This window comes from Corvus cornix, chromosome 6, assembly GCF_000738735.6.
Source record: "Corvus cornix cornix isolate S_Up_H32 chromosome 6, ASM73873v5, whole genome shotgun sequence".
Lineage (NCBI taxonomy): Eukaryota > Metazoa > Chordata > Aves > Passeriformes > Corvidae > Corvus > Corvus cornix.
Genome location: NC_046336.1, coordinates 32,997,886 through 33,139,573, shown reverse-complemented (window position 1 = coordinate 33,139,573; position 141,688 = coordinate 32,997,886). Strand labels below are relative to the sequence as shown.

At 46.8% G+C, this 141,688-nt stretch overlaps 2 protein-coding genes and 1 long non-coding RNA gene across 6 annotated transcripts; 2 read left to right on the top strand and 1 right to left on the bottom strand.

Moving 5' to 3' along the window:
• Positions 1–27,815: 27,815 nt before the first annotated feature.
• On the top strand, positions 27,816–58,894 carry SGPL1 (sphingosine-1-phosphate lyase 1). Of its 3 annotated transcripts, none has more exons than XM_010400694.4 (14): positions 27,816–27,949; positions 36,506–36,671; positions 38,531–38,598; positions 40,194–40,341; positions 41,656–41,735; positions 42,985–43,113; positions 50,505–50,593; positions 51,291–51,396; positions 51,839–51,937; positions 52,688–52,837; positions 53,851–54,089; positions 54,662–54,808; positions 55,706–55,826; positions 55,908–58,894. In XM_010400694.4, the coding sequence occupies exons 1-14, from the start codon at positions 27,947–27,949 to the stop codon at positions 56,046–56,048; spliced, it is 1,686 nt and encodes a 561-aa protein (XP_010398996.2). In that variant the 5' UTR covers positions 27,816–27,946; the 3' UTR covers positions 56,049–58,894. The 3 variants fall into 3 exon arrangements, with proteins under 3 accessions (XP_010398996.2, XP_020439428.1, XP_020439429.1); XM_020583839.2 differs by having other exon boundaries at positions 36,491–36,671; XM_020583840.2 differs by lacking the exon at positions 55,706–55,826 and having other exon boundaries at positions 36,491–36,671; positions 55,908–56,055.
• A 1,414-nt stretch (positions 58,895–60,308) lies between these two features.
• Positions 60,309–65,393, bottom strand: PCBD1 (pterin-4 alpha-carbinolamine dehydratase 1). The gene is made up of 4 exons (XM_010400695.4): positions 65,287–65,393; positions 61,692–61,823; positions 61,268–61,348; positions 60,309–60,752 (listed from the first exon to the last, which is right to left on the bottom strand). The coding sequence occupies exons 1-4, from the start codon at positions 65,287–65,289 to the stop codon at positions 60,654–60,656; spliced, it is 315 nt and encodes a 104-aa protein (XP_010398997.2). The 5' UTR covers positions 65,290–65,393; the 3' UTR covers positions 60,309–60,653.
• Positions 65,394–77,841: 12,448 nt separating this feature from the next.
• On the top strand, positions 77,842–90,383 carry LOC104690132. Of its 2 annotated transcripts, none has more exons than XR_751928.3 (5): positions 77,842–77,916; positions 82,209–82,263; positions 85,974–86,119; positions 86,556–86,655; positions 87,115–90,383. It is a non-coding gene; the product is annotated as an uncharacterized LOC104690132 (long non-coding RNA). The 2 variants fall into 2 exon arrangements; XR_002045732.2 differs by having other exon boundaries at positions 82,209–82,302.
• The last annotated feature ends 51,305 nt before the right edge of the window (positions 90,384–141,688 follow it).

The following is a 141,688-nucleotide window of genomic DNA, read 5'->3' as shown; positions in this document are numbered from 1 at the left end:
CTGTCTCCCTTCTGTCAGCCCTAAGATGTTCCACAGAATCTTTTTGGACATTTAAAGACTCAGGAGGGTGGCTTGTTTGTTTTTGAAACGGTTCTTGTTATGTTTATCCAGTTTTTTTCAATTCTCACTTTTATTAAACATTAAAAACGGGTGAGATGTTGGGGTCTCCCCCCCTGCCATGGAAGCCCTGGGAGAGGGGCCCTGGCGGGGAGACACGAGGTTTCCCTGCCCTTGGTCAGCCTCATTCCCGATTGGTTGGTTTGTGTTCCCCAGTGTGGCCAAAGACGCTCGGGTCCCGTGACTCCCGGGTTCCAGAGGAGAGCCTCGGCCATGCGGCTGGAGAAATAAACATCTCTGAAACATTTACAACTGAACCTGTCCATATATATTTCCTTTCCATGGGACTCCTGGTTTGATATATGCGTGTTACAGTAATCCCCGCTGTAACAAAACCCCTGCATGCCTTAATCATAGACGAAAATAGAGATCTCCAATGGACAGAAGAAGATACCCGAGCCTTTGACTAATTAAAGAAAGCCCTTACGTCAGCCCCAGCTTTGGGACTTCCAGATGTGAGTAAACCATTTTTCTGGTTTTCTCATGGGAAGTAGGGGATCGCTCTAGGAATACTAGCACAGGACCTGGGCCCATATTGGAGGGTGGTTGCTTACTTTTCTAAACAACTAGACGCAGCAGCAAAAGGATGGCCAGGGTGTCTTAGAGCTGTTGCTGCAGTGGTGTTGAATATCCAGGAAGCGCACAAATTCACCCTGGGCCAGAAAATGATTGTGCTAGTGTCCCACACAGTATCTGCAGCGCTGGAAGTGAAAGGGGAACATTGGCTCTCCCCACAGAGATTCCTGAAGTGCCGAGCTATAATGGTAGAGCAAGACGATGTTGAAATTAAGGTTACTAACCTTGTGAACCCGGCTTCCTTCCTCAGTGGGAAGACAGGAGAACCAGTGATCCATGATTGCCTGGAAACCATTGAGGCCACCTACTCCAGTCGCCTGGATCTGAAGGACATTCCTCTTGAGGACACTGAGAACTGGTTCACTGATGGAAGCAGTTATGTCATCAGTGGGAAGAGGCATGCTGGCTATGCAGTCACCACTTGCAGAGAGGTAATAGAATCTGGACCATTGTCAGCAAACACCTCTGCACAGAAGGCAGAAATAATTGCTTTAACCCGTGCCTTAGAATTGGCAGAGGGAAAGGAAATCAACATATATACAGATTCAAGATATGCATTTGGGGTCATGCATGCCCATGGAGCTATTTGGAAAGAAAGAGGACTGTTGAATTCACAAGGAAAGAGCATTAGACATGCACAGGAAATAATAATATTGTTAGATGTGGTTCAACTACCTGCAAAGGTAGCTATCATGCATATTAGGACACACCAGAAAGTGAGCTCCGAATTGGAAGAGGGAAATGAACTGGCGGACAGAGAGGCAAAAGAAGCAGCCAAAGGTGAGGTACCCATAGAATCACCTTTAATTCCAGATGGACAGATCTCCCCAGAAGGTAACAAAAAGGATAAGAGGCTCATCATCCCAAATCAATACCTTCCTTAAACTCTACACACACACTCTCACACACATGTATATATATATATATATATATATATATATATATATACACAATGAAACCCTACATACAGTTCTCAAAATTAGGTCTCCTTGTGATACACAACGGGTTTCCCCATCTTTCTGCATTACCCACCAAGTGTAACCAGGTCCTTGAGCAAAGACAATCCCACAGATGGGTTTGGCTTTGCCTGAAGTGGGATTAATCCAAACAGTCTTTTGTAAAATACCTCTCATGTACCACTGTGGATACAACATTGCTGCTAGCAAGAATTTTCTTGCTTCTTTCTAAGCCCGTGGGATACTTTTCTCTCTCACGAAGAGATTAGCGGAGTTCTACAAACTATGAACACCTGCAACCTTGTAGAACTGTTTATGGTACAGTAGAAAAATATTTTGACAATGGATGTTTAGGACTTCTAGCCAATCCACCCAGGGGGTGGCTGATCCTTTGTCCAATTAGACTATGAAGAAAAAAGTCTATAAAAGAGTTTGTAAAATAATTAAATAAATCAACCTTGCTGCATGATTCCTGCCTGTTGGATCTTCTCTCCTCTCCTATGGCTGTGGGATACAGTAATATACCACAGGTAGTCTATCTCCAGCCACTGTGTGCAAGGGTTCAGACTCGGCGGGACCAGCTCAATTGACGGACCCTCAGGTGTAGGGTATGTCCAGCCACTGCCCTGGAGGGATGTCTGCTGAGATAAGGAGATTGCTTAACCTCCCAGCAGGACCCCCCTGGGAAGGCAGCTAACTTTGCAGTTACGGTGAGAAAAGACAGATCCAGAATCCTCTGGGAGACCCTATGCAGATCCTTTGTAACCCATTGGCCTTTACCCTCTTGTAAGAGATGGTCCGAAGATCCCTCATCTGCCTCATGATCATCGCCGAGGACAGAGACTGAACACAGGAATCCTGGCCTGGCTGAGGTGGGATGTCTGCCAAGTGTTGCCTGCGGGTGTGCCCACTGGGAACTGGTACGCATTCCTGAGGAAAATTAGTGCAGGTCGCAATGGACTGCATCGTTCTTGCTGCCCAGGCGGGAAGGACTGCGCTGAAGCAGAAAGGAATGACCTGTCCTGTACACCTGTACTGTACCTGTTTCCCAAAGCAAGGGGCCCCATAACAAAGGGATTTCCCAACCTCTTGGCCAGTTGCCCCTTGCTTCTGAAAAGGACTATAAAGGGACTTTCTGAAATAACTGAGCCTGAGATCTCCTCATGGAAAGAAGACGAATCTATTGGCGGAAGACCATGAGGACTTCGTCTCATCCGTTGGTAGTTATTGTCCCCCCCTTTTTCTTCCTCTCTACTCTTTTACATTGTCTTTCTTTATCTCTCTCTCTCTCTCTCTCCTCTATTGCATTACTGTGTTGTGGGTACTTAATAAAGGTGCACTGTTTTGATTAAAACTGAAATCCCTTGTGTCCTTTTACACTCTGAGATCTATAAACGAACCATCACGACCCCCTTGCATTAGCGGATCGTGACATTAAACTGGCGTCACGGACAGGATCTGACAGACAGAAGGGGTTGCAAGGTTGTGTGTAGTCTGTAATAGGGGAAGGACGTTTCACTCCAGCCACCTAGCCCGACACCCGAAAAGGGTGAGCGGTGTCTAGAAAGCAAGGGGGGTGACTCGAATTTCCCGCAAACTGCACACGCCTGGGTGAAAAGCACCCCATACTCAGTTGAGGGCTCTGTCTTCAGATTTTTCGCAAAAGATCTCTTAGTGTAAAAGGGGGAACTGTGTTTTTTGGTGTGTGTGTGAATTTGGACTGCTTGGTGTAGTGAAGAGACAACCATAAGTAACTTAAGGAGTACCTCCCAAGCAGATTTGGTCTCTTCACCCACCCAGGGAAGCGAAGGGAGACACAGTGAAGCTGTGTGTGTCGCAGTGTGTAATTAACTTTTACCTCCCTGTAGTGGTTTTTATCCCTTCATAAAATGACTGAAAACCCCAGTGCAAAAGTTAAAGCTGCGTTTTATGCTCTGCTAGCAAAACATAATGCCCAGCCTTCTCCGGGAGACGAAGAATGGGCTCAAAATAACTGGTTTAATTTGGATAATGTAACTGATAGAGTGTGTTCTTTACAACGTGAGACTAGATTTAAATTTGGCCAAAATAAAATCATAATCTGCTCCGTTTTAAGAGCATGCCTTGTGGCAGCTATAGATCACCGCTTAAAGCGATGTACGGAGGAGAAAGCAATCATAGATTCCCTTCAAAACCTAGTGGAGATTTTACAGAAACAAGTAGATGAAGAGAAGAATAAAAATCATTTGCTAGAGGCTGCTTTAAAAGAGGAATACTTTAGGAATTCAAAGAATACTGACTCACCAAAAGAGACAGAGGAAAAGGAAACTCCTCACATTAACCAAATATACCCCCAGAAAGAACTAATACTAGTAAAAAATTGTGGGGAAAACTGCTGCCCTCGTATAAGACCTCTGATTAAAACAGAATATAATTATATCAATGATGAAGATTTTGAACCGCATATCACCACTAAACAAATACCATACACTGCTGTTGAATTGGCCAGGTTAAAAAAGGAGTATGGGCGGCTCCCCCATGAATCTGAGACGGAATATGTTTTCCGAGTGTCCCTCACTGGAGGAGACCAAATTCAATTAACTGAACAGGAGGCCAGTGGATACTGGGGACATGGAGTTTTCTTGACAACAGGAGACAAACGTGGCACATGGTCCCTGACTCAGCGCAGCTTTCTGGGCCGGGGGACTCAATCCTTTAGAAAGGGGAGACCCTTTAGCTATAGTTGGTACCCGCGATCAACTTCTAGAAAGCGTCCACAAAGCCGCCTGTCTGCAAATGATCCATGAAAGGAAATTAACTCCTGGATATGAATCCCCCATGCAATTACCTGTGAAACCTGAATGATGACCCCTTTAATTCGAGGTTTCCAGAATCACTCAAACCTACAGCAATTGTCCTTCAAAAAACCATAGCAGCTGTAGGTCCCATAGAAGGCTGGATAGATTCCTTGGAAACCCGAGCGACCGAACCGGATCTACCGATCCTGGGTTTACTCCATACTCAACCCCCTCTCAGCCGCCAGGTTCACAATCGAATTCACCTGCCGGTGATCGCAAAGTTTGGACATGGAGTGAGGTTGCAGAAGATCTGATTAATTACGGTAGGAAATATGGACCTATAAAAATCCCAGAGGAAAAATCAGACAAAACAAAAGGTGTCAGGTACATTAGGGCTCCTCATAGTGAAAAACCAGAGAATGTAAAACAGATCCCTAAGCGTCAGCATTGGTGGTTATTAGGCATCAAAAAGGGGGTCCCCAGAGATATGATGGATGGCTTACCCCCTGATAAATTGAGTAAGGTAGTGTCTAACTGGCACTGCCGAAAACCCATTCTACCAAATCCGTCACTTCAACCCAGTGCACCCCTCCTCCCTCAGAATCTGGGCAGTGAGTCAAAGCAACCTCTCCCTCAAAGTCTGTGCAGTGAGCCAAAACGACCTCTCCCTCAAAACCAGGGAAACTAGACCCTCCGTCTCTTGTCAGTGGGCGAAGAGACGGAGCATGGGTATACCTGAGAATGCTCACTAAAAATAAAACAGGAGATATAATGATCACAGCTATTACAGGCCCTAAACGGGCACCTGTAACTTTTCTGATTGACACTGGGGCACAAATTTCTGCGCTGACAAAGAAAGATGCCCAGAGGTGTGGAATTGTTCCAACAAAGAACCAATATTGTGTTTTAAATGCCTTGGGAACGCTCTCACTACAGGGACCAAATGATCCTAAGAATCCTGCACACTACCCTGGACAACCTGTTTTGGTAGACCTTCCTACTGTAGGAGAAGTACCACTAGTGCTAAAAAGCCCTCTGAATAAATATGCATGGGTAGCCTCTGATGCCCTAGGGAGAGAGCATCGGATACATACACGCTGCATAATTCCATCATTCTAATTTTCTGCCTTTGGTGGCAGACTCTGTTGTGTTTGCTTTTCACAGAAGAACTCCGAGGGACATGAAGAATCCAGCATGGTCCCTCAAACAAGTTAAATTGCTGATGCAAAACAATGTCTCAGAAGTTCAGCCAGCTTGTTCACCTTTTCTGCAAACTTCCTTCGAGGGGTGGACAACCTGGTTGCAAAAGCGGAACCCTTCTAAGAAACGAACGCAAAGAGACATAACCGGTGTTATGGGAACAGGATTGGGAATCTTAAATAGTATTGATTCAGAAGTACTAATGAATAAATTGGCTGCCACAACTACAGATTTGACTAAAATACAACAACCACTACAGTCATCCCTATTAGCCTTGGGAAGCCATCAGTGGTTGTTATCAACATATTACCAAATTGGGAAAAGGTAAATGTGAATGACCACAAATTGATAATTGACGCACTCGATGCTACACAAAACAACATTTCTTTGGCTCTCAGCTGCATCCAGGCTCAATTATGGATGCAGTCAGTTGCTGCCTCAATTATAAGAGAAGGCAAGAAGGCACTTTTCCTACTGAAATTCGGAAAATAATCTGGGACAGTGCCACTGATTTTGAAAGAGAATTCCAATCCTGGTGGAACTTAGTAAATTTTACCTACGATCCCCTCACAAACACAGCCACAGCCTTTGTTCTAACCATACGTAATGCTTCAGTGCATTTGATATTCCCTGTCATTGCATTAGGGCTGAACCATGATGAAGCTGTTCTCTATCCTTTCGAGCATAGAGAATGGGCCCGTCAAACTGGTGAGAAGTTGCAAACTTAATTTAGAAACTTGTATTGTCCGAGAACAACAAGGGTTCATCTGTGAAAGTAATGCAATTAGAGCTCAAGACATTTGTTTAGATACAGAACAAAATATCTGTCCTTTTGAAATTCATCCTAACAAGATTCCTGAAACAGTGCTTGTCTATATAGGTGGTGGATGTGCATGCTTAAGAACTGCTTGTGATAAAGTATTTGTAGAAAATTTAGTAGTAGATACTAAAAATCATTCAAATTTTTGTGTTTGTAACTTTACTAAAATCATAGGATGTGATTTTTCATATTTAGCCCCAGTTACTTCTTATCACCTTTTACAGTCCAATTACACACTGATCCACCAATTATTGCCTACCCCCATTGGGATGAACCTTACTTTGGTAAAGCAATTGTTGCTTCACCAAGATTTAATTGAAATTTTGGAAAAGATCAAGAAAAATGGACAGAAAACCTTGGTAACTGTTCATCACAATGTGAAAGAAATACATCGTGTTCTAGAAAGGGTAAAGAAAGATGCTGAACACAGGTGGTGGGATACTCTTTTTGGGTGGTCACCTACTGCTACAGGTGTCCTGAACAAATTGTGTCATCCCATCATTGTTCTCTTGATTTTGATTGATTGTTTATCAGCAGTCTTATACATCATGAATTGGAGAATGATGAAACGGTTAACACAATTGACATCTATAATAGATGTCCACGTCCCATCCACTGTGGACATCCCAAGGTTGTTGACACGAGACGAACTACACGAGTATTAAAATAAGATGTGATAAGAAATTAGAGGTGTATTTTGATTAAAAATTAATTACTATTCTTCTTTGTTTTCTTTTTCTTTCTTTTCTTCCTTTCCTTATGTTCTTACCCTTTTCCGGGATATGCTACCAACATTGACGAGTCCTGAAGACTTCACAACTACGAAATCGTGCTGATGGAGCTCGCTTGACGACAATCGTGAGTCACGGGGTGGTGTAAGAGAGCGTCCGAAAATCTGCCTCATATCATCATCGCCGAGGACAGAGACTGAACACAGGAATCCTGGCCTGGCTGAGGTGGGATGTCTGCCAAGTGTTGCCTACGGGTGCCACTGGGAACTGGTACGCATTCCTGAGGAAAATTAGTGCAGGTTGCAATGGACTGCATCGTTCTTGCTGCCCAGGCGGAAGGACTGCGCTGAAGCGAAAGGAATGACCTGTCCTGTACGCCTGTCCTGTACCTGTTTCCCAAAGCAAGGGGCCCCATAACAACGGCTGTAGATTTCCCAACCTCTTGGCCAGTTGCCCCTCACTTCTGAAAAGGACTATAAAGGGACTTTCTGAAATAACTGAGCCTGAGATCTCCCCACAGAAAGAAGATGAATCTATTGGCGGAAGACCACGAGGACTTCGTCTCATCCCTTGGTAGCTATTGTCCCCCCCTTTTTCTTCCTCTCTACTTTGTTTTTCTTTATCTCTCTCTCTCTCCTCTGTTGCATTACTGTGTTGTGGGCACTGAATAAAGGTGCACTGTTTTGATTAAAACTGAAATCCCTTGTGTCCTTTTACACTCTGAGATCGATAAACGAACCATCACGACCCCCGCTTGCATTAGTGGATCGTGACACCTCTGATACCCACCCCCTGTATCCCTATAAAAGCTAGCCCTCTGCCCCTGCAGGGGAGAGAGCTCTCATCCCTGGCTTTCCCCTTTGCCGGAGTACGGACCAGGAGTACGGACCAACAATAAAGCTACTTTGTGCGGAACCAGCTACACAAGCCTCTCGTCTCTCTCTGGTCTGGCCTGGAGGCTGCCCTGCAGAGCTGAGTTGAAATCACGAGCTGATAATCACTAAAGAGCTGACAGCTTCTGCACGGGCCCTCCTAGCTAGCAGCTGATGGAGGATACCAGGCCTCGGGAAGGCGATTCCTTTTGGGACCATCTCTCTGGACCGGTCACCTCTTCCTCGGTCAGAGCTCCTGACCCCTCACCAGCTGTAATACTCGGGTGTTGACCATCCAGGTGGCCTTTGCTAAGTTCACTTCCCAGTTTTTGAAGGTTCCCCCACCAAGTGCCTTTAGGGTGGTTTTAAGTAGTCCATTGCAGCGTTGAACTTTCCCAGCAGCTGGTGCATGATAAGGGATATGATATATCCATTCAATACCATGTTCTCTGACCCAGGTGTTGATGAGGCTGTTCTTAAAATGAGTCCCGTTGTCTGACTCGATCCTATCAGGGGTGCCATGTCTCCACAGGACTTGCTTTTCCAGGCCCAGGATGGTGTTCCGGGCTGTAGCATGAGGCACAGGGTAGGTCTCCAGCCATCCAGTGGTTGCTTCAACCATGGTCAACACGTAGTGCTTGCCTTGGCGGGTTTGGGGAAGGGTGATGTAGTCAACTTGCCAGGCTTCACCATACCTGTACTTTGACCATCGTCCACCATACCACAGAGGCTTCACCCGCTTGGCCTGTTTGATTGCAGCACAGGTCTCACAACTGTGGATGACCTGTGAGATGCTGTCCATGGAAAGGTCCACCCCTCGGTCACGGGCCCATCGGTATGTTGCATCTCTCCCCTGATGACCAGAGGCATCATGGGCCCAACGAGCTAGGAATAATTCTCCCTTGTGCTGCCAGTCCAGATCCACCTGTGATACTTTCACCTTGGCAGCTCGGTCCACCTGCTCGTTGTTGCGATGCTCTTCATTAGCCCGACTCTTGGGTACGTGCGCATCCACGTGTCGAACCTTCACGGTCAGCTTCTCTACTCGGGCGGTGATCCTGCCAAATCTCAGCGGCCCAGATGGGTTTCCCTCTGCGCTGCCAGTTGGCCTTTCTCCAGCGATCCAGCCATCCCCACAGAGCATTAGCTACCATCCATGAGTCGGTGTAGAGATAGAGCCTCGGCCACTTCTCTCGTTCAGCAATATCCAAAGCCAGCTGGACGGCTTTAAGCTCTGCAACCTGACTCGATCCACCTTGTCCCTCGGTAGCTTGTGCAACTCGTCGTGTGGGGCTCCATACTGCAGCTTTCCACTTTCGATTAGCGCCTACAATTCGGCAGGAACCATCAGTGAAGAGGGCATAACGTCTTTCAGTCTCCGGTAGCTCATTATATGGTGGGGCTTCCTCAGCACGAGTCACTTGCTCTTCTTCTTCAGAGGATAATCCAAAAGTCTCACCTTCAGGCCAGTTTGTTATAATTTCTAGAATCCCAGGGCGATTCGGGTTTCCAATACGGGCACGCTGTGTGATGAGGGCGATCCACTTGCTCCATGTGGTGTCGGTGGCATGATGCGTGGAAGGAACCTTTCCCTTGAACATCCAACCCAGCACCGGTAGTCGGGGTGCCAGAAGCAACTGTGCTTCAGTGCCAATTACCTCTGAGGCAGCTTGGACTCCTTCATAGGCTGCCAAGATTTCCTTCTCTGTGGGAGTGTAGTTGGCTTCAGACCCTCTGTAGCTTCGGCTCCAGAATCCCAGTGGTCGGCCACGAGTCTCACCAGGCACCTTCTGCCAGAGGCTCCAGGACAGACCATTGTTCCCGGCTGCAGAGTAGAGCACATTCTTCACCTCTGGTCCTGTCCTGACTGGGCCAAGGGCTACCGCATGAGCGATTTCCTGCTTGATCTGGGCAAAGGCTTGCTGCTGTTCGGGCCCCAGTGGAAATCATTCTTCTTGCGGGTAACCAGGTAGAGAGGGCTCACGATCTGGCTGTACTCGGGAATGTGCATCCTCCAGAAACCTATGGCGCCTAGGAAAGCTTGTGTTTCCTTCTTGCTGGTCGGTGGAGACATCGCAGTGATCTTATTGATGACCTCGGTGGGAATCTGACGTCGTCCATCTTGCCACTTTACTCCCAGGAACTGGATCTCTTGGGCAGGTCCCTTGACTTTGCTCCTTTTGATGGCAAAGCCAGCTTCCAGGAGAATCTGGATGATTTTCTCTCCTTTCTCAAACACTTCCTTTGCTGTGTTTCCCCACACGATGATGTCATCGATGTATTGCAGATGTTCTGGAGCCTCACCCTTTTCCAATGCAGTCTGGATCAGTCCGTGGCAAATGGTGGGACTGTGCTTCCACCCCTGGGGCAGTCGGTTCCAGGTGTATTGCACACCCTTCCAGGTAAAAGCAAACTGGGGCCTGCATTCTGCTGCCAAAGGAATGGAGAAGAAGGCATTGGCAATGTCAATAGTGGCGTACCACTTCGCTGCTTTGGACTCCAGCTCGTACTGAAGTTCCAACATGTCCGGCAGCAGCGCTCAATGGTGGCGTGACCTCATTCAGGCCACGGTAGTCCACCGTCAGCCTCCATTCTCCACTGGACTTACGCACTGGCCATATAGGGCTGTTGAAAGGTGAATGGGCCTTGCTGACCACCCCTTGGCTCTCCAGTTTGCGAATCATCTCATGGATGGGAACCACAGAGTCTCTGTCGGTGCGGTATTGCCGGCGGTGCACTGTTGCTGTGGCGATTGGCACCTGTTGTTCTGCAACTCTTAGCAGTCCCACGGCAGAGGGGTCATCTGAGAGGCCAGGCAATGTACTCAGTTGTCTGATATCTTCTGTCTCCACAGCAGCTATCCCAAAAGCCCAACGATGTCCTTTTGGGTCCTTGAAATATCCATTTCTGAGATAGTCTATGCCGAGAATGCACGGGGCCTCCGGGCCAGTCACGATGGGGTGTTTCTGCCACTCGTTCCCAGTTAAACTCACTTCAGCTTCCAGTACAGTCAGCTGCTGGGATCCTCCTGTCACCCCAGAAATAGAAATGGGTTCTGCTCCCACATACCTTGATGGCATCAGAGTACATTGAGCACCGGTGTCAACCAAAGCCGTGTATCTTTGTGGGTCAGATGTGCCAGGCCATCGGACCCACACAGTCCAAAAGACCCGATTCTCCCTTTCCTCTACCTGGCTAGAGGCAGGGCCCCTCTATTCCTGGTCATGTTGCATGTTGCTCCCTTCCGGTGAATACGTTCCTGAGGTCCCTTCAAGAGGATCGGTCATATTATCATTCCTACCGTCTGGAGTTCTGTGTGCGGGAGACCGGAGCAGCGTTGACTCTAGATGCACTTCTTGTGGTAGTTGTCCCTCTTTTTAGTTCACGTACCCGAGCTGCTAAGGAGGAGGTGGGTTTTCCATCCCACTTACTCATGTCTTCTCCATGTTCCTGAAGGAAAAACCAGAGGTTACCTCGTGGGGTGTATCCTCTCTCCCTGGTTGGGGGTCGCCGGCTCCTAATGGCAGAGACTCTTGTTGGTTCTGGCGAGATGTGGTAAATCTCTTCCTTAAGTTCCTTTTCAATTTCTGATGGCCTTCTTCAATCAAGCTCCGGACTTGCTCAGCCAAAAGACTTGTTTCCACGGATGAGACATGGGTGCGAAACGGGGCTGTGACGGTGTCCTCGTAAATCCTCAGTTTGTTCACCAAGACGCCCACCCTGTCCTCGCCTTCCCTCCATTGCAGCGTTGCCAGGTAACGGGAGTATATCTCTGGTCCAAGGCGTGCGAACCTCAACCACATCTGTGACGTGCACTGGACACCATCTGGGCTCTTAGGAAATCTCTCATCTTCTGAGAAAATGATCTCCAGCACAGCCAATTCCCTCAGGCACCGGATACCTTGTTCCATTGTGCTCCATTTTCCTTGGTGCACCTGGAGGTCTTCTTTACAAAGGTACCTGTCCCTTACACTTGTCAAGCAGTCGCCGCCAGAGGCTGAGGGTTTCTTGGGTTCTCCCGATCCCCTGGTCAATGACCACATCCCGGGACAGAGATCCCAGTTGCCTGGCCTCACTTCCGTCCAGAATGGTGTCATTGGCTGCAGCGTCCCAGATGCGGAGCAGCCAGGTCAGGATAGACTCGTTCGTCTGGCGGGTGAATTCCCTCCGCAGGTCTCGCAGCTCACCCAGGGACAGCGACCGAGTGATGATCTCTGGCTCTGCTGGGTGCGAAGGTCCTGCTGCATCCTCGTCAGTCACTATGCAGACTGATTTGCTTTTGATTTCTTCTGAAGAGGGGCAACTGATACTGGTTTAGGCTGCTCTGGTTCAGTGACAGTTTGTGTGCTGACAGTGCCTTTGGTTTCTTTCTCCTCTGTGACAGTCTGTGTAGAGATGGACACTGTTGTCTTGTGTTTGGTTCCTTTCTCCTCTGTGACAGTCTGTATAGACATGGTGTTTGTTGCTCTGCTCTTTTTTCCTCTCTCATCCTGAGGATGCTGTGCCATAGCTCTGATTCTAGGCATGGTGTACATGGTGCAGGCTGTACAAAGAAGACAAAGCAGAACTAACAGCAAGTTTATGTCGTCTTTGACATCCAGAGGGAACTCACTATTTTCAAAAACTGCTGTGTCAGGCCTGAATGGCTGGAAAAAAACATTCTTTAATCCTTCCCCCAGGGGCTGGGTGTGATTGTTGAGGCCCCAGATGTAGCAGCCTAGAGTGGGACAAGCAGACAAAGTTGAGTATATATTCTGAATTATGGTCATTGCCTTGGAGGTTTTTATGCAGCAGGCATAATAGACTAATAAAGCAAATTTTATACCATACCCTGGTCTACACAGGAGCATTACAACCGGCAGATAGTTCCACATGTGCGGAAAAATATAGAAAGCTAGGTACAAGACCTATGTAGTCATGTTGAGCATCACAGTGAGTACGTGGCTTCTACAATACAAAATTGTAATTCTGACTTTTCTCAGCACTCGAACCCAACATTGGGTGCCAAAATATGTACTAGTTTGAAAACAAACTAGTGGAAGGCACCAAGTCAGAAAAATAATTTAATAGGGAAATAAAGGGGAAAAAAAAACCAAGGCAGAAAATACTGGGTTCAACTGACAGAGTCAGGATACAACCTGACACCCTGTTAGTCAGGGTGGTGGTGGCAGTCCAATAAAACGGTGGCTGCAGTCCTCCTGAAGTGATGGATGTGGTTCTGTCAAAGCAGTGACCCGGTAGAAAGGGCCTGCTCTTCCTCAGAAGGTCCTGTGGTGGCTATGTAGCTCCTGTCCTCTGGGAATCCAGTGGAAATGTTGTCTCTGGTGTTCAGAATCTCAGATTATATCCAGGATGGAATGCTTGGTTCCTCCCTCTGGGTGGAGCATCTCACAATGAGATGATGAGTCATGAGGCCAGGCATTGATTAGGCTCATTAACAGAAGATAGTCCGGAGGCAGTTATCTTTGAGTCATGCAGCAGGGCATCGATGGGCCATTAACAGAAAGATAGTCTGGGGGGAGGAGGCAAGGAAAACACTGCCCCACCTGATTTCAACAGCTCATGAGGATGGTAATAGACTACAATGCAACCCAGGACAACAGCCAAAGGGCGAGAAGTCACCAAAGTGCTGTTACAAGAAATAATACCACACTTTGGAGTTCCAGCCACAATTTCCTCAGATAGAGGACCACATTTTATTTCAAGGGTTGTACAGCAAATTAGCCGCCCTGGGTATAGATTGGGAACTTCACATCCCCTATCACCCCCAGTCAAGTGGCCAGGTGGAGAAAATGAATCATTTAATTAAACAGCAAATTGTGAGATTAGGACAAGAAGCTAAATTACCTTGGCCCCAGGCACTTCCATTAGCATTGTTGCAGATTTGGACTAAACCAAGAACAAAAGAGAAATTGAGTCCTTTTGAGATTCTCTGTGGAAGGCCATATGGGGTACAAGAAGGAACACCAGCCCAAGTGGGGAGGAGACCCTACACGGGTATATGATGGCCCAGAATAAACAACTCAGAGAGATTGAAAAGCTTCTTGCTGGAACTCGAAGCAGAGAATTAGCCCAGTACATGACATACAACCTGGAGATTATGTGTATGTTAAGACTTTTACAGAAAAGACCTTGGAACCTCAGTGGGAAGGACCATTCCAGGTGCTTCTCATCACCAATACTCCAATCAGGATTAAGGAACAGAACTCTTGGATTCATCATACATGAGTAAAGAAAGCTCCGGAAGCCGTTTGGAAAGCAACACTGAGTGATAAAGAACTGAAATTGAAACTTACTCGGGAAAGATGAGTAGATTTTGGGCAGAAATGCTAGCCTGGAAAGTTGTATTTCTCATGACTATAGCCGGGGTTGTAACCAAAGCCAACAAACCACCATGGGAGTTATCGTGTAACTGGGAGATATTTTTGTCAAGGAAAGGCTTATGACGCTTACTACTGTAAAATGCTCTCTCAGATGTTGAAGGTCATAGATGCAACTGTGTGGCAAGGAAGAAATGTTTAGGGCTGCAAACATGCGTTCGTTCAGACTGGATTCCATCGCTACAACCAAAAACCTATGGAGCTAATGCGGATTGATTCCGGATGTTGTTACAAATGTTTATCTACCTGTCCTGAATATAGACTGAAGGTTGAGGGGTGTGCAGTTAAGGGTTATAACTTCAATTATAATATTACTCAAGATTGTGTTTATCCCCAGAAAGATGAGGTTGGAATAAACCCACCAACCCAAGCACCGGAAGAAATCACAACCACTCAAACTACCCCAAAGGAAATGGTTCAGCCTATAATCACCAGAATTGGACCTTATGCTATTAATAGAGTAGGGATCCAAAGATTATTACTGAACCCAGAATGGTCTCTGAAGCGAGTAGAGATGGCAATGCAGGTGAATGCTTCAGATTTCCAATTAGATTGTACCCCATTCCTGAAGACTTCTTTTATAGATCGGACCACTTGGTTACAGAAGCGTACACCTGATACGTTCAGACAGAAAAGGGACATTACAGGAATACTAGGAACAGGACTGGGGATTTTGAACACAGTGGACTCAGAAGTATTAATGAACAAATTGACTGCGACCAGTAATGATGTAGTTAAATTGCAACAACCTTTACAATCTTCTTTCATTAGGTACTAGTCAGTGGAAATTATCTAAAATATTACCAGAATGGGAAGATATAGAAGAATGAAATCATGGGCTAATAGTAAATGCCATGGGTACAGCTAGTGAGAACACATCCTTAGCCCTTGGGTGTGTACAAGCACAATTATGGATGCAGTCAGCAGCTGCATCAATCATCAGAGAAGGTGGTGAAGGCACGTTCCCTGCTGAGGTTCGCAAAATTGTTTGGGATAATGCCTCTGACTTAGTAAGAGAACTCCAGTCATGGTGGGTCTTAGTTAACTTTACTTATGATCCTGTAACAAGTATGGTGACTGCCTTTGTTTTAACTATAAATAATGCACCAGTGAGTCTGATACACCCAATAACTGCTTTAGGATTAAATCATGAAGGAACCATCCTATACCCCTCTGAACACAGAAAGTGGGCGCGAAAAGTTAAAGGGAAGCGGAAGACTATTAATATAGAGTCTTGTGCCATGAGGAAACAATTGGGGTTTATACGTGAGGGAAATATAAATGAGGATCAAGATACTTGCCTGGATACAGACCAGAGCATTTGTCACTTCGAAGTTCACTCGGTCAATCAGACAACCTTGCTTGTGTACATAAGCCAGGGCTGTGCGTGTCTTAGGACATCATGCCCCGCGATACTGGTGGATGAATTGATCATAAATGAAACCAAATCTAATCTGTGCATATGTAATTTTGCAGAATTGAAGGCTGTGACTTCTCCTATCAGGCACCTGTTGTATCACATCAATACATAAAGGTGAATCTGACTATCGTGCAGGAAATATCGCCTGTGCCTATAGGGATGAATTTAACTCTAGTCAAGCAGCTGTTGAAACATGAAGACTTAAAGGAAATTCTTGAAGAAATTAAGAACATGGGGAAGAAGACTGATTACAATACACCATGACGCAGAAACTATATGGAGAGTCTTTAAACGGTTGGAAATAGACACATCTCATTGCTGGTGGGATGTGCTCTTTGGATGGTCACCAAAAGCGACTGGGATACTCAATATGTTAGTTCATCCAATTATTGTTTTATTGATTTTGGTTAGCATAAGTTTGATTATGTCTATTATAATATTCATTTGGAATTGGAAAATATTAGGATGGGTAGCGATTCAAACCTCATTATCAAAAGCATATAGTGGTGGCCTTAAGAGATACTTTTACTTGGTATGAAGATGAAGAATCTGGGTAGTACTAAAAGAATTTACTAAGCTTATAGAAAAGGGGGGAATGAACTATAGTGTTCAGTTAGAGCCTAGAGAGTTAAATGTTGAGAAACAAGTTATGAGACTTTTTAGAAAGCTTAGAAGTTAGGAGTTAGGAATGTAACCAATAAAGACAGATAGTGTCAACCAAGGTTGATTGTTTTACATCTGGTAACACTCAGAGCCAGCCAAAGAGGGACCAACACATCTGGTAACATTTAAATGAAACCGATATACCTCGAATAACACTCAGAATCAACCCGGGGAGACCTATACATTATGAATTTTAACACTGAAACTAATCAAAACCAAAAAATGAAGAGACCAGCAGGTCAGGTAGTCCTAGCAGCAAGGCGAAGGTGAAAAGTTTAGGGGGGAGGAAGACTTCTCTCTCCTTCATCTCTGCGTCCCCAGACTCAGTTTACGACCCCTGACTCAATAAAGAAAAGGGACTATGCAGCCGTAATGAGCATGCAAACTCATTATAATACCGAGTGGGGAATGGGCAGTGATAGGTAATAAATATGCACAGGCACCTTAGAATATGCATGATTTTTGTGGATCAATAGAGAGCTAGAAGCTGCGGAAAGGCGCACAAGCCTTTGGGAGACATCCCGCGTGTCCGCCCAGTGCTGAAAATAAACATCCCCTTTTAACCAAACTGGTTGAAAGGTGTTTTGTCCTTGCCTTTCACGCATCACCATCCCGGGCTTGCAGGGGCGAGTGTGGGCAGGCCTTGAGCTGCTCCATGGAGCTTCCAGCCCCTGCTAGATCCATTGGGGCGCGACACAGGCAGTGGTGGGTGTTCGTCGGTGCTCAGTGTCCGTTGGCGTTTGCAATCCGACGGATAAATTGAGTCCAAACAGGCAGCGACCTCCACAGTGGCCCAGGGGAATGGGGGTCACAGTCAGATCTCTTAGAGGTCAGGACAAACATTTTGATCTTTTATTCTCACAATTTTCCAGGGGTAAAGGAGTGGTTTTTCTCTCGCAATAGCTCATGCTGCAGCTCCTTGTCCTTTCCCCCATGGGGAGCAGCCCCATATGATATGCGGAAAAGACTCCACTACTGGAATAAGTAGTGAAGTTGGTAGGCATGTTTATTTCAGTGCTGGGGCGCATGGGGGATAATTCCTCCAAAGTCATGCGTGCCCACAGCTGCATTCAGCTTGATATATATCGGGTTACAAGTTCCATATTCATTGAGTTTCCCAATACGCCTATACATATTCATTACTTAGCCCTGCCTAGCCTCACCTCATATTACAATGAGCCCAAAAGTCATTTACATCCACGTTGCGCTTGCGCAGTGTCGTCTGGTGGTCGTGGGCAGGGGCTCTGGGATGGAATAAGGGTCTTCCTCAGAAGAAGTAAAGGGTCTTCCTCCTTCTGAACTTTTCACCTTGCTTCCCTACGCATGCTCTTTATGTCCCTGGCCCAAGTCCAAACTTCAAGGCTGGTTTAAGTTAGTTTTAGGTTGAAAACAGGATCTTTGGTTAAGATTCTTTCTCTTTATCAATAGTCTTCTATCTTCTCATCCTGCTTTGGTAGGCACAATAAGTGTTGAGCAAGCTGTATGCATTGCTTTTAACAAATAGCTCCTTAGCAAATCATTTAACCTCTGCTTCTCCATCTCCCCTGATTCATGTATGCCCGTTTTCCTTTGTCTGGAGACAAACCCCCACTGCCCCCAGCCCCTCAGTGTCCCTCACCAGGCATCAGGGCCAGCCTCCCCAGTAGCTGTCGGCTGCGCTGAGGCAGGAAGCTCTGGTCCTGCTACCAGCTCACACCACACTGGGCCAGTGCCAGCAGACAGAGGTGCTTTGACTTCCTGTCCCCTTCCCCGTGTGCCCAGCCCAGTGTCACCACCCCCGTGTCCCCAGCCTGTGCCTCCCCGGCTCTGCCATCACATGGAGGACGAGGATGGCTATGTGGTCTTAGAACAACTGGACAAGCAGGATGTCAATAATGCGATGTGGGTTGGTCATGTGAGTTCTTGGGGTGGCCCTGGGGTGGTCTGGAGGTTCTGAGGGGGATGTGGGTTATGCATTAGGGGTCGAGGGGGTCAGTTTGGTGGTCTCGATGAGGCCTTTATGGGTCTGGGGAGAGGTCAGGGGCCCCAGGGTGGGTCCTGGCAGGTCCTGGGGTCTTCCTGGGAGGGAGGTCCCATCAAAGGGTTCTGGGAGTCCCATAGGGTGATGCTAGGGGGGGTTCTGTGGGGGGTCATGGGGATTTCATGGGGTGGTCCTGGAAGGTCCCGAGGGATCAAGGGGAGGGTTCCATGGGGGGGTTTCTCGGGGTCCCATGTGGGAGTCCCGAGAGAGGGTCCTGGGTGGCGGGTCCCGGTGGTCCCATGGGGTGGGTCCTGGGGGGCCCGATGGGTCACGAGAAGTGTTCTTAGGGGGTCCTGGAAGGTCCCAGGGAGGGTCCCATTGGGGTGGTTCTGAGGGTTCCATGCGGGAGTACAAGAGGGGGTCTTGGGGAGGGTAATGGAGCGTCCCCTGGGGGAGGTTCCTGGGGTAGGGTTGTGGAAGGTCCCAGAGGGTCTGGGGAGGGTGTCCTGGGAGGGTCCCGAGGATCCTGGGGGCTTCTGGGAGCAGAGCCCAAGACCGGGGGATGGGGGTGGGCATGGCCTGAGACTGGGTGGGCTCACAAAGGGGCGTGGTCCTGAAGCAGTCCAGGGGGGTCACTGTGGGGGTTGGGGGTCACAGAAGGATTTGGAGGGGAGGTCCCAGAGGTCAGTGGAGGGGTGGGAACATGACTGGGGACCCTGCGGACAGGAAACTGTGGGTACAATCCGAGGAAACTGAGGAGTTGTATCGGCACCTCCACAGGAGTTACAATAGGGCGGGAAGGTTGCAATAGCACATGCCAGTCGCTGATCCTCGGATGGAATGGGGGCGTGTCTTGGAACCCATCCCAGGGTGATTCCCATCCACACGCACCCACTGAGGGGGAAGGAACGAAGGGTGGGGCAGAGTGGAGGAACTGTGGGCTGGCTCCGTGGGAATCCAGGCACGCAGAGGGGAAGTCGGTGGCAGTTTTGCTGCTGATAAACCAGGGGAGAGAAGGGAAGGTGTCCTGCAGCTGACGCAGCGACTGGGGCGGAATCTCTCTCCTTGGATGGACTCGCTTCATTAAACCCTAATAATAATATTAACACCTCCTCTCCATCTCAAAGTCACCTCCCTCCATCCCAAAGTCATCCCCTTCAAGGCACGGCCCGCATCCCTGGACGCTCCCAGATGGTCCCGGGTATCCTGGGGGTCCCGGGGGGGTCCTGAGGTAGTGTCTGGGCAATCCTGGTGGGGTCTATGGTGGGGATTGGGTGTCCCAGAAGGAATTGGGGGAGTCCTGGAGGGTTTGGGGAAGTTAGAGGCGTCACGGAAGAGTCACAGGTGATATTTGAGGGTCGGAGGGGGCGTCCGCGCTGCAGGAGCCGGTGCGGGAGTGGGGCGGGTGTCACAGCCCATGCTACCACTGTGGGAGGGGCTGCTCAGGACATGGCCCTTTCCCATCAGACCACGCCCTCTTGCCTAAAGCCATGCCTCCTCTCCTTATATCATGCCCATTCCATCTTGGCCATGACCCCACTCCCTCAGACAGACAATGGGGCGGGACCCTGGCCACACCCCATCCCAAGACGACATCCATTGACTTTAGACCACGTCCCTTCACCCTCTGACCATGCCCTTCATCCTAAGATGTTCCCCCTCCCCTTTGGCCATCCCCCTTTTATCCTTTTTACCCCTTTTACACCACTATGTCCTACTGTGGGGGGAATTGTCACCGACCACCAGCAGGATGGGGCAGCTTGAGGGGGTCAGAGGTCAGCAGGGGGGCACACTGGGGGTCATTGGTGACACAAGGGTCAGTGGTCACTCACCACATGCTCTTCGCCTCGCTGTGCTGCAGATCCATGCCCCCTTGCTTGGGCAAAGCAGTGTTTTGGCTTTACCCACCTCAGCCACGCCCCTTTGTGACCCCGCTCATCCTCCTCAGGCCTTGCCCACTCTCCATCTTACCCCTTGGGCTTTGCTCTCGGAACAGCCCCTGTACCCTCCTGGACATTTGAAGATCCCTCTGGGACATCATGGGACCTTCCAGGACCCACCCCTAGGATCCCACATGGAACCCTCCCAAGGACCCTCCCCAGGACCTCTGACCCCCTCTGACCCCCTCAGACCCCATCAGAACCTCTCAAGAATCACTAGGAACCCCCCAGGAATCCCCGGACCCCCACGATGCTCCCTCCTCCCGACTGCCCCTGGGACCCCCCATGTGGGACCCCCACAACACCCCTATGGGATCCTCTCTAGGACCCCCCAGGAAATTCCAGGACCAGCCAGGACTTCCTTTGGACGTCTCAGGACCTCTGACCCCCCTGGGACCCTCATGGTACTGAACCAGGGGGGATGGGGAAGCAGAGGTTAAATGATTTGCTAAGGAGCTATTTGTTAAAAGCAATGCATACAGCTTGCTCAACACTTATTGTGCCTACCAAAGCAGGATGAGAAGATAGAAGACTATTGATAAAGAGAAAGAATCTTAACCAAAGATCCTGTTTTCAACCTAAAACTAACTTAAACCAGCCTTGAAGTTTGGACTTGGGCCAGGGACATAAAGAGCATGCGTAGGGAAGCAAGGTGAAAAGTTCAGAAGGAGGAAGACCCTTTACTTCATCAGTGACCCCTGCCCATGACCACCAGACAACACTGCGCAAGCGCAACGTGGATGTAAATGACTTTTGGGCTCATTGTAATATGAGGTGAGGCTAGGCGGGGCTAAGTAATGAATATGTATAGGCGTATTGGGCAACTCAATGAATATGGAACTTGTAACCCGATGTATATCAAGCTGAATGCAGCTGTGGGCACGCATGACTTTGGAGGAATTATCCCCCATGTGTCCCAGCACTGAAATAAACATACTTACTTCACTACTTATTCCAGTAGTGGAGTCTTTTCCGCATATCAGGATCCTCCCAGAACCCCTCCAGGACATCCTGGGATGCCTTGGGACCTTCCACGACCCTCCCAGGAAGCCCAGGAACGCTGGAGGGCTGCTCCCAGACAAAAAGACCAACAGCTCTGGCTGGCCCTGGCCTCCCAGGGGCTGCCTCAGGCTGCCCCCAAGACATTGTGAGTGATGTGCTTTCCATCCTCTGGAAAAGAGCCATCCTTTGCAGACAGGCAACCCTGGCCAGAAGTGGGATTCAGCCAAAGCAAGTCCAACTAAGAAACACGGGTTTGTTCCATTCAGAAAGTAGTTATAATTCCCCCTTCCCGTTTTTTTGTGGAAAGAGGAAAAAGCCCTCCTTTTTTTCAAACTTGACTGCTTTCAGACTTGACTTCTGCATCAGAACATCAATCAATTGGTCCTGCTGGATTGGTCTCCATGACAGGTTTTTCTCTCATAAATATGCAACCTGTAATACCAGTGCACAGGGTAATGCCAACCCCCCACAGGGTCCTGGAGCACTGGAAAATCAAGAATCCATTGGATTTTTCTCTCTCCAGCCCCCTTCCAAGCCAGCCTTTAAAGGAAGGTGTGAGATCTCTGTTTTAGCATGGGCAATGTTGGCCAGGTGATGCTTGGCCTCTCCTGGGAGAGCAGTCACTTTGGCACAGTTTCAAAATTAATCCTGCCACCTGTGAGGAGAAGTGAAGGTACTGTGATTTATTTTTTTTTTAAATTCTTTTGAATAGTGGGAAAACCAATTTCTACCTGGGCTGTGTGATAGACCAAAGAAAAACAGAAATGGGTTCAGGGCCAACCTGCATCCATTTGTTCTTCTGCCACCATTGTCCCCTCACTCAAATGGCTCCTCTCCCTGCCCTGTGGCTCTTCATCTCCACCCAGATATTCATAGCAAGATATTCCCTTCTACCTGTACTTTTAGCCATATTAAAAAAACCAAGCCCTCTGTTTCCTGGCATTATATGAAGGTGTGCGTGAAGATTAGCAAAGTTCACAATGATGCATCCAAAGAGGCTCTTTTCAGGGTTGAAGGAACAAATAAGATTTCCTCTCATGCCCTCGAGAGGAAGTTGTTACTTAGAATACATAAATGTGGGTTTTAAGGCTATTTTCCAAAGAGTAACATTTTTCTTGAAGACTGGGGTCACTGGTGTTTGCAGAGGTTTTTATAGTGAGCTCCTTTGGGGTTGTCCTGAACAGCTTTCTTTTGAATGCTTTCTGTGTTGGCAAGCATGCGGGAGGAGGCTTTAAGGAGCCCCTGGGGGAGCATTACCTGGGAGGGGCACAGGATCCTCCGCAGCTCCCTGAGGATGCCATCCCAGCCCGAATACGCAATTCCCAGTGAGGCGTTCCCATATCCTGTGGTCCCCTTGGGCTGCCACAGCTGTGCCACCCACCAGGAAACTGGGAGAGGGAGATGCTGAGCCCAGTCAGGGAAATCAGGGGAGGTGTGGGAAGGAGTGCCCGGATGCCTCTGCCACCCTGCAAACTCATAGCAGAGCACGAGGGACAGGGCCAGGGTGGCTGTCAGGGCCCCAGGGAGGCGGCGAGGACAGCAGAGGGATGCTCTGGGAACCCTTCGGGATCCTTGAAAGTCAGATCCTGCTGCTGGGCAAGGGATATGGAAAACAGAGCGGGATCAGGAGCACCTGTTACCCCCTCCAACCCCAAAGAGCCCAAGGCAGGAAGTGCTGGGGGAAAGCAACTGAGTGAGACCCCCCCTGCATAGGAGCACGAGGAGCTGTGTGACCCCCAAACCCCCTCTGCTCCCTCTTTTGGGGTCATGGCTTGGGGGGATGGGACAGCAGCCAACCACAGCCTCAAGAAAAGCCCCCCAGACCCTCAATTTCCCCAACCTGAGCAGCTCTTGGCAACTCCTGAGTGGCTTCACCCCCCCCCCCCCCCCCCGCCCCGCTCCAGTTCCTCTTGAAGAAGGGGCAGTCAATAACTAACTCATGTAAGCACAAGTTAACTATTGGGAGACAGGAAATGTTAGTTCAGACAGAAGATGTTAATTACAAAGCCTGAGAAGCCGAATTCACCCTAATCTTGTCAAGATAGAGGGGACAAGGATCATCTCAGAGACTGCTGAATCATTCCTCAAAGGACTACGCACTCCCAGGGAGAAAGGTGAAAAGTTCACTGGGAGGATGACTACTGGCCTTCATCAGAAAAGACCCCCGAGGAAGAGGAGAGGTCTTCCTCAGTGCGACCACCAGGACACACAGCGCATGCGTGGCCCATATGCTAATGACTTCCGATAAATAATTTGTATAACCACACCTGTCCCAAGGAATGTGATGAATATTCATAATTTAACCCTTAATACTGTGTTGTAGAGAGCACCAGGGTGTGTGTGTTTGGAGGAGCGATCCCCACACACCCGGCGCGCCGAATAAAGCAAGTACCCACTTCTCTGACTCTGTCTCTGAAGTGTCTCCTGGCCCGGTTGTGGCGTGATTCACTCTCCCCCAACGATCTGAGGTGGCCCAGAGGACATGACCCCCCAGTACCTGAACCCTCCAGGGGTGGGGAGCTCCCCGCACTCCCCCACTTGCCCTGTCGGTCTATGACCACATAGCTGTCGTCGTCCTCATGTGATGGCAGAGCCGGGGAGGCACAGGCTGGGGACACGGGGGTGGTGACACTGGGCTGGGCACACGGGGAAGGGGACAGGAAGTCAAAGCACCTCTGTCTGCTGGCACTGGCCCAGTGTGGTGTGAGCTGGTAGCAGGACCAGAGCTTCCTGCCCTCAGCGCAGCCCGACAGCTACTGGGGAGGCTGGCCCTGATGCCCTGGTGAGGGACACTGAGGGGCTGGGGGCAGTGGGGGTTTGTCTCCAGACAAAGGAAAACGGGCATACGGGGCTGCTCCCCACGGGGGAAAGGACAAGGAGCTGGCAGCACGAGTTATTGCAAGAGCAAAACCCCTCCTCAAAAATGGTCAAAATAAAAGATCAAAATGTCCGTCCTCTAAGAGATGATAATCAACAAAGTATCATTGAAAGAGGCATAAAACATCAATAACTGATCCATGAAATGCTAGATATATCTGAAAATGGACAAATTGTTTTGCAGAGCTCACGGCCCAGTTTACCAGCCCTGTGTGTGGAGTGGCACCACCTCAGCGGGAAGCCCTGGGGCCTCACTTCTCCTACCCACTACGTAGGAGCCGTTTATTAAGGTAATTAATAGCTGTTTCACTGTCTCTGAGCTGCCTTGGTCCTCTGCCAGGCACAGGCAACACGGGCTCAGAGGCTGCGGGTGCCGAAGGTGGGATTCAGCCTCCTAAAATTGCGAACCTCCGGGCATTGCTCCCAGACAAAAGCTGCTGGGACCGGCGGCTGTGACTGGCCTTGGGACTCCCGGGGGCTGCCTCTAGACTGCCCCCGACACGGGGGACAAGAGAGGGACATGGGAAGACATGGGGGGGACATGGCGGGGAGCACAGGGGACACAGGCAAGGACACAGTGGACCATCAGTCTCAAGTTCCCCCCCCACTCCGGCTGAATCTTGGATCATCCCAGCACCAAAACACCTCTTAAAATGCCACTTTTTCTTCCTCCCTCTTCTCAATGTTCACCCCAGAAGTGCAACTTCCCAAGTTATTTTTAGGTTTTATTTGGTTTTTTAGGTCAATTTCTCCCTACATCGCCCGCCTCAGAGAGACTTTCACCGGCTGCGGCTCTGTCCATCCCCGCAGGAGCTGGCGGATCTGCAGGAATTGGGATTTTTCCTGCATTAATGCTGGTTTGTTTTGGGGTGCAATGGAGGCTCAGATCTCAGCAGGTTCTCTCTGGCAGATCCAATGCAGCCTCGTGTCACAGTTCTGAGGGTCGATCCCATTACCCTTGAGCGTTCCACAGGCTCCAGGTTGCTTCCCGAGGTCCAGCTGGAACCTGCGGGTGTCACCCCTGGGGGTCCCTCGGGGACAGTGGGGTGCTCCCCCTGACCCCCAGCGCTCCCCCTGGCGCTCACCGGTCCTGGTCGAGGCCGGAGCTTTTCTCCCACATCCTGGCTGTCCTGGCCACAGGCACCAAGAGGCCGATCCAGAAGTGCCGTGTGGGTTTCTGCAGGCTTTCAATTAGGAATTCCTGTCCCGGGAAAGGAGAAGTGATGATGCTGTTTTGGTCACCCCAAAACAGGCTCTGTCCTCAGCCCAGAACTGAGCCCCACCCGTGTCCCCCGCACTCTTCCACAGGCAACGGGGGGGTTTGAACATGGTCGGGGGGCTGATCACAGGATTCTGGGAACCCCCTCACCCTTCCATGGGTGCCTCCAGCCCCTCCGGCACCACCAGCCCCCCTGGGTGCAGCCCCAGGACCATGCCACATCCCCAGCACTATAATTTCCTTCACCAGCTCATCCTGATCCCATGGCACCAGCAGTGCAGACCCCTGATTCTCACAGTCCTCCCAGCTCCTGTTCCAAGGGTTCATCCTGTTGGAAACGCAGTAGCACTTGGTCGTGCCAAGCACCAAGCCCGTGGGGCAGAAATGGCATCCCTCGCTCTCTGCGGACACACGGACGGATCCCAATGCACTGAGGCACCACTGTGGAACCAGAGGGAATCTCTGGCCTCCCTTTTCTGCTAAAAAGAGCATCCAATGTCTAGGCATGCTTCTAAAAACAATCCCATGAGGGCAGTTTGCTTGAGATAAAAGTACTGTCTGCTGGCTTACACCAGGTGCCATCTTCTGTGAGGAGACAGCTCAGATGGCACAGTGACAGCAGACAAACAGTCACTGCTTGTAACACAGCAAACTACAAATGCCAAGAGCTGATGCTTGTGTATCTTCTTCAAAAGAGTGTAGAGAAAAAAGCGAGGGAGGTTAAGAGCAAAATTTTAAAATGCTGCACCAGGCTCTGTCTAAAAGAGTGTACAGATTTATAAATTCTAAAGCCAGGATGTGCTCTGTAGAGATTAACCAGAAATGGCTTCATATGAATATTTGCTCCTGCTGTCATCTCCCAGAAGAAGGGCAGTTTCTCCAGTGTGTCCTGCAGGTAGCAGAGGCAGCACCCCATGGCACAGTGCGCTGCAATTGCTCCAGGTGTTAATTTTTGGGAAATGAGCCAAATGCTGCTGTGGTATCTGTTGAGTTCACACTTACTGGCAACCAGAGCACCCGCTTGTGTGTTTGCCCTCAAAAGACAGCCTTAGTTGAAGCTCTGCTGTCACTGCACAAGGAACTACTGATGTGAAAAGTTTTCCCTTCTTTTGCTGCTGCCCATCTCTGCCTTTCCCCCCCTGCAACTATTCTGCATAACCTAAATGCCTTGGGGTGTTCGTCAGGTTTGCCCTCGATGTCTAAAAACCACAGTGCTTGTATGAGGATGGTCCCAACGTTCCACTTGCAGTGTTTGAAACCCAGCCTTTATATCATGAGGTCAAAATTAACCCTAGGGGCCACAGAAACCTTTAACCTCTTAGAACTCTCCTGAACACCTGGGCAGTTTGGCTATTGCCACTCTTCCCACTGGTAAATTTTATGGAATAGCCCCAGGAGTCAGCAGCCTTCAAATCCTTCTCCTTCAAATCAGCTGGTTTTGGTATCCTTGTGGTCTAAGTAAATGTCAGCCCCAGGTGTGGGAAGTTAGACTGATGAGTGGTGGGACAGCCCCAGGTGTGGCCGGTGAAGGTGATGAGGGGTCCCACCTGATTCACGCAGAATAGAGTAGATTTTAATCCATGGATTAAGGGAACTAACAGACTGGATAATGCTATAGTGGCTAGTAGTTCCTGCCTTATATTTTGTGCAGAACAAAAACTCTTCTCAAAAGATATGACAGAGTGGTTTGGGTTAGAAGGGGCCTTAAGGAGTGTCTTGTCCCCACCTTCTGCCATGGGCAGGGACATCTTCCACTAGACCAGGTTGCTCCAAGCCCTGTCCAGCCTGGGCTTGGACACTTCCAGGGATTCCGGGGCAGCCATAGCTTCTCTGGGGAACCTGTGCCAGGGCCTCACCACCCTACATGTATCAATTTCTTCCTGATATTCAATCTACCCTGTCCTCTGTCAGTTGAAAGCCATTCCCCCTTATCCCAAGTCCCTCTTCAGCTCTCTTGGAGCTCCATTTAGGCACTGGAAGGGGCTCTGAGATCTCCCCGGGGCCTTTTCTTCTCCAGATGAACACCCTGAGCTCTCTCAGGCCAGATCCAAAGCTGAGGGGCTCCAGCCCCAGATAATTAATAACTAGGGTGGACTTAAAAACTGGGTTTTTTTGGTGGTTTGTTTGTTTGTGGTTTTTGTTTGAGGGTTTTTTGGTTTTTTTTTTAATTTTAACCAAAAAATACCTCTTTTTTAAGGTTTTACCGCCTCCTTCCAAGTGAGGGCGCCACTTTCCCGCTGCCCTTCCGCCCTGAGGGGGCGCGGCTTTCCTGCCGCCCCCTCCGCCCTGAGGGGGCGCGGCCAGCGGGGAGCGGCAGGCTCGGGGCGGAGCGCGGCCGCGCCGGGACCCCGCGGGAAGGAGGAGGAGGAGGGAGTAAGGAAGGAAGGAAAGAAAGGGAAGAAAGAAGGAAGGAGAGAGCCGGCGGTAGCAGGAGTGATGGTGAGCGGGGAGTGCGAGGCCGGTATGGGGAGAGAGAGAGGGGTGTCCTGTCGCGGCCTGCGAGGTAGCGAGGCCCGGGCCTTGTCCGGCAGGGGCCGGGTGTGGGCTGGGGGATCCCGGTTGGACCTCAGGGGATGCCTGGCCGAGCTCGGCCGCCGGCGGGGTGCAAGGGTGGGTGGTCAGGTCCTCTCTTCGGCCCCCACCCGAGGCTCAGACCCTTTACGTAAACGTGTCTCTCTTATTTATGCACTGCTTTACTTATTCCCCACAATTACCTAGTTTCGGGGTAGAGAGGATTAGAAACGGTGTTTTCGCTTGTCTGTGTTTATTTCACTTGGGTGGGGCAGAATGGTATCTTCCTCAGGATTTTGGTGAAGGTGCTGATTTGGCTAAGAGAAATCGTGTTTGCTACTTAATTATATATTTTTTTAGAGACACTCTTTGCTTATTGGCTATTATTTTTTATCTGGAAGCAAACTTCAGGACTGCTTGGAATATAGCTGGCCCTAGCCCGCGTTGGCATGGCATGAATCTTGCAATTCCTCAAATCTGGAAGGGGTTTTTTGGTTGCTTGGTTGGGATTTTTTCCCTATCAGCAAGGGAAATTGAAATCACAGCTGCTGAGTGATAAACAAAACATTATCTTTGTCTCACTCCTTTGTCCCACTTGGTTACTCCATTCCCAAGAACCCAAGTGCTGTTGCTTCTTTCTGCTTTGGTGTGGAGCTGTGTGCTGCCATGGGTAGCCTGGGACAGCACCAAGGGCCTGCACAGCTTGTGTTTGGGTTGCTTTCAGCTGCCAGAATTTGACACTGGGTAAATACTTTGCTAATTGTGCAGGGGGTGGTCTAGACTGGCCTGGGGTTGCTGGAGCCATGCTGTGTGGTGAGGCTGTTCTCACCTCAGTCCCTTCTGTGCCAAAGCTTTGCAAAGAAAATTGCTACTTATTGCACCTGAAGACCTGCTCAGGTCTGCTCTTCTATTCACTAGACTATTCAGAAGCTATTGCATAGGATTCATGGCTTCTGGAAAGCTTAGGAAGTTGGCTTTGTACTTGGGGACTGAGGTTTCCTCTGGAGAAACACTGATACATAACATTTTTCCTAAACTGTGGTTTCACTTTGCCATCCTTCCTGTGATCTTAGCAAAAGGCAGTGTGGAAATTTTCTTACCTAGACAGAGTAAAATCTTTCTTTTTCCATGTCTTGCTCATGTCCAGTCTACTCAGAACTTCTCATCCTCTTTCTATCCTTAGAAGTTGTGTCTGAATCACTGAGCAGGGAAGGGTCTGCTGAGGTAACGCCTCACTCACTTCCCGCCTTGGATTTCTGCAGCAGTGTTTGGTGGTGTGGAGATAAACCTAATCACAGCATTTATTGCATGTGGTTTGCCTGGTCTGGCAGCAATCACAGCCTTGCTGTGACTCCTGTGGTCAAAGGGATTCAGTAGAGCCCCTTTCTGAGTAATGATTTTGGGGTTCTGCTTGTCTCTTCTTCCAAACACACAACTCTGCCAATAAAAAGATGTCTCCATCTCATCCTCTGCACCAGCTGCTCCCACCACAGAACAGCTAAGAAGGACTTGGGGTGCTGGTGGGTGATGGCTGGCCATACCTGAAACCCCCCGTGCCCTGGGCAGCAGGGTGGGCGGGGGATTCTGCCCCTGCTCAGCTGAGATCCCACCTGCAGAACTGCCTCCGGCTTGGAGGGGCCCAGCACAGGAAGGACGTGGAACTGTTGGAGTGAGTCTGGAGGAGGCATCAGGATGATTAAAGGGATGGAACACCTCTGCTATGAGGAAAGGCTGGGAGGATGGGATTGTTCAGCCTGGAGAAGAGAAGCTTTGGGGTGACCTAATTGTGGCCTCCAGTATCTGAAGGAGCTGACAAGATAGGTGGAGAGAGACTCTTTACAAGGGACAAGGGGGAATGGCTTCACACTGACAGAATGTTAGGTTTAGATTAGATATTAGTAAATAATTCCTCCCTGTGAGGGTGGTGAAGCCCTGGCACAGGTTGTCCAGAGAAGCTGTAGCTGCCCCTGGATCCCTGGAAGTGTCCAAGGCCAGGTTGGAGGGGCTTGGAGCACCTGGTCTAGTGAAAGGTGTCCCTGCCCATGGCAGGGGGATGGAATGAGATGATCATCATGATCTCTTCTGAACCAAATGAGTCTGTGATTTTACTATTCTATTGCTCCTGTTCTTTGCATCCCAGGCAGTGAAAGGCATTCCCTTTCAAGTACTAGCAGGCCTACTATGTGTTTTAGTCCTGCCCTTAGAGCATGAACTGAGATTTAGGATTCTGCCAATTGATGTAGTAGCAGGTGTTCTGGTCTATTTGCTGTGGTGATTGTGATACAGTTTTCTGTATTAGGAAATATTTGAAATATAGAAATTTGCATGTAAAAGTCAGAATCCTTTGTGTTCTGAGCATTTCCTTTGTCTCTCTTTGCTCATCAAGATTTATCCATGCCATATCAGGAAGGGCATGTGACAGATATTGCAGGGGTCGAAGGGTTCTGTGTGTTGGTGTTGATAAGATAATTTTTGAGGATTCTGCCCTATGGTTGGACTTGCCCAAGAGCAGAGCCCTTAATGGATAATAGCAACATTCAGTTTGTGCTGATACTGGGGGCTTTGTCCAAGGCTTGCATAACGCTGCTGGGAAGCTGTGCCAGGGCTTGGTGCTGCCTTTGTTCATGGATGCCTGCTCCCAGTACAATTGCCTTGCTAGGGTTTCCTTCTGGACAGCTTCTGCCAAGACTTCATGTCTTAATGCTGCGGGTGCCTCTGTGTATGCTCTCAAAATATTTCCAAGAAACACCCATTTTATTGTCCAGAAGGCATGCAGTGATCTGAGGCTGAGAGGAGGCCAAGTGGAGGAATGATATGTGTCCAGATGAGCCCCTGCATGCCGGGAACTGGGTGCCTCTTTTACCCTAATTATTGTGGGTGTCAGCAGAGGATGTTTCCTTGCACATTCTTGGAGCTGGTGACCCACAGAGATCCTTGATGAGTTTATGTGCAGCATCCATTGGGTGGATCCTGTTTCTTGTGAGGTCTGTGCTGCCTGGAGTGTGCCTAGATGTTTGCAGAAACTTTTATAAAATGGTTTGCCTAAGTGAGCAAAGTGAACACGACACCTTGTGTGTATTTTGAGTTAAATGAAATTTGAACTTGCACCTGATTTTTGGAGGCCTTTGGGTTCCTGTAAAATCATACATATTTTGAGCCTCCAATCAGCCTTTTCCCATTTTGTTTTGGTAGTTTTACATTCCATCTCTGCAGTGGAAGCTGGAATGCTGTTGTTCTTACTCTGACTTGCTGCCTTGTTTGTTTTTGTGCTGAAGCTATAATTAGCCATTGTTTAGCCACTCCTCTTGAACTCTCAGGGCTGGTGGGACAGTATATTCATGCATTCATTTTGCAGACATTGTACATGGCCAAAGAAACCCCCCAAACTGCTGTCATTCTGGAAAAAGAAAAAGTTTCAGTATGGCAGGGGTGGAAATAAATACAAGGCAGATGAAACTACTGGTATTGGGGACCTGTGGTAAGATGAGCGTGGCCTGAATGTGGTTTTAATTTCACTTAGTTCCGCCCATACATCCGAAAGTTCATGATTTTTGATTTCTGAGAGATCATGCATCCAGTGTCGCTCTGTCTGCCCACATCCTTTGGTCAGGATGGACACCACATGGTCCAAACCTCGAGCTGTAATTAGGAGCTGACTAACAAATATTCCCTGCCTGGTGCTGATGTAAAGATATTTGTCAGGCTGGGGTTGGCAGAGAGGGATGGAGGAACAGAGTCATTACTGGGGTGCGAATCAAAACACTGTAGGCAAGACAGCAATAAGCACCCTCTGAAGAGGCTGGGGTAGTGTTGCTCAATCCCATTCCCGGCTCTCCAGTAGGAAGTTGGCAGGCTGGTGGCTCTGAGTCCAGGACTTCCCTGTGGCCAGGCTGGTTATGCTGGTCAGATGTGCCTTTTGTGGACAGAGCACGTGCAGGCAACAAGGTGTCAGTGAAGGCAGGGCTAATTGAAGCTTTCCTTCTGCTTAGGAGCAGAATAAATAAGCAAAGCTGCCGTGTCCTTGCTGGCTTTCTGTGGTTTGTTTTCAGTCAGGAAGCTTCTACTTGGAAAAACTCGTTGTATTGGAGCAGAGGCCTTAATTACAGTGGAAGTACCGGTATTGCACGTGCTCCCATAATTGGAGCTGACCTAACTTGTGCTGTTGGAGCCATCTCCCTTGGCCTTGATTTGCTGTGTGCTGACTTGTGTGACAGCCACCTCCTGCCTCAGCTCTGGGGACGTGAGGGAAGCTGATGGCAGATACAGACGTTCGGGTTAGGGTGTGGGGAAGTGGTCAGAGAGTCCTTGGTTTGGGAATCCGTGTGGATTCAAGTGAAAGCTGAGAATGTGGTATAAACTGACAGAGAGCAGGTTTAAATTGGATATTAGGAAGAAGTTCTTCCCTGAGAAGGTGGTGAAACCCTGGCACAGGTTGCCCAGAGAAGCTGTGGCTGCCCCTGGATCCCTGGAAGTGTCCAAGGCCTTGCTGGATGGGGCTTGGAGCCACCTGGTCTAGTGGAAGGTGTCCCTGCCCATGGCAGAAGTTTGGAACAAGATGGTCTTTAAGGTGTCTTCCAGGCCTTTCTGTGATTCTTTGATCTTAGCACTTCCTCTTTCCACAGTCAGCCTCATGGTATTGCATAACATAAACTTTCCTTTAAAAGCGACTTTTATTCTGTGGCCCCATTTTAAACCCACTTTAATCGTTCTTTTGGAGGAAGGAGAGTTCAGCTGATAAAATCTTTCTTCTCATTTTTGTCACAGGTAAACTCAGGCAGTGTTTCCATTTCCACAGAAACAGAAGGCACTTGTAACAAAACTCTGAGGTTCTTCAGTTTATTGCCTTTCTGCTTCTCTCTTGTGCTTTTTTTTTCTTTTAAGCTTTTTTATGTCCTAAAACTCACAGCCGAGGAAATGCTGTTCTGGCAAAAATACAAAATGTGCTCTCATTAGCTTTGGCATTCCTCCCCTCTCCCTCTTCTATCATCTCGGACAGAAGAGCATTACTGCAGTTAATTTGTGCTCTTTTGTAGTGGTGTAAGGGCTATCCCTGGAACCAGCTCAGCTAGCTAATGGCTTTTAGAAATAAAGTACAAAGGATGTATTCCTAATCTGTGCAGCTAAAAATTCAATATGTAAACTGCTTAGGTAGCTGAGTGCATTATGTCAGTACAAATGAGCACTGCAAGTCCTAATGATAGCAATTAGTATTTTATCTGATACCTGGGTCTGTCTTACTGCTCTGCGAATTAAAAACAAATCCTCCAGTGGAGATTTTTTTTTTCTCCCCGCTCTTTAGTGTGCTAATAAGTTGGGTTATTAAACTGCTTCTGAAATAATCCTGTGTCTTGTGAAGCTTTTGTGTGGGGAGGGTTCTCTTACAGAAATAAAACCAGCTTATCTACTCTCTTCTAACGGGAAGGGAAACCTTTAATTTTTGATGCCTTCAAAAATAAGCAGGTTATTGTCTTACATGAAATTCTGTTCTGTAGACAGGTTTAAAATCAGGTCAGCCTGTTGTCTTTAGCCCAGCTGGGGAAGCAGTAAGAGTTTTTCACTCTGAGCAGCATCTCCAGGGCTGCAGGGGAAGGGATTCCGATGGCTGGGCTACACAGAAGCTGTTTATTCCCCCTGCCTCCTCCCTGTAAAATGAAGAAGTGGTATGGGACTGCAATCGTAGAGAATCCCAGAATGGTTTGGGTTGGAAGGGACCTTAAAGATCATCCAGTCCCACCTCGTGCTATCAGCAGGGACACCTTCCACTAGACCAGGTTGCTCCAAGCCCTGTCCAACCTGGCCTTGAACACTTCCAGGAATAGGACAGCCACAGCTTCTCTGGGCCTAACCCCCCCCACAGGGAAGGATTCCTTCCTGATAACCCATCTAACCCTTCCCTCTGTCAGTGTGAAGCAACACCCCCTTGTCTTGTCACTCTGCCCATGTAAAAAGTTATTCTTCCTCTTTTTTTTATAAGCTCTCTTTTAACCCAGCATGTTCTTGGGTGTAATAAAAACATTTGGATGCAACCTTCTAAATGCCCTGTGGTTTCTGTGGAATTAAGTGAATAATTCAGAAAGTAAAGATCTCTCATGTCTTGCTGGATACTTTCAGGGAAAGGAGCACATGGGAAAAATGGAGTGCATGGTTAGCCAGCGATCTGAGAAATTGTAATTCACTACTAACTCATCTTCCATGCCAGTTTTCACTGGGATTTTTAATCCCAGTTGTTAATATCCTCCTAAAATGATCAACCTCGTCCTTCAAACTTCTCCAAGTATGAAATGAGTGAAGAAGGAAAGTGAGAAATACAGAGAAAACTTTACCTGGTCAAACTGTATCACTTGCAGATTGATTTCAGGTTGGGTTTTTTTAAAGCTTTCGAAAGGGGAAGAAATTCTTCCATGTCTTAGAATGCACATAATGAAAATCTTCTGTTATTTGTTCAAAACTTGGATATACCACTGAGTTCCTGTATGTCAGTGCTTAGAGGTTTCAGTGACAACAAAATGTGCAGTCAGCTGGGATCTTCTCTCCAGAGCTTTCTCCAAGAGTGAGGTCAATTGCTTGCCAGATTTATTTATTTTAACTTGGCTGTTGACTGGAGTGACTTCTGTTAAGAAGGTCATGTTCCATTTTGAGTCAGGGCTTACAGCATTCTCCATCTTCAGGGGAAAAAAAAGCACAGCCCACTTTATATTTGATGCTGCAGCTTGCCATGAGTTGAGAACAGCTATTAAGACACCAGCCCATTAGTGGCTCTATTTCCATCCTTTAAGCACAGTTCCAAAACTGAATGATATCCTAGCATTTCCTCCTAGGCAAAGAATCAAAATCATTGTTGCTGGTTAAACGAGCATTTCCAGGGATTTGCCAGTGAAGATTGTGCAAACTCCCTGAAACTTAAGTACCACCTCTGGTTAGCTGGAAAAGGTGGCTCTTCCCTTAAATTCTGAGGTTAAATCAGCTGTGTGCTTAGTGGCTTGGAGGACTGGGCATTCATTAGCTGGGACATTGCCTAATTGCAGTGGTTTGTGGGGCCCCCGTGTTTTGGAGGCTGAAGTGGCTCTGGTGTATTTTTTAATTGCCCTTTGCCAAGTGAATAGGTGCTAATTTGCCTTCTCAGAGCTGAGTGCTGCCTGCTTTTGCTGAATTCAGTCCCTTCAGTGTCCCTTCAGCCTGTGCTAGGACATGGATCTAAACCCTTCTCTGTTAAGGGTAAATGCTGTTAATTCTGCTGGAATTTATGTTTGGCTTGCTTAAATACTTTCAAACTCTGCCATGTTATATGCATTTTACTGCTTTTCCGAAGTAGTGAGTGTTCATTAGTGTTGCTTTTTGAAAAGAAAACCTGCCTTCCTCCTTTGATTATTTGGAAAAACTTGGCTTTTTTTTAGACTGTTAGTAGCCTATCCAGTTGTGTTGGAATGACATGTTACCCCCTAAAAAAAAGCTGATTAAATGCTGCTTCTGTTGTTGGCTTGACCCAGAAGTGAGACTTGTGAAGGGTCCTGAGAAGCAAAGTTTTAGCAGTTTTTTGTTTAGTGGTTTACTGAAAATTTGCTCTGTTCCTATCTGAAGTCAAACAGCACAGGAATCAAGGATTTATTCCTTCCAAGGTTTAGTTACAAATCTTTTGAAAGGCCCCGCGTACTTTCCCTGTTGTTTGCGGGGTGAAGATCTCCCCAGTAAAACTGGGCAAAACTGGGCTGGATGGCTGGTCAAAAGGGAGGAGGGATTTGGAAGAGGGCTCTGTTCTTGCTTATTCTTCTTATCTCTAGAAACCTTTTCGCAGAGAATTGGATGGAAGACCCCTGTTTAGGGGGAAATGTCCTTTTTCTTCTGTGTACATCCAGTTTCCTTGCCCTGTTCTGATGCTCTTGAAGAGCATCTGGTTTGAAGCTATTGATTAGGAACTTGGGCTGTGTCCCGACAGTAATTCCTGGTTTGACATTGTAATTGTTCTTGCATCACCATTTTCTGGGGGTTATTTTGGCAGCAGCAGTGTTTTCCTCTCCTGTCCTCCCTTGGTGTGTAATGTGCTAATTAGATCTTTAACTTAAAGACTTGCTAAGTGCTTCCATCTTCATTAAAAATCCAGCCCAAGTTACTTAATAGACCTGTTTTTGTGGTACCTTCACTCACTACTTGATAATTCCTTAGAAAAAAATTAACACAGTTACTTCTCTTGGGCAGTGGTAAGATCTGGTGGTGGTTCTTGAAGCTCTGCAGAGAACCTTACTTTGCTCATCTGCTCTTGGTGCTTCTCTCTCAATATTTGAAGTTTCTCAAGGTGTGTATTTTTATCTGTGACTCGACTGGAAGTGAATGAAAACTATCTCCTACCTGTTGTATTTGTAGGAGTTAAGGAAAGCATGGGGTCTGCATACTGAAAAAGCACCTTTTTAATCAACAGTAGGCTTTTTGATGCCCTACTTGTTTTCATTTGTGTTTTCCTCAATATCCTTCCAGTTTTCCTTTGCACAGGATGCCATTATTCCCTACAAGGAAATCCTTCAGATGTATTGGGAGAAAGTCACAGGCTTTGTGAATGCCCGGTGTGATGGACTTGAACCCTGGCAGCTCATTGGGTTGACCTTTTCTTCCACCCTTCTAAGTGTGTGGCTGCGTGGCTTCCTCTGCCAGCCTGAGAGTAAGTATTTGAAATAGGGGATTTTCTTACCTCGGGAGGGAGGGGAGGTGGGCCTGAGTTGTTCCTGGACAGTGGAAGGAAAGAGGGTGGAACAAGGCTAAACACTTGTTAAAATAGGCTTTCTGCTGTCACCTAATATGTACCAAACTCTCATCTAAATTAAGGTCAAGGCTTGTCTGGTAAATGAAGCTCCCCTGTTCCTTCAGAGAGTGCATGGAATGTGCTTCTGTCTCCTTCCCTTTCCCTTGTTTCCCTTTTTACTTTGGCTAAACCATTTTCTTGTCACAAGACTCTTTTCTTGCCCAAACCCTGGGGAGATTTATGGAGAGCTGGGCTCCTGTGGGCTTTGTCACTGCTGCAAAGCATCTGGATAACAACACTTGATTGTTTCCCTTCCTGCTGGGGGAGGAGACGTGGTCTTGGTTCTGTGTTGGGGGCACATTTCATCCTCAGTGTTCAAGGTAATTGCATGTGATGGTGGGAGGATATTTTCTTCTTTTAATTTTTTTTTTTTTGTATTTCTGGAGTATCCTCCTGTTTTGAGTGGTTTCTGATACTGGCAGCTCTGTAGTGGAGCTGAACTCTGTAGAACCTGCAGTTTTCTCTGGTCATGAGATGGCCTGAGGTCCCTGCCATGCCCTCAGAGGTGCTTTTCAGTTCCCACAGGCCTTAGGGTTACACTCCGGTGGCAGCTTGTTAAAAATAGCCACGTTTTTAACTTGATGTCTCCTCCTGTGTCGCTGTTTCTCAAGAGCCTTTTCTCTGTAGAGCTGGGAGTAGCTTAACAGTGGGAATGTCTGTAAGGAACAAATTGGTATGAAACTTTTGTTCAGGACACTTATCTTACTGGCTAGTATTTGTACTGTTGCACAATGTATTTTTTTTAAAGTATTGACTACTCTTAGAAGTTCTGATTAGATTGTCAGAATTTTTCAGGAGTTCGCAGTCTTTTCTTGCTGTGAAAATTATTAATGAAACTGTGCACACTAAGATGTGCAACAGAAATGTTATTATCAGAGCACTAATGAGTATTTGCTACAGAATGAGCTAATTAGTGTCCTTGGGTAGCTTTTCCAGTTGTATATATGAAGTGAAATATATATGAAGTGGGAGGGAAAGTGTAGATAAAATTGCGAAGTCTTAAAATGGTTGATTTTTAAACTCAGTTATTTTTTGGTGTGTCCTGTAACTGCTGGTGTGCAAGTAGGACTGGGAAGGCATTTTTGGTGGCTATAAAGCATCTGTGTCATCCTGATTTTGTTTCTGCCTTTAGAGCTACCCAAGGATTTTTCCAGTGCTTGTCATCAGTGGCTTCTCTCATTTGAGTCTTTGGGCTGTGGTAGAATTTCTGCTCTTTCCTCCATCCACCCCCCTTCCCTGAGTCACTTCCTGGTGCATCAAATGGGGCAAATTCACGTCGTGTTGTGGCTGACATTATCATAAATGTCCCTGTTCCCTCCCTTGGTCTGGGAGCCTGTTTCACACTGCCGTTCTTGTTCTCTAGTAACTATTCTGGTTTGAAGAGGAAGGAAATGATAGTAATTCCTTACCTTTAGCAAACCCTGAAAGAATTCTTTTTCTTGTAAAATTCCACACATGGGTGCGAATTCCCAGGTAAGTAAGGAAGCAGGTCAAATAACTCATTCCTGTAGATGGCTGCTGTTCTGCAGTCCAGATGTTTCCATGGCATGGTCCATCCCTGAAAACCTTGCTCTTGGATTCACGAATCTGTCTCACCATGTCCCCTGGGTCACTGTGTTATTTCAGCTTGGGTCAGGAATGCTGAGCTTGATCATGAGCTGCATCAGAAGTTTCTTTTATTTTGTTTCTTAGGTTCATTTCTGCCTTTTGTTTTTCAGGTTTGACATCCCGAACTAAAAAACAGTTCTTTAAACTGCTGAGAAAAATGCCATTTGTTGGGGCTATAGTAAGTATTTGAACAACTACTTAGAGGATTATTCCAGGTCCTTGTTTCAACTCTCTTGGAGAATATACAGTTCTGTGCATCTTCATTGTCAGGTCACTATGATCCTAGTGGTCCAAGAATATAGATCTGGAATGTCTTCTGCTGCCTCCTGGTTTAATGATAGATACAATTTCTACCCAATCTTTTTGTATCACTCTCAGAAAAAAGTGAATGCTGCCTTTTTAACTTTTGAGCTATTTATATCAACCAAGAATGAGTGAATTCTCCAGTAATGTTTTCTCATTGTTAGATTTTAAGAAAATAATTTTATTTCTGGAAGAAGAGACAGAATTGAACTGGAGCTGTTCTTCTGAAACAGTGTGAAGTGTGAGATAGCCAAGGGTTTGTTGTGCAACATGGAAGGGTATTTATTTTAACCAAGCAACTGGCCATAATGAGTTTAGGACTCAGATAACAATTAGCAAAAGTTAGCAGAAGGATATCAGCACTTTGTGTAATCATTAAAATGACAAACGAGCTGTAGTGTTTGGGAGCTGCTTTTTTTTTGCTTTTGCATAAAAACTTGAAAGCACGACTGTAAGCTTATTTTAGCACGTTAACGACTCTGGGATGAAGAAATGCACAGCTGGGTTTCTTTTACCTCGTAAACGATGGTATCACACTTGATTGCACTTCCTGCTGCTTGTTGTGCTGGTGTATCTATGCATTGATTCTGGGGGTCAGATCTGTTCCAGGCAGTTTTGTCCAAAGAGAGTAGCGCAGACGAATTTTTTTCCTTTTGCTGTGGACATGGAAGGAGTCATCCAATTCCTCCCACATTCCTCTGGAAGGGATTAAATTCCCTCCCTGTCCTGTTAAGTGCCCCAGCTTTCACCTCCTAGACTGAGTAGCCCTTGATCAGACAAATTCTCTTCTGCTTATTTTTGCCTGCCGGTTAGAAAAGGACACTTTAATCCCTATTGTTCCCTATTTAATCCCTATATCCCTTCTCAGGGCTAACACTGCTCCCCTGTGCCAGGGCACTCCTGCTGTGTCCTATCTGTGTCCTCTTTCTGCTCTTTGATAGGCTGATACCTGATAACTTATCAGTTGCTCACAAGAGGCCTTGACTTTGAGGCATTCCAATGTCCAAAAGTCAATATCCCAACACCTGTGTTGCTTGGAAAAAGAATCTTTACTTTGGTATGTGTTGTGAGAAGAAGTCTGGGGTTTCCTGAGTGCAAGATGTGGGTGGGAAGAAAGAAATCTCTGAACTGTGTCTGTGTGGAGATTTCTTTATTGTGTCTCTGTTTTCATGAGTTTCTAAACTGTGTGTATGGTGGTAGAGAAGGCAAGGTACAAACCAATGCATCTGAAGACCCCTACAAATTAAACCGTGACTTAAAAAGGTTTTCTGGATAAAAATATAGGTTGTTTTCTTTGAGTTTTATTTTCTCAAGCACTAAGGAAAGTTGTCAAAGCTCCCAGTGGAGCAGTTCCTGTCTGTTCCATCAACACCACTGATGTAGGCAGCGGGTCCTGTCCTGCACACACTCAACTATTATTTAGAATTTGACCAGTGCCATTGTTTGATAAGCTTTCTTCTTTCTTTTTAGATTCAAAAGAAGATCGATGAAGCCTTGAATGATGTCACTTCCAGTTTATCCTTCCTGAAAGATGAAAAGGATTATATCAAAGCACTGCCAGAGCAAGGCATGAGCCAGCCTGAAGTGCTGCAGAAGATGAAAGAGTACAGCTCAAAAGGTGAGTCTGTACTGCAGCAGAGGTGGGTCTGCTCAGACGACAAACATGACACTTCCTTTCTTAAATGAGTCCCAGGGACTCCTCCTCATGGTTTCAGCTTAAATATTTTGTCCCCTTGCAAATTTTTGTCTGTTTTCCTTCTAGACGTGACTGAGATCCATGAGTTCAAATACTGTGTTCAGGTATCTACATTGAAATTCTGTTCCTTCCCCAGGAATTCTAGGCTGATGGAGAGATGGGAGAGCTGAGGAGAAGAGAAACATGGAGGGAGTTCTCTTTTTGGATTTCATTTCTCTGCAGTTACCTTGATGTTTGACTTTTACCAGAAATGCATTTTCCATTAAGCCCCAGAAAACATTCACAAGCAACTTCCAAGTAGGATTGTTAGGGAATTTCCAAGACTATGACCTCAATTAGAGGAGCAATTGTTTGTTCTTTGAAAAAGCCTTTTAAGGAAGAGTCATGATGATGTTCTTCTGGCTTGAGTCCACTCAAGCAGTGTCTGACACTTAATTTGAGTTGCCTCTCTCATGTAAATATGTTCCCCCTGATTTGTGTACCTGTTACTCCTAATGAGCAAATGTGGGTGACTTCCTGTCTAGAGGAGAAGATATGACTGCCCTGCTGCTATCCCAAATTTGAGAAATGCCTTGAATTTTCTGCTAGAACAGTGCATCTGCTTCAAATTCTGAAACAAACAATTTCATAGTTGAGTATCCTGGAACAACTTCCTTCTTTTCTACTGCTGTGTATTGCTAATGTTTCTTCTGTCTGTGTTTTCTCTTAAGTTATTGTTTCCTTCCTTCACTGGGTTCTTTTTTTCTTCTCTTAAGGCCCCATTGAATTCTCCACTCCCCTTTAGAAGTTGCCTGGAAATACCTGTTTAGGTGAAATTTAATTGAGGTGCCAGCACTGTGGATTTTAGCAGTGCAAACTTGGCCTTTCCATCTCTTCTCAGCTTACAGTGGTGGTGGGTGCTCTTTGAAGGTGGCTTTAATTTAGTGTCCAGTTGGTTGAACAGCAGTTTGGGGAGACTGATGGGGATTAAGCGGATTACATATTAATGTAACTGCTTGCTGCAGCTACATGTTGGTTATGTGCTGACTCTTTAGTCATCATTTACTTGCTGTTTGCTAAGTTCACACGATGCCAGAGGCTCAACTTCACACACAGCTTGTTCCTGGGCCACAAAACTCAGGGAAATCTCAACAGCTGAGTCCTCCTCTACATAACTGAGGTGATTTTCTGTGTGCTTTTCCACACTGGCTGGGAATGGCTGTGTTTGTGAGCAGTGTGCTCTTCCCTCTCTTCCAGGAGATGTACGCTGGCAGGATGGGAAAGTCTCCGGGACTGTGTACAGTGGTGAAGAGAAACTCACCCAACTGCTGGTGAAGGTAAAGTGCAAGGAGGCCAAATTTGCATCTTCGGGGTGACCAGAAACTCTTCAGAGCTCTTCCAGCATCCCAAAATAAATAGAGAAGATCTAAAACTTAAGTCTGGGAAGGGGAATTAGTGGCAATTTGGGCAGCGTAACGCTGGCCATGTAACTGTCCATGTGAAAACACCTCGTAGAGATAACTGGTATCCAATCAGATGAGGTGCTGTTTTGAGTGAGAAAGTAAGTAGTAATTACAAATGAACTGGAGGCCGGTACTGAAACAGCTGTCACTGAGCGGAATTAAACCCCTCTTGGTTTAACCAAAGAAAAGCATTGTGAAATGTTTTTTTGGTGTGGCTGTGTGGTCCAAATTATAAACAATGGAGCAGTGGCACGCTTCAGTGGTGTCTTTGTGAGGTCTGTTTACCTGCTCAGAAACTTGTCCCTTTGGGGAGGCTGGAAAATAACCTAAACAGTCTAAAGGTTTGTTTTCAAGTACATCTCCTTCCATAGTTGTTTTGCTAGAAAGGGAAGTCTGGCCCTCTTGCTCCTGGGAACAGCTTTTGTAGCAGCTGTAATGGGCTCTGTTTGGTGGTTGCTACTGCTGTTTTCCTCCTTATGTTGACATTTTCTGTGCTGCTTTTGGGGAAACAAAGCTCAGAGCAGCCTTTTTGGAGGGGCCTTGGCTTGGATCACTTTGTGGAAACATTCCCTTTGTTTGTGCTGATTATTCACTGGTTTGTTTTGCTGTATTTTATTTAACATCCCTGCAGGAGGTTGGGACTGGCCTGTTCCAGCCTTGAATCCTGTGAATCCACAGTTGTGGAATGAGCAGAAATACTGTTTTCCACAGCTACTTTTGTTGTGGTGTGGGTGGGCATTTGTGCTTTTCTACCAGCTTTAGAACCTCTCTTTAACAGTAAACTTGAGAACAAGTTCTGCAAAGTCACTTTTTTTGCTTGTTTTGTGTAAAGCAATTGCAGGATGTATGCTGTATTCTTTTTTAAAAACACCAAAATTGTTAAATCTGTTCTTACAAGATTGTTGTGCTGTAGAATCATTCCAGAGGTCTGAATGCCTTAGAAAAACTTTTTTTATTTTACTCCTCAGCTACAGCTTCCCAGCTTGTGGTATCTACCTGCAGGAGTAGTTAAGTTCTGTAGTGTTCTTATGATAAAATGCAGCTAATTTGCTTCTACAGTGCACATGGGGTGTTCTCAAAGCCTCATCTGCAAGTCTTAACTTTCTCTCTTTGTTTTCTGAAGGTGTATGAAGAGTTTGCCTGGAGTAATCCTCTCCATCCAGATATATTCCCTGGTCTGAGGAAGATGGAAGCAGAAGTAGTGAGGATTGCCTGTACTCTCTTCCACGGGGGCCCCAACTCTTGTGGTGCTGTAAGTAGCCTGTCTTTGACTGCCTCCTGAACATTTTGGGTATTTTTGACTTTGATAAGTGCAAATCCATCTTGTGCTCTCCAGAGGAGACTGAGGTTAAGCTCATTCTGGTGTATTTCATGCCAGCTGTGTGTAGGTTGCTTAATTCCTCTTCTTGGTGAAGCTTTATGAGAAACAATTTAACTCAGAGAAACAGTTGTGTAAACAAGACTTCAGCTTTTTTCCCCCACTCTTAAGTGACACATCTGCTTGATGGCAATTAGAAAAGAAAAATGCAGCCTGGCTAGTTGTCAGTGGGGAGTTTTGAACAGAGAAGTGTCACTCTGAGAAGCTCCCCTCAGTTTTGGTCTCTGAGCCAGAAATCTGTGAGCCTGCCAGATTGCTAAGCTCAAAGGCAAGGCCAGCTGGCTGGCCGGCTACTCACCAACAAGCAGGCATGGCATATATTGTCAGCTGTCCAGCTGGAAAGCTGCGTTTCCAGGCTTATGTGGCCTTCCAGTGCAAACCAGTTTTACAGCCTCGATAAAATTCTCAGCAAGAGTCCAAATGTGTGTTTTTAAACTGATGGTTTCAGTGTTGGAAGGCAGTGTTGACACAAGAGCTTATGAGCTGAACTGGCCTTGAGTGGGCTTTCCCTGTCAGCTGGAGGCTTGGTCGTGTTAAGGAGTTGAGTACTGGAGTAGCCTTATAGAAGGTGTGGTTGGGGTCAGACTCCCAGTAGGGTTGAAGATGAAGCTTGACTCTGTGGGAGTGCAAAATGTGATTGTCTTTGATAGGAGGAGGTGACACCCTCTGACCTGACTTTTCTTCTCAGGACTGTATTCCCTGTACCACCCTCAAGTTTAGAGGAGGAAAGTGCCTCTTCGCTTATAAGAAACATTTCACCTCACCTCAGCTCCTTCCTGGCTTGCAGTGCTGAGAACACGAGGGAAATTATCCCTGGAGTGGGGCAGGCACTGGGCATAAGGCTGTTGGAACTTGTTTCTATCAGCAGTTGGGACATCAGCTGATACAACAGGTGGAGAGCTGTGCGACTCTGATGGGTGCTTGGGAAACTTTGCTTGCTGAAGCCTGCACCAGGGGGCCTTCGGGTTTTGTTACATAAAATGCATTGTAAAAGTGTCAGCCTTGGCCCTGGGTGCTTTCCCACTGAAATGGGAAAGTGGAATTGCCTAAGAGAAGGTCAGAACGGGTATAAAACTGCCACAGGCAAAGTGAGATCTGCACAGCTATACTCCGGGGAATTCTGCTTTTTCCTCTGTCCTCCTCTCCCTCCCGAGGATGGTGCTGCAAAGCAAAGGGGGAAGTGCACAACCTGCTGTGGGATTCTGTCCTAACTGCTTGAACACAGCCCAGTTTGCAAGGAGAAGGGGAGGGCTGGAAAGTTGATCATTTGGAAACAGAAGATTAATTGCACCCCTGTAATTATCATGTCCAAATGAGTGTTTCCAGTAGACTTTTTGTCTTCCTCCCACTGCTCTTCCTGACTATAAAGTGCCCAGAGCTGCTGATCAGTGATGGAGAGATGTGGGTGGGTGTATGGAGGTCACATGCTCTTTAAGTAGTAGGACTCAAAGACTTCTCTTATTTTCTTTTTTTTTTCCCCCAGAACTGAATTAACATTTCAAAATAATTTCTGGAGGCTTGGACAATTACAAAGTCATTTAACAAGAGCATTTTTTCAAACTGGTGATTTGATTTCTGTCTTAGGAAGGCCCTGCTGTAGCTTGGTGGCTCAGAGTGCTGCAGTTATACTTCTATAACCGGTGAGGCTGTAAAGCAGAGAGGTTTTAATGCTAAACCAGAGAAGGTGCAATGCTCTGAGTTATCTTTATCTTTAAACTAATCTGTCCAAGAGGGCCTGCTGGCTCCTTCTACTTAGAAGGCCTCTGGTTCACTTGATTCGACTTTTGCAGTGTTGAAATTTAGAACAACTGCTTTTTTTCCCCCAAAATTCCTCACTGCCACCTCTGAGAAGCAGAGTGTCATAGTGCCAGGCCCCTGTCCACTGGATTTACTCACCTGATTTAAGCAGCAGGGACTGCTTGGCTAATTTGTTGGTGCGTGGTGGTGGTCCCTGAAGGCAGATGGAACTTGTTGGTGTTTCTGGAGAGGGTGTCTGCTTCTGTGCTGCATGGAAAGCACAAAAAAGTTTCTGTCTGGATTTCTCAGTGAGGCAGTTTCACTTCCTTTGTGCTCTGGTTTCCACAGCACTTTGCAGAACAGCACTTTGTGGGAGTAATATTCTGCTGCTCAGTCTGGGAAAAGCAGCCCAGTGACATATCCATGCTGTTCCCAAGGTTTTCAGCAGCCTGGGATCTCTGTGTGGTCCTGCCCTGTGTCATGTGGACACCTCCCTCAGCAGGATCTCTGGGGAGCTTCCTCTTTGAAGGTTTTTGGTGCGTTTCATAAATGCTAAAATGAAACCTGTCTTTTTTACATTTCTGAATGTTAGATGACCAGCTTGCATTATTTACAGGAGTTACCTTTAGCTGAGCCATGTAGGCTGTAATTCTCCTTTGTTTAAACATGGGCATAAAAGCTCTAACAATGCCCTGGTGGTTGGGGGCGGTTCAGACATGCCTTTGCCTTAAATTGCTCTGGGATGTTTCAGGTTTTTAAGCAGTTTTAGACAGACTCATTTTCAGCAGTAGATGGATGCTTCCTATTTCTCACTAATTACTACTGTTGTTCTTACTTTTAATTGTGTTATGCAAGAGCAAAAAGACAGGAATTGGTGAGTTTGGGCACCTAGAAGATTCTAATCACATTCTTGAAATGATTTGGAAGGACTAATTAAGCTCAGCACACAGAAGAGGAACAAGGGGGTTTGTTCTTGTCTGATGTGTGCATGTGTTCATGTTCACAAGGTGCTTTGTTTTGCAGTGTTGGCTCTGTGGATTTCCCCTGTAATGTGGGGAGAAATCACCATTTTTATGCAAGCTTCAGTATTTTTTTTTTAAGTAGCTTTCTGAACTTTAAAAAGAAAGGGCAGCTTTGAAGTGTAGGGAAAACTTCTGTGTGTGGGTGACGTATGTATTTGATGTGGATCTCTCTGAATGCTTCTTCCACTTATTCTACAGCTGAGGACAGGAGAGAGAAGGCAAAATCACCAGATTCAAGCCTAAACCTCCTGTAGAAACTCATTTTGTCTCTTCTCCCAAAATTCTGGGGCTTCCAAACTTTGTTGCACATTTGAAGTAGGGAAATGAGAGTGATGTGTCTTGAGGGGGTCTTAAGCTGTGCAGATCTGTCAGATTTTATCTGTAGTGATGAGCAGGTTACCTTGAGAGACATAAGCTGTGGAATTTACAACCTGCAGGTTTCCAGGGGTTTTATGGGAGGCTGCTGCAACGTTATGATTGTGCAGTGGATTGTGGTGGGATTTTTTTACTCTGTTACCCTAGAAATAAGTTGTAGTTTGCTTTTTTTTATTCGTGGGGTAGTTCAGCTCAGTGAAACTTTCTGTCAGCTTTGTCTCCAGGGTCTGAATGGACATATTTATTCAGGAGAAAATGGAAACAAAACTTCAGAGACCATGAACCAAAGTGGTTCGTTAATGTCTGACAGTTTGACAGTGACATGGTGTCTTGGTTTGAAAGACAGGCATCTGCCAAGAAGGCAGGAGCCTCCCTTGAAATGAAAAATGCAACCCCCTTCCCTCCAAATTATTACAATTTTGAAATTAAGGGGCTTTCAGGCAAAAATATGAGGAATAGGAATATATATATATGGATGGATAAACAGGCAAACAGCAATATCTATGGCAGTAACAGCAAACAACCACAAACCCAGTCCCAGCCTTCTTGGCTGTCAGGCCCTTTCCCCTTGGGTGCAGTTCCGCTCACAGCCGGCAGGGGCGCTGGCAGCTCCCGGTGAGCAGGGCGCGTGCGATGGTTCCCCCGCGGCTGCAGGGGGCGTTCCAGAGTGAGTTCAGGGAGCACGTGGCACTGGTGGCCTGGGATCCCGGGAAGGGATGGGACAAAGAAGCTTCACAAGCCCCTGGGCAGCCAATCCCGCTGTCCGGCCGGACCCTCAGGAACAGCAGGCTGGAACAGCAGGGACGAGCACAAATCCTGGGTGGCAGATGAGATGGATCAAACTCCGGAGCTGCAGCGGAACCCTGGGAGGTCTCAGCAAGCAGGGCGTGCAGAACTACAGAGTAGCGAAGGCTTGAAGCAGTGACAGAGGCAGGGCTGCTGCAGCCCAGCTCCCAGTGGGGCAGGGGAAGACGGGCTAGGGAATCCCGGGGTTTCTCCCTGAGGCACCCAAGCAGATGGTGAACCTCTTTTAGTAAGGTGGGGTGTTAGGGTCCCAGTGCAACAGCCGCTCCAGTGAGCAAACTCCACTCATGGTAGAAGGAAAGCAGCTGAAAGCAGAAGCCTGCAGTGCTGACGAAATCCCTCCACAACAATGGCAGCCTCTCTTCCTCCCAGCGCTGAGAACACCAGCCTGCCCGGGGTGTACCCAACCTCCAAGTGAAAGAGAGTAGCCAATTCGACCCCTCCCTCTGTGGCCACATCTTTTGTTTTTCTTAAGCACACAATAATTTGTTGCTCTGGCAACATATATGGGGAAAATTCTTGAAGAGAAAAAGAAAACAGGAGAACTCCTAATAACCCCAAAACATGGCCAAATAAATCCTAGAATAGGGACCACGTCTCTTATTGCGGTTGTAATGTTGAGGTTCCAGAGCACTGGGATTTGGAGGGAGGGAGGGAGGGAGCAATGGATATACTGAGTTTGGAAAGCAGGAGGTATATTTATTCCCTGTGCTCTCTCCTCTCCCCTCCCATTTGGAAAACAACAGATAAATCAAGAACACAAAATGTCTGTTTATTTTCCTTTTTCCCCACGCTTTGCCTGGCCTGTGAAGATAGTGCAAGGTTGCAGAGCTGCTTAAAACAATGCCTGTTTCCAGCCCCTTTTCTGCTTGGCATGGCCTGAGCTTGTGGACTTTAATTGAGGGGAGAGAAGAATGTGTGTGAGCCCTTGGCAGGTGCTGAATCACCGTGCATTGGCTGGGTGCCAGCGCTGCAGGCACTGGGGAAGTTGGATCCTGTGACAGTGATTCAGGTTCTGGCTACTGAAGAACCGAGTTTGCTGTCGGTGGCTAAGCTGATAAAGCCTCCTGTAAAGGAGCAGGCTCCATCCACAGGTACAATCCATGTGGACCAAGAGGATTCTGCTGTTGGAGCTGTGCTAGGCTGCTCCAGACTCTAGCACTTCTCTGTGGTGGAGACTCGTGGTATGCTGACTGTGGGCCAATTTAGGAAGCTGAGCTGGCTGAAATTCAGCTTTTTGGGTGGAATTTCAGCTGCCTAAACAAGCTTTCTGTGTTGTTGTCTGCATTCCAGTCTGGGTGCCTGGGAGAAGGATCCATCCTGGGATGCTCTTCCTTACCCTGCGGCTGATAAGTGTTGGCTCTGACCTACCCAAAACTGCGTGTGGCTCAGCATTTCCATGCAGGGGATAAAGCCAGGCTTTGAGGAAAGGCTTGTTACATATGAAGGCAGGATGTTGGTGTTTTGGTGGAATAATTGAAATGGGAATAAGACTGTACAGAGGCTGCTTTTTCAAGAGCAGATTATCTAGGTGAGAGTAGGGAATGCTGCCCAACAAGGAGCAGGCCTGGTGTTCAGTAACATGAATGCAAAGATCCCCAGGTCCTTCCTAGTAAAGTTTTCACAATCATTGCAATTTCCTAAGCAGTGTTGCAAGGATAGGTACAAGCATGCAATAATCCCATTTCTCTTCTCCCACCTAGTGGGAAGGCAGTCTGTGTTATCACCAGCTGGGTTTTTTTCCCCAAAGGTAATCACTGACAACCTGACAGATCTTTTCATAAAGGATATTGAGAAGTGAGTGACACAGCCCATAAAACCAACACTGTGTTCCTGCCGCCATCCATTTGCTTCACAATTAATGCAGCGGTGTCTTTATCCAGTGTGAGGCTCTGTTAGGTTTTATCTCTTGACAGCTGTTGCTTTTAAAATTCCCCCAAAAAGTAGAAATTCTGTGGTGTGGCAGTCGCTTCTGCTCTGCCTGTGGCAGCAGCTGCTGCTGGCTTGGATTGTGTTAGGAGCAAATCCTAGCAGGCTGTGAACCTTGTTCCTTATCTCTTAATATTTAAACTTAGTGTTCAGTCACTGTCATCCAGTCACACTTCTTGGCATTTTTGGGGTTTGCAGCCACGTCAGCGGGGAAAAACCAAAGGAAAACAAATACAAATGTGATTGGGTCCTTTTTATGTTTATTTTTGAGACAGAAGAGGTTAAAAGGGGAAGTTGCAGTTGGTTCAGCAGGTCTGAGGAGCAAAATTAGTTCCCCATAAGCAGTATAAGTAGGTTTTGATTCCTCATTTCCCTGAACCTCTGTATAACTGTCCCAGCTACCCCATATCCTCAGGTTATGGCTCACCCAGTTAAGTCAGTCCTGCAGGCTGCTTGAAAAACCAATCTCACATTTTCCCAGGTTAAAATTTTACTGGGGAAGGTTGTGCCCAGTGTCCTCTGCATGCCAGAACTCATAAAAGCTTACCCACAAGAGACGGTCCACTTGAGGAATTCCTTCCTGTAAAGAGTTTAATTTATGTATTTGCACCAGCTCTTGAGTTCAAGTATGCAATAGTAAACTTGTGTGTGCCTTCCTCTCTTCCACCTCCTGATGCAAACCCTGTGGTCAGGGTGAAGAGGGCTGGGACAGCAGGGTTAGTGGGTGGTGTGGATACTGAGGGACTGGCTGGGGAGAGGAATGGCCAAATTCCTCGTGTAAAATTTCTTGGGTCCCTGAGGGCTTAGAAGCTCTGGTATTGAGCAGACCTTGGCTGGCCTCTGCAGAGAGGAGGTGGGAGACAGCTCCAAGTCTTGCAGCATCCTGGGTTCTGGGAAAGTTTTGTAGCTCAGGAGTGGTGCCAACCCTGAGCTGACTCTGTGTCTCAGCGTGGCACTACTCCAGACCTAATAAACCCTGCTGGACTTCACCTGACTTAACACAGAATCAACTTTGTTGTTTCCATATATGTGGCATAATTAATCTGTAATGCAGATAAACAATCCCCAGGTAATCAAGAGCTTGAATACGAGTAGTTTTGTGAGGTGAAGTGACTGTGCAATGTGGTCCCCTCCTGTTTGGCTCTGGAATTCAATACTTTTTGTTTTCCCTTTCCCCCATCCCAATTAAACAGAGGATTCAACATTTAAATGTGCATTTTCAAGCCGAGTGTCAGAAAGTTGCCTCATACTGTTCAGTGGCTTCTGCCCTTGAAACCCTGAGCTGTCTCATGCATCTCTGAAGCAGAGACGAGATGCTGTGCCTGCATCCCCTTTTTGCTTTTTCCTCCTGCAACATCCATTGTTATTTTTCCTTGTTTGCTTCTTTTCCGGTGACAGATGACATCTGGGGGAACTGAGAGTATCCTGATGGCCTGCAAGGCATACAGAGACCTGGCTTATGAGAGAGGCATTAAACAGCCAGAAATGTGAGTGGTGCCACCACAGCTTTTTCCTTTGGGGGCTTGTGGGATTTACTGTGCCCCTTAAGCTGAGGTGGCTGCTGGACTTCAATAATCCTTCATTTCATAGCTCATTACCACCTATTCCTTGTCTATCTCTGTCTGGAGGAGGGAAACCTATGTAGAAAGAAGCAGTTCAAAAGCACAAGAAGTTTTAAAGCAGCCTGGGGGCAGAGATGTTGCTGGGGGGGGCAGTCCTGAGCAGATGTATTCTGACAATACCTGTCTGCTGCTCTAGACAGCCTGCTCTGATCAGCTCTGCTCTTGAGCAGAGACTGTCAGGCCCTTTGAAGTATTCAAGGGTTTGGATTTACTCAGATCAGAGGGTTTAGCCTGAAAACTCTGAGGCTGGAGTTGGGCTGGTTGGAGCTCAAATGAGGAATTGTGCTAATCATTACACTGCTAATAGAGGATTTGCTGTCTCTGATGTGTTGCCTCTTTTCTAGACGGTGCATGGAAAATATTTTTCTGGTTAATTGCTTTGAGGGGGAAAATGTAAAAATAAATGAAACACTGGTGGTTCTTTTCTTCCCTCTCTAACATTTAAGGCTCTGATAATTATATGAGGCCTCAGAAAACAGGGTTAATTAAGGCTGTTCAGCCACTGCCACTCGAGATGGGAGATAGCAAAATGTTATTTTCATTTGATCTGTTTCTTTTCCAGGTTGGTCCCGGTGAGTGCCCACGCAGCCTTTGACAAGGCAGCACACTACTTTGGCATGAAGCTGATCCAAGTACCACTGACCAAGGCTATGGAAGTGGATGTTCAGGTATCACTTTAGGCTCTTTCTGTGAGGAAATTAGCATACTACAGCAACTAGCAAGAAATCTACCTGTCCAGGTAGCAAGTCAGTGGATAAAGGGGGAGGAATGCTTTCTGGAAACAAAGACAAACAGCATGGATAAATGCCTATCATTGCAGATGAGGTTTTATTTGAAATAACTCGATGTTATCCCTTTGTCCCATGGGATTCATTTAGAATTAAGTAATTTATGTATTTCAGAAATAGCCCCAGATTTCAGAGGAGGATGAACAAAAATATTATGGTATTTCCAAGTGGATGAGTGGTTGTAGCTCGTTGCTTTCCTTTCTGTACACTTTCGTGAATTGGTTTTTAAGACCAGACTCTGCATGTTGTCACTCTTTATCTTTTTTGGCAGGATGGCACTTGGTAAATGGAATGTGAGCATCTTCTCTCTTTAAATCTTCAGGCAATGAGGAGAGCTATCTCAAGGAACACAGCCATGCTGGTCTGTTCTGCTCCCCAGTTCCCACATGGAATTATGGACCCCATTGAAGAGGTGGCAGAGGTAAGACACCCCTACCTTTAGGAACTTGTGTGTTGTAGCAGTAAAACCAGCACAAGAAGAGTAGAGGGGTTCCAGGATGCCAAGCAGTGAATTTGGTGGAGGGATCCCACTGGTTGGAAGGGTATTACTGTCCTCAGAAGGTGTTGACCAACAGCAGGGTACACAGGATGTAGTTTGGGAGTGAGGGGGAATGTGTGACTGTGAGACCAACCAGAAGTGCTCGTTCTTTGCTACCTGAAAGAACACCTAAATGGCCCACTTAGTGAAGAGACTTTGATTTAGGGCCTGCTGGTTGTAGCAAAATTTGTGTGGAAGTCTGAGGTATGTGTGGAGGGAGTACAAGTCAGAGGGCTGGGATCTTATTTTCCAAACACACTGATTTCTTTCCTCTCTGTGCTCCAGTTATTTATTTTCTATGTGACCAGCCAGGGCCTCTCCTCTGACCTTACATTCATTTGACTCACGCACTTTTACTTTATTGAGGATACTCCTTTCAAACAATGTTGTCACATTCCTTTGGCAAGCACAGCAAACTACCAAAATGCCACATTGTTTTTCCTCTGTGTGGAAGGCAGAAAAAGGCGTCCCACAAGTAGCCAGGCCTTCCAGATCTTCTGTCCTCCGCAGCTTGAGAATGGTGTGATGCTTTCAAAGGGTTCAGTGAACATTTAACCATGAAATGCCAAATACGTTTTAGTGACTGGAGTTTGGGTACATAATTTTGTTCCCTGATCTCTTGTTCACATGCAGCTTGCAGTGAAGTACAAAATCCCCTTCCATGTGGATGCCTGCCTGGGTGGATTCCTTATTGCTTTCATGGACAAGGCAGGGTTCCCCCTAAAGCGTCCCTTTGACTTCAGTGTGGAAGGTGTGACCAGCATTTCTGCTGATACCCACAAGGTAAGGAGAGGGGAGAAGGGTCTTCCAGTGCTTTCATTTTTGGGGCGTGATTTGTGTTGCCATCCCGACCTTCAGGCATTTCTTCTTTACTGTGTGGAGGAGCACTGAGGTGTAGGGGTAGGGGCTGCTCTGTTCACATGCGTTGTGCAGTGTGCCAAAGTACAGAACCCTTCAGGTTGGAAAAGACCTCCAAGGTTGCTTCCAACCTGTGACCAATCCCCACTTTATCAACCGGACCAGAGCACTGAGTGCCACATCCGGTTACTCTATGAACACCTCCCTGGGCAGCCCCTCCAACCCTGACAGCCCCTTATCCCTAACTACCCTTTCCACAAAGAAATTTCTCCTGATTTTCAACCTTAACCTCCCCCGACACAACTTGAAGCTGTTTCCTCTTGGCCTGTCACTTGTTTTCTCTGGGCAGAACCTGACCCCCACCTGGCTCCCCCTCCTGTCAGGGAGTTGCAGAGAGTGAGAAGGTCCCCCTGAGCCTCCTTTTCTCCAGGCTGAGCCCCCCCCCAGCTCCCTCAGCCGCTCCAGGTGCTCCCCGACCCTTCGCCAGCTCTGTTCCCTTTCCTGGACATGCTCCAGGCCCTCAATGTCTCTCTGTCCATGAGGGCCCAGAACTGGACGCAGAACTCAAGGGCCCTCAGGACAGAGGGATAATCACTGCCCTGGTCCTGCTGGTCACACTATTCCTGATCCAGGCCAGGTGCCATTGGTCACCTGGGCACACAATAGCTCATGTACAGCCACTGTCACCAGCACCCCCAGGCCCTTTTCCAGCTTTCCAGCCCCTCTGCCCAAGCCTGCAGCTGCAGGGGGTGGTTGTGACCCAAGGACAGGACCTGGCACTTCGCCTTGCTGAACCTCTGCCCATGGATCCAGCCTGTCCCAGCCCTCTGCAGAGCCTTCCTGCTCTCCAGCAGATAAACAAATGGAATCTTGGTGAGGACTTGGATGCATTCCTGTGCCCTCTTGCTGCTTTCTAACCCTTTCTGTGCCTCTTGCAGTATGGCTATGCTCCCAAGGGCTCCTCGGTGGTGCTCTACAGTGACAAGGAGTACAGGAAGTACCAGTTCTTCATAGCCCCTGACTGGCAAGGGGGAATTTATGCCTCCCCCTCTGTGGCAGGCTCCAGGCCTGGTGGGATCATAGCTGCATGTTGGGCAACCCTGCTGCACATCGGAGAGTCGGGCTACGTTGAGGCTACGAAGAGGATCATTAAAACAGCCCGTTTCCTCGAATCTGAGTATGTGGGTGTTTTAGTGTTTGGATCCTGCTCTTAAACCCTGGGCTAGACTCCTCCTCCCAGACTGCTTTTGTTTTGTTTTTTCCTGGTACCTGCTGGGTAGGGACCTACTGGGCAGTTTTGGGAGAACACGCTTTGTTTGTGCCTAGATAGCTGAGGGGCACAGAAGGGAGGGGTGCAGGCACCTTCATTCAGCTGACTTTGCTTCGAGAATTCCTTCTGCCTCAGTGGTGGCTGAGGGGAAATCTGGAGGGAGGACAAAAGAAGGGTTATACTCCTCCTTGTTGGGGTGCTTGGGTGACTATGTGAGAGAAGCTGATTTTCTCTGCTGCTCTGTCTTCCATTGCTTTTCTGTCTTCCCTCTTTCCCAGTTCTTCCTGAGTTTGCTTAACTTTAGGGTATGTAATGACCTGGCAAGTCGCAGTGGCCTGGGCTGCGTGCGTGATTTTTGGGTGGGAATGTGCCATCTGTTCCCTTTTGTAGCTTTTCCTTTAAGGCTCCAGCTGGGTGAACAGAATGTCTGAACCCTGTAACCCTGATCAGTCATTTCATTTCTCCTCCTTCTTTTCAAGATTGCGAAAAATCGACAGCATCTTCATTTTTGGGAAGCCAGAGGTGTCTGTCCTCTCCATTGGCTCGGACACTTTTGACATCTATCGATTATCTAATTTTTTAGCTGCAAAAGGATGGAACTTGAATGTCCTACAGTTCCCACCAAGGTGAGTCTGTGGAGACCAGGGAGTGGTGTCTTTAGCCAGGGTATGCAAGATGGTCAACTTCAGGCCATGTAGTTCTTGTTATTTGCTGGATGCTGTTGTCCATATCCGATAAATTGTATGTAGAATTTTCCTCTGCAGAGCAGGAATCACTTCTGTAATTGCCATTATACAGCGGTGAAGATAAAGTAATAATAATTTTAATGAGCCTGGCAGAGAACATATCTGAGGCTCCCTTTCTATTTACCTTTATCTAATACAAGCAGAAAAATATAAATAACCAAGGCTTTATCTCATGTTTAGTTAACTGAGGGTTTGTAGATTGATTGATTTATTTTTACTATCTTTCTCCTGCCCACTGAAGATGAAGGCAATTAAAAGAACAGTGAAGGATTGATAATTTTCAATGTAAAATTAATCTTTGTCAGAGACTTTCCTTAAGTGGGAAATTGGGTTTCTGTGGACAGAAGTGGCCAGTGCTCCCAGATGTAGCTGCACTGAAAAAAATTTTGACTGGCCATGTGAAGCAAAGTCTAGAGAGCCTGAGGTGATAGCTCAGAGGTGGGTGCCTCCTTCTCTTGATAGCTTACAAGCTGCAGAGGAAGGAGAGGGAAATGATGCCGTGGTCCCCATGCTTGCAGGCAGCTACATTTTTCTCAGCATGGGTACTTGGAATGAGGTGAGAAACTCTAACCTAATTGTGAAGTCAGGAAGGAAGGAAGGAAGGAGATGGTTTTAGCAAACATTTTGCAGGGATTACCCTCAGTGGGAATGCTATTTTAAGGAGATACACGGTTATCAGTGGCCACAGAAGGGCTCCGTTGCTGTTGGTTGCTCAGAAAACGTGGAGCTGTGTGTACTGGAGGTAGTTAATCTCTGCCCTCTACCCTGCCTGCCCAGCATCCATCTCTGCATCACGCAGCTGCACACAAAGCCCGGCGTTGCTGAGCAGTTCCTGAAGGATGTCAGGGACAGCATCCAGGACATCATGAAAGACCTCAATGCCAAGACCACTGGCATGGTGAGGAGGCCAGCACACAGTGAGGGGGTGTTTGGGCTGAGGGTATTTCTCCTGTGTAACAGCCTGCTCTTCTCTGCTTAGGGAGCCATTTATGGAATGGCCCAGTCCGTCCCAGACAGGAGCCTGGTAGCGGAGATTTCCCAGGCATACCTGGATGGCCTCTACAGCACGGATGTTCCCAGCAGTGAAAAGCACATGAACGGCTCTCCCGGCCACCACTGACTGTAATGCAACAATCGGTGCCTTGCCAGCGAGCACTGCGGTGGTTCCAAAGGTTTTGTAGGGAAAGAGATTACAGTTCCTTTGTTCCTACAATTGCAGGTCTGAGGGTGGCTTGATCTGGAAAAATTCCTTCCCTATCTTAGTCTGTTCTGAAATCTGCATTGTTTTCATGCCCAATTTCAGTTTTAGGGCTTTTCTTCCCTCCCACCTGCCTGTTTTCATCATGGCTATTGATGGTGAATTGAATGTCCATTCCACAGCTCCAAATTCCTCAGGTATTCTGCATGTCACTTCATTCTGTGTTGTTTCTCCTCCTCAGACCTGGTATTCAGTCAGTGTCCAGCCAAGTGTTAAATTTGAGTTCTCACGTTGTGTGCCATGGCTCCAATCTTCCCAGAAATTAATGGTAGACAATAAATTGGCAATTTTGTTTTCTTTGGAGTATTCCTCTAAGCTGCTGCATTTAACAGACAGTGCAGGGAGCCTTATATCTGTTAATGCAGAGCTGATAAATGGGCAGAGGGAAGGCAGTCATGGCCTCCTTTTGAAATTCCCTCTGGAGATCTCAGTGAGACTGCAATCAATATCTGCTGAGGGGGAGAAAAAGCCAACACAAAATCCTTTTCTGAAATCTCTTGAACAACAGCAGAAATAGAAATGAAGCAGGTGGCGTAGAGAGGGGAACTGGATGGTACTGAAAACCCCAGGTACATCATGGCTGTTTTGCTCCCCTGCCTCTTGCAGATGACATGCATTGACCACCCAGGAGTGCTGTTTTCCCTTGCACAAATCTGGAGGGAGGTGCAAAGCTCATTTCACTGTTCAGAACTTGAAGGTTTTACGCTGTCCCTTCATGATGCTGTAGCAGAGCCAGCTAGGCCCTGGCCCATGTCACAGACAGGGATGTCATGTGCAGACAGTTTTTTTACCACGGTCTTTTAGTATCAAAAAGGTGACTTTTGTAATAGCAGTAATCTCAGCTCTTTGCACTGATTCTTTAAGGCACATTCTCAAAAGGGCATTCACCATTGTGCCTTGATGCTTCTCTGGCATTTTTTTTGTGGCATGCCAGAGAGGGTTAGAGGGTTCAGCTGTTGACCGTGACCTTGGTTGTGGTCATTTCTCTATGGTACTAATTCTGAAAACAAACCTCAAAGGCCTCAGAGGAAGCACCCTTGCCTGTTGGGTAGGATAGTAGTTGTAATGAGCCAAGTCCCTTCACAGTATCACAAAGATGCTGGGAGAGCTCGGAGAAGCAGAGGAAAGGATGCAGCAGGTTGGAAGTGTTCAAGCCTTGGACATGTGGCTCAGCCTTCCTATTTTCCCTCACTGTTTTTAGGGTGAGAGAGTTTTCTCAGTGCAATTGTGGCCTCAAGGACAAGCCAGAATCTCTTAAGTAGCATTGGAGTTACTCCTGCAGGGCTTTCCCATGTTTCCTCTCAGCTTTTTGCATGGAACAGAGAGTTTCCCAGGGAGAATCCCACACGTGGGCAAAGACTTCATGCCCTGTCTGCACTATCCTGTGCAAGGCATCTGAAAGCATCTCTCTGCTGTAGCCTGTTAGCCTGAAGCTGACCCTGGTTGAAGCACAGAATTTTAAGGAATGAGAAGGTCACTTACCAGCCACTGCAGCCTTGGGCCTGGCCATTGTGGGAAGGATCCTGGCTTTCCAACAGCTTTATTCCCTGTGCTAGGAGATGCAAGTATTTTGGCCCTGAAATTGATGACACTATGCAAGTCTCTGAGCCCTTTTGAAATCACTGAATTGCCCGAGAGTTTCTTGATGGTGATATCAGCTCTGGCAGTTTGTATTGGACCTATTTATTCTCTCAAGGTCCTGCCAATGTGACCATTACTGTATCTCTGAGTTTGCAGTACTTTGGAGACAGTCTTGAGTGTCTGGCTGCTGTGATGGTTCTCTTTGGGACCGAGATTTAACAAAACAAAAGGGAGGTACTCTTTTTGTTTCTGCTTTAAAAGAAAGAAGGGGTGGAATGGGGTGGGCTGAAGGAGAGAAACTCCCTTCTCTTCCTTCCCTAGTTGCATTTTCCTCCCAGGAAGTAGATGGATCTAACAGATCAGTGCTCCATTTCACATTTTTGGATGTATTTGAAGATGTTATTTGTAAGTCAATGTATTCTGTTCTGGGCTTTGCTTATTAATAATATTTGTGGGTTTAATTGTTCCATGTGTATTTGTCCTATACTGTAAATGTAATCCTGTGGTCAGGAATAGGCCACTGTAGTTCCCTGGTGTGTAGTTTTTATTCATCCTTTTCGCCTAATATGTAATCTGCATCTACTTTATCATGCCAAATGGTCTTGGAAAAATGGATTTACAGGCTGTGTGATTGTTCAAAAGACAAAAAAAATAAGGAAGAATTTGATGGACTGGATTATGATCTGAAACTGGACGGTACTTTTAGACCTGGAGGGATCCTTGCCACTGTTAATTCCTGCAGGATTTTCCAAGGATGGTCCTTGTTTTCCAAGTGGGACATTCAATTTGTTGATTGTACAAAGCACTCCCAAGGGATTTGCCTGTTCTTAGGTACTAGAATGAAGAATATCCAATGGGATGGACCAAGAAGAGATGTGTCTTCATGCCATGGATTTCATCTGCACTTTTCTGATGACTTGGGGAGAGTGAAGCGGAAGGGTTGCGTACAACACAATAATACCTTGCCCAATAAATCCATGTGGACTTTTTAATGGACAAATGGGATAAGTTGATCTTATGGCAGTTTTCTGCATTGCTCTGATATGCCACTGTCGAACTGGAGGCTGAAGTAGCTGGAGAGCTGGTGAAAATGGGCCTGGTTTGTATTAAAATGGTGCATTTAGCTATCTAGGCTCACCGAGTTCTTATTTTTCTGCTTCAGTGCTCATTTGAATGAACGAGGACCTGTTGTTCCTGGAATTTCCTCATGCACAGCCTGGTCTGTGGCAGGGAGGATGGCTTATGAATCTTGCTAACTCTGCCTGAGGGCTGCTCTGTGTTTCTGTCGAAGTGAAAGTGGTGTCCGTGTCTGCATCTTGTGTGTGATGTTCAAAGATGCTGGAAGTTAAGAGCTATGGATTTTTTATTAAGACTTTGTAGAACTTTAAAGGGTTAAAAAAAGAGAAGAAAAAAAGACCCGAACTGGGCATTTGTAGTGTTTTTCCCCAGACTGTTGTGCTGAAAGCAAATGCTGTTGGTTTTACAGCAGATAGTTCATTGTGTCATTGAAGACCCTGCACCACCAAATCCACCCACAACCTCGCTTTGGGAAGTATTCCACCCTAAGCAGCCTGTGGTCAGGTGCTGTGTTGCTTTTGTGCCTTTTAGTTGTACTTTCCCTGTGTTTGTGCCTTGGCTACAGCACAGCTGGGACTTTACATAAGCAGTTTTTACCTGCTCCGGCTTTGATCATCTCTTTGTCTTTCAGACCCCAGTCACTCTGAGGTGAAGGGACCTGCCATTTCTGTGTGAAGTTTTTCCGTGGCAGAAGCACCTTCTTGAGAGCAGTCAGGGCAGTATCTGCCCTTGGGAAAACCTGTTGGTGTAATTTGATCAGTGAGGCCTCTTTCCAAAGAGCCATCAGGTTAAACAAGATGTTTATTGTAACATCTTGAAATATTGTAAACATTTTCAGTTGGTATCCTACTAAAGGCTGGTTTTAGTGGGGGTGAGACCACGTGCCTACTGCTAGCGAGGGGTTACAGCAATGACAAATTGCACAGCACGATGCTGCTTGGTTACAGAGAAGCCAGAGGGTTCACAAAACATGTTTTAGGCAGAAAGCACATTCCAAGAGGTAAAAAACAACAACATAGGGGCTGGATGGGGGCAGGCTGGATGGATTTACTGGTGCAGTGGTGTAACATGACTCTGGAAGGACATGGCCTGTTGGTGTGAGTCCAGAGGAGGCACCAAGATGATCAGAGGGGATGCAGCAGTTCTGAGGAAAGGCTGAGAAAATTGGGATTGTTCAGCCTGGAGAAGAGAAGCTTTGGGGTGACCTAATTGCAGCCTTCCAGTACCTGAAGGAACTGACAAGAAACATGGAGAAGGACTTTGTACAAGAGCATGTAGTGACAGGACAAGGGGGAATGGATTCACACAGAATAGGTTTAAATCGGATATTGGAAAGAAATTGTTGTTCCCTGTGAGGGTGATGAGGCCCTGGCACAGGTTGCCCAGAGAAGCTGTGGCTGCCCCTGGATCCTGGAAGTGTCCAAGGCCAGGTTGGATGGGGCTGGGAGCAACCTGGTTTAGTGGAAGGTGTCCCTGCCCGTGGCAGGGGCTGGAACGAGGTGATCTTTAAGGTCTCTTCCAACCCAAACCATTCCATGACTATGATATTCCATGACTCTATGACTGACTCCTGGTAAAAGGCTCAGTAGTGAAGGGGGTGTGGGATCTCATGGCTAATGGGTTTAAGGATGGAATTTGCAAGATCAGAGGTGGATACATGCACCCTGAGAAGTGCCTCCATCCATCTGAGCTGCACTGGGGAGGTTGGCGAGGTGTCGGGCAGTCTGTATCCAGGATCTAGCTTGGAAGTGGGAGAAGGCTCTGGGTGCAGCCATCTAGGCAGGACACAGTGGCTGTGTGTATCACTGGTCAGGAGAGGGAAGCTGCCACCTGCTCGATGAAGCTGGCCAGGTTGATGTCTCGCTCTGATAAACCCCCGCAGTCGTGGGTGCTCAAGGTGATGTGAACCTAAGGCAGACAGACAGACAGGCTGAGTATTGCTGACAGAAACAGCAGGGCTGGTTTCCCCCAGTGCTGCACCTGATGAGGCAGTAGCTCCAAACTTGTTAGCAAAATTCCCTGGGGTGGGAGAGGCGCTCTGGCACTTTTCCTGGTTTTTCTTCTTCCTACAGCTCATCCTGGCCACAAGCTGTCACTGCCACCCCTGCCCTGGTCACAGCAGCCACCTGTGCCCATTTCCAACTCACTCTTTTCCCCAGAAGCTTTTTCTGTGGCTACTTCTTGATACTGATTTTAAAAAGCAACCCTGGTGCCAGCCTATGGCAGCTACTGCTCAGCTGGACAGGGAAAAAGGAGGAGGAAAGGATCTGTGATAGCCACAGGCTGGCTGTGGTATGGAAATAGCATCTGAGGGAAGAGGTCCTTCTGATGTGAACAGGACTCGCTGCTCCTGTTTTATCTCTCAAAAAAGGGATCTGCTCCCTAAAGTTCTCTGCTTTGTCCCCACAATCCCTGTTTCTTACCTTATTGTACACATTGAACCATTCGGGATGGTGATCCAGTTTTTCTGCCTGTAGAGCCACTCTGGTCATGAAGCCAAAGGCCTGCAAAGTAAGAAGAAAAGTTAACTCTGAACCTGCAATATATTGGTTTTCACCCCATTACTATTAATTTTACACTGCCTGTGTCTAGATAACTCAACCAAATGCAAGGCCTGGGATAGTCTGGGAGTTTTCTATGGGTTTTCCTCTTCCTGAGGAGTGTTTCCCAGACAAACTCTATGCTGGGTCGAGCACTTCGGGTGTCTTGGGTAGGCTATTTTGCTCAGCCATTCCATTTCAGGAGAGACACAAAGGGGTTTCTTTGGCTGAGCTTTGCAGAGGGGACTCCCTGCTCCGCAAACCGAGTGTCCCAGTCTGTAAAACTTCATGCCCCTGGTGCTCATACCCGGTTGAAGTCCTTGAAGTGGAACTCTTTGAAGATGGCGTCTCTGCCTTCCACCTCATTCCACCCCACAGCTCGCAGGTTTGGCAGCAGCTGCTCCCTCTCCTCCGTGCTCAGCCTGTGGGCTTTTCCTGCCTGGCACCATGGGAAGGAAAGGGAAGAGAAGATCAGTGTGGCAGAGGTGGGATGAAGCAGATGTTCAGAGTAATGAGGCATCCCATGGGTCATGGAGTTATGGGAACAAGGAGGCAGCTGCAGAGTGGGTGGGAAGGTTGGAATATCAATGTCCTCTGCTCCCTGCCTGGAATACTTTCTGCAGGTACCAAGGAAGTCCAGCTGGTTCCTGTCACTGTTGTACCAAGAACGGTGATAAATGACGCAAGTCCAGGATGAGGTTCAATGGCCAAAAGCGGCTATATTTAATTATATAAATCAGCTTATATAACTTTGTTCACAAGAGTGGCATAACATCATTGGGTGCTTGACCATCCGCCTCCCAGAGTGATTGGCTGAACGGTATAACACCCATTTCCAAAATATTTTTCCCAGTGTGGAAAACAAAGACACAAACAACTTGCACCTGTGGAATAGTTTACAAAACTTCAAACTGTTTTCCCAGCTACTTTGCGTGAGAAAGCAGACTTTCACAGGTGGCTGCAGAAAGCTAGAAAATCTCTCTGCTAGCTTTTTAGTATCCACAGGTCCCTTCTATCCTCTCACCTACAACATCTCACACAGTGCCTGAGGTACTCCGAAATGATACCTGTGTAAAGTTAAATTCCAAATTATATTTTATTTTACATATAATCTTCTGGAGGAAAAAATAAAGCTTAAAAAGCTGAAGCTCTTATGATCATTTCTAGATCTGAGAGTTGCTTTAGGGGTCCCAAAGCAGGAGGGCTTTTTATTTATTTGTTTGTTTATTTGTTTATTAGGAGCCTGCTTTTGAGGAGAAAGAAGTGGTGTAGATCAGAGATGAGTCACACTAAGCTGCAGTTCAGCTCCTTTTCCCATCTCCTTTATATTACAATGGAGTTTAAGAGGCTGTTTCTGTCTGTGAGGAACAAAGGGCAGAGGGAGGGATTGTGGTTGAGCTCTGCCTTGGGCAGAGCTGCGGGTACTTAGTTTTTAAGGGGTGGTAATGGGGAAGCAGCAGTTCTTGGCTTTGCGGAGTGTTTATAGGCAGAGATGAAACTAAAATGAAGCTCTTGGGCATGGGGGCAGCCTGAGCCAGCTCTGCCCTGGCTCTGCAGGGAAGTGAGTGCACAGGGGCACTGCTCTCTGAAATGTTATGTTCTGGCAGTTAAAATTCTTTCACAGAATTGCAGATTGTTCTGAGTTGGACGGGACCCACAAGGATCATCAAACTCCAACTCCTGGCCCTACACAGGACAGCCCCAAGAATCCCACCATGTGCCTGAGAGCACTGTCCAAATGTTCCTTGAGCTCTGTCAGGTTTGGGTGAGTTGATCTTTCCAGTTGGTGATGATAAAGAACAATATCTCTTCGCGATATCCTTTCCTTTATGTGCTGTAGAGCCACGTGTGGCAAGTTGGATATAAGTCTTGACAAATCTGGCCCAGTTTTTTGTGGGTATTTGGTCAGTGGCCCCTTGAGACACTTTGCTTGGGCATCAGTGCTCAGAAATGGCACCTTAAACAACTGAGAAACTGAGGTAGATCATCCTCTCCTATGGCTTCTCTGTTCACAGGCTGTACAAAACCAAAGAACCAGCTGTGAAGCTGATGTTTTTGTGGGTGGTTCTTGCATGTTTTTGGGAAGATTGGAAAGATGATACCCCATTCCCCTGGCTGTGTGGGTGCCTACTTGTCTGTGGTATCCGTGACCCTTAGACTGCATGGAATGGAGAGTGCCAGGGTGTCACTGAACCTTAGCACAGGATGTCTGGGGGTGGGATGCTTCCTGTTCCCTTGGCATTGCAGCTGAAAGGAGTTTTGGGGAAGGCCTTCCTTGCCTCTGCATATTTTGGCCTCACTGCATTTTGGACAACCCCCTGCCAGCCCTGGCTCTGTAACCCCCCTCCCTACCCACCAAATGTCAACCCTGTCCTCTCTCAAGTCCTGGGCTGGGAGGGAAGGTAGTGAGTAAACATGACGTAGCTCAATAAACCCTCAGCCGTTGCCCTTCCCTGCTGATGGTGTGATAAGCTGGGCACAGGTTGCTTAGCAACTGGATAACGTGGGGCAGAGGATGGCTCTGCACGGGGCGCTGGCAGGGGGGCACCCACAGGGGGCTCTGATAGGAATAGAGCAGGGGCTGCACCAGGATTTGGGGCCAGGGGCTAAAACCTGCTCCTTATCGGTGCTATAGAGAGGAAAGGTAAAAGCTGGAGTTGTTGCTTGGAGCAGAGGGGTATGGATGCAGGGGGCTGGGTTCCAAACCAACCTTCCCTGGGCAGAGCAACAAAGGGACATGGTATAATTGTTGTTGGACCCTTTTCTCCGTTGACTATGTGGGAGGATGGCCCCCGAGGCTTCTTCCAGCCCAGCTCCTCTCAGGCACCCCTGCACCAATGGGAGGCATGGGCCAGGCTGAGGTTTGGCCCACAGACCACACAGAGCCAGCTCCTCTGGCTGTGTCTTGTGATGGCAAACCCTCTGCCTGGAGCACCACCCTGCCCTCCACTCCACTCCAATCCCTCGTTCTTCACCCCAGGACATTGGCCAGCCTGCTAGTTTTGTCAGGATGGCATGTTAGTGCTTTCATGTGCTCTCACTCCTTTAAAACACACTCTTCTCATTAGAGAAATGAAATTATTTTGTTTTCTTCTGCTGGCTCTCAAATGCCAAGGAGTTGGGATTTTAATTTTTGGTTTTTTGCCAGCAGGAAACCAAGTAGATACATTGTGCAACTGAGGGAAAGGAACCTGCATGGGACATTGGGAGAGTTTGAACTCTCTGCTCTAACTAGAATCTTCCCTTTCATAGAATCCCAGAACGGTTTGGGTTGGAAGGGACCTTAGAGCCCATCCAGTTTTACCTCCCTGCCATGGGTAGGGACACCTTCCACTAGACCAGGTGGCTCCAAGTCCTGTCCAATCTAGCCTTAGACACTTCCAGGGATCCAGGGGCAACAACAGCTTCTCTGGGCAGCCTGTGCCAGGGCCTCACTACCCTCACAGGGAGGAATTTTTTCCTAATGAAAGGTATGACTTTCCACCTAGGAGAAGGTACAAGGGACAGCCCTGGGTAAGCAGGCAGGACTGGAATGGTGTGTTCCACAAGGCCCATGGTCTTATGCTTTCGTGGAAAAGCCGATTTCCAGCCGCCCCAGGCGTGTTGCAGGGCTGTGCAGATGGAGCACACGTGGGGGTCGTCCTTGTCCTACAGAATGTGAGAGGAGGTCGTTGCTGGCGGACCCTCTCCCTCCCCCTTATAGAGGAATGAGCCTGGAGGGCGCTGCCTTTGGAAATTCAGCAGCAGCTGGTGGAGCTCCCGCGTTACTGATTAACCACTCGCAGCGCTCTGCTCCTTTCTCCCTTCCCTCCTGCCTCTCCTCAGAGCGTGGATCTGCCGCTGAAACATTTTTGCCTTCTAAAAGGCAGAAGAAACAGCCGGCTTTCCCAGCAGCGACTTACCATGGCCCGCGGGTCTCCGTGGCCTCCCTCCGCGGTGCGGGTCGGGTGATGCTCGCCGTGCCGGATCCCGCTGGAGCCCGGGATTGTCCGGGATGGCGGGAGGCGTGGCGAGGCTATTGGGTCCACCCACGGCCAGCCGAGCCTTCCTAATACTGGCCGCCTGCCTGAGGGGCCGCACGGGGCCGTGGGGCTCCGGGGATGCCCAGACAGGATCTCTTGGAAGCCCTGCACGACGGAGCCCCGATGCGTTTTCCCCCTGAACCGCCTACCCCTCTCCTGGGGGTCACTTCCTTAACCTGGGGCACAAGGAAAAGGTGGAGCGCGATGGAGGGGGCAGTTGAAGCCGATACCGCTGGATGCTGCTGGCAGCACGTGTGAGGAGTGAGATGGTGGTCCTGGCTGAGCGTATGCATGAGCTCAGTGTACTCATAATCACCAGATCATTGTCTGGGGCTACCGGGATTATATCTCAGCACGTAGACGAAGAGCCATGGAAATGGGGCGGAAGAAGGCGAAGTGCCCCACAACACTTCCGAGCGCTTTAAAGCTGTTTTCTCCCGTTGCCGAGGGAATGGCGTGTTCGTGGATGCTGAGTGCTGCTCCCTGGCATTTTACCTCTCCAGGCCAGGTGGATTTGTGCCCATGTCCTGCAGCACATTGTCTGCTAAACCCACTCACGTGATGGGCAATTTACCAGTGCTGACAACAATTTTTTACTGTACTGGTGTATGTGGTACACAGAAATTTAGCCCCCTGCTATTCCCTCATGGCTTTTTTCACCTTTGAAGCAATTAATTCCAGATTTTTTTTAAATACATTGTGACATAACATCCCTTGTATATACTCTTGTGGGCAAGATAGAGGGAAGTAAATCCTTCTTTTTTTTTTTTTTTTTTTTTTTTTTTCTCCCCTCTGTAGGTTTGTTTGCCAGGGTAATGAAAAGGAAAAATGAGCATCTTTTGTGTCCTGGGAGATACTGAGTATCTGTTTGGGGAGAAAAGACTTGGAGAGCAATGAAGCACCTCAGAAGAAAAAAATTACGTGCAGATGCAAGGCTGGAAGCTTTGCTGTGGATGGCAGGAGGAGGTGTGCTCTGAGGTTTCCAGCAATGAAATCAGGAAGTGGGGTTGCTTGTAAGGTTGAGAAAGGCCAGCAGAATATTTTCTTGGCCTAAGTTGGAATTGCAAGATTGACAGTTTCATCACAGTCCAGCAGAAGTGTCCCTGTAAATAATAGTTTGAGCAGGTGAACTGAGGGCAGCTGGGCTGGGTAACAGTGCCTCTGTTGGCCTCCCTATTGATCTGGAGATGGGCAGGAAGCAAATCCCTCATGTTACCTGGCTTTTGCTCCATTGGATTTTACTCCAGCCTACCTGGGAGCTGATCCTATTTCCCTTGTTGACACGTGTGCTGCCAGTGCAGAGTAACTGATGGCCACCTCAGCTCCCTAGAGGTTGAGAACATGAGGAGAAATAGGATTCCTTACACTGTCTTCTCATTGCTCAGCTCCTTTGTAATGGCATTTTCTCTCCTGGGTGATAAATCCAGCCTTAACTGCCAACCTTCCATGGGAGGGGTCTCTTGCACAGGGATGGGCTGATCCTGAAAAACAACAACAGGGCAGCCGTGATTTTCCTCACTCTACACTGTGGAATTGTGTCCAGGGAAATCCTTTGGCTGACTCAAACTTCTGAATGTCTAAGTTCCTGATTTGCACAGCTTTAATTTCCCTTTCTGAGATGGGACCCTTTAGGTTTGTTTTTAATGATTAATTGAGGGCGTTGGGCAAGGTGTTTGCTCAGAGCAGTTTTCACCCTGTGCAAGGGGTGAACCTGTTTACTGGATTTTTGCTCTTTTTCCCTCTCCATTTTGTCTGTTTTAGAGTTGTGCTGCTTTTGGTGGCAGCTAAACCCACACGTGTACAGGATTCTGCATATTTGGTGGGAGGTCTCATATCACTCACCTACGGCTATTTTGTCAATAACTTTTTAACGAAATATATCGGACCCTGAAAGCTGCTTTGCTTGAGAGCAGTGTTCTGTCTCCCATCTCAATATTTGCTTTTTGAATTTTGCCCTCCCTCCTCATTTCACTTTCCCTGAACCATTTTGATGGCCCAACAGAGCAACAAGTGTTGTTTGGTTGGTTTGGGTCTCCAGGCTGAACACCTCCAGCTCTCCCAGTCTGTCTTTCTGTGAGAGGAGCAAACAAGAACAGCAAATCAGTGCCCAGCGGGGCTCCAACGAGCTGGAGAGGGACTTTGGACAAGGGCCTGGAGGGACAAGACAAGGGGGAAGGGCTTCCCACTGCCAGAGGACAGGGATAGGTGGGATATTGGGAAGAAATTCTTCCCTGTGAGGGTGGGGAGGCCCTTGCACAGGTAGCCCAGAGAAGCTGTGACCCAAAGGGTGTTTGAAGCCAGGGTGGGCCAAACTCCTTCATCATCTGCAATCTGAAGCATTGCTCTCATGGCACAATAGATTTAATTAAAGAGTTTGTTTAGCACTGGGGGAGGGGGGAGGGGTTTATGGCAGGTGTGACAAAAGGGCCCAATAAACAGAAATGAAGCATTAATTAATTATGTGTGAGATTTCCTCTTGTAGCAGTGTTTTATCAAAATCAGTGAGGCCCTCAGAGCAATGAACAAAATAAATTGGAGGCTGGCAGAAATTGGGGCTTTGTTCTGCTCACAGTGGGTGTTAGGTGAAGGTTCTTTGTGTCAGGCAGAGTGCAGGTACCCTGCATGGAAAATAAGGTGGAAAAATAGCAATAAAATGGCATAACCACTTCTAATAGGTTGAAAACATGAATCCCAAAGTGGGAGGTGACTGTTTTCCAAGGGATATCAGAGCATACAGGAGTGAGCAGTGTTTCATTGAAGGGAGGTTTCCCAGAGGAGGATGATGCAAACCTGGGTTGTCCGAAGTATCCAAAAGCACTTTGCTGTGGATCCCTTCTGTGTCAGACTGGTGCTGTGTCGGGGTCCCTTCCCCCTGCCATGTGGTCCTGGGAGAGGGGCCCTGGGGGGAGGCACGGGGTTTCCCTGGCCCCTGGTCAGCCTTGTTCCCCATTGGTTGTTTTGTGTTCCCCCTCGGGTCCCGTGATTGCCGCAGTTCCTCGGCAGAGCTCCGGCCACGCGGCTGGAGAAATAAACATCTCTCTGAAACATCTACCAAGAATCAGTCCATATATATTTCTTTTCCATGGGCCTTGTTGTTTGATACGTTTGTTGCAGTAATCCCCCGCTGTAACAGTGCTGGAGGACACCGCCTGTTCCAAGCCAATGCATGGAGAAACCTGGCATGGTTTAGATTTGAAAACTCAGAGTTGGGACAGAATAATCCTGTTTGGACTCTGTGTTTGCCCTTGAAACCAAAAACAAGGGCCCTGGGTCCTGGCAGCTAATGTACCCCTGTATCACAGGTCTTGTCCTCTAGCTTCCCAAGAGTTTGCTCCATGGTCCGTAGCAGACAGTGGTGAGATCATGGAGTTTGTGGCCTTGCCAAGGTCACCCAGGTCCCTGCAACAGGATGCATTTGCCCCAGGGGAAGGCAGTCCATCAAAACTGCCTTCTCCCCACCCCTTGTTTTGTCTGGTTTGCTGATGGATTAGTCCTGTAACTTGGGTTCCCTGGGCACAGCTGGAGCCCGGTGCAAGGGAAGCTTCTTGTATTCGTTCAGCTTGTTTTCTGACTTCCAGTCCAAATTTGAATCTCTTTGCTAAACCGGTTGGATTTTCTGGCAGATTTGCAGGGGTTGCAGAGGGTAAGTATCTTGACAGATCTGGAAACCGTTTTCCCATGTTAAAGAGTTTTGTTCCTTATTTATTCAGGGAGAGTTCGGCACTGCATGTTAGGCGGCTGCTGTACAGCCACATCTTGTCACTAGGGGTCAGGAAAATGCTGGAAAACCAGAGGTGTGCCTGAGACGGCAGTCCCTTGCAGGAGGGCACAGGATGAGGGCTCTCAGAAACCTGCCTGATCCCAAAAACCGGCAGTGGTTCCTGGCACTGCCACCCCTGCGAAAGTGTGGCTGTGCTCTGTGAAGCGGCTTTTCAGCTGGACCTTCGGGATCAAGTTGTTTCCCATGAGAAGCATCTCCAGATCCTTTGGTGTGTTCCAAAGCATCCGTGCCATTGCTGCGACATGCTTGCATTGAGGGTGTCTCTCCAGCCAGATTGCTGGAGATCATGGAATGGTTTGCATTGGAAAGGACCTTAAAGATCATCCAGTTACACCCCCTGCCGTGGGCAGGGACACCTTCCACTATCTCAGGTTGCTCCAAGCCCTATCTAACCTGGCTTTGGACACTTCCAGGGATGGGGCAGCCGCAGCTTCTCTGGGCAACCTGTTCTAGTCCCTCTCCACCCTCACACAGAAGAATTTCTTCCCAATATCCCCTCTAAATCTCTCATCTTTTAGTATTAAACCATTCCCCTTTGTTCTGTCACTCCAGTTTCTGATGAAGAGACCCTGTCCAGTTTGTGGGTCCCTATTGCAACAGGCTCTGCTAAAATCTTGTCCCCATATAATTTGGCTGCCATTGCTGTTTTCAAGTCCTGGAAGTCCTCGGGTTTTATTCCCAGCTTTGCAATTGCAGAAAAAAAGCAGTAAGGGGACAAGAGAGGGGCCCTGGGTGTGGATGTAAAGGTGAGGTCTGTCTATACAAATGTTTTATTGGGCAGGATTAGAGAAGGCAGGGAAGCTTTTGAGTAAACAAACCCTCTGATCAGAACCAGAAACATCAGGCTCCAAAGCCAGATGAGAACAGTTGCTCAGAGATTAGTGAGGTATTTAACACCTGGGGATGCTTTAGAAGGAAGGAGTGACTGTAACATACAGGACATGGTGAGAGGAGAAAAGATATGCTAAGGCAGCGGTTTCCTTGGAGACAGAGAAGCAGTTTATGCGCTGTGGCACGTGATGAGGTGCTAAACGGGACAGGGGCCAACTCCAGGAGCTTTGCTGTACGGTAGCGTTGTGAATTTTATTTCCTAGATCTGCCTTTGGGTGATGTTTCATTGTAGTGTTGGGGGGTTTTTTGTTTGTTTTTTGGTGGTTCCCCCCCCCCCCCCCCCCCTCGGATCAGGGCTGAGAAAGCAGATGGAGTAATTTTGGGTTTTTTGTGATAAATGGTCCCCCGCTGGTTGGGGGGTATGCCTGTCTGTCACGGATTGTCTGTGGGAGTGTGCTCGGGTGCTCAGCTTCATCTGCAGCCCTCCCAGGAGGTGAGCTGGGGAAGTTTGGGAGCACATGGTAGTATCCAGGCGTGGAGCGTGGTGTACAGGGAGCTGCTGGAGATACATTGTCGAATTGTGCATTTTTCCTAGTGCAGAACCTGCTACTGGAAACTCATGATATTCATGTCAGGTGCAGCACTGACTTTTTTTTTCCTTGTTAGCATTAAACATACTCTTTTGGTGAGGTTACTCTCTTGTTTACATTACCACCTCTCTTCCTCCTCAGCCTAATGAGCTTTGTGCTGCTTCTCAGAAACTGAATTTGTCTGCTCTGCTTGTTCTTGCTATTAGTGGGAAGGACCACTGGACTACGCTGTCTGCACTGTTTGTTTGAAGCAGGATCAAAATTACTGGGAAAATTGTGTACGTGGCAATCTTAAGAACCCAAAATGCCACTGTGCCTCAACTGCTGGGGGTAGCGAATTAGATAATGTAGCAGCTTGCTTCAAAGTCTGGGGATAAAGAATTCTGGAGGCAGGCACAGTGAGGAGGGGAGAGAAGAAATTCTACAAAGTGCCATTGATTCACAGCCTGGTGAATCGCGCTGAAACCGGGCCAGGAGACACTTCAGAGACAGAGAAGTAGGTATTTGGTTTATTCGGATCGCTCCTCCAAACACACACACACCGGTGCTCCCTACAACACAGTATTAAGGGTTAAATTATGAATATTCATCACATTCCTTGGGACAGGCGTGGTTATACAAATTATTTCTCGGAAGTCATTAATATCATTAGCATACAGGTCATGCATGCGCTGTATGTGTGTCCTGGTGGTCGCACTGAGGAAGGTTCCTCTTCTTCCTCGGGGGTCTTTCTGATGAAGATCAGTAGTCTTCCTCACAGTGCCCTTTTCACCTTTCTCCCTGGGAATGCTTAGTCCTTTGAGGAGTGATTCAGCAGTCTCTGAGATGATCCTTGTCCCCTCTATCTTGACAAGATTAGGGTGAATTCGGCTTCTCAGGCTTTGTAATTAACATCTTCTGTCTGAACTAACATTTGCTGTCTCCCAATAGTTAACTTGTGCTTACATGAGTTAGTTATTGACTGCCCTTTCCTCACTGGGCTGGGAAGTTTGTGGATGTGCTACAGCAAAATGGAGCTGTGTGTGATTTCAGCCAGCTCCGCTTCCCTCTGTGACAGCTTTGTATTGCTTGGAAGGGTTTTGGGCTCAAAAGGAGGGACCTGTCACTCACAGTGGTTTGTTTCAGCTCTTGGACTTCTGCTGACATCCCTCTGAAGTGCTGTTGAAGGTTGTCTGAGTAGTGCCTTGGACCTGGAAATTATTCCTCAATGTTTATGACCTTGCAAAACTGAAGTGTTGGAGCTGGAGGGGAGGAAGGAGAAAGGGAGGTGATTGTTTCTGATCCAGAGTAGAAAATCGCTGGTGCTGTGAGCTCCTGCAGGACATTGCTTGGTGGCACCAGCTGTCCTGTGTTATCATCTCAGAGCTAATGTCCTGTGGCAAGAGAGCTTTCACTACAACTGCTGCTGCTGTTGCCTGCTCGAGGCACCATGGGGAGTGAAGATGTTGGTGACAGTGTTGTAGTGCTGGGAAAGAGACCCAACTGTTTTCTGGAAGGGAATAGATTTAGATTAGATGTTAGGAAGATTTAGATGAGATATTGGGAAGAAATTGTTCCCTGTGAGGGTGGTGAGGCCCTGGCACAGGTTGCCCAGAGAAGCTGTGGCTGTCCCATCCCTAGAGATGTCCAAGGCCAGGTTGGTTTGGGATTGAAACAATCTGGTCTAGTGGAAGGTGTCCCTGCCCATGGCATGGGGTATAACTGGATGATCTTTAAAGTCCTTTCCAACCCAAACCATTCTAGGGGCCTGTGTCTTGTAGGATTTCTCTCAGCCATGAGCCCCTCAGAAGGTCCTTGTCCTTGGAGAGGCTGGTTCTCATGCTGGTCACACAAAGGGAAGGAGAAGAGTAGGAGTGTGTCCCACAGGGGCAGACAATGTTTGTTCATGGGATGGGAGGGTTTCCAGTGTGAGGGTGTATTGGGGAATCTACCTCTGATGTATCATCAGGCTGAGGAGAACTCATTAGTGGCTTTGGACAAAATGGAAAGTAAAGAAGGCCAAGGGCAGAAGAAGAGGGAGAACAAAACACGAACTTTTCTCCCCAAACTCCTATTCCCATTGCAATAACAAAAAGGATGAAGAGCTCCAGGGCAAGTAGGAGATTGTGATATTGACCACCATGACAGCAAGGACTAAAGCCAGCAGGATCAAAAAGCAACTGTGGGCAGTAGCAGTGGCATCAGTCAGCGAAGGGAGTGTTTTCCTCCATGTATCAATCAGCAGTTTACAATAAATGCCTAGCATGGAAATAAATAGAAGTTCTGTGGTGGTGTTGCTGCAGACCTGAGCCTGAGGCCACAAGGAGCTCTGTAATAACTCAGCCGTCTCTTCTGATGCACAGTGGAGCAGGTGAGGCTGATTCACTCAAGCCTGGTGACTGCAGCTGCTCTGCCTTCTTAAGCAGGTTTATATGACTGATGGGTGCCTTAAATCAGCTGAAGGGTTTGAGAGTGCCTCACCCCAATAGCTCCTTGGAAATTCAGTCTTGCTTTTGTAGGCAAATTCAGCATAGGGCAGGAGGGAGAACTATGATATTTGAAAGCAATTGCAGTTTTGGGCACCCTCCTGGTTCTGCTGCAGTTCTCCAGTGCACAGATGTGGCTGTTGTGAGGGGGAAGGAGTGAGAGCCCACCCAGTGTCTCTTACCCACTTCATCTGCACAGCAAAATTTGGGATCTGAATTGTTGTGTCTGGAGCTTAAGTGTGGACTGCAGCATCAGGCTCCCATTTTGATTAGTGGTGTATAGCTTTCATTAATTAATGCTTTAAAATATCTGCTACAAACCTGCTGGTTTGTGGGCTACAAATCAGAGAAGTCTGACTCTAGGTGCTGTGGTTCTGGGGCACATTTTGGGTGTTCGTTGCCAGAAGTCACCAACCAGGAGGGAGGAGTTGGGGAAGTTTCTTGCTGTTTTTGTGGTACCATCTTCTGATGAAATTTGAGGGGCAACCTGAGATATACACCAGTTTTAGTTTAAGGGTGACTAGACTGGCTTTTATTTCACTTGCTTCCATTTACGCTGCTGGCAGATTTAGTTGCACTTTAGCATGTAGAATTGTGGTTTTTCCTTACAGAGCTCCAGAAAGGGTATTTTAGAGCTTGCAGGAAACCAGCAAAGTGGAGAACAGGTCAGGACCTTTCCCCTCTTTGCCCTATGCCTCTGTCTTCACTGGCAGTAAGCATAGTGCAAAAGCCACCTGTCTTATTTTCCTAACCTCTGTAGTCAGTGATCAAGTCTGCCATGTCAACAAAAAGCATGAAAACCTCTGTTTTCTGCTGAGGCAGAAAGATAATTTGTGGCTCAGGCATGACTGAGATGTTAGATGCCAAAATTATGACCACTGTCAGATTGGCTGGATAATTTTTACTCCTAAGCCTTCCACCAAGATGATTTTCAGTGCTTAGAAATTAGTCTTACTCTGCAGAGCTGTCAGTGTCTCCCAGCTGTGTCAGTGTGTGCTCTAACAAATGTGTGTATATATGATATAGCTATTTCGTCATCATTCCTTGCACTTCTCCAGACACCTGGGAAGCTTAAGTGCAGCTCTCCTCTCCAAGAGGTCACTTTTGTTAATTTGTGTTTTGGTTTGTTTTACAGTAGTGTAGAAAATTTCTATAACAAGCTGCTTGTTGTGGGATTGTTGGTTTGTGTTTTTTTTTTTCCCCCCCCTAGGCTGTGTAGACACACAGGGAGAAAGGTTTCATGTTTTGAGTAGATTATGCTTGAAATGTGTTGGGGTTTTGGGAGTTCCCCTTCTGTTCTTTTTTTTACTTGAGGAATTTTTCCCTTATATGTTGCTGGGGTGACAAATTGCTGGGTGCTTGGGAGAAACAAAAGACCTGACCATAGAGGGAGGGGTCCAATGGGCTACTCTTTGTCACCTGGGCTTGTGGGGGTAGCTCTCCGAGTTCCGGTGGAGAGAAAGGCTGGAAAGAATTCGTCAGCACTGCAAGTTTCTGGTTTTTTTTCGACTGCCTTCCTTCTACCGGAGAAACCCTGGGATTCCCAAGCCCGCCTTTCCCTGCCCTGCTGGGAGCCGGGCCGTGGCCGCCCTGCCTCTGTCGTTGCTTCGAGCCTTCGCTACTCTGTAGTTCTGCACGCCCTGCCTGCCCAGACCTCCGGAGGTTCCGCTGCAGCTCTGGAGTTTGATCCATCGCATCTGCCACCCGGGATTTGTGCTCGTCCCTGCTGTTCCAGCCTGCTGTCCCCGAGGGTCTGGCCGGACACCGGGATCGGCTGCCATGGGGTTCGTGAAGCCTTTGTTCCATCCATTCCTGGGATCCCAGGCCACCAGTGCCGCGTGCTCCCCGAGATCGCTCCGGAGCGCCCCCTGCAGCCGCGGGGGAACCATCGCACCTGCCCCGCTCACCGGAAGCCACCAGCGCCCCTGCCGGATGCGAGTGGAACTGCACCCGAGGGGAAAGTGCCTGACAGCCGAGAAGGCTGGCACTGGGTTTGTGCTTCTGTTTGCTGTTACTGCCATAGATATTGTTGTTTGCTTGCCTTGTTTTATATAAATAAATAAATAAATAACTTTTATTCCTATTCCTCATCTCTTTGCCTGGAAGTCCCTTAATTTCAAAATTATAATAACTTGGAGGGAGGGGGGGATTGCATTTTTTTTTTTTTTTCATTTCAAGGAAGACTCCTGCCATCCTTGGCAGACACCTGTCTTTCAAACCAAGACAAAATGGATGTGAGGAGATTTTATTTGTAGAGGTAGGGAATGAAGCAGGGAGAAATTGGGACCTCAACGTGTTTAAGACTCAATTCAGAGTAAAAGTTTGTATCCTCAAAAGGTAGAAAGTTGTTGTAAAGGGGGGCTGTGCTGAGGTCTCTTGTCAGGTCTGAAAGAGGGGTAGATCCCCTTGCAGAAAGGAAACAGCAAATCCTTTGGGAAAAGGAGCATCTGTTTGCAGACCTCTCCCAGCACTGATCCATGGCCACGTTCATCTCCACCCCCACTGGTCCTTCCTGAGGACACTTGGCCCTGTAACAACACATCTCTTCCTAGCAGGAGGCAAGAAATGCAAAAAATCCATCTGGAAGAGTTTTTTGCCTTTGTTTCTTGTGGTGAAGGTGAGCTGAGAGCCTGCAGTTGCCTCATCCTTTTGGCTATGCTTCCTGACTGTTTTGGGTTCTATTATTAGTAGCTGATATGCTGGTGGAGTCACTCTCCTCCTAACTCTGCTAATTAATCAATGTGCCCCATGACAGCTCTTGACCATTAAATAATATTCATTAGTATCCAGACCCCAACAGTATGGATGAACCCATCTATCTTCATTCGCTTTTGGATTTCAACATCAGGAGCAGGAGCCAAAAGTGTCAGTAAAAGGGCACTTTCCTTCCTCATCCTAGTGAAAACTGACCTTGATGATATTTTTCTTTCTTCCCTTCCCTGCCCTTTGTGTCTTGGTTAAAGGAGAAGATGGCCAGTAGCTTCAGCTCCTCTCCTTATCCCAAGTGACTATCCTAGGGGAAAAAGGAGACAGGATGCTCTTTAGAGGTGATAAATAGCATATGATTATCCTTGTTTTGTAAGGAATCCAATAATGTCTCTTGGGTCATGAAGGAGAGAAAATGAAGAGCGATATTTATCGATGTCCAAGTTACCTTCTTCCTCCTAACAATTCACTTGGCCAGTGGTGGAGCCACATGTGCACACAGGTAATCCTAAATTGTCCAAATCTGTATGCATAACCTCAAAACTTGGAAGGAGGAAATGTTTTGGAAGTGTTTCCTGAGCCAGCCAAACATCTGGTGTTTTCCTGGGAAGCCATGGCTGTGTGCTCACCCTTGCTCCCCAAAATGAGAGGATATTGCTGTCCTTGCTTGTTGTCTTGGTTTGAAAGACACGTGTCTGCTAAGGAAGGCAGAAGCCTCTCTTGGAATGGCAGATGCAACCCCCTTCCCTCCGAGTTATTATAATTTTGAAATCAAGGGGCTTTTTGGCAAAGATGTGGGAAATAGGAATAACAGTTCTTTACTATTATATATCTATATGTGTATAACCAGTCAAACAAACAGCAATAACTATGGCAGTAACAGCAAACAGAAGCACAAACCCAGTGCCAGCCTTCTTGGCTGTCAGGCACTTTCCCCTTGGGTGCAGTTCCGCTCACAGCTGGCAGGGGCGCTGGCGGCTCCCGGTGAGCGGGGTAGGTGTGATGGTTCCCCCGCGGCTGCAGGGGGCGCTCCGGAGCGATCTCGGGGAGCACGCGGCACTGGTGGCCTGGGATCCCAGGGAGGGATGGAACAAAGAAGCTTCACAAACCCCTGGGCAGCCGATCCCGGTGTCCAGCCGGACCCTCGGGGACAGCAGGCTGGAACGGCACGCTGGAGCAGCAGGTACGAACACAAATCCCGGGTGGCAGACCCGATGTATTCAAACGGGGAACCCCCCCGGAGGTCTGGGCAGGCAGAGTGAGCAGGGCTACAACGTAGCGAAGGCTCAAAGCAACGACAGAGGCAGGGCGGCCACGGCCCAGCTCCCAGAGGGGCAGGGAAGGCGGGCTTGGGATCCTGGGGCTTCTCCAGCAGAAAGGAAAAGCAGCCGAAGAAAGCAGACTCCCTCTCTGTCCGAATGAAGGAGACCGAACTGCCCACACACCCAGGTGAAAGAAAAAGAGCAGCCAGCTCTTTTGTTTTTCTGAAGTATCCAGTCATTTGTTCCCCTAGCAACATGTAGGGGCAAAAATTCCTTTAACCAAAAAAACACCCCAGGAGAGCTCCTAAAACCCCAACACTCATCCATGAGGTTATTTCCTGAACATTCCTGCAACATGGCAAATACTTGGTCGTGTTGGGAAGTCGTGTAATTTCCTTCTTGCCAGGTGAATCTGCCCTGAAGCAATTCCTCCTTTTGTCAGATTAAAGTTATTTAAATTGAAGAGCTAAAAGGACTCAGTGAGACCTCCTGAGATGTTGAAGTTTGTCCTCTGCTCTTGGGTTACACAGTGTGATCCTCCAATCCCCCATGAATGTCCTGGGGGTGGCGGATTTGTCTGCTGTTAACAATCCCATGGATGACCCAGAGAAGGATTGCACAGCGGATAAATTCCCTGTGTATCTCAGACCTTTTGGGCCTTACTTCCTGTGGTGTCGTGGGTGTTGGAGATGAACAACAGATGATAATTTTGCTCTTTGCAGGCTGCTGTACTCAGGCTTGCTCTCTGGTTTTCCAACAGTGTTCCTAGAATTAGTTTTTTTTCTTCTGTCCTCCTGTAGATCTTAATTTGAATCCACCTCTGTTCATAGAGGTCTGAGAAGATGAAAAGCAGTCGTTTGCCTGGAGCCACCACTGTAAGTTATTTATACAGTGATTAGTTAAAGCTTCAGATATTTTATGCAACCTTTAAATCACATACCCACCAACAGCAACTGGTCATATAAAACTTCATTGAGTGGTATCTATCACTTACTGTTTTTCTCAAGATGTGCATATATTTAATTTTCCAGTGATCTCTTGCTGATATTTTCTGCTGAGGAACCAGTAAATTGAGGGGCTTCATAAAGTGTTTTGTTGCATGGCTCTGAGTGAATTACTTGTAAAGGGAGCTCAGAATATAAAAATTCATCTTGCAAGGAAGTTGCCCTGTTGGATGAATCCCATCTCTATGTTAAAACAGACTCAAACCTTAAAACAAAAAGTATTTTCACCAGATGAGTAAAGGCTCTTCCACCCAGCCAGCTTTGAATATTCAATGTGGTTTGTAGGGACTCATGTGGGTTCGGACGGACGGGACGGATGGAGATCTCTATAGTCTGATCTTGGAACATGCGGTTTATTGCAAAGGGCATGGGTATAGGGGCACTGCTCAGAGCTGCCAGACTCAGCTCGGAGCAGGCCCAAGAGAGCAAGAGAGTAAGCAAGTAAGTAAGGAGAGAGAGAGAGAGAGAGAGAGAGTGAGTATGAGAATGGAATGGAATTGTGAGAGAGTAATAAGAATGGACTGGTGAAGTCCTGGTTACAATACAATAAATCATCTTCTGTACTGAATATTCTAATTGTCACTAACCAATCTAATACAAGATACAAATCCTATAGCATTTACATACAGCCTATAAGAGTTCTTATATTACCATAGAGTGTTACATCTTAACTTCTAAAAACTACTCTTTGGACCCCTTCTGCTGAGCTAGTAGGGTCTGCTCTGACCCTTGGACCTGCCTGCAAGCAGAGGGTATTGTTCAATCAAGAGGGGATTACCTTCAGTCGGCCATACCATTGTTTTCCAGTTGTTCAGTAACTAAGACTTGGTATTTCAAAAGTGGCTTTCATTTCGATGTTGCCTGTAGTTTTCATATTCCCAAAATCTTTTGTCAGGCAATCATATTTATAAGGCTTTCCTGTTTCATCTTCCCCAACAGTGGTTGGTTTTGCTTCTGTTTTTTTCCCTCTTCTGCCTCAGCTTGTGGGACAACAGCTGGTTTGTGCCAAGGGTTCAAAGCTGTACCTGTAAACAGTTGAATTCAAATGAACGGTCAAAATTTAATGGTTTTAAGTTGGCTCAGAAAGCCAAATTCTTAAGCTTAGCAGAGGAAATGGAACTTGAAAGAAACATAGGTAGAAAATGTAAAGCTGAGTCTAATGAACTTCATATTTTGAAGAAAAGGGAATTAAAATAAATGAGACAAGGTTATGCCTTCATCAAGTAGCAAGAGAATATTCCAGTTGTTGGAGCTAGGCTGAGCCCAAACCAGCAGAGACCCTTGAAGTGAAGCATTTGGGCACCTTATCTCACCCCCTGGCTGTGTTGAACTGCTCCACCAGGGTCTGTCCGTGACCTCAGCTGGACCTGACAGTGGCTGGGACTGGGAGCAAGAAGCCTGGGATTGGGCAGGTTGAATGCCAGCTTACAGACTCATGTGCTTCAGTGAATGTCTCGTCTTTGACTCAGATGTGGGATTTCTCTCATCCTGGAGGCAAATTTGCCACTCATTTCTGTGGCAAATAAACTTCAGGCAGAGTTAGCTGCTCCTGTTGCTACAGCAAAGGCCTCTGTCTTAGTCTGTGCTGTAATTAAGTCATTAATTTAATACTCTCTGAATATTTCCTCATTCCTTTTTTTGAAATAAGGATGGAGCCAGTTCCCTTTGGCTGAACTGTACTTGGTAGGGCTGAGTAATAAAGACAGAGTGGCAGGTAAAGGTGATGGAGAGTCCTTCCTGTGCCTTCCCACACAGCTTTGAGTACTTCACTCCAAGTCTCATAAATAGGGGCTTGACCTCTTTTTAACTCCAGTTAAAAGCAGTGTAGCCCCTTCCCAGCATTGCTATGGCACAAGGAAAGGGGGAAAAAATGTCCATAGACCTCAGAAGACCTTTTCCAGGTGTGAGTCAGTTCCTGCTGTATCTGAAGTTCAGAGCCAAAGACGATCTCACTGCATTGTATTTAACTTTGTCCAATTCCCTTCCCATTTTCTGCAGCAATAAAATCCCTATTGCTCTTTCATCTCTCCCTGTTTTTTCCCAAGTAGTTTCTGTGAAAGTGATGTTTGGGGGCAGTAAATCACAAAATGAAAGCCTGCATTCATAAAATGCTTTATGCCTCCCTTCATCAATATTTCAATGTGCAACACAGACACCAGCATTTCATTTTAATTATGCCTCAAATTTCCTGGCAGAGGGATAAAGCTGAACTCTGCAAGGCAGCCCAACCCCATCCCCTCACTGCCATGGGATCCCTGCAACATCCAATTATCCATGGGTTTTGTTCATCTGAGTCACGGGGCTGTGTGCATGCCCGGTGCACAGGAGGATTTCCAGCTGGGCTGAGTCTGGCCTGGCTCCTTCTTCCCTTGCCTTGGGGTGGGAGGAGGTCTTGCATGTGTCTGTGGGAGCTGGTGCATTGCCTGGAGCCTCCAGCCGGGTAGGAAGGGCAATTCAGCGCAAACAGAAGGTTTGGGAAGATAGGCTCTGACAGTGATTAGAGGCAAGGGAAGGTCTCCCTGCTACAGCAAGTGTCACATTTTTTTAAATTGTCCTTCCTGAGGTTGCTTTAGTTGCAAGGACTGTTCGCATTTGCAGAAGAGACAGAACATAACCGAGATGTTCAAGTCACTGAACAACACTGGCAAGTCACCCTGTGCCTTTGTGTAGGTAGCCCTTTTTGGGATGTTTAAGAGCTGGTCACCTGCAACTGAGGGGCAATACAGGAATCAATAGTTGTTCACTCAGTTAATGTGCCAAACTGCAAAACTCTTTGCCAGAATCACAGAACAGTTTGGGTTGAAAGGGACATTACAGACCATCTTTTTCTACCCTCCTGCCATGGGCAGTGACACCTTCCACTATCCCAGGTTACTCCAGGCCCCATCCAACCTGACCTGGAACACTTCCAGGTATGGGGCAGCCACAGCTTCTCTGGATAACTTGTGCCAGGGCCTCCCCACCCTCACAGGGAACGATTTCTTTCTAATATCCTTTCCAAACCTCCCTCTGTTAGTTCAAAATCATTGCCCCTTGTCCTGTCACTATCAGCCCATGTAAAAAGTCATTCTCCCTCCTTTTTATACACCCCCATTTAGGCACTGGAAGGGGCTCTCTGGTTTCCCTGGAGTCTTCTCCAGGCTGACCAACCCCAGGTCTCCCAGCCTGTCTTTGAGGCAGAGGTGCTCCAGCCCTTGGAACATCTTTGTGGCTGATACTGCCATGTCCTTCCCAAAAATCCCACAGCAGATGTTCTCAATGTACAACATTCACAGGTATGTGAGGCAGGATGAAGATCCATGTGATAAAATGTGGAAGGAAAGGAGGAGGGCCCCTAATGCAAAGGAAATATGTCCCTTGTGGTGGTGCTCTTCCATCACTGTCAATTAGCAGGAGTGTTAAATCTGTAGCAGCTGGTGTGGGGTATGACTGGAGAGAGGGCACCAAATAGGATGGTTTATCAGTGTAATTCAATATGACAATTTCTGTGGTCTTATCCTGAAGACAGTGGGCAAGGTGGGGAGAGGGAGCGGCACTCGTGACACACACAAATGCTAACTGGAAGGGAAAGAGGCATTCATTCATTCCTTGTTAGCACATACAGACGTGAATGTACTGATTTATGTAACTTCCCAAAGCCTGGCTGCTGCTGCCCACAGAACCCTTCTTAAAACACACATCCAAATTAAGATGCCATGCAGCAAATAAATTGCTCCGTGTGGAAACTTTGTTTGCAAAGTCAATGGTTTTGCAAAAGCTTATTTAAAGCCCTTAAAAAGCCAAAACAAGATGTGTGGAGAAACAAATATCTGTGTATTGCTGGTACCAAGGACCATGAGATGGTTTTGAGGCAACAGCCTCAGGGAAAACAGAATGTCACAGCAGCTCAGGCTTTCAGGGACAAGGGTTGGCATCTTTGGTTATGGATCTACTAAAATTAATTCAAGTCCAGGCAGCACCAAAGAAATTATTTAATAAATGAATCACCTGCCCAAGCACAGCAATTTGGGATTCTGTAACAGAAGGGTACACGTTTTGAGCTGAGAGGGGAAGTGTGGGATGTGTTATGCTTCACCCAACATCTTAATGCAGCATTTCCTCTGCGAAGGAAAGTGTGAAAAGTGAAGTTAAAGCTGTGATCCCTGTTTTTTTTCTCTCCCTAGGTCTGGTGACTCCCTTTTACTCAGAGCTACAGCAGACTCGCAGACGAGTTCTCAGGTGGCGTTATCCACAGGGTCGTGGGAATTTTCCTACTCTGTATGTGTGTATAATGCTCAAACCATATTAGGGCAAGAATAGAGCTGTTTTGGAGAACCTTTCCTATGATCTCCTTAAAGTTCCTCTAAAAGAGTTTTCCAGCAGTCCTGCTTATAGAAAAATTAATCTGGTTGTAATGACAGAAGATGAGGAGCTCAGGGTAAGGCAGAGGACCCTGAAATAAGGTTGATTTGCAGAAATACTATAATAGCTCAAAAGATAAGTCTTCATCTGCAAGCCTGGAGAGAGTCATGAAGGCTGGGAGCTGTTAAAAGGATGTGCCATAGGAGCAGAGGTAGGGACAGCATCAAAAAGCATTTCTGAAGAGGTGGGAATGGCAGTCCCTCTTGTTAGCAAGCAATATTTCCTTGCTGGTCTTGAGATGTCACAGACCATCCTAACAACCAGTGGTCTCAAACAGGAGAGTTTAAAAGAAGCTGAAATTTATCTGTCCTCACAGGAAATGAGTGCTGGCAGGTTTGGGTTGATCTGGAGGAGAAAAGAGTTGTCTGGATGGGCAGAGTTGTTTGCCAGGTGAATTTGCCTCCCTGCATGGTCCAGCAGTTGCTGTAAGTCAGTCTTAAAGAACCTGTGGCTGATAAATGTGGCCTGTACATGTGTAGTTAGCAAGGATTTTTGGGTTGAGACCTTTTGGTCTGGACCCTGAACAACAGGACTGTTAGGGAGGAGAAAAGGAAAATGGCAGTGTTTTCTGAGTGCCTGCTCCTCAAATACTCTTAGGCACATCCTGCAGCACAGAAATAAGCAGAAGAGATCTACTTAGGAGGTTACAGGTTTGCTATCCTTGGATCCTGATAGAATACGCTCTGTCCCAGAGTTGTTTTGCATTTCACCAGGGAGTCTTTTGTCTAAAGGGCATCGCTGCTACAGCAAAGTGGAGCTGTCCCTGCCCCTGCTTTCTCCAGTGGATATCACATTTCATTACCCTGATGAGCCTGAGCAAATTCTCTTGGTTGTGTTAATTTGCCCACGAGCCAGCCTGTGTCATGTCCGCAAGAATTCTGTGTCATTTTCCAGCCTCCCCATCCCTCCCGGTTCCAAAACCTCGAATAATAATTGCAGCCTTCTCCCTTTTTCTACTTCTTGCTTCTGAAATGAAGGGCTGAGACACCCCCTTTTCCTCAGCATGCGGAGAGTGTCAGCCCCAGGCTGGGTGAGCATGCAAGGCGTACCCCTCTCAGTGCTCTGTGTGAGTGTCCTGTGGGGCTGGCAGGGCTCACAGAGTGGGGTGATTTGCACAGCCTCAAATTTTGCAGTTTGGAGCTCATCAGTGGAACGGAGTGGGGTGGCTGGTTTGGCATCATCCTATGCTTTGGGCTGATGTGGCTGGCAGAGTAGAGTGCTCCTATGCACTTAATGCCTTCATACCTTTTTCCCCCTCCCCAAAGCATGGGTGCATCTCTAAGGAAAGGGCCACATAGCGTTGGACGGCAAATGTTTTAAACCCAGGATGTGAATGCTGCCATTTCCTCCACACCTTTCCTGTGAGGCACTCATAATGATTTAAGTTTAGATGCATGGGGGCAGGTGAGAAGTAAACTACATGTGTTTCTGTGGTGCTGCTCCTTTGCCACAGCTCCAGTTTGATCCATATTTTGGATTATGTTGATAGTACAGAAGAGTTCAGGCTTTTTTCCAAAATATTTGTATCCAGAAGTGTGAAGTGAGGTGGTCAGACACTGAATAGGCTTCCCAGGGAATGGTCATGTCCCCAGACCTGCCAGAGTTCAAGGAGCATTTGGACAATGCTCTTCAGGCACAGAGTGGGATTGTTGGGGTGTCCTGTTCAGGGCCAGGAATTGGACTTGATGATCCTTGTGGGTCCCTTCCAGCTCTGGATATTATATGATTCTATCAGATGTGCTTCTGCATTTATCACAGAGAATATTAATGCATAGTATTTTTGCTTTAAATAATGATACGTGATGATAATTTTGCTGTCCTACAAGCCTGAAGCTGAGCTATTGAAAAATCACTGGTGCTTCTACCAGCCTAACCTTAAGGACAGATACTAATTTCTCAAGAAGTCAAACAAGCTCTAACAGGACAGAGAAAATTAGCTCCTGATTATTGGTAGTTTTGAGAGAGATGAAGGAGCACTCTTTCAAAATACTTCTATGCTTATTTCCCTCATCCAAGCATCCCAAGAAGGCAGCTCAACACTGCGAGGCTGCAGCCATTCCTCCTGCTCTCTACTGGTTATTAGGCCTTTGGGATAACGTTGGTTTTCCATATTCAGGTTTGAGAGGAAAGGTTAATGCACATTGGTCCATAAACCCCACTCTGGAGGCACTGAGAGGCTTTGTACGGAGAGCACGAGAGCCTGAAGCATGTGTGGACAAGAGCACTTCCACGAAGAGAACTGATTGAAAGAGAGCTTCAGGATAAGTGTGTGAAGGGGCCTTTGAATGGGTTTGGCTGTAACACAAAGCTGCTCCTGGAGAGCTCTTTGGCAGAAGGAAAGAGGCTCTTGCAAAGAATTAGTTGTGTGTTGCATCAAAAGATGAGGGGTTAGGGATTGGAGTAAATGGATCAAAGAGATCTGGATACAGAAACTAGAGCAGAAGATAATGACAGGCAAGAGTCACCACTAATGAAATGTGAAGCCCTGAGCACTTAAAATGCAGTGAAGAAGGTCCAGGATCTTCCCTCAGCCCTAAATAACAGGATAGTGAGGTGGCAGCAGCAGCAGGTGCCTGAGGTACATTCACCCAGGTGGAACTGGTAAGGAAGGAGATGTCAGTACAGGTGGGAGATGGCAATGGATGCCTGGATACTCCCAGAGAAACAGCTGGAATCTGCACAACGTGTGCACAGGTCGACCTGTGGTGGGAGGTGGCCAAATTACAAGGGACAGGCTGTGAAATGTGACAGGGACTGAAATGGATATAGAGGCGGAGCTTTGAAGCCATCCACCAGCAATGGATCCCACTGACACTTTGGATGCTGATGACCCACCAAAACAGGGGTCCAATTTGTGCGGAAAAGCCATGCTATGAAAAGCCACTGTCCACAAAGGAGATAGAGGAGTCCTGCAACGTTATTCGAATAAAGGGAGAAAGTCCACTGGGGCATACCCCCCGTGTGGTTTCTCTCTCTGTTTGGAGGGTGCAGCCTCCTTTCGTCCTAAACTCCGGTCTGCGTGTTGTCCTCTTCCTTTCCCCACTGGCTGAGGTACTAGGAAGGCGCAGCCTTCCCGAACACATATTCCCTCCCTTCAACATGTCATTTCCCCCCAAAGTTCGGAAGTTCAGGCTGTCTGAGTTCTGTGGATCCACCAGACGTTCAGACTGTCTGGGCTCTGCAATAAACTTTGCGCAGACCCATTTCTCCTGTTACCCTAAAGTTTAGGAGTTCAAACTGCCTGGGTTCTGTAACCAAACCCATTAGGCCTGAGGTCGGTACAGGCATTAAGACGCATTTAGAGGACATTAACACCCATTTTTCCTAAAGACTCTCATCCATCGAGTTGTTTGTAAAGAGATCAGCACCCATCTTTCAAATTCAACCTCCAACCCCCAGGCCAAAACCAGGTGCGGTGCTTTAAAGGCTTCAGACGCAGAGCCAACAAGGAGGAAGCGGTAACAGAGGAGGATGTTTAGGGTGTCCTGAACTCGGCCACCTTCTGAGGTGTTTGTTTCTCTCTCCAGGAGCCTGCAATCCCAACCTCAACACCTCACCAACTGCTTAACCTCCGGGGACATCAGCATTCTTTCCTGGGACAAACTAGGACCTACCTCAGCCTGAGCAGACAGATGATTGTCAAATGCTCCGAGCCCGGCCAGAAGCTGCTGTGGTGAGTGATTTCTAGTCCAAAGAGATTTTTTTTTTCTCCCAGCATCCCTCTGAGACATTTTCCTTTGCCCCGAAAGGCTTTCTCCCTGTGTTGAGTCATGCTTGAAGCAGTGCTTGGATAATAAGTGCTGCTGAGCTCTGCTTTAAACAAATGAAGTTGATTTAACAGGGCTGTAGGACGGCAGGTATCTGTGTTATTCAAGAGTATTGGCAGTTCGAAGGCCGAGCACTAAAAGCACTTCATTTTTATTTCAACTCTTAATTGAAAATCAGCTGGTTTGTCTTGTTCTCCTCGGTGCTGCTCCTTCCCTGCTCCCGGCTCCCATCCCCTCGCGATGGGATAAGGGCTGTTAATGTGACACCCCTGCACAATGTGTTTGTCAAAAAGTGGCACGAGGCCAGGCTTTCACTTGTGGTTTATTGGTTTAATTAACCAGGGCCTTGCAAATACTTCTCCGTGAGGCAGAAATGAGAGAATCTAATGTTTCTTGGGCTGAATCCTTACATCACGTTTAGCCACCTGGTGAAGGCACCAAGGTAAAAACTTGGCTCCTGTGATTAACCTTGACTGAATTAATAATATCTTGGAGTCACATTATTGCTGACCTTGTGCTTTGCTACCTTCTCATCTTTCTAATTTGTCTTTTCTTCCTGCCTTTGCAATAACAGCCAGAAGTGTTAAAAAATAAAAACCTCCTGCTGCCTCGTGGGAGAGAGCTCCTTTACTTGCAATGGTTTTTAAATTAATTAAATTTTTTTTTTTTTTACTTTCAGTAAAAAATACTTCTTGTTATACTTCTTGTTATTTGTGTTTTTCTGGCATTTGTGCACACAAACACTTGCATGAGAATAGCTACTTAAGAGTTGTTTGGAGGTGACCTTGTCATTTTTTTTTTTAAAATGAATTTGTGTGATGATGTGCTGGATACTGCCAGCCACCAAGATAATTCGGCATTTGTTCACACAAAAAGAAGTTCTTCCTATGTGCTATTTTAGGAGACGGTCTTGATGTCGTTTGTGAGAAAAGCAGTGTTGAAGCTGGGATGTCCACAAAGAAAACTCCAGTTGCTGCCTGGGCTTCTTTCCAGTGATTTGGTATCCTTTGTGGGTGGTTTGTTTAGTTTAGTTTAGGGGTTTTTTTGAGGTGTTTTTTGTTTTTTTGTTTTTTTGGTTTTTTTTTTGGTAAGGTTGTTTGGGTTGTTTTGGTCAACCAGACCAGAGCACTGAGTGCCACCAACTGTTTGTTGAATACCTCCAGAGATGGTCACTCCACCACCTCCCTAGGCAGCCCCTTCCATTGTTTAACAACCCTTTCTGTGAAGAAATTCTTCCTGATATCCAACCTGAATCTCCCCTGGCACAGCTTGAGGCCAGATACCTCTTCTTTACTAGGAATTCTGAAGCAGAAATGTGGACTCCAGGACCTAAGCAAGTAAAATACTTGGAAAATACCTTGCTCATCCCAACATCCAGCATTAGGAGCAATCTCTTTGTGAGACTTTCACCCAGAAACACTAGCAAGTGTAAAATTTGGTAAACACATCCCTCTGGCTTTGTTTTTTTAGTTTAATCTGGAGCATATTGAACTGTCCTGTTTACTGCCTGGTGTAATTTAAGATGTTGAATGGAAGTGCAGCATCCTTAGGTGAAAGTTGCTGGCTACCCAAAATATTTTATCGTGGTGGAATTTGTAGTCTGGTGGATTTAGTGAGGATCATCTCCTCTAGAAAGAGATTTAATCTCTCAGCTAACACTCAGCTGACCTGTGTGGTGCATCACAGGTTCCAGCCATTTCTCTGTGACTTTGGGAAAAAGGTGCTTACCAGATGGGATGTTTATCTTTCATCAAGAGTGGGTTTATCCAATATGTCAATACAGAATTTTCTCTCTGTAGGTCAAGAGGAATTCTACATGTATATTTAGAAACGCAGTGGAGCCATTAAATTAATTTGTCTTTGCTTTAATAAAGGCGCTTCTTGCCTTTAGAGAGTGATAATGGCGCTAGATTAGTGTATCCAGGAATACCATTGTGAGTGGCAGCTGGAGAATGAGAACTCGATGGGATCTAAAATTAAAGAAAAATGTTTGCAATCAGTTTTGTGCTTCGTTCTCCTCTTAGCCTGGCTACCTGAGATGTTCAACACATAATTCTACAACTATGTGGTGTATTTTTTTTTTTAAGGGAAGGTATTGCATGTCTTCTGTAAGAAACTCTCAAGATGTTATTTTCATGCAAATAGTTTTGTGTGCTAAATTGAGGAACTTAAGAACCACAGAAAATACAGGAAATGTGGGCAGAATGCATTCAAAATGTAAAAGTTTCCTCGGAGTTGTCAACAGCTCTTTAAGAAGTCTATTACCTGCACCTTTCAGCAGCTTTTCTTTGTGATTGCTGGGGGGGAAAAAACCCAACAATTACTGAACTGAAAATATTGTAAGTAGCTTGTTGCACGAGGAACAGCTCTGGAGAGGGATAAAGCCACTACCTTCTGCAGTTTGCCTTTCTGGCTTTGACAAAAATCGAGACGACAACCTTCTTCTTTTTCTAGTTGCCGCATCTAAAGTAAGAGGATGACCGGGTTTCTTGATGGCTTTTCCTTAAGGTTTCTCTGACACCTTCTAGGATGTGTCCTTGTGCTTGTGCCTTTCCTTCAGCAGCAACCATAGCAAAAGAAACCCAAATTTCCCAGTGGAAGGATCTTTATTGCTCGTACAAAAGATGAGTGTATAAGCCTTGATTCCCAAGGGCCAAGCCAGCCTGGAAAGCATCCTCTTGAAATTGAGTGGGGTATGAATAAAGCAAGTGACTTTTCCCCACCGCAAAGATGAGTACTGTACTTCACTGCTGCGGATGATTAAAGAAAACAATTGCAGTCTGACAACATGCATTGACGTTTCCAAATGAAAAAGGAATGAAGAACAGATTCTGTGAGGCTTACCACTGATGAGAATGGATCTCCCTGGATAGCAGCCTTTTTGAAAGTCGATTCTATTTCTTTTTTTTAAAATGCTGCCTAGAATGGGCAATCCTGTCACGGGGACAAGTGGTAGATCAGAGGAGTTCAGGGGGTAATCTGGGGCACAGAAATGACTCTGCACTCACACTCATGAGCCCACTGAAAGGCAAACAAGAAAAATGCCTGAGTGAATGAGGACAAAGAGGGAAGGGGCATCTGGGTTAATGCTGATAAATGAATATTTGACGTTTAAGTTCAACTTCCATTTGCTTGCAAATGAAAACTATTGTGTCAACACTGCAAGAGATGGGCCATGTGGTTTTTTAATTTATCTTTTCCCCCCCAAAGGTTAATTCTTCTTTGATTTAAGAGGAAAAAAAGAAGTGAGAAACGTTGACTTTAAATGATGGGCAAACACACACAGAGTCTTGCCTTCCTGGCAGTGCTCGCTGCACATCCACAGCACAGCCCTGCTCCAGCAGCTGGCAGGGGGCTGGAGGTGTCCAGGATGCCAGGTCAGGGAAGGAAGAGCTTGCCAGACAGGTTTCCTGTACAAATTTTTTGCTTCTTGTGATGCTCGCTTCCAGCCCTGAGGTTAAAACCCGGATGTTTACAGCCACATCTTTTTATAGGCAGCAGGTGATAGGTAATTTTATGTGAAAAATCTATTTAGTCCCCTGATGGAAGAAGTAAACTTAGGTGATACTTGTTCTCCCGTGAATTCTTGGCATGCCATTAAAAAATCCTGTTGCAGTTCTCCAAAATATTAGCTGTAAAACTTGTTCCTTGTTAAAATTACAATCAGAAGGTGTAATAAAGGGATTATTCAGGCATGCATTACCATGGAATGTTCATCTTCAGGCACTTGGATTTTGACTCTGTAATAGTATCGTGCTTTGCCTGGTAAATCTTGTGGTGGCTGCTGGGGTAGAAAACACAAACCCTCCTGCTGTGCCTCTCCTCTGGTTCAAAGACAGTCCCACTTTCAAGTTTAATCAGTAGTTTTATTGTTGCTCACAGGCAAAAGATACCGATCCCAAAAAAACCCCAGGAAAACTGGGATGGAAAAGTTGAATACTGGGTGGAATTGCACGTTCTCCTCTGCTCCTGCTGGTTTTAATTGATCCTTCATAATGGTGTGTTCTTATTTGGGAGGGGTGACCCCGGGAGGGTGACAGGAGTCTGTTCTGGCAGACATCCTCGCCTCTGCCCAGCCCATCCATGGTGGAACCAAGCTCTTGGTGAAGCTGTGCTGGAGCAGACCAGGGAACAGAGAGTTCTTTGGATGTTGGTTGGATTTCTCTCCCCAGGTGGCTCTCCCAGAACTGTTTCTGTCCTTGCAAAAGGTCTTTTGGCTTCTTTTTTTTTTTTTTTTTCCATAGTGTCTTAGACCTGTCTATGCTCCTGAAACACTAAAGGGTGTGGATGTGGCTCAGTGCAGCAACTGAAAGGTGGATCTGTCAAAAAAGGTATTGAGAGAACTGAGCTGATGCTTTCTCAAAACAAACTAATGTTGTTGTTTTCCAGAGCAGAGTCCCAGTGATCACAGGCAGTGCTGCAATGGGAGAGGTCCCCCCCTGAGGGAAAGCACAGGGAAATAATGGACTCATTGAATGATTTGGGTTGGGAGGGACTTTAAAGCTTATCTCGTTCCTGCTGTGGGCAGTGGCACCTTCCACTAGACCAGGTTGCTCAGAGCTCCAGGCTGGGAAGGTATGAAACACAAACTGCTGGAATCTGTCCTTGTATCCACGCTGGTGCTCCCTGTTGGCTTTTCAATGGCATTTGAAGGTGTCTGTCTAACAGGAACGGTTTGGCACAGGTTCATGGGGGAAATTTAAGCTATCTTATTTTCCAAGAGTACTGTTTTGTCTAGAGCCTCCTTGGCCTTGTGGGCTGAGACTGCATTTATCCTGTCTTTGTAGAGGGCACTTCACTATTTAACTGGGATAATATCAATCTGTTGGTGTTCAGTCTGTCCCTGTGTGTGTGTTAATGCTATATGTATTATATATGTTATTGCAACCGTCTCTTTCTCTCAAAGACCCCTGCAAAGCCAGTCTGGGGAAAAAGGCTTGTTTTGAACTCTGAATCACCGGTATTCTCTGGAGTCTCCTACAATCCTCAATTTGGTTTTCAAAGCTGGTAAAACCAGTCAAATTTAGGATGCTGTTCATTTTGCTGAGTGTGTACTACCCCCACCAAACATTCTTCTTGGTCAGTTCAGCTGCCACTTTCGATCTCTAGTCCATGTTGTGCTGCTTTTCTGTTTGAAGAGAGATACAAGAAAATCACTCTGTAACAACCAGGGCTCTGAGGTATTTCCAGCCTTTGAAAAAGTTGTACAGGATTTTTCCTCTTTTTTTTTCTTTTTTTTTTTTCCTGTGGTTGCTGTCTGCATAGGTAAAACCCGGCACAGCAAATGCTGATAATTCAGCTAAAATGCCCAGTGTTTAGGCCTTGTATTCTTAACTGTGGGGAGGAAAAGAGGCATTTAGTACTGCTTTGCCAGGAATGGATATGGAGGTGGCAGCAGAGAAGTCAGATGAAGGGTTTTCTTGGAAGCTTGGTGCAGGATTTTTATGCGTGGCTTCCTGGCTATCTGCACAGGTATTTTATATAAATAGGAGATTGACATCTTTATAGACATATTACAGATGTGTTCTCATCTCAAGGTCACAGTTTTCCTCGTTTCCTGTGTGAGGCTTTCTCCATGCCTCGCATAGCTCTGGGACTGGCGATCCATGCTGGGAACTCTCCTGTCTCATACTTTTTACCTGCAGGGATTTCTCCTGTGAGCCATAACGTGCTCATGCATTTCCTAACTGCGATTGGCGCTATATAGATAACATCTAAATATCAATTTTTAAAAAACTGTGCAGATTTGAAGGTCTGGAATGGTTTTTTCCCCCTGAAATCTAGTAAGTTTGAGGGGTTTTTTTGTAGGTGTGAAAGTACTGAAGGTCTTTTTTTTACGTCTTAATGGTGTTCCCCTTTTTTAGAGGTTGGATTTGGTCTTGGAGCTCTTTTACAACCCTAATGATTCTATAGGATGGGTTACTTAGGAAACCAGCTGGATTTCTACTTCTTTTAGTGTGAGCTTGATGGCCAAATCATGTCAGGTTACCAGAAGCATCACAGAGACTTAACTGACCTCCCACCCCCTCAAAACCTCTAATTAAAGGGGTGAATAATTTTGCAAGGACATACCAATTGTGATTCCCTGATCTAGAGGAGTAACGTTTTTTTTAATATAATTTGTATCATGCATGTCCCCTTCTGTCAATTCAGATTTCATTTTGCAAATGATCTCTGATAGTCCTGTAAAATCCAGCTTCAGCAAATGTTCCTCCTGGAAACTTCGGCTGTGTGGGGAGACTGAATGCAAGAAGAGTATGGGCTGGAGCAGGGAATTCATGGAGGTTGCTAGAAGGCACTCTTGGGAAGCTGCATTCAGCATTTGCCTGTGGGATTATGCCAAGAAACCCAACCCGCTTGACAATAGCCAGAGATCTGCCGGGATGAACCACGCTTCTCATAGAGATGTGATGGAACTCCGTTTATTCTATTGTCAGACCCATAGTTACACTCTAATTCCTCAAGCACGCATAGGCAAGCTCCATACTGTTGGATTACAGCTACTGTTCACGCAGCCTTTAATAGCAAGCGATTGGTTACAGATTAATATGCACTCGACTAACTGTTGGGGTTTTAGTTTAGTCTTAGTTTTTTTTCCTGTTAAAGGAATTTTCTCCCATATGCATGTTGCTAGGGGAGAAATAGCTGTACTTAAGAAAGACAAAAAGGGGGGTGGGGCGGGCCTGGCTACTCCTTTGTCTACACCTGGGTGTGGGGTGAGTTCGCTCTGAGCGTCCGGAGAGAGAAGCTGCAGAGAAAGGAGCTGCTGCTTCTTTCTTTTTGGCCGTTCTTTCTTCCTGCTGGAAACAACGCCGGGACCCCAAAAGCCGCTTTCCCTGCCCTGTTGGAGACCGGGCTGTGGCTGCCCTGCCCCGCTGCTGCTTCGAGCTTTCGCTACGCTGTAGCCCTGCTCGCCCTGCCTGCCTGGGCCTCCGTGGGGTTCTCCCATCTGGATACATCTCGCCTGCCACCCGGGATTTGCGTTCGTCCCTGCCGCTCCAGCCTGCCGTTCTAGCCTGCCGTTCCAGCCTGCTGTTCCTGAGAGCCTGGGATCGGCTGCCCAGGGGTTTGTGAAGCCTTTGTCCCATCCCTCCCTGGGATCCCAGGGCACTGGTGCCGCGTGCGTCCCGAGCTCGCTCCGGAGCGCCCCCTGCAGCCGCGGGGGAACCATCGCACTTCCCTGCTCACCGGGAGCCGCCAGCGCCCCTGCTGGCTGCGAGCGGAACTGCACCCGAGGGGAAAGGGCCTGACAGCCGAGAAGGCTGGCACTGGGTTTGTGTTTGCTGTTACTGCCATAGTTGTTGTTGTTTTGTTTGACTGGTTATATACATATATATATATATATACATATATATATATATGTATAGTAAAGAACTGTTATTCCTATTTTCCACATCTTCGCCTAAAGGCCCTTGATTTCAAAATATAATAACTTAGAGGGAAAAGGGGTTATATCTGCCACTTCAAGGGGGGGCTTCTGCCTTCCTTAGCAGAACACCTGTCTTTCAAAACCGAGACAGCAGTGAATCCCATGCTCAGGTCCTGCTGTGTTGTTTCCCAGTGGAGCTCAGCCTGGCTAATTAATCAGGGGTATACTCCCAGAATCATTTAGGTTGGAAAAGCCCTCCAAGATCAGTGAGTCCAACCTCTGCCCCATCCCCACCTTGTCGACCAGATAACTGAGTGCCACATCCAGTTATTCCTGGACACTTTCAGGGATGGGGACTCCACCACCTCCCTGGGCAGTCAATTCCAAAGCTTGACACCCCTTTCCATGAGAAAATTCTTCCTGATGTCCAGCCTGAACCTTCTCTGGTGTACCTTGAGGCTGTTTCCTCTCATCCTGTCCCTGTTCCCTGGGAGAAGAACCTGACCCCCCTGGCTGCCCCCTCCTGTCAGGGAGTTGTGCAGAGCCAGAAGGTCCTCCCTGAGCTTCCTTTTCTCCAGGCTGAGCCCCTTTCCCAGCTCCCTTAGCCACTCTGTGCTCCGGACCCTTCCCCAGCTCTGTTCCCTTCTCTGGACATGCTCTGGCCCCTCAATATCTTTCTTGTGAGGGTCCCACAACTGGACACAGCATTTAAGATGAATATAAAACCAATAAATAACCAAAACGTAACCCAGGCAGTGCCCTGTGCTGATGGGGTCACCCAGCTCAGCGTTGGGTTCTCCATGCGCCAGAGGAATCTGTGGCTGTGAGTACAGACACCCCCTCAAGGCTGAGGCTTGGCTGTCACTGGGGCTAGGAACCCGCCACTTGGAATAATCAGTGATGTTTCCTGTGGTCTGGATGCCATTGAGTCTGGAAAATTCAAACTAATCTTGTCTGGTGTCTGACTGCACCTTGCTAGAGGGGAATTCTCTTCTGCTGAAAATTGCACTGCAAATGTGTGCCAAAAGGAGCAGGTCCATGTCTGAAGCAGAGCCAGCTCCTCTTCTCAGCATGGAAATGGAGCTCCAGGACTCACCTGGCCTCGTCCTCCACTGCCAATATTTTAGTGCGATAGGTTGTCTCGTGGTATTTTGGCGATAGAGGATGACTTGCAATACTTCAGGTTTTCCTGGGTTGTCCTTTCACCTGCCTGTCTTTTCCTTTCAGCCTCCTGTGCTTCTGATGCCTGACTTTATTACCTTTGCTATTTCTAACCCTCTTTTTGGTCCCTGTTGGAGCTTGATTTCTGCTGCGGGGAAGATAGAAAAGGTCAGGCTCTCACTAGCGAAGCTTATTTAATTAATGCTGCAAATCTGTGGGCAAACTTGAATGTATGTTGCAAGTATGACCTACCTGGACCCTCCTGGGCACATGGGTCCCATGGTTGTTTATTTATTTACCTCTCCTCTGTTGTTCTTTTCTCCCATCTGATCCAGTATTCCCAATTTTACCTCTACTCCAAGAAAAAAAAAGCTTAGTGGACTCCAAACAGTAAATAAAACTGACATTTGTAGCAGTCAGTCTGATACAACAGGACAGGGATGCAGCAGCACTTTTTTGGGTTTGTTCCCACTCCTTACCTAAAATCTCCTTTAATCAGGAGCTAATGACAACTTTTGGTCATGAGAGCTGATGCACAGGGAAAAAAACCCCACCAGTTTGCATTCAAAATAATGCAAAACATTATAAATAGGAAGATCTGCAAGGATATAATTAAGCTAAATTGCTCATTGTTGCTCTCACCAGAGATGATTTCTTGCCTCTATCTGGGTTGGGCTGTCGTCTGGCTTTAGGGAGGATGTGTTCTCTCTTTATTCCAGTTATGAACCTTTGCAGCAGCTGGTGGCTGCAAGAGTGGGTTTTTCCTCTGGGTTTTGTGTGGATCCAGCAAATATTCTGGTGGCTTGGATTTTGGCTTCCAAACTGTCACAGGAAAATTGTCCTACAGGTTTCTGCCACTCTCCCTCTGCAGCTGAACTGACTCCTTAAGGTGGATTATTCTCCTCCAGGACTCTGCTGCAGGCAGACATGGAGAAATCTTGCAACAGGTCACAGCAGCAGGCTGCCAGGAAAACAGCTCTGGCTTGGGAATAGAGGACTCTCTCTGCCTGCAGATGGTGTGCAATAAGCTCTGGATTTTAGTGATTCTGTGCAATTTACCCTATTGAAAGTAGCTGAGCCTGGAGAGAATTGGGAGCTGATGCTGAAGTCTCCAAACAGATCATAATGTGTTTAATACTTGGGTGATTTTTTTGTCCTAATTTTCTTCAACTGTGTTGTACATGAATGCAACATAAGAACTGTGCATTTTCCCATGCTTTAATTGAAATAGTATGTGGACAAATGGAGTGATTTGGGTCAGAAAGGACATTAAAGTTCATCCAGTCCCACCCCCTGCCATGGGCAGGGACACCTTCCACTAGACCAGCTTGTTCCAAGCCCCATCCAACCTGGCCTTGAACACTTCCAGAGATAGGGCAACGACAGCTTCTCTGGGCACCCTGTGCCAAGGCCTCACCACGCTCAGAAGGAAGAATTTTTTCCCAATATCCCATGTAAACCTTTCCTCCTTCAGTTTAAGGCCATTTCCTCCTTGTTCTATCACTCCATGCCCTTGTGAAAAGTCCCTCTACTTTTGTGTATTGTGGAGACGGCTGATAAATTGGGCAGCATTATTCAGGCCTGCTGATTTTCCTACTAAATTATATTTTAAATTTTTAAAATAATAATTTGCTTGGTTGTTTCTTCACTGGGCAGTTCTCTGAGAAGTGTAGCTATCTTCAGTTAGGGCTTGGCAGTGAAATTTGCCATGGAAATACCACAACCTGAAAAAACTTCATGGTTATGGAAAACAAACATGGCTTGATGATGTCACTCTTGTCCCCAAAACACAGACTTTGGCTCAATTATTCTGCATGTGTCTCTCTTAAAGCTTTTTCTCCTTTACTCTACTGTGTGTGGAGCAACTTTTGCTGAGGAAGGGGAGTGTCCTGAGGGTTAAGTGACCTATTTTCATCTGTGCTGCTTTTGTCTTTCTAACCTCAGAAGGCAGAGACCCTGAACTGAAAACTATATTAAACGATTCTAATTAATACAGGACAAAAAATAAGGCTTCCCTTGAAAAAGGGGACTGATTTTAATCTTCTAAATTAACAAAGGGGTGGAGTTAAAAGCAGCAACTGTGGCACCTACTTCGATTATCCACAGCACCCCTTTTTTTGGCCTAGTTCTTGGTAGGAAGGCAAGCTCCTGGATGAAGTTATAGCTCCCATCAAAGATTGTCTTGTCTGGACATGTTGACAAGGCACTGATGTCCTTGTCAGCTGTAAATGTCAACTTGACTGTCAGGAGGCAGCTATGGATGAGAGAGGTGAAAGTGCCTGGTCTCACCTCCTGCCTCCTTGTGTGGCCCCCTTGTGACAGGCAGGAAAACCTGTCTCTGATAAGCAGCTGGGAAAGCCACCAGCTCCTGGTTGAGCATGACGTCGAGTCTTCTGGGATGCAGAGAGGTCGTTTCAACCCCTTTCTCATCACCAGCTTGCTCAGAGGTCCCACAAGGAGCTACTCTTCCAGAGAAGACAGGCACCCCAGGAAAGGTGATTTTTGGGGTGGCTCTTGGAAAAAAGCCTGGTATACTTTGGGTTAGGCAGTAGGACGTCACAGCTTGCAGCCTCTTTGGCCAGATGCCTGTTGAGCCAGGGCATTTTTGCCAGGTGGAGATGAAGAGTTTTGCTGGGTGCTCAGAGAACTCTTCTCTCCACCTTTTTTTTGTCAGAACTTTCATTCCTCTTTATTGCTGTTTTTCTAATTTTTCTTTGGGCTTCTAATGACAGTGATTATGCCAAATGTGGCACATTTCATGTACTGTGGAAATGACTTTCAGACCCAACTCTCAGTGCTTAAAGGACCATTAAAAACCCTGCTTTTCAGAACTAAGCTTTGGTGTTCTCCCCACTCTATTTCCAGTCCTGTGTTAACCTGTAAAGTAGTAAAATTGCTGACTTGATTATGTTGCATTAATTAATTATCTCTATAGCAACATGCACTGATGTCATAAATATGGGAATTCAGCAGCAGAGCTGGATGGAAGAGGAGCTAATGGATAAATGGGGAGAAAGCTTTTTTTTTTTTTCTATCGTTGCAGTAGTTAAGTAAACAGATTACCAGTGAAGTAATGTTTTGCATAGTCTCTCTTTTACTGCCCCATTTCCCTTTTGATGGAGTCTTCTGCATTGTATAAGTCCTGTGTGTTCCTCCAAGCTGCAGCTCCAACTCTCAGCCTGCCCAAAACACTGGGTTATCCCCTGTTTGCTTTTATACTGACACAGAGAAACTGAGGCAGCAGGGCTTCTCTTTGCAGGAGGAACCCCTTTGCCTTCAGCAGAGCCACCCTGCTAGGGATGGCTTTCCATGGGGGAGGGAAGGATGTGGATCTTGAGAAGGGAATACAGTTAATTTTGGCCTTGTGGGGTGGAGGGGGTGACGAAGTGAGAGACAGGCGATGTCAAGAGGCAGAGGAACTGGAAAAAGGGAATTTTGGCTCAGAGAAGGCCGGGATGCTCAGCTCTGCTTAATGTGGGTACTAGTTGTTGTTACTTGTCTGGCAGTTAGGGGTCCTGGGTTACCTCTGGAAGTCCTGGCTGGGCCACTGACTCTTTCCTATTTTGGCTCTTGGATTAAAGGCAGGAAAGAGGTGTCTACGAACGGTGCTTGTGCAGTGGGCCTCAGAGAGAGGCTCTGTCTCCTTGTCTCCCAGGAGTTTGTAGCAGATGTGGTGTCCTAAGAATCTAGCAGGAATGGCTTGCGATGATAACTGCAAAACAGTCTGGGAAGAGGAATAAGCAGTTGTTTCAAAGGAAGAAATACGGTCAGAAGAGTCTGTAATTGCACTGCAGGTCTAAAGCTCCCAAGAGGTTGAGACCTGGTGCTTTTCTCACTCCTTTTTCTTGTCAGTCTATCCCCTTGTCATGAGTTAGCAAGCATAGCTCCGGATTTTCCTGCAAAGGGGTGCTTACAGCTTCCTCTATGACCTAACAGAACCTATCAACTGGCTACTTTGAATATTGACAATTTTTTAAGCCACTTAGAATTTTGACCGCCTCTGTGGTCCACATTTAAGAATGGACAAACCCCGCGAAGTGCTCTCTTGCTTCCCGCCGGGGGACAGGTAACTGGGCTGGGCCCGTAGAGGGCCCAGTGGGCCCTGCTGGGTCCAGGCTGAAACCAGCTCGGGCCGGGACACCAACCATCCTGGAGCCGATGGGCCCTGTTCCACCCATGGCCCCCCCCACTCCTGCTCTGTGCAGATGGCGCGGCCCAGCCACACCCCCCCAAAATGTGGCCAAGATTCAGCTGAAGCTGCCCTGCTGTCTGGCAAAGATCATGTGACCAACACCGATAAGCGAAATTCCAGCTGCAAGGCCCAGGTGAGATTAACCCTTTTAGTGCACTTACAAGTGCTGCAGACATTAAGTAAAGAAGAGCTGAAGTCCTGAGGGAGGAGAAAGAGGAGATGCTTAAAGCTGAAATTCTGTTGTAAAGCTATGGTGGTGATGGACTATGATATATCAGAGTACCCGAGCGTTCAAACTGTACTTGTAAGCAAAAGCACCTGTGCTGGAATAAGCAAATGCTGAAGCAGCTGTGATTTGAAGAGAAATTTGAACAGGGAGAGAAGGAAGCAATGAGGACTCTTGCTCCAATCGGAAGGAGAAGACCCTGTTCCTAGAGGCACTCCCAGAGATAGTCCTAGAGATGAAGATGATGAGGACCCTTGTCTCCCAGGAAAAGGGAAGGGCCTCTATTCTTAGAGATGAAGTGCTCCCAGAGACGGGTGAAGAGAACTTTTATTTCTGAATGGCTCAACCTTAAAATGGTACCCCAGTAGCTCAAGATTGGACCCTCGGAAGCAGTTGTGGGAAAAGCTGTAAGTCAGGGGAAGGGACTCTCACATGCGAGCAGAAAACCAACCTGGGTGGCTGTCTTGCGATACTGAACCCATGAGAGAATTTCTTGTGGAGATATCTCGATAGCATGAGCAAGAGAGACTCCTCTCCCTAAGTGTTGGGGAAGATGAAACAGGAAAGCCTTATAAATATGATTGCCTGACAAAAGATTTTGGGAATATGAAAACTACAGGCAACATCGAAATGAAAGCCACTTTTGAAATACCAAGTCTTAGTTACTGAACAACTGGAAAACAATGGTATGGCCGACTGAAGGTAATCCCCTCTTGATTGAACAATACCCTCTGCTTGCAGGCAGGTCCAAGGGTCAGAGCAGACCCTACTAGCTCAGCAGAAGGGGTCCAAAGAGTAGTTTTTAGAAGTTAAGATGTAACACTCTATGGTAATATAAGAACTCTTATAGGCTGTATGTAAATGCTATAGGATTTGTATCTTGTATTAGATTGGTTAGTGACAATTAGAATATTCAGTACAGAAGATGATTTATTGTATTGTAACCAGGACTTCACCAGTCCATTCCTCTCTTACTCTTCGCACACTCTTACACTCTCTCTCTCTCTCTCTCTCCTTACTTACTCGCTTACTCTCTTGCTCTCTTGGGCCTGCTCAGAGCTGCCAGCTGCAGCTCTAAGCAGTGCCCCTATACCCACGCCCTTTGCAATAAACCGCATGTTCCAAGATCAGACTATAGAGATCTCTCGTCACCGTCTGTCTACGCCCCGTCCAGACCGAACCCCCCAAGATACCTACACCTAAGTGAACTGAACAAGGATTTATTATGGACGTGATAAACAGACTGAACATCTCAAGGGTTGTCTTTTTACATTGTCAGTGGGAGAAGGAGGAAAGGTGGGGGGATTAGAAGAGTTCTGAAGGTGTGGTATGATTTTGCTTTTTTCCCTTCTTTTAGGTCTGTTAATAAACTTCTTTATATTCTTTCAAGTTTTGTGCCTGCTTTGCTTTCTCCTAATTCTTATCTCACAGAAGGTAAATAGTAATGAGTATTTTGGACCAAACCACTACACTAAAATGGTGTTTCTGCCCAGTTTTCAAACTGAACCCGCTACACCCCTGAATAATTTTGTTTTGCTATTTGTTTGCCGCCATCAGCTGTGAAGCTGATCAGTCCTTACCAGTCCAGCACAATGCTTGAGGAGTAAAGGCAGTCTGGGGTGTATCATTTATTCAGTTAATCTATTTTGATTTCTGTCATTTGACAGGTCCCAGGCAGGGTCTGTGTGGAGGAGGCTCGGAATGCAGTGCTGCTATTTATGCAGCACCCCGGCTCTGGGAAGCGCTGTGGATGTACTTGGTGGGGTGAAGAGCTTGTGATCTCAGAGCACTTTGGAATGTCAGAGACTCCTGAATTCTGCTTCATACAGCAGGAAAAGACTTCGGGCTGTTTGCTTAGTTTTGCACTGTGGCGAAGCAGGGAAAACTCACGGTGAGAGTGTGATGGGAACTGATAGGTGAGCTCTGGGACAGTCCCTCAGGTGTTGAGGGTTTAAACCCTTCTTTGGAGCAACCCAGTTCATTTGCCGTGCAGCACCTGCTGGGCAAAGAAGGCACCAAATATTGCTGGCCTGCTCCATATTTAATTAGCTGCCATAATAAGCCAGGGAAGGTTTAACTCACAGTGCAGGACACTGCACAAACATCACCTTATAAATCACCCTTTTCTGCCTGGGATAATGTGCAGGAAGGGTTAAGCTGTAAAACAACCTGCCCTTTTCTACATAAATTAAAAAACCTGTTGACATGGTAATATTTTGATTTCTGTTGAAAAGTGTTTATTTTGGTAGCCTGTACAAAGTTTCAGCTATTCTAAAACCCTGAGATTTCACAGCCAAGCTTTCATGTTCCCAGCAGAGAAGGAGGTGAGATACTCAAAGAATCTCTGTTCTTATTTCAGCACTGCATTTGCTAGCCAGATTTTCAAAAGAGCCCAGTTTGCTGACATAAATGGGGTTGCTGATGTGCCGAAGGAGAAGGAAGCGCTGGGGAACATATTCCTCCCTGGGTCCAAGTCTCTCCCATCTTATCTTTCCTTTCCATATGTTTCCTCTGTAATGAGAGGAATTACTTATCATTAAAGTGATATATAATTTAAAAAATAAAGTTAATGAATGCTTAAATTAATTTACTGACAAAAACAAATGTCTGTCCTTCAGATCCTGTAATTTTAATTGGAGTGGGCTACAGCTTAATTAACTTGTATTGATTGTAGTCCTGAGTGCATCTACAGGTGGGTGAACTATGTTGGGAGAAATCCTCCTTGAAGATTTGCTGATAACATTCTGAATAATTGTCTTGTGAAGAGACAGAGAAGTCTTCACTGTTTTCTCTGCAGAAAGCTTTAAATAAAAGGTATTGTTTAAAATTAAGGCAAAAATTTGGCACGGCTGCTTTATAGATGAGAATAGAATTCTGCTGCAAAAATATTAATGAATTGACTCATTAATTAGGTGCATGAAGAAGACAGAAAATTGGAGCAAATAAAGAAGCGGATGCAACTGGAAACTTTTTGGGGAAAAAAAAGGTAGGCTTCAATTTGGTGTTTACTCCCTACACTCTTTCCCCTGGGCAGGTGTCCCCAGTTTCACGGTGGGTGATGGGTGGGGATAAGGAGTGTGACAGCAGGGAGTGGCTTTTTAAGGGAGGTAAGGACCACCTGCTTTGGGCCAGTGAGAGGAGAAGACATCCCAAGGCCCTTCCAACCCAAGATGTTCTGGGAGCCTGTAGAGCTGAGGGCAGGTACTGCAAGCAGGAGCCCAGGGTGAGAGGAGAGAGAAAGGCAATCCTCACTCCCTGGGACAAAAACCTCTGCCTGATGCTGAGAACCTTATCCCTGACCTGTTCCATGTGGGAAAGGACCTGAATCCATCTCTTTCAAGAGAACTCTGTAGTCTCTGGTGTTAATATTTTATGTTTTGTCAATACTATGAATGACCAGAATGAAAGGTGTGCCACATCTTTCCTTGCAGCTTCAGCTCACAAACTGTCTGAGCTCCTCTCAAGGAGTCAGGACAGAGGTATCCCCAGGATGCTCCTGGCCCTTTGGGGCAGCTTTGGGTGTCTGCAAGGGGGAAAAGCTAGAAAGTGCTCGCGTTCTCTGGACAGGATGAGAGGATACAGCCTCAAGCTGCACCAGGACAGGTTCAGGTTGGATATCAGGAAGAATTTCTTCACAGAAAGGGTTATCAGGCATTGGAAAAGGCTGCCCAGGGAGGTGGTGGAATCAGCATCCCTGGAATTGTGGCACTTGTGCCATCCACTGGATGTGGCACTTGATGCTCTGGTCTGGTTGTAAAGTGGTGATTGATCAAAAGTTGATGATCTTGGAGGCCTTTTCCAACCTAAATGGTTCTGTGTTACTATAATTTTATGATTTTCTCAGCCTTGGGTTTGAGAGGTTTTTACTTCCGTAGCACAAACTCTTCCTTCAAAAGTATTTTTTTAAATTGAATCGTATAGGTGCAAAGAAAACAACCAAACTTCTAGACTTGACTCACTGCAAAATGTTTGTAAATTCCGATCCAGGTTGCAGAGACAAAGAGTAAAACAGAAGAAGAGGGGATTTTATGAAGTCCTGTGTTCCCTGGGTGAAAGAGCTTTGCAGTTGCTTCCTGTCACTACTTTCTGCACAGGAGATGGGAAGGGAGCAAGTGGTGGTGATTTGGGGAGCCCCTCATCCCCTTTTCTGCATCTAAACCCAACTGGCAGCTCAATTTACTGTTTCATATAATCACAGAATCCTTTGGTTTGGAAAAGACTTCTAAGATCATGGAATCCAACCATTAACCCAGCAGTGCCAAGGCCACCACTAAACCGTGTCCCCAAGCTCCACATCTATACATTTTTTAAACACTTCAAAGGATGTTGATTCCAACAATTCCCTGGACAGCCTGTTCCAATGCCTGACCACCCTTTCAGTGAACAAGTGGTTCCTAATATCTACTGTAAACCTCCCCTGGTGCATCTTGAAGCCATTTCCTCTCATCCTGTCCCTTTTTTTCCTGGGAGAAGAGCCTGACACCTGGCTACAACCTAATTAAAGTTTTCCTTTTGGCCTCCATGCCTTACAGGAGGAGGGTTTTGATTCATCCAGTGGGGTTGTGTAAATGGAAACTCCTCTTCCAACTTGTCAAGCCCATCCCTTGCACTGTCCCTTTTTATTAATGCAGTGCACAGTCAATGCCTTCCTGGAGATGTTTTTGCCCCTCCAATATATTGAATAAATTCTACATCAGTGTAGTGGTTTGGTCCAAAATACTCATTACTGTTTATCTGCTGTGAGATAAGAATTAGGAGAAATGCAAAACAGGCACCAAACTTGAAAGAATATAAAGAAGTTTATTAACAGACCTAAAAGAAGAAAAAAAAAATTATACCACCTTCAGAACTCTCCTCCTCCCCCCACCTTCCTCCCTTCTCCCACTGACAATGTTCAAAGACAACCCTTAAGATGTTCAGTCTGTTTACCACTTCCATAATAACCTTGTTCAGTCCATTTAGAAAGAGAAGTCTCTTCTTGCTCATGCTATGAAAACATTATCACAACGAGACAGCCGCCCACTTCCAAATATTGTTCAGTCCATTTAGGAAGAGGAGTCTCTCTGCCTGCGTGTGAGTCCTTTCCCCCGACTTGCAACTTTTCCCGCAACTGCTTTTGAGGGTCCACTCTTGAAGTTTTTTGGGGTACAATTTTAAGGTTGAGCCGTTCAGAAACAAAAACAGAGGCCCTTCTCCTTCCCTGGGAGCAAAGGGTCTTCATCATCTTCATCTTTAGGACTATCTCTGGGAGCATCTCTAGGAACTGAGGTTTTCTCCTTTCCCATTTGGAGCAAAAGTCCTCATCTGGTTCATCTCTCCCTGTCCAAACTTCTCATGAAATTACAGCTGCGTCAGCATCTGCCTATCTCAGCGCAGGTGCTTCTGCTCACGAGTTGAACACTCCACCCCCCATATCTTCATGAAATTACAACAGGATACTCTGATATATCATAGCTTCACAACAGAATTTCAGCTTTAAGCATCTCCTCTCTCTCTTCCCTCAGGTTTTCAGCTCTTCACAGCAGTAAAAAGGGTTAATATCACCTCGGCCTTGCAGCTTTGCAGCTGGAATGTTGAATGTTTCTTATCGAAGTGGAGAGGGGGGAGAGCCAAGCCGCTCCGGCTGCCCACGGCAAGGCAGTGGGGGGGTTCCATGGCTGGAACAGGTCCATGGCTTCAGGATGGCCGTGGCCCGGCCCGGCCTGGCCCAAGCAGGGCCTGGCCGGGCCCGCTGGCCCCCACACGGGGCCCGCAGCCACCTGTCCCAGCGCCGGAAACGAGAGAGAGCTTGGAGGGGGAGTTTGCCTATTCTTAAATGTGGATCACAAAGGTGATCACAACTTTAAGTGGCTTAGAGAATTGTCCATATTCAAACTGGCCAGCTGATAGGTTCTATCAGTTCCCAGAGGAAACTGTAAGCACCCCTTAGCAAGGACGTCCCTTCCGGGACTATGCTTGCTAACCTATGACAATCAGGAAGGAAAGTAACTTGTAATAATGAACCATCAGTGGGTATTTAATATTGCTTTAATGGGTCACATTGATGTAATCTCCACTTTTTCCTGGGAAGATCATACTGGGCCATAACCTCAATTCATATTTATGTCAGAAGAAAATATATGATGGAGATGGCTCAGGAAGAGCTCCCTGCTAAGCAGTCGGATGTAAATGTACAGATCTGCCAGAAGTATGCTGGGGTTTGAAGGGAGACAGGGAAATATCAGATGTTTAGGGCATTCCTCTCTTGCCTGGAAAAATTCCTGAAAAACTGTTTTCTCACCCCAAGCTGTGACCCAAGAAGATGTGTGGTCATGGGCCCAGAAATGTGCAAGCTTGAGCAACTTTAGGATTACTTTTAGCAGCACTTCTATAATATTTTTGCATGTGGGAATGAGGGAGGTCTGTAGTTTGGCTGGTTAAAAAAATCAGGAGGGAAAGAGAAATAGTCAGAGCTATATAAATAAAAGCAACGGAGGTGTATGTATATAAATATATATACATATAAATATATATACACATAATATATTTATATACATATAATATCAGTAATGTTTGACTTTCCAGTCATGTCCTTATGCTTGTTATTCCTTATTGGTCAGACCCGTCTGAAGGCCAAAAGCCAGCCTGGCCTGAGGTATCGGGGACATTTAGGTTGTCTATAAAATAAAATAAAGGATGAAAATTCTATCTAAAGCCATTCCTCTTGGCCAAAAGAAGCAGCTCTGTCTTGATCCAACGCTGCAGGAAGATGAGATAAAGTTGCAAGTTCACTTGGTCAGGATGGATAAGGGTGCAGGGGAAGGCAATGAAAATAACACAAATTCCTGGAGCTGTCTTGGAGGGGAAGGGACAAACATGGCTAATGCTGCGTGAATGATTTGTACAAAAGGATTTCTTTGACAAACTTTGCCTTTCTGGAGGTAAACTGCCAAAGGGAACAATGCAAGTTTTCTGATGTGTTCATGAGTCAGAATTATTTAATGAGGAAATGGAGCAGCCATCCCCCAGGCCTTGGAGCCGCTGCTCTCGGGCGGGAGGGAACTCAAACACCAGCTCCAAGCTAAGAGTGCTTGTTCTTGAGCTCACTCCAAGCTCTCACAGATAAAATGAGCCTCCTTAGTTTGTATTTTTTGGATCACAGGGAGCACATACGCAAAGCTATGATGTGGGAAACCTAAGTGCAAAGAGGACTTTAGTGACGCAAGCATCCAAGTGTTGATGCTGGTGCTCGGTTTTTATAAGTGTTTCCAGTGGTTCCCATCTATCCACACTTTATATTTTTCTTTTTTCTGATACACCATCTAATTTTCTTCTTCTTTCTGTCAGCCCTTCTGATGCACCTGTGAGAAGAATAATTTATTCATCCATTTTTTCGGTGTGATAATCTCTAGCAGAAAGCCAACGACTAAAAACTAGTGGTGTAGCACACACACAGGCTAAAGAATGAGACTTTCTCTCTTTCATTTTTTCTCTTTTTTTTTTCTTTTAAAGCATACATTTGTTGAAAAATAGCATTTCAGGTCAGCTGAAATTATTTGTGTTGAACTCAACAAAAAAATGACAACAGAAACTAGCAATTTGAAAAAAAATCAAACCACTTGTTTGTGCATTTTTGATATTAGATGACTTGACTTCTTCTTTATGAAGTGATGTTTGGAGCCAAAATGAAACTAATGCTAACTTAAAAAAAATATTCTTTGGACCTTCCCCAATGAATCTTCTCCCCCTCCCCCCCTTTTCTCCTTGCTTTGAATTTTGTTTAGGAAAAAATAAGCATGTTTGTCTTGAGCTGGGTTAGGATAATCCTACCTCCCCAACCAAAAGGAAGTAAATCCATGGATCACATGGTTATTAACTGGTTGAAGCCCCCCATGAACAAAAGCAACAAAGCAGAGGGAGAACTGCCAAGCATTTGACACTTTCATTCTGGCAAATATTTGCTTTTTTCTTTTGGTCTGGTTTGGGAAAATGTTCCTTCCATGCCTAACCATGAGCCTGGACTTAAATCCCTTTGGCTCTCCCCTTCCAGGTGGGTCAGGCTGCTTCCCCTGAGCCAGGGATGTACCTGAAGAGCTATGGGTGAGGTCCAGCTGGGAGAATTCTCCTGTCTCAGGCCTCCATCCCTCTGCTCTCAGGTTCCTGCACAGTCGCTGGGAGCTGTGTCCATCCTCAGGGATGTAGGATGTCTCCATGAAGTGTGACTTGGATTTTTACTGCTCCAATGAGAATAAATGGAGAATAAACCACCGGTCCAATCCAGGAGAAACAGGAAGGAAAGTGACATCTGAGCAGCCCCCAGGCTGTCCTCCTATGCCTAAAATAACTCCTGCAGCATAGGTATAGCCTTCAGGTATAGCCTGAAGGTATCTTGGATCCTTTTGGACATGGCAAGGGACACCAAAAAACTGGATGCTGCTGGAGGAAGAGCATCTGGAGGGCAGTGACACGTGGCCTGAGCTCTACAGTGGGGGCCCAGCAACCTGGATTTTGCTGTGCTCTTGCTTGGAGCCTCCTCTCGCCTCACTGCACAGGAATAGTTCCTGTTAGGCATGTCCCAGGAGCAGTAAGATGGCTCAGGCTTGTGTGGAAATGGAAGAATGAAGTGAGAGAGGACTTCATTTTTCCTTGCTTTCCCAACCAGGAGATTCATTAGGTGGCTGGGTGAGTTTAAGGGAACTTGCAGTCTTTTCATCCTATTGATGGGTGGATGGATTGTGTGGCTTGGAATATGTTTAAGGCTTTTATGAAATCAGGGCTGCACTCTCTGCAATGATTCCCTGCTGCTTTAGGGAATCATTCCCAGCCTCTTCAGACCTTGTCTGGTGCGATAACCCTGGCTGGATGCCATGTGCCCAACAACGCTGCTCCTTCACTCCTCTCCTCGGCTGGACACGGGAGAGAAAATTTAATGAAAGGCTCAGGATCAAGACAGGGAAGGATCACTCAGGAATTACTATCATGGGTTAAAAGGTGTCAGCTTGGGGAATTGAATTTCATTTATTGCCAATCAAACTGGAGCAGGGTAATGAGAAATAAATCCAAATCTTAAAAACCTTAACCCTCCCTTCTACTCAGGCTTATTTTCACTCCTGAATTTTCTCCCACCTCCTGTCCAGCCGTGCAGGGGATGAGGAATGGGGTTGTGGTCAGTTTATCACACCTTGTCTCTGCCACTTCTTCCTTCTCATACTTTCCCTGCTCCAGGTGGGGGTCCCTCCCACGGGAGGCCATCCTCCATGAAACATTCCAAACTGAGTCCTTCCCACAGGCTGCAGTTCTTCACTGCAGTGGGCTCCTCTCTCACTGGGGCTCCAGCACAGGCGTCCTTTGGGATCATGGCCTCCTTCAGGCATCCTCTTGCTCCACGATGGACTTCCATGGGCTGCACGGGACCATCTGCCTCACCATGGGCTGCACCAGCTCTGTTCGACCCAGGAGAAGCTTCTGGCAGCTTCACAGAAGCCACTCCTACAGCCCCCTATTACCAAAACCTGGCCGTGCCAACCCAATACACCTTGAATCATTACTTGGCATTAATTTTTAGGCCTAAAACAAGCTCTGAAGAGCTGTTATTTTAGAGATTAAAGTTCTAGCATAAACAAACTTATATGCATGTTGTTTTTGCATGGGAGATGTTTTTAGCATCATACTTAATGCTCCAAACCAAGCCATTGCTTGTGGTGTTTTGCAGCCTGGATGCCTTTGAAAGGGTAGATATGGACCCTGTTTGGTCTTGAGCTATTTGGGGCTTTTTATTTGCATTTTGTGGTTCTTATCTTGTAAACAAAGACTCATTTCTGTGTCTGTAGATCAGGATGTCACCCACGGAGCTCTGCGGAAATGGGAGAGCGCTCCAGAGGGTGCAAGATACAAGTGCAGGGACAAATGGAAATGAGGGATGTAGAACACTTTCACTTTGAGGTTTGGCTCATTGCAGCAGAGACTGGAGGTAACTTTGTTTTCCCCATGCACCTCTGATTTTTTTCAAAAAAGGGATCCCAGACTGGCAGAGGGGGGAGGTGAATCTGCTGGAAAATTGCAATGCCTCCCCAGAGTTCAATAGCTGCCCCTGTGTCCTTGACTTCTGGGCATGGCCACAATGCCAGGGGCTAGGGAAATAAATAACACCTGCAGAACTTCAGCTCTTCGTCAGAGGGTAGGGAGAAGAGAAAGAGAGCAATGCAGAGATGTTGTTCACTTCTTGGCTCAAGGGATGAGCATCCCTTTGAACTGCAGGTCAGGCTGTTAGGGGAGGGCTCTCAGTTTCTTGCAGGCTCCTCACGATGTGAGCCATTGGAAAACTTGTGTCTGAGGGAGCTCAGAAGGCTTCCTGCTGGTGGTCAGTGCCCGCTGGAGAGGAAAGCCCACCAGCAGTAGTGGGAGGCTCTGAGGATGCTGCTGCTCCAGCCACTTTGCCTTGTGCCACCACGCAGTGTCATGAGCAGCCCTGGGTGGCCTCTGGTCCTGAGCCCTTGAGTGTCACTGCCCAGTGGGATGGGAGACCTGGTTCCCTGAAAGGCAAAACCCACTTCCAAAGCCATCCCAGCATGGTTCAGTGCTGTTTTGTGAGGCTCTCCCTTTGGCATCCTGAGCAGCATTGCAAATGGGAGGGTGCAGGAATCAATCAGTCGCTGCTGCTGTGTGTGAGCAAGCTGTTGTAATGTACTTATCTCTTGTTTCTATAAAGGTTATAAAAGAAAATAATTTTGCTCTAACACAGTGTCCTTGCAATCCCTGTGTACCTCCAAGGATAACTCTTCCTAAGGCTGACTTGTGGTGATTAATACTCTACAGAGGGAAATTATTTTTTTAAAAGTGAGCAGAGAAGTAAAGCTTGAAGAAGCTTGTTCCCTACATGCCCCCTGTGCTTGCAGCTGATTAGCTTTTGTTTCCTCTTCCAGCATGAGGGAACTGGTGAAATATTTTTGCTCCTGCCCTGCAATGTTGATCCCTGGCACTGTGAGGATTTGCAAGTGGGCAAAAGCATCAGGAGGTGATCTTGCTCTGCCATAAGATCCCTCCTCTCAGGTCTGGAATACCTCCTCTCAGGGCTGGCAGCATCCCTGTGGACCAGGCAAGCAACATCAAGCTTCTTTCTGCACCCTGGGGAGTCTGGAGGGGGAATGTGAGCTTGGCAGAGGAGGCTGAAGTGTCTCACCCCTTTCTTCCTGGCAGCTGTGCTGTGCTGATTTCATGCTGATGCCTGTCCTGTCTCTGTAATGGGTTTTTAGCACTCTTCAGAGGTGCTGGGTATTGCCCTGGGCTGTAGCCAAGGAATGGGAGACCACTGGCAAATAGGTTGGTACTGCCCAAGGTTTCCTTGAACAGTGTGGCAGGATACCAAGTACACAAAATCCAGCAGCAGGCTTGTACCTGTTTGAAACATTGAGATTAATGAAAACTGTCCCTTTTCCCTGAATATCCTCAGTATTGCTCCCCTCTCCATCCATCCCATATGTTTGAATTATCTTGCATGGGATTACAGTTCTGCATTCCCTCATTTTTCAAAAATGTTTTGTCTTTGTGGAGCACAAATGTTGCCCTGAGCCATCCAGCTCTATTTGCTCCCCACAGACATGGCTTCTCCAAAACTTTCCACTTAGTGGTCAAATCTCTTGACCTTTGAAAGCTTTGGCTTGGGAGGGAAATTCTTCTACGCCAGGAAGGGATGCTGCAAAATAAATCCCACCATGGGCAAGGGAGAGGCATCTAATCTTCCTGCTCCCTAGATTTAGCTGTGCCATTAGCCTGGGCCCTGCACATAAAGCTAATTTTATAATTTGTAAATGTAGCTGACTGGGTTTTATAGAAAAATGTTGGGAAGTGATGAAATACCTTCAATAGATTTAAAAAGAAGTTCAATGCATAAAGCTCTTTCCCCCCCTTCTGTCCCCCTCCTTCTATCTTGGAGTTACACACAACAGAAAACATGGCCATGGGAAGGGCTTTGTGGCCAGCACTCAAGTCTTTAATTTGCTTTTACAAGACAGTTTTATAGCATCAAGAAGAATGGAAAAGCTGCAAGGCATGCACACTCAAGATGCTGTGCTCCTGGAAACTTCTGGATGGGCTCCAGGCAATGTTTGGTGGCAAAGAAAGATGAAGGTCTTGGAAAGAAGAAGAAATAATCAGCCAAGCCCTTATCATGCAATATTCCTGTTTCTGTGAGCTGGGCATGCCATTGGAGCATGGGAAGGACAGAAAAAATGTGTTTTTGCAACTTCATGTGTCTGAGGGTGAATTCTGATTGCATCAATAACAGCTTCTTCTGTTCCACCCCATTGAATTTTCCTGATGTAATGAAAACGAGCCATCCCATGATCTGCAAGATTCAAAAACCTGCTTTTTGCTGGTGCTTGTGCTCTGTGTGGAATTCCTGTGTGATTTTTCCTGGTAGGAATTCCTCTGAATCAGTAAAATGTTTCCCCTTCCTGCTTTCACTAGGGAGGATGACATTTGTGGTGCCCAGTGGGTATCAATGTGAATTTCTTCTGGTTTGTTTTTTTTTGTATGGAGTTAAAATGGACTGACAGGTTCAGAACTGATTAGTGAAGGGAAGGAGAGATGGACACTGTGACCGTGTGTTCCCTGTTTCCTCAGGAAAACCAAGCCAGCAAGTGGGACATTGTTGCAAAATGATTAGAAGATCAGGGGCATGGGTCATTGATAGAATTATAGGATCAATAAAAGAACTGTACAAGCAAAAGGCCTGCAAGCAGAGGTTAGTGTGAGAAACTGCCTGCATGAGAAAGCACCTGTGTGAGAAACAAGCCTGAGAACAAAAAGGGAGTTTTGAGGATGTGCAGCTGTGCAGATAAGATGTACTGACCAGGAGAAGGGAGGGTGAACTCTGAATTCTTTAATCATAACATAACTAGTAGAAGCTTGCCAATGTAGTCTAATGATGTAGAAGCAGAACTGCGCTTTGATAGGTTTAAGCCAATTAAGAGTTAACAAGCTGGTATACTATATAAGTGCCTCTGGATTGCTGATAAGGGGAGCTTGCTTTTATCAATCATATTGGTTGTCTGCGATGTCTCCCCCCGGCCGCAGTCATCGAACTTTTCCAACAGGACGTGTCACAAAACCCTCATAACACAAGTGCCTGTCTCAGCCCCCATATGAGGGTTTTGCAGGATCAGGAAAAGGGTTTTGGATCTAGAGATCTGGGTTAGCAAGCTGGGGCCAGGCTGATAATCAGCATTCATAGAGCAGCCTTATGATAACAGGCAGCAGACCTGTGCTCCCCCTCTTTATCACCCAAGGGCTGAACAAACCCAAGGCCAGTGTCCTCCCCTAGCTCTCTCCTGGGAATTATCAGAAGATCTGGAGGAGAAGGCTCCTCCTGGGCCAGTTTGCCCAGCTCTAGCTCAGCAGCTTTGCAGATGAATCTCTGCGTTAAGATTTTATGCACATGAGAAGTGTTAGAGGCAGGAAGGATTGCCTGAGTGTCTTTTTCCACTCCATCTCTTTGGTTTTTATGTTCCTAGTTGTTTTTTCTTTTAACAATTCACAGCTTGGACTCTTTCCTGATTTTTCTTCTCTTTTTCTATTTGTTTCTTTTTTTTCCACTCTCTCTCTATTGAACACTGATGGAAAAGGAGAGTGCTTTCCTCCTGCCTACTTAAATCTTTGGCTGAGTTGCACAGAAAAACAGTCACACTTACTGCAGCTCCCAAAACCTTCAAATTATCAGGGGAGAGGGGAAGAGGGAGCTGCAGAGGGAAGAAAATAATTTGTATAGGTGTAGAGTGAAGAATCATCTTCCTTTAAACTCGTGATCTGTCTCTGTTCCTGCAGGTTTCTGTCTCTGATCTTTTTTTCTCTGCCCAACATCTCCTTTGTATTATTTTTCCTCTGCCTTTGCTGTGATGTGTCTGTGGTGTGTCCCTTTTTGCTGGGATGTCTTGCTCCTGGGAGAGTTTGAGTAAGAACATTGGGACTTGAAGATCCAGGTTGTTTGACAAGAAATCATTACTAAAACCTTTTAATGCCTCTTCTGTAATTGATACAGGGATGAGCAGGGGTGATTTTCCTGTAGACACAGGGGTTTTTTCCCCCTCCAAATGTCTTTAAAAGCCCTGAATGTGGTGTCCTCCAGCCATTTCCTAATGGATTAAAGCATACTGGTGCCAGATGCTTTGGGGTCTGTGAATATTGCCCTGTTTGCAGATGGATACACTTCCAGGGAAGCAGATGGAGCCTGAAATGCTGAGCAGCAGAAGACCCTAGAGAGCTCACTCTCAGCCAAGCATCATCCTACCTATAATATTGGGGTTCCCCTTTTAGCTACCAAGATGTTTGGTTTCCCTTGCACAGCTATTGTGGCCCTATTGCCCCAAGTTAAGCTGGGGAGAGAGAACAAGAGGTACTCTGAGTGCGGCTGAAAACACCCAAATCTCTTATCCTGGCCACTGGGGGCAAAAATAGCCTGGGATGAGGGCACCGGTGTGGTGTTCATAAGAGAGGAGGGATGAGGGTCCATTGGGGTGAGAATTGGCAAAACCCCCATTTCCCCAACCAAGACTATCTTCTGACCATCTCCTGTGGTTTTTGTTTTTTGTTTTTTTTTTCTGGCATCTGTTGCTAGGAAATAGAAAGCACAGTCCTTTTTGAAGCATTTTCAGCTGCCTTCTACCTTCCTGGAAAGCTTCAGCTTTGTTCAGTGTCCCTGCTCCTTTCCTTCTCTTGGACTCATCCATTGCATCTTTCTCCCCTTTGCCTTCACACACTGGTCAGGAAGGATTTGCCACATCTGTGCTTGTTTCAAACACTACTGTGAGCCTGCTCCCCAAATCCTCTTGTTTTAACTAGCACAGGACTCAGCAGCAAACACCTGAGAGCTTAACTCCTGTTCCAGATGTTCCTCCCCAAGGATGGAGGAGCCAGGACTAAGGGAAAGTAGCCCCTCTGGCATGTGTGCAACTGCTTCTGCATGCAGATATATACTGGCAGCTCCCTCCATTTCCTTAGTCAGGACTTTGCCCTTGGGATGTGCAACAGCTTCTTACCCCTCTGCAGGCATTTCTCTACTCTGTGGGCTTTGCTTGAGATTCAGCTTCAAGTGAAAAATTGCTGGTTTAGGGGTTTCCCTTACACAGTTAAAATAAAAAGGGAGGTGAAGGATGCTGCAGAGGCCCAGGTGAGAACAGGGATGAGAAGTGGGTTGGGGCATTTGCCCCAGTTTTGGGCTCTAAATCACTCTGTGTGCCTTTAAAAAAAAAGAAACCAAAATCAAACAAAATGTATGAAAAAAGAGAAACCTGTTCTTAGTCTTCCATCTTATTCCCAGAACTGCAGATGCAAAGCAGGTGGGCACTGAGGGCAGCACAATGTTTAGTGATTGCTAAGCGAGGAAGTGACATTTTCCAGCTTGCTTAAGGATGCAAGAAAAATGCATCTGTGTCTGCAGCAGCCCCACAAGCCGGTGCTGACCTATTTACACACAGGCAGATGCCCTCTTCCCATCTCAGAGCAAGGGGCTGAGCCAGGACAAAAAATTGCCAGCATGGAGTTTTTCCTGAGAACTAACACCCCTCCCTTCCAGATCCTGGGATGTCAGCAGAGGGCTCGGCAGCAGCTCAGGGTGTTGGAGTGATGTGTTTAGATGAGATCTTGTTTATTTTCCTTTAGAGTGAGAGATACAGCTGCTTTGGAAGGAGCAATGAAAAATCCAGCTAGTCTTTCCCTCTTTGCATCCATTAATGCCCACTGAGCCAGGGGCTCCCCCACTACAGTGCCTCTGGTACCCTCCAGTGCTCTCTCCTCCTCCTTCCCACCCCACTTTACCATTTCCCATATTTCATTTCCGTTATGGCCAGTGGCAGTGATTTCTTCACACATTCATCACGCTGTGGGTGTCACAGTGTCATTGTTGGTGCTTTTGTTCGAGTTCCAAAAAACCTCCCCTTAAACCACCAAGCTCCAGACCATTGTTAACCTGCCTTTAAAACAGATTGCAGGAGAATTTTCCATGGGAAGTGGCAAAGTTTTTAGTGATTTCTTACTCATCCCCTTTGCAGCCTCACCATAAGATTTGATTTCAACGTTATGAGCATTGAGTTGGGAGTGATAACAATGTGGAAATGAAAAATAAGGATCGATCTCAAGAGCTAAACTGAGCTTTGTGAGTTAGAAAGAAACTTTTTTGGGAACTTTTTCATTTGGGTCAGGCTGTGCAAGCATTAACTCAGGATGGTTGGAGGTTTCATCATGAAGAAGTCCTTTTCCTCTACCACACCTGGGTGGCATCAGCTGTTTGAGCTTTAATTTCACCTGGCTTCATATGTGGAAAGGGAAGAGCTCACTGGAGGAGGAACAACAATAAAAAATAATTTGTTCTGGAAGGAAGAGCTCATTCTACCTGGCTGTCAGCTGTGGTGCAACACATAACCCTTGTCAAAAATGTGATGCCTCCTCCTGCCTCCTGTCACATATTACTCACATCGAGCTGGAAAAAGACAAACCCCACACCCAGGAATGCTGCCACCCTTCCATCCCACTTTCCTGTTCCAGATAATGAGGGAAATCAATTATGCTGCCCTGGGGCTGGCCATTCATCTCCTTCCTCAGCAATGGCCAGGGGAAGCCTGGCCAGCCCTGTCTCCTGGGAGCTCCTTGCAGGAGAAGGGCACAGGTTATAGGGAATTGCCATGCTGCAATTAAAGGTTAATATTTCAACAGTGCTGGGTGCTTTGCAGTTGCTCTCTTGGTATTAATGATCTGAAAAAACCTCCCTTAGCTGGGAGGCTAGTTGGGATCTTAGTTGGCTCTAAATCTGCCTGTTTCTACCTGAGAGAGCCTATTAGAAGAACTTCTTGAGTCCTCTGCAGTGGGCACTTCTCTCTTTGAGCAGAAATGGTTGGCTCAGAAAATTCCCAGCAAACCAGAAGCGTAAAATCACAAATGAAGGGAGTTGTGTTGGAGGATTATGGCCATTTGCTTAATTTTTATCACCCAATTTCTGCAAATCCCCCGTGGAGGTGCTTGAAAAGGACATATTTCCTTTTTTCTTGCTAGTTTTTTCATTCTGACAAATGGTTGATGTGTTGGTTGTGTTTCTAACGCAGATGGAAATGGTCATGGCTTTAGTGTTTTCCAGTCAGCACCACGATTTCCACAAAGAAATGAGAGTGAGTGGCTGTGGATAACTGTTCCTCTGGCTCTATTGCACCCTACCACAATTTGCTTTCCTATGAATAACACTTGCCTATTTTACATCTCGACTGCAGCTTTTCTTATTTATTGAAAAGCTGGGGATTCTAGGAGGATATTTCTATTTTTCTCTGCTGTTTCTGGCAGTTGTGCTACAGCAAGTTGGTTTCCAGCTGCACCTTTTCTCCTCACTGTTGACTGGAGGGAGCCTAGCCTGTCTGGCTTGCTGGGTGATCAAAAATCATCCCAGGAAATGGTCTCCAGGCCTTCAATGAGCAGTTTGCGGATACAGTGTTCAAGCGGGGTTTTAAAATCTCCTGCTGCTTTTATGGGTGTCAGCGCAGCTTTCACTCCTCTTCATCAGAAGCAGGAGGTGCCATCTCCAAAAGCGTTTCATATATTACTCTAGCCGGTGATATTAATTTCTGAGCCATTTCATCTCTTAGACTGGCGTAATGATATAGAATAGAATTAACATTCTCCCAAAAAGATGGTAAATATAAATCTCCAATTACTGCATCAGGGAATTCTCTCTTTATCCAGGACAACAAGCAGCGTATTTCTTTTTTAGATGCTGGTAAGGGATGGTTTCGAACTAAGTTTTCAAAACTACGGACTACATTTGGCTCTGCGTGGGATGGAACTGCACCCATGATTTGTTTCTTGGTCTAGTTTTGGACAGCTTACCTTGTTTTTGGTAGATGTTATCAGCTTGTGAAATTCCAGTCCGAGTTCTGTCCAGCAGTCCACGGCTCCTCCTCCCCCCTGTTGACCGAGGTTAGGAGATCCTGGAGTTTCAAAGCCGACCCCGGGGTTTTCTTTTATTCTGCTACTGGTTGCGCAGTGCTGTCCAAAAGGTTCTGGGTTGCGTCATTCCGAAGAGATCGAACACGGGGCACCATTTGACACTTTACCGTGCCATAAATCGAGTCTCTCCTGATGGGAGAGAATTTGCTGAAAGTCCTTGCAAGGAGTTTAAAGGATAAAGCGAGAAGTCTTCTGTAGTTTCAATGCTTCCAGATAGTTGTTTATTAAGTCTTATCAGAGAAACTGAGCCACCAGCGTGACCCAGGTACAGCATGGAAGGAGGAAAAGTAGGAGTGAGAGCAATTATCAAGATTTACACAGCCTTTTAAAGATATTTTAACCAATAATTACTAAAAACGTACATTATTTTCACTTTCTTGCCAATTACTCAGTAACACGACTAGGGACTGCGGCATTTTCTATCCAATCATTCCAAACTACTTTTACTGCAGAATATGGAGTAGTAGAAGAAGGAGAAGAAGGTTTAGAGAACAACAACAATCCTCCATTTTGGTATTTCCTACTCTTATCTATGTACTACAAAGAGAAGCCTAAAACCTCTAAATTTTCACCCTGTGACAATATTACATAGTAGTCTATCATCTGATTCACACCACTGTATTTTCTAGTTGTCTGACTGTAGGTAATTTTTTCCAAGGTTTGAAGCCAAAACAGTGTTATTCAGGGGGGTAAGAACCCTTAAAAACAGAGAAATATTCTCGGCACTCTGGGTTCCTACACAGTGCCTTGCTCAGCAGGGATGTGATGGCACATGGGGTCAATCCCATGTTCCTCTGCTCTGCCACGTGCAGCCCTGGCTCCTCTCTGGGGTTAACAGCTGTGGAAACAGCGTTGTACCCCTTCACCTCTGCTTTTGGTGGTGCCAGGGACAGCTTTTGCTGGTTGATGTCATGAGGAGACTGACATGGAGTGTGAGAAGTTTGGGATTCTGTGTAGAGTTGTTGAGCCAGAGAGCTGGTCTGGGGCATCGGTGAGAAGGAGACAGAAGGTGCTTACACAAAGCAGGAAACAATTTTTGCTGGGCTAGCAAACATTATCAGATGGGCTGAAAAGCAGAGTTGCTCTTCAGCAGAGTCCTGTTTTGTCAGCCTAACACCAGCTGCAGAGACAGCATTCTCAGTTTCTGACAGGATTCTGAGTTTCTGTGCCTCTGCTTTTCTTAAGATCTCATATCCAGACACAAACCACCTCATGAAAAGAGGATGACAATTCCCTCACAGCCAGGTTTGAGCTGTACCCTGGGCGAATCACAGAACCATTAAGGTTGGAAAGGACCTCTAAGGTCATCAAGTCCTCAGGCTGTATTTATTAATCTGTCCTCTTTTCACTCAAATTGAAGAAAATGCCCCTTTCTAGCTAGAAAATGAGAAGTACCAGGGGCATGAAAGATTTGATGTTATTGGCATTGTTAGACATATGTTTAAACAAAAAAGAATTGTAGAATATTCTGAATTGGAAGGGACCCACTAGGATCAGCAAAGTCCAACTTCTGGCCCTGCACAAGATCACCCCAAGTTGCTGCATTTTGCCACTTTTTCCTCGTCTTTAGTTGTCAGGAAGTCCATGGATTAGACTTCTTCCCCAAATGCTCAGTGAAACAGCAATATTTACATCCCGTGGAGTTCTCTTTTCCCAAGAAAAGCAGGAGTGAAAACTCCTATTGTCATCCCCTCTGCTGGCCACAGCTTTCTCCTTTTGCAATATGAACTGCTGTCTACCACCAAATAGGATAATATTTAATCCGAGGGACATCGTATGGTTTCCCCAAGTGCTGTAGCATAATTGGAAAAAGAAGAATGAGTCCAGGATCACAGTGAGACAACTCAGCCGAAATGTAAACTGAACACATTGCAAAGCACTCCAGGACCTGCTCGTGCTCCACAGCACTATTTATGATCCTTAACTGATCCAGAATAGCTGACAGGATAAAAGAGGAGACTGTCTCTGTTTGTTTGCAATTAGGCACTTGTCTCCCAAGCATCTGTTTTCCAGGAGAGATCACCGCTGGTGATTGTGTGCCTCGTGTTTTCCTCTGAGGGACACCAGAGCCCAGCCTAGAGAGCCAGGGCTGGGAAAGGGCTGCTAACATAATAAAAAAAATGAAGCTCGTGTATTTGGAGGGGAGATGAGGAAAGCCTGGCTTAATTAAATTAGAAGAATGAAAGCTGAGGAAGATAGCTGCCTATAAATACACTGGCGGAAGATGGGGAGGGCAGAGCAGCAGTGAAGGAGAACTATTTATGCCCGAGGATAGTGTTGGCACAAGAACAAGTAAAACTGGCCCAGAATAAATTCAGCCTGGAAATTGGAAGCTCGTTTCTGACAATTAGAGAGCAATGGACTATGGACCAGCCTTCCTGTGGGAACCCTTCCTGCTTTTAGCAGGAGCTTGCAGGAGGTCTGGATTTGATGACCCAGGGATGCCATGCAGCCCAGTGCTCTTTCTCCTTTCCTTATTTTCCTGTGATTTCTGCCTCAGCCTCCTATTTATGCCAATTCCCATTATGTCCCACCTCCTTCCTTTCACCTGATATGGATCTCAGTTGCTGGCTTTGCTCCCTTCTGATGCAGGTGGCTTTCTTCTAACAGTAATAACTTTCTCACATGGTCAAGAGCCTGCAGCATTCTTGGTGCTTTCTAATTTTTTTTTTTTTTTGAATCTGTGTGTCCAATCCCTCTTTGTCCATTTGTCCTTCTTGTGTGGAGGGGTCCAGATGGGGGACAGTTTGTGTCCTCCAACCAAGGTGTCTCTGCTGTAGGCACAAAATGGTAATGAGAGCCTATTTCCAGTCCTTGCATAACATGGCCCTGAAAATAACCTGTCCCAGTGATGGAGGAGGGCTTTGGGAAATCTGGAGTGTCGGGAGCCATGGATGCTGAGCAGCCTCGGGATGCTGACAGGAGTAGTTTGCACTCTAAGTTCTGGGAGATATCCCATTTGCACAGCTCTTTCTAGGATTGGGAAATGAGAGATGCTTCAGAATAACTCCACTGGCTTTTTGAGTGCCTTTGCTCAGGTTTCCCTCAAACTGTTGTGAAAGGGATGGGGCAGGGAGGTCACTTGTCTGCAGAGATGTTTCCAGGAGGGCATCAATGGTGCTCTTGGCTCGTGAGACTGGATGTTTGTTTGGTTTAGGTGCAGCAATAGTTCAATATTTAGGTTGACTTTTTGCTAAAAGTATGGGCAGTGGATGGATGCAAGTGAGTGTGAGAAAGAAAAGGGATTTCTCTGCTTGCAGGTTGTACTCTCCACTGAGCTGGAGCTTTTCTTCATTTATTACTATAATGAAGTCCCAAGAAACTTCCCAAAAGGCTGGAGGCCTTGCCAGGAGAAGCATAAGACCAAATTCTTCCTGCAACCAAATCATTATATTGAATCCCAAGTGTGCCGGAGAAAAAAGAGAAAAATTAGAAATCTCTGTCGGGTATTATGTCAGCTTTCTGGATTATCAAAGGAAATCTCTTCAGCAAGGTAGCTGAAATACTGGGTTTTCAGGGGTATTAAATTCCAGCCTGTGTGTTTTGGGTGCCTAATTCCTCTAAGGCCTTTAAAATGCTTGTCTTCATTCACATTCTCTGAGTGTCACTGCTTAACCAGCCTGAGCCACGTACGTGCTCCATCCAACATCCAGACAATTCCTCTTGATGAGGGACCAGAGTTGGTGCTAAGGCTGCCATTCTGCATGCACACAGCTCTGCCAAAGGACTGGCAAGTGCATCTGTTTGAACTTTACACTGCCTGCAGTTAATTGCAATTATATATTTAGTTATCAAGATCAATCAGGAAGTTGGGGAGGCAGGGATGTGGGAAATAAACACCCTTCACTGTGATGCTTCACCTCATTTCCTCACTTACTGCTTCATATCTCAAACACTTTTGTTTCTAACCCCCTTAATGACAATTTTTTGCAAAATTCTGTCCTTATTGCAGGTTTGAGATTCATTCTTATCAGTTCTTTTTCTTGTAAAATAAAATAGAACAGGTATCGGATCAGAATCATTAAAATAATAATCTTAAACAATGCAAACAACCAAAGTAATTTAGTAAAGCAACAGTTTGCACACATCAAGGTGTTTTATTCCTTTAATGCTGTGTAATTGGGCTGCAGGTAAATTTGAATAAATCATTTATGGAAGGATAAAAATGAGGAATTTCTCAGCAGAGTGTGGCTGTGCTGGGCTTCCCTCCATGCTGGGGAGCAACCAAGTGCTCAAACCTCATGGATGGGTCACTGAGGAAGGACTGTGTGGGTCCCCAGCTGAGAGGAACCAGCCCTGCAGAAGGCTCTGTTTGGATCACAGCTTCCCTGGTAGCATCAGGGAGGGATTAGGGCTGTGTGGGACAAATCCTAGCAATGGGGTGAGTGATATTGTGGGCACAGCACTGGATGGGACTGTTCAAACTTCTCTTTGATGTTGTAAGACCTTAAAGGGGGTGAATTGGGAAGAATTTAATTTGCAAAATTCTGCCTGCTCCTTCCAACTCCTTGCCACCCCCATGGACCCATAGGATATGGCCCCAAGGCAGCTTTATTGTTGTCACAATTGTATTTATTCTGATCCCAGCCAGGTCAAACCTTATAAACCAAGTACAAGGCAGTTGGCTGTGTCTTGTTCTCCCCACAGATTAAGCCCTTTGCCTCATGCATCTGTAGAATGACTTCAAAGCACTGCATATCCCATTTTCTTCCTCAATTCCTGCCTTTGTTGGTTTGGGTTCTAAAGGAGTGAAAGACATATTGAAATTCTCATGCCTTCTCTTTATTTATTTAGTGCTACCTTGGCTCTGCTCAGTTGGGGTGCCTCAACATTAAGATTTTACCAGCCCAGCTCTGCTGAGCCAGACTGGGAGTGTTTTCCCCAGGTGCAGGTGGAGAGTAAATCCATAGTTCTGTGGTAACTCAAACCCAGAGGTAATTCTGTGCTCAACTCCAGCTGCTCTTCTCCTCTTCCCACTGTCCTTGTTCTGCTGCATTGCTTCTGGGATGCTGCCCTAGACACTGTTTTGGGGGGAATATGTTAGATGAGGTGGAAAATCCGGCTGAATTCCTTGCTGGAGCTGCATTCCTTCGTGCCTCTCTGGTGTATCTATCTGGTAGCATAAAGGAAAATGCCATTAATTTTCAGCCTAATCCCTACTGAAGCATTGGACTCCATCTCCTGATGGCCAGCAGCAGTCTAGGAGATGCCAAGACAACTTAGGTGTTGGCCAGGGCTGTGGGAAGTGATGATCCTGGCTGGCTGGTTCAATTTGCCTTGCAGGTCCTGCAAAGCAGCTGCCGGTTCACCCTGGGACCTGACCTTTGGGGCTTTTTCCTGTGGTCTTTATCCCATTCCAGGGGCAATGCCCTCTCTCCCTCTTCAGTAATAATTATGGACTCTTGTCCATGGTCTTCGAGGAAGTGGTTTCTCCATGCCAGTGCTGCCAGCTCAGCATCACCGCTGGGATGTGAGGGGATGGAGCTGGCAGCAGGGAGACCCAGGTGCTCCCCAGGTGAGAGGAAAAAGAGAGGATGAGGATGGAGGGATGGTAGCTGGAGTTTGCCCTCAGTTTGCTGACACCTTTATCAGCTGCTTCTTCAAACCTGGGCTGGCATCTACTGCTGCTGGCATGGTCCTGGCAGAGGGGCCACGCTTGTCCCTCCTGCAGCCATCCCTGTAACCTGCTGCTGTGGCATGCTTCCAGGAGAGTCATCAAGTACTAAAAATAACTGGGAAATAGCTAATGGTGTGGCTCCTCTCTCTGTGTTAGTGGAATTAGCCAGGCGGCTGATCCAGCCAGGACTATGGTCAGCTGCTCCTGTGTCCTGCTGCTCTCCTGAACAGGACGTGGAAGTCACGGCACCTTGGCTTTGCTCCACAGCTTCACTGCTACACTTGCTGGGCTGTCACAGCCAATTTTTCTCCTCTGCTGTGAATCCAGGCATTGACAGGGAACTCAGCTTGTCCAGCACTGCTTGTGTTCATTGCCTCTTGTGGTGTCAAATCTTTGGCACAGCTTTGCTTGAGTCTCCAGATGAGTACAAGTTATGGTTGTAACTACACATCAGAGGGAACAAACTCTTCCAGCTCTGTCTCACCCTCAAGTGGGAGTGAGGAGCTGGTGTTCAGTATCTTCAAGCCAAAGCACAGGCCTCTGATGCTGGATGCCAAGAGCCTTAACTTTCTCCTACAGGAAAAAAACAGAATTCTGGAGTGGAAAATCCAAGAGATTGCTGTGCGTGCTGCAGTGGTCCTCTGTCCATCTCATGATCAGAGAACTGGGCTTGCAAATTGCTTTGCTGCATTTCTCCCTTCCCAGGTCTTTGTTGCTTGTTATCATTCAGGACTTTGCTCTCTTCAGTGGCCTTTCCTGCAAGATGGTGCAAAGCCAAGTGACCCAGGTCTTCAAGGAGGATATGGACCCTGCTGATTCAGCTAGGCTTCTCTGGTGGGGAGGTGTGGAGGCCACAGCTGCTTCTGGGTCATAACCACCTAAAACAAAGCCTGGGGTGCTCAGGGCACCCCGTGGCAGGGACAAAAAAGGGTTTGGGCACTTTTTTGTGTTAAACAGCTGTTTTATTCAGGCCTCTGGCTGGATGAACCTGTGCTCTGTGACCTTGTTTGTTGGTTGCAAATAGGGAGATGTCCTCCTTAGCATAGCACGTCCAGATCTTTAATCAGGGGCCTCACTGCCCATAACCTTGCTTGTAATAACTCTCTGCAATCACTGCTAAATGTATTCAGCCCTGGGAGCAAATGATGGAGGAGGCATCTCCATCCCTGCTTGTGGAAAAGGGGTTTTTCCTATATCCTGCCAGTTGCATGCTCAGGGTTGCTCTGTTAGCTAAACCCTCCTCATCCTCATGGATGTGAAAATTCCTCTGGCTGGGAAAGCTGAGTGCCCTGGCAGAGCAAACCAGGTTCAAGAGCTGGTCAAATGCTGCAAATTTGACTGTGCTGAAGCTCTGCTTTTCTGCTCTGGACTTCTCCCTGCTTTTAATTCCACCGTTGTATTTGCAACTCTTACCCTCTAATTATGGGTGCTATGTTTCTCAGCTTTCCTTTCTGGGAAATGTGTCTGCATGTGTGACTAGAGCTGCACCTCCTCCGTGCCTGCCTTCAGGAGGAAGCGGGATGTGATCCCTTCGCCTTTTCCCTCCTCTTGGCAGCTGCAGCTGTCGCAAAATGTGGAGTTCATGGAAGGGACAGTAACCAGGATTCAAGGAGAGATTGGTGTCTACTGTCCTCTCTAACTGCAGTTGCCTCTTTTCTTATTTATAAGTGCAAGCAAACAGGTGCTAAAAGTATTTTTTCCCCTGTCCTCCTTGCATGGCACAGTCAGACTCTCTCCTGAGACATCTCCTCATAATGTTCTCTCTCCCCTCAAAGCTACCTCTGCATTCCTTGGAATCTCTGGAAGGACTTGATTTATCTGTTTATCTTCCCATCTCCCCTTCTTCGTTCCAGCTGGAGTTTGGGGCTTGGCAGGAATGAGTGGAGTCATCCTTGAGCTCTCTGCAGGTGAGGTGGGGATTGGAGATTCCTGTACTCCCTTTAGATAGTGGGTTTTTTTCCATGGGGTGCTGTCTGGCATCTGTGTCCAGAGTCCTGTTCTGGATTTTTAAAAGTCTAATTCTTCCCAAATTTAGGAGCTGTGAATCTATGCTTCAGAGATCTTAGTTCATTCCCTCATTCCAGTTGTGTGTGTGGATGCTACAAGTATCGATCTCCCCTCGGAAGGGTGCTGCTTTGGAAACAGGTTGATGTGTGATTCCTTAACCTTTCTGCTCCGGAATAACCCAGGAAGCTTCATAAATTCCTTCATCCTCTAATTCTGGCTGTTCCTGGTGCATTTTTAAGTAGGCAGCTTGTAGATGTGCTCTCTGGAAATACCTACTTTGTGGTAAAGCAAAACCTCATCACTGGTGCTGTCACTGGAGAAAAATGTATTCATTATTATTCTTTTTATTATTATTTTTAGGAAAGATGTGATCTCACCTCATGCATAAAATTAGTTTAATGGAACAGCAGGAATGGGAGGGAATATTGACTTTCCTGTGCTTGTCTGGGGAGTGAGTGAACAATTTCTTTGCTCCCTCTCAGGCCCTGGATGAATGTCATTGGAGACACAATTTTAGCTGTGTCCATGAAGACAGCAGGGAACCAAAAAATAGGTTTTAAAAATTACTTAAAGAAAAAGGAATTTTTGAGCTTCTAAACATAGTCCTCAAGTAGCCAGTGAGGCTGAGAGCTGACTGACTTAGGGAAGGAGAAATAGGGGCAGCAAATGCATTTGTGTCTTGTAAATCCTCAAAAAAGGGGCTACATCCCATCTTGAGTGGAGGGGGCAAGGGATACCCTGTCAGGAGGGTTGGGACACCAGGTCTTGCATGTCCCATAGTCTTCCCATGCCTCTCCTGAGGTTATTCCTGCCACTTTTAGCTGCCCCAATGAATATAGGCAGCAGACACTGTTGGTAGTGCTGTCAAAGTGCACTTGTGCTTGCCTGCCCCTCAAAAACTTCGTCTTTCACTTCACTCCCTGGGAATTGGAAAGGAGAGATGAGGATAAAAGTGATAATGTCATCTCAGGGCAACTGAATGCCGGTGATGGCAGCGTGTGCAGGAGCTCTCGTCCAGCAGTCCCACACAGCCTTGTCCTTCGGCTTATTTCCCCTCAGAACTCCAGGTAATCTTGGGGAGAGTTTTTTTCACTGAAAAGTGAACTTTAATGAATATCTCCCTCTCTTGTGGAAGCAAGAAATTAGTAAAAATTTCAAACCAGAAACTCTTCCTTTGTCGGCGGCCAGAGGATCTTCCCTCTTTGTTAGGAGGAATATCCTGGTCAAAAAGCTGAGCTGGCTGCTGAACATAGGGCTTGTCACAGCTTCTGGCCCTGGGATTTCAGTGGAACCAAGCCCTTCACTCAAAGATGAGAAAAGGAGGGATGACTTTCCTGGAGGGAGAGCTCCCTTCCTTCTGAGCCCAGGTGTCTTTTCAAGCTTTGGTAAAACAAGTCCACTAGAATTAGGGGTTCTTTGAGTGAGAAGGATCAAAGGATGAGTTGGGAGGGGCAAGAAGTGTGGGAAGGAGGCAGTTGCAGGCAGAATTATCTAATTTCCATCAATAAGTGTGAGTCGAGCCTGGGGTTCTGCCTGTCTCCCAATTCCTTCCTTCCCTTCCAGTTTGTACGGGGTGTTTGCACTTTTTCCTCCTCCTCCTCCTCTCGTCCCTCTTGGGCTGCAGGAGATAGACACTTCTTAAAATGCAAGGTGAGGGGTTCTTTTTCAGCTCATCAAATGCTCTCTGGTGTCACCAGGGCTCTGAGAAAGCCTAAAAGACTTGGAGGCTGTGTGCAGTCTCATTCCCTTCAGGTGCCAACCCCTGGCATCCCTCCTCCAACAACTTTACTTCGTTGTGATGGCTTTCCAACATCTCCTTGCCTTTAGGTTCCTGCAGCTCCCTCAGCACTGCTCACTGCTTCTGACTCCACTCCCTGTCCTCCTTCCAGGTTGTCTTTGGGCCACCTCCACATCTACTTTACATTGCAGTGGCAGGGGACAAAATCTCCCTGATGCCTGGAAGGTGGAAACACGGCCATGAGGGAGCTTCCTGTGCTCTGCATCTGAAAATATCTCCCCTGCTACATGAAAAGAGATATAAAATGCCTTTTTCACCTGCTTTTCTTCCTTCTGTCCTTGGTCTTTGCTGAGATGATGGAATCATTGATCCAGCTTGCTCCCACCCTGGTCACAGCACAGCCACATGATGTACTGTCAGCGTTCAGGTTGTCTCCAGACCTCCTCTAAGCCAGGATCACAGGCTTAGATTAAACTGGTAGAAAACCTCACAGCTTTTGGGGGGGCATTCCCAGAGTGTACAGGGACTTGGTAGTGACATGGGATCTTGAGGAGAGCAGGCTTTGCTGGGAGATTTTATCTATTTTTACAGCTGGCGCAGGTGGATTTTTTCTGTGATAAAAGCTGTAAACACCGCAAAAGTCAGAATGCTCCTTCCTGGCTTGCAATAATCAGCTTCTCTGAATGACCCCAAAGTAATAGGACTTGCTGCAAGTATAGTAGAGGTCAGGCTCTGCTTGTAGGTGATAAGAGAGTTTAGCCTTGGACCAATTCCTTTGGAGGGAGCTGGATAAAAGGAAGGTGCTGGTGGTGCCCCTCAGGGGGGGATTTTGGAGTTAACCAGTCCCTTAATGCACATCAGAGAATCCACCTCCTCCAATCTCTGATTTCTTGGAGACTGTTTTCCTTGCTCCTGCAAAGAAAGTGGACACTGCTTTTTAATACCTTTCAATATTATCTGCCCGCTGTGGTTTTACTTGGCAGGAGCATAGTCTTTTTTGTTATCCATCCTTTAAACTGTTTTTGAGCAGGAAAACACTTCCCCCAAAGGTTACTTAAAGAGTTCTTGTCCAAATGGTGACAACAATGGCACCTGGGGGTTGTGCATTGATCCCAGAAGGCAAACAAACAACCCCAGCTTAAATCCTACACTAACTGTAAACCTTACACTTTTTAATTGGGAAATTGATTTTAAATCCAAGCGTCTTGAAAAATCTAATTATTTTCCTTAAAAAAAAAAAAAGAAAATAGGAAGCATCTTTCTCTCTGTCATGCTCTACCAGGTGAAGGAAAGTGAGGAGGAAATAATTCCTGGCTGCATCTCTGCAGGGCACCCTGGTGATAACCTGGATAATACAATCTGATTTTGGTTTTGGGTCTGTTCCCTTGGATTATCGCATTTCTTCAAGGACCAAAAGCTGTGTTGGTGATTCAGACCCGGAGGGGAATGTCTTTTTTAGTGGTAAGCTTTCAGGTTGTTTTTTTTTCTCCCCAGCCATCAAAGGCCAGAGAGGAGGCTTTTATCATGTGGCTGCTTTACAGAGAACAAGTTGTGGGCATCCTGACCAGAGCCCAGATCTCCTTCCTTTCTTCCCAAGGAAGACCCTGGGTTAAAAGGGAGAGAAAAGTGAAGGGAAAAGAGGCGAAAGAGAAGGCCGCCTTTGGAATAGTGTGCCCATATCACCTGCCCTGAAAGGAAAGGTGGATTTGGAGAGGAGGATGTGTGTGGGTGTAAAATCTAAGATATGCCACACTGAAAGATGGATCCATCAGGATCCCTGCTGGATGTGAAGTCTGGATGTGTAGCCATTTTCCACGATTACATTTAAGTAGGGATCTGTTTGTGAGGGTGTGGGATCTGCTTTGTCCAACAGAAGGGCTGAAATCCAAAGTCTTGTGTGCTCAAGTCCTTTTTGTTTTAATCTTTGCAGAGGGGTTTCTTCCCCTTCCTGGTCCAGGTGAGGGGTTTCTCCTGGAAGCCTGGGTGCTGAGGGATGCTGGAGCAGAGGGATGCCAGCTGGCCTGCTTCCAGCAGTCTCCCTCCCTCCCTCCTTTCACATGCACCCGCAGCTACGTTGGAGCCGGGTTTGTTTACAGAAACACTGTCAAGCAAAAAAGTCTTTCCAATAGCTCCGAGGACAGGGATGTTTTCAGCTACTCAGTCACCCTCAAACTGTGAAGATGCGACATATCAGCTGCATAAAATTAATTTATTTAGTTAAGGGAGGCATTAATTAAGAGATCTCATTTATTGTGTTTCTGCAGACAGCTCTTGAGGGCCTTTTGAATTGTCAGCTCTGGTGACAGCAAAAGCTAATGATGTCATGAATCAGTAGTGGCAGAATTCATGCTGAGGGAGGAAGTGGGAGATGGTGGAAGGGGTTGAGAAAGGAGCAGTGGAGTTTTGGCAGAGGCTTGGGCACACATTGCTGGGGGCTGACAAGGTGCTCTGCCCTTCCTTAGCCTCCCTCAGTGAATTCTGGCAAGAGGAAAGGCTCTGGCTCAATCTGGCTGCAGGAAAAGCCCAGGGTTTGGCAGAGCAGTTTAGCAAACCCACAGATGCCAGGACATGTCCAGCCAAAAAGGTATTTGTGTGACTTGACTTAAAATAACTGTCTGTCCGTGTGAGCTGAACTGGAAAAGAATCTTTGACTTATTTTAAATAATCAGCTTTTTCTGCACTCGGAGAGGTTAATTCTCCTTGGTTAATGAGGCTGTGTCAATCTGATAACCAAGTGCAGGCCGAACATCAAACTTGTGGGTTTAAATTTAAAGTGTCTTAGAAAATAACGAGTACACTTTATCTGTAAGAATTACATGCTCCAGTACAGCTGTTTATAGGCATCTCCTTCAGAAAAAGCTGCACCAACACTTTTTCCTCCCACTTTTTTTATCTTCTTATCATCTTTATCAAGTTGCTTTTGGAGAAAAATTGAAATTCTCTTGATGCAGATAATAGGCCAAAAGGAAAAAATAATACAAAATAGTGGAGGAGAGCTGCTGAACTCAGTAAGGAAGTAGTGCTGCCATCTCCCAGGCAAAGACATTTTGTGTTTTAAGCTCCACATTTGTTGAACAAAGGAGGCATTGCCTGTGCTTAGGAAATCAGCCTTGGCTCTTCTGGGCTTTCCTTCCTTGTGTGTCCTCCAAGCTCACAAACCAAGCCCTTGTTGTGGAGCCAAACTTCCAATTTCTCCCTCAAAAACAAGTGGCAGAGGCGGAGGTCGACAGGATGCCACAGCCATTTTCCATCTGCTTTCGCAGCCATGAGGGAAGCACCTCCCATGCTGCCGCAAACTGGTTGAACAAGTTGGAATTCGGCGGGAACATGGAGCACCTCTCGGAAAATGGATGGCTGCCGGAAGATTGTTTTAAGCGGCTTTTGTTGCACATACTGAAGGAGCAATTTTTTCCAGGTCACTGGTTTGATTTTCTTTAACACTCTACTAGAAAATATATATATTATTACTTCCTTGTTTTAAAATAGATTTTCACTCATTTAAACCCAGTGTAAGCATCAGCCTCATATAGGCTACCACTACCTCAACCTTGAGTTACTTATTTTTTTTAACATGATTTTAATTTGTGTGGGATGGCAGTGGCTGTGCAGCTTGGATGAGCCTCTGGTCTTGCCCCTCTCTGGGTGATCCGTGTGCCCCTGCCCATGGGGAGCAAGGTTTCAGGGGAGTTTTCTGACGCTGGGAGCTCAGGGTGGGTTTTTGTCGAATTCACCTGCTCTGGGAGTGGTTTGAAAAACAAGAAAGGCATTTTTCCAGCCCTGAGGGGTTTTCAGTCCAAAAGAATTCCCCTGTGCCAAGGGCCTGTGTCCCCAGGGACATGCTCCATTTTCCTGTCTACCTCTCAGAGGAAAAAGAAACCTTGGCTTGCCCTTGGCTCCCATCACAAAAGCTTTGTGATCCTCAGGCAGAGCTGGGCAGGAATGGAAAATGGTTAGAGATGGAGCTTTTAGTTTTTGATTTAACCCCAAAGTGACACAGGGCTTTCCTGTGATGGAGCTGTAGGGAGAGGAGGGTTTTTTCCCCCTGTGGGATTTGCACATCCAATACATTTTCATCTTGGGTCTGTCTCCTCTGAAGCCACACAGGATCTGATCAAGGCTTTTCCTGCAGCAGCACAGTGTGGATTTTCCACTGCTTTACTACCGTGGTTGTACCCCAGGGCTGCCTTGCCCCATCCAGCTCAAAACTGGATCACAGAATTGAAATAGAACCATGAAATGGTTTGGAGGTGACTTTAAAGAACATCTTGTTCCAAGCCCCATTCCATGGGCAGGGACACTTTCCACTCAACCAGGTTCCTCAGAGCCCCATCCAACCTGGCCTTGAGCACTTCCAGGCATGGGCACAGCATGTTTATGGGAGAGGAGCAGCAGGCATTGTCCCAGCTAGTGAAAATGACTGGAGATTGGTAGGCTGGGAGGCAGAGAACAGTGTGGGTATGTTGCCAGAGCTGCCTGGGAAGGATTATCGCTCCTCACGGAGTGGCTGTGCTGGAGACTGGAGGAAGGGGTGCTGTGGGAGGGGGCATACGCAGAAGACGAGATCATAGGGGATTCATTTAAACCGCAGTGTTGGATCCTATAAATCTGTGGGGTTTTGCATATTTCCATATTTATATATGAAAATTTCACACGGTGGCTTAAAGGCAACTGAAATAAAAACAGGGCTGTCAGAGCTTGAAAACCATCAGCAAATCTCTATCAGACCATTTAATGCAAACATATGGGCTTGAAAAACCTGTGAGTTGGTCCCTTGGGGCACTGCAGTTCTGTTGGCCAGGAGGGCGTGGAGCAGAGGGACCTTTCAACCCAGCTCACATCCCACGGGGATGGGACATTGGGCTGCTGGCATTTCCCTCAGGTGCTTTCTTGCTGTCTTTTGTGTGCTGTGATGGTTTGGGAATGGGCAGAGAGTTGATCTTCCTGGCTGCTTGCTTGTGATGCCCCAAAGCTGTGAGGGACGCTGGTGGCAGGGCTGGAACAGTGCAGAAGAATGTTTTACACCCCAAAGGGGCTGCGGTTGTGTTCAGGCTTCCTGGTGGAGACTGACTCCTTCTCCTGTGAGCATGTGCCCTTTTTCTTTCTGATCTTCAGTTATCAGCCAGAATAAGAATTCTCCAAACCACCGGTCTGCATCACCTTCGCTGACCTTTTGCCGCTTCATGAGTCTTTTCCCATGGATTAATTTAAAGGAGCATTGCAGAGATTTATGCTCCATGCCCAGGTGGGTAGAATGGCCCTCCAGGTTAGAAAACAAACTCCTTAGATTGCCCTGCATATCTTCCTGCTGGTTTTTGGATACTTCTAGATGTTGTCCGCCTTGTGGGTCTGTGCTCCTTGCTATAGGACCTCAACCCTTTCTGGTCACCCTGAGCAGCCCCAAATCCCAGTGCAATGTTCTGTAACTCTCAGGTCTGGCCTGAAGATTTTATAGAATCATAAAATAGTTTGGATTGGAAGTAACCTTTAAAGGCCACCTAGTCCAATCCTCTGCCATGGACAGGGATATCTTCCACTAGGTTGCTCAAAGCTTCATCCAGCCTAGTCTTGAATATTCCCAGGGATGGAGCATCCATTACCTCTCTGGGAGAACTCTGATTTCACCACCTTCATGGTAAAAATTATGCACCAAATGTTTCTAAAGAGAAACTCCTGCCTTCCTGATGCAAAGACAGGAGCAAGCCTCCCCCTGCTCCAAGCCCTCTGTAATTCAGGGCTCTTTTCCCTCTCTTCAGCCCCAAAGTAGGAGCTGGAGGCCACAGACGCCTTGTTTCATCTGAAGTCTCCAAATCAAAAGGAAATAATTAGTGGAGGACGAAAAAGCTGGGACAAAAACAAGCTGTCAAGAAGAAGAAGGTGCTAATGTGTCTGTCATCCCTCTTCCCTTCTGGCCAGTCTGCAGAGGTGGCAGGCAGGCACTCCATCTCTGACAGAGAGGAAGGAGGGTGTCAGCACTCGCCTGTCAGCCTTGGCTGTCTCCAGACATCAGCTCTCCTCTCATGAAGACTCATCTTGCTCCCAGGCCACTTCCTTCTGCTGTCCCCCAAACTGTTCTTGGGAGGGATTTGCCCCATGGACAGTTTGGATGGCGATGGCTGCGACTTCCCTGCACAAGTGCTTCCAGCTCAGGTTTGATCCGCTGCACCGGACACCTACAATTGATTTGTGTCCTAACAGTGCCTATTTCTCTTCATTACCCACAGACAGGTGTGTGGAATGAGTAGCTCACATGCTGGTGCCCGCAGTTATTAAGTTAAGCAAGATGAATCCCGGTGTCAGCATTTCCCTTTTGGCATTGCTTAGGACTTTGCCCCTTCTCCTGCAGGGCTCCTCATGCTGACTTTGGCACAGGGTGACATTCTTGGGAGTCCTGAAATGTGCTTCTGCCTGGGAAGCAACATTGCTTCCCAAGTCATTGCTGTCACCTATGGCTGGGATGGGGGAAGAAGGAAGGCTTGACTGCAAATATCCAGGGGTATAAACAGCTGGGGAGCTTTGCCACAAGTTCTCCCCAAAGCTGTGATCTCAAAGATGGAGCTGTCACCCTCCATTGCTTTGCTCCATCAGGGACTTTCTCCTGAGTGGTGCCACCAGTGATGGGCATTACCAGAGGCAGGTTTTAAGGCTAGCAGTTAATATTTAGGTTCGTTTTTGAGGCCGGGCCTTGCTAACTTTTAACCAAACTCTTACACTCTTCAGCCTTGGTGGTCCTGCTGCTGGGAAGCCTTGGCTTACATAGAGGAGAGTTTGCCTGGCCAAGCTTCCAACAGCTGGGATGGAGGGACTACCCCCCCTCCCCCCCAGCCTTCAACAAGACTTTTGTCCATCATTTCTGTGCAGGGCTAATGATTTCTGAGGAAAAAGAGGAATACCTGCTAGTCACAGTGGCCTAAAATACCCCTGAGGGTGCATAGTGCAGTCAGTGGTGTTTGCTCCAGAAAAGCAGTTCAGTCCTTGATCTGTTCTTGGGCTCCATTAGGTTTATGGCAGCATCTCACCTCCCTGTGGGGATTGTTCCCAAGTCCTGCTGCCTTACTAATGGCAGGTTCCTGCCATGTTGTTCAGCACCCATCCCTTTTTCCCTCCACCTGGCATTAGAGGGCAGTCAAAGGAAACCTTCCTTCCCCTCCTGCTCCCCAGGCTCTGCAGGCTGCCAGCCAGCACCTGCACCCATCCCGGGGGCAGAGGGCTGACCTCGAAGCAGGACCCTTTGCCTCGCCCTCACCCTCTTGTTTTGGGTTTCTGCTTGTATTTCACTGGTGAAAACTGCTTGTGGTTTTGTATCTGACATTTGGGATAGGGCATCTGCAACCCTGATGGATCCTGGGCACCATTTCTCCCCTGCCTTGCCCTCCATCTCCCCCTAATTGACATCCCTGTATCTTGTCTCCATTTGACAAATCAGGCTACTTACTCTAGGTGATGACATGGATAAATATTGCAGGCATTTGTTTTACGTCTGGATACCCTGATAATAAAAGCTATCAGAATCTCTTCCCCCTGCCTGTGCATAGCAATTACTACTAAGGGGTTCACTCCTGTATCACCAGAGTGGGATGTGGAATTGTGTCTATGACAGCAAGATTTTCCTCTTGCATTGGTGGTTTTGGGCCATAAAACAGCCTTTTTTTTAGACCAATTCAGCAGCAGTCTGGTGAGACTGTGCAAGCTGTGGGTTCAGAGTGGGGGATCTTGCAGAAGCCCTTTTGCTCACAAAATTCCAGTTGGATGGACCTGGGTGTCTGGAGTGGCCATGGCGGGTGGCAGTGGGTGCCATTGCAGGTTGAGGGTGCGGTTTTTGACTCGTGGGTGCTGTCCCTGTGCCTTCCTCGAGCCAGCCCCCATCCAGGCTCTGCTCCTCATCCTCACTGGCACATTGGTGGCTCTCCTGGGTTGAGGCTGTCAAATTGCAGGGTATTATTTTTAGCCTGGTTTCCCGAGGAAAAGCAGCTTATGTGATTGTACTGTCTGTCAGTGCCTTTCCTCCCACCAGCCTCCTCTTAACAAGTTTTGAACCCCCTGTCAAATTTTCCGGGAGGGATGGAAAGCTCCAAGACGTGACGTTCCTGCACGTTTCCCTGCAAATTAGCAGCTGAGACCACCTTCCTTAGGAGTGGGATGAGGCTGGGTGGCAGCACCCGGGGGCAGGAGGAGACACTGGGGAAGGTGCGAGACGAGAGGCTAGGAATGGGCTCCGCCGAAGGCTTAATATCTCAAATACAGATATTAAGCACTCATGCCTTAATTAAAGTTAATTCTTGGGAGAGGCGTTTCATTACAAAAGGTTTCTCCAGCTCAGGCGTGTCCACACCATCTGCTTGGAGCCGGCAGTGGCAAAGCTCTCGACCCCACCGGCTGTGAGGACTGGCCCTTCCCAGGAAAAGGACAAGCTCAATGCAAAAGCCTCTCCTTTCTTCCTCCCTGCCTCTTAGTCTGGGCTGTTACTGACAGTAATTTATAAATATTTTTAAGTGCCAAGTGCTGTTCCTGGCAGGGGAAGGCACAGAGCTTCATCTGCTATGATCTTCCTCAGTGTGGGCTCTCTGGTGGCTGTCAGTGTGGTTGGGCAGGCCATCCTTCTCCTTTCTCCAGCTATTTCTTTTCCTTAAGCTTTCAGGAATGTAAGAGTTTGTGATTTCTACCCTTTGTGAAAACTGGGTGAAAGTTATTAAATGATGGCTTGAGATGGTCACACACACACACACACACACAGGAGCTCCAGTTTCTTAGGAAGCTGGTGTTAATGAGACACAGCTCCTGTTAATGCTTGCTTACTTTTTCAGTCAAGGTCTGTGCTGGGAATGGAATTTTTATGGGAAATCTTAAACCAAACAATGATGCTAATAAGCTATAATCAAAACCAGAGAGGGAAGGGACCTGCTTCTTTCTCATCCCACAGCCCTGCCTGAAGTTTCAAAAGAAGGGCTTTTCCTACAGCAAGATAAAACCAGGATTTTTTTTTTTTTTTCCCCAACCAGAAGGTGAGAGTGGAGCTCCCAGGACTGGTGTATGGCTTGGGCCTCGCTGGGAATGCTGGAGAGCATTCCTCTGCTCTGAAAGTCTTGAATCTGAGCCATCTGCATCCCTGGCCAGTGCCCAACATACCAGGTTATTTGTGTTTTGTGAAGCTTTGTTTTTCTTATTTTCTTCTTTCTTCCTTTTATTTCGTTGGCCTTTTTTTTAACCACTGACAACTCCACGATGATGCTGAAAAATCTCTGGCCTGGGTGAATAAATATGTCATTTGAAATGGCTTTTTTCTCTCCTCTGTGTGAGATCTTGGGTTTGGCAAGTTGACATTCTCTGACTAAAAACCATTTTGTCTCAATTTCTGGCCATTCTTGCTCACAGTGAGTGGGTTTTGCCCATAAAGACAGAAGTTGCTGGGTAAAGCTGAGTAATTCCCTGTTCAGAGGCCTTTGCTGCTGTCTTCTCTCCCCTCAAGCAGCCACCTGAAGAGGATTATTGTCACGTATTTTGATGTAGAACCTGAATCTGTCTCCTGGTTTACTCAGGAGAGATCCAAATGCACTTAGAACAAGCCCAGGATCCCTCATGAAATGTTCACCTGCTTAAAGGCTTTAAAGAAAAAAACCCTTTATTAAGAAGAAAGAGTTTTTCCCACTTTATGAGATGATGGATATTTTTCTGTGTGCAATGTTTAGATAAAGGGGCTGAACTTCTAACTACATTACCTAAGGAGGCTTAATAATGTTTGCCCAAAGTATCTTGTCGTGAAAATTAACCGGAGTCAATTCTGTTTAATTTCTGTTAAAATCCCTTTGCTTCATCCCTTCCTGCTTTCCAAGGGTCTTGCAGGGCTGTCTGAGGATGGGAAATCCGTGGGTTCCAACAGAGACAATCTTTTGTTTGGAGAGGGCTGGAGAAGACCTGGGTTCGGAGATACTGCGTTGGGAGACCTCCCATGCTGGCCAGTAAGACCAATTTATATTCCAGCTGTTCCTCAGCCTTTTGGGTTTCTGCGGAAGCAGTTAATAGGTTTTTTTCTCTCTCCTGGGAATATTTTGAATTGTAGATGCCTTTTTGCCGTCAGGGTCCCCTGATCTGTTATAGGACAAGCGCAACCAGACACGTGGGGATTCTCTACAGACTTTTCACCCTTGCCACTGATCTTTTGAACCTGCCCTAGGATTTTGTCCCACTGAATGTCATTCCACATCCGTCAGTGTGGTTCTCAAAGGCATAATTTCATTCCAAATGATGCCAAAACTCCTTGTTTTGCCTTGTTTTGCTTCCAGAGTAGTGAGTTTGATGAGTGTTGGTCCCCCGTTGTTAAGGAAGTGTTGAATGTGAGTGGTGACTGAACAGCCTGCTCAGCAAAATCTCTCCAGGCTGCCTCCTTTTTTGGTATTATCTGTTATAATCTTATTTTTTTTTTTTAGGCAAAGCAATATTTTGATTCATAATTCTTACCGTAATGTTCCCCTCCTACAGTTTAACTAATCATTTGCCCATGTGGCAAAATATCAAAAGCTTTTCTGAAGTCCAGATGGTCAAGCTCTCTCACAAAAGACAATGATTGGCTTTTGTGTTAAAAAAAAAAAAAAAAAAAAAGGCTGTTATGTCCCAGAAAAATACTTACTGGGCTCTCCTGACTGAATCCATGTGTGTGAAATCCAATTGGTTTTACCCATTTTCTTAGATTTTTGCTTTGGAGTTGCTTCTCAAGCACAGCTGCTGCTCAGACCAACCTGCAGCTGCCCAAACCTCACCCTCCCGCACCAATCTTAAAAATTCCCTCATCTTTAATTTTACACCCTCCTTCCCTTCTACTCCCCCTTGTTAGATCAGTTTAAAACTGTTACGGTTCAAGTAGCTGCAGCCACCCTGACCCCAGAGACAATACCAAAAACCACAGTTTGCTGGTCAGGCACCAATGTTTAGAGACTGCCTCTGGTGAGGGTGAGATCCCATCACCCCTTGGGTCGGTGATTTGCCTATTCTATGCTGGTTGGTTCTTGTTCTCCCCGCCCTGTTTTATATAAGTTTGTAAATGTTCATTTTCCTTAGTTAAATATGTATCAGTTCTTGAAGTTTCTCTGTTACTCGGTACCCCACTGGCTATCCCTGTAATCCCGCCTCTGAGTTATTCCCATTGGTTACCTCATTGTCAGTCCCGCTTCCTTAGCCCTACACTATTGCCGTTATCCTTATCCCTACCTTTCCTGCCCCCAGTATAAGATCCCTAGACCCTCTCCAAAACTGGCTCTGTGTCCCTGGAATTTCACCGCAATAAACCTGCTTGTGGACCCACACGGAGAGTCCCCTTCTTCCTTCTTTGCTTCCGCCTTGTGCGCCCCGACAGCTTAGCTCAGGATAAGCTCCTTTGGGTGAGGAGCTTGCCCTCCCCTCCTTTTCTGTGTGGAGCCGCGGGTACAGAGGTTGCAGCCAGACCTCCGGGCTTCTTGTTTCCTGGCTTAGTGTGCCCTCATAAAATAATCTGCAGAGAAAGGAGTCTGTGGGAAGCGAGGCAGTGGCACTGAAGTGATTATTTCCACTACAGTAAAGGTTGAAAACTGGTTACAATTATCACTCCTAGTTTTACATGCTAACAGGATTAGCCTTTGGGGAATTAAGTTGACTATTCCATCATGCAGGTGAGTGTTCTGTTTTGCTCCTTTGAACCAGCCTTTCTCAGGCTATCAGGGAGAGGAAGATAAAGGATGCCATCCTACGCTGTATCCCGCTTTCCAAAGCCCTGACCATGGCTCAAGGAATGCTTTGTCTCTGCAGCAGCTCACATTGGAGAGATTAATTTGGGCTTGTTTCAAGGTCATCTCAGGTGAATCTTTTTGTTGAGTGTGCTTGCACCACTGGAGAAGTGTGGATCCTTTTAAAATTCTTCTAGGCTGTGGATCAAGGGGAAGTGGGGGGAAATAAGCTCTGATATTTCAAGAAAATATAAATAAAGAGACACGATCCAGACGCTCTGTGTGGTACAAGGAGGGTGAAGCTTTCAGGTTGTCACTGTATGGATTCCCAAGCTGAGGGCAGAATTTCCACTTAATTTTTCATTTTGACAGAACATATCAGGGTAATTGGCTTTTCTTTTCTTTTTTTTTTTTTTTGTTTTTTGACATGACTGTGCCCAACCCATTCCAGGGAGTTCTTGTGACTCCTTGTGAATGTCAGCTCCTATGCTTTGGGTGGCAACTGGGTCCCACTGGGCAGAAACTGCTGAAAACCAGGGCCTTTAAGGAAAAGTTGCACCAGGGGAGGTTTAGATAGGAAAGATTTCTTCATATAAAGGCTGGTCAGGTATTGGAACAGACTGCCCAGGGAAATGGTGGAGTCACCATCCCTGGAAGTGTTGGAGCAATGTGCGTCTATGGCACTTGAGAACATGGTGGTGCTGCTGGGTTGATGGGTGAACTCAATGATCTTAGAGGTCTTACCCAGTCTTGGTGATTCTATGGAGGAGGGAAACCTAAGATTGGTTGTGATATTGGGGAGGCGTAACCATTTTTGCTATTGTAAAGTGACATAAAGCTTTAAATAGTGATGGGAGATGGATACAGCCAGTAAGCAGCACAACAAATGACAATGGGAGATGGGTACAGCCAGTGAGTAGCACAACAAATGACAATGAGAGATGTTTTTCCTCCAGTGATAAACTCAGGTCCATTTCCATGCCTGAACCGTGCAAAGTAGGGGATATAAGTTTTTCACTGCTCCAGGTTTCTTTGAGAAGATAAAGATCTTGCATTTCCTAAGGAGTTGTGTTCTTCAAATGTTCATTCCTACTTGAATTGGAATTACCTTAAACACCCCTGGGTACATCCCTCCTACCTCTTTGACAGCTGGTATAGGAGAAAGGACCAGAAATTGCTTTTCTGTTGACTTTATGGTGAGGCTGCAGCTTTAGGAGATGATTAGAATGAAACAAATCCCCAGTGAATTAATTGAAAGGGTCAATGTCTGTAGTTAATCAGTTAAAACTGCCTATGGTTACCCAGCTGTGTCTTTCATGTCAGCAAGATGTCATTGAGGCAGGAGCCATCTAAGATGCATTCATTTGGTGTTTTTTTGGGGGACACATGGACAATTATGCTTTGACATTTATCTCAGTCCTAGCTTTGCCTCTCTTCCTCCTTGCTGGGCTTTTTTCCCCCCTCCCATTTAGGTGGAGGTTGCAATAACTTGACTTAATGACACTTTTTCAGCCCTGATCTTGGTGGTGACAGTTATTAACAGTTCCATGATAAGAAACAGGTGTTTCAGCATGGTCCATCAGGCAGAAGAAGAACAATGCCTCCCCAATGTCATTGTTCATGATGTATTCAGTGACTGCTGGCTTTTTTTTTTTTTTAATGAAGATTTTATTCAACCTCATAGGTAGCATTTACTATTTAGTATGCAGGCTTTGGGCAAGCTAGTGGGGTGGAAAAGCTTTTAATTTCTTTTTAATGCAAACATGGATCTTGCAAGACCTTGTCAAGTGATTGGAATGGGCTCAGGCTCTTGCTTATGTCTCTCATCATCACTTGGTGGTGCCCTGCAAGAAAATCCTGAGTATTTCTCATGAGATTTTTGTGGTTCAAGGGACAGGTCCAAGCCTGAAGGGATCAGGAAGACTCTCCTGGATACTCCTGTTTTGTAACAAGGATCCACACCTGGGATGGTTTGGGCATCATTAGTATAATAGGGGCATTGAAACAGCTCCTGGGCTCTGCTGCCACTTCCCAGGCTTTTTCATGGATGGATGGGTGAGGAACAATATTTTGGAGCACAAGGCTGTTAAATATCCTGGGTAGTTTCTTTTCTGATGAGGTGGGAACATGGATCACCTGCCCTGGGTGGGATTGCTGGCCATTTGCTTTGGGCTGTGAGGGGAGGGGAGCTCTCCCTACAGCTGGATCTCAGGGTGTGCTGTGCAGGTCTCACATTCCCTGTCTGTGTTCCTGGGGCTCAGGGGGAAAGAGGTAAATATGGGGCACAGCAACCACACTGGCCCTTTTCCCATCCTATGCTGGAGTTATTCCCAGAAGGAGCAGGCATCTCTGTGGATCAGTGGGACTGGCTATCTGGACACCTGGTAGATGCTGGAGTGGATATTTCATATCTCGTCAAGGAAAACTTCCTGCATCCGGAGGAAACTCCCCAGGTGATGTGAAGAGACGGAGCTGTCAGTGCTTGGACTGCTGTCTGAAGGATGCAGCAATGGGCATCTTTTCTTCCCCTTCCTCCAGGGATATTGTGGTCCAGCTTTCACTGGATTGCAGGGCTCTGCCTGACTGACCTTGCTGGAGCAGCTCTTGAAAACATGGCTGGGACACCTATAGCCTCTTACAACTTTATACCTATGGATTTGTCCACTGTGTATTTACTTCCCATTGATTTTTGAGATCACAAAGGGGTGGATCAGTGCAAGGCCCACCAAAGATGCTCGACAGGTCCCCTTGGCCTCCTGTGAGACCCAGTCCTGCTGCTTGCGTGAAAAAGGAGAAAGAACGATTAATTTGTGATAAATAATGCATTTGCTCCCACTTAAAGGTTTTTTGATCTCCATAGTCTTCATTCCTCTGGTGACAGGCAGCTCTGTGTTACCCATCACGGGGCTTTAACAGCCCCCACAGAGCCATGCTCAGCTAATACATCCCTGCCACAGGCAGGGCTCCCCATTATTACTTTCTTTCCAAAAATAATAATAATCATTAAAAAAAATTCCGCTCTCCTGCGGTGGCTTTTCACAGCAATTTCTCCAAATGAAAAAGTTAATGAATATTAAGCTTCCTTTTTCTGGGAAAGCAGCAATCAGGAGAGAAGATGGAGTATCCCCTTTAAAATCTCTCTGTACATTTGAACATGCACACAGAGCCCCTTCAAGGCTGAGAAGAATTGGAAGTGATGGTTACCAGTATAATATTTAAATGAGTGTTAATTACCATAAACCGTTTGGATTTTAATGTCTCCTTCTGTACAGTATGTAAATCAGGGCTGGAATGGGCTTATGCGCATGCAGCAGGCCTCTGGTGTTGCGGATAAAAGGAATGTTTTCCAGGACAGGGATCTGGCTGCCTGGTTTCCATTAAAGTTTATGGGAGCAGTGGGGATGAATACTGGCCACTTTGGGGAAGGTTTTCCCTCATCTTCAGAGACAGCCCTGCCTTGAGGACGACTCGTTCTTGCTGTCTCATCCTGCTCCCTGCCTGAAGGCTTCTCTAG

Bases quoted from the DNA above. Each gene is read 5' to 3' on its own strand.
- SGPL1 (XM_020583839.2), top strand. The intron at 38,599-40,193 runs GTAAGTATTTGA...CTTTCTTTTTAG, and splicing joins TGCCATTTGTTGGGGCTATA to ATTCAAAAGAAGATCGATGA. The intron at 41,736-42,984 runs GTAAAGTGCAAG...TGTTTTCTGAAG, and splicing joins TCACCCAACTGCTGGTGAAG to GTGTATGAAGAGTTTGCCTG.
- PCBD1 (XM_010400695.4), bottom strand. The intron at 61,349-61,691 runs GTATGAGCACCA...CTTACTTTGCAG, and splicing joins ACTTCAAGGACTTCAACCGG to GCCTTTGGCTTCATGACCAG. The intron at 60,753-61,267 runs GTAAGAAACAGG...TGTCTGCCTTAG, and splicing joins GGTTCAATGTGTACAATAAG to GTTCACATCACCTTGAGCAC.